Source organism: Mustelus asterias, chromosome 5 (genome assembly GCF_964213995.1).
Source record: "Mustelus asterias chromosome 5, sMusAst1.hap1.1, whole genome shotgun sequence".
Lineage (NCBI taxonomy): Eukaryota > Metazoa > Chordata > Chondrichthyes > Carcharhiniformes > Triakidae > Mustelus > Mustelus asterias.
Genome location: NC_135805.1, coordinates 148,107,186 through 148,251,364, shown reverse-complemented (window position 1 = coordinate 148,251,364; position 144,179 = coordinate 148,107,186). Strand labels below are relative to the sequence as shown.

At 45.4% G+C, this 144,179-nt stretch overlaps 1 protein-coding gene across 2 annotated transcripts; it reads left to right on the top strand.

The window, feature by feature from the left end:
* Positions 1-33,034: 33,034 nt before the first annotated feature.
* On the top strand, positions 33,035-135,241 carry LOC144493879 (scavenger receptor cysteine-rich type 1 protein M130-like). 2 transcript variants are annotated; one of them, XM_078213456.1, is made up of 21 exons: positions 33,035-33,078; positions 36,976-37,011; positions 43,210-43,524; positions 44,536-44,850; positions 46,584-46,898; positions 57,958-58,272; positions 61,767-62,066; positions 67,742-68,029; positions 73,451-73,765; positions 76,847-77,146; positions 83,695-84,009; positions 91,609-91,908; positions 99,157-99,450; positions 103,982-104,275; positions 109,567-109,860; positions 114,232-114,525; positions 120,263-120,559; positions 124,779-125,078; positions 128,750-129,046; positions 133,324-133,431; positions 134,963-135,241. In XM_078213456.1, the coding sequence occupies exons 1-21, from the start codon at positions 33,048-33,050 to the stop codon at positions 135,037-135,039; spliced, it is 5,400 nt and encodes a 1,799-aa protein (XP_078069582.1). In that variant the 5' UTR covers positions 33,035-33,047; the 3' UTR covers positions 135,040-135,241. The 2 variants fall into 2 exon arrangements, with proteins under 2 accessions (XP_078069582.1, XP_078069583.1); XM_078213457.1 differs by lacking the exon at positions 114,232-114,525.
* Positions 135,242-144,179: the final 8,938 nt, after the last annotated feature.

Here is a 144,179-nt window from a genome sequence, read left to right as displayed (position 1 = left end):
TTTTTTACACAGAGGGTGGTGGGGGCCTGGAATGCACTGCCAAGTAGGGTCGTGGAGGCAGGCACGCTGACATTGTTTAAGACTTACCTGGATAGTCACATGAGCAGCCTGGGAATGGAGGGATACAAACGATTGGTCTAGTTGGACCAAGGAGCGGCACAGGCTTGGAGGGCCGAAGGGCCTGTTTCCTGTGCTGTACTGTTCTTTGTTCTTTGAGGATGAGGGGCGACTTAAAAGAGGTTTATAAGATGATAAGGGGGATAGATAGAGTGGACGTTCAGAGACTATTTCCTCCGGTGAATATCGCTGTTACTAGGGGGCTTAACTATAAGGTTCATGGTGGGAGATATAGGAGGCATGTCCGAGGTAGGTTCTTTACTCAGTGAGTGGTTGGGGTGTGGAATGGACTGCCTGCTGTGATAGTGGAGTCGGACACTTTAGGAACTTTCAAACGATTATTGGACAGGCACATGGAGCACACCCGAATGATAGGGAGTGGAACAGCTTGTCCTTGGTTTCGGACAAAGCCCGGCACAACATCGAGGGCCGAAGGGCCTGTACTGTGCTGTACTGTTCTATGTTCTATGTTCTATTTTAACCCCACCCCCCATTCGACTAATAAAACTGCTCAATGGACACTATGCCTTAAGGCATTTCTCACACACAAGTTCTTCACCTCTATCCCATGAGGAACAACTCTCTGATCTTCAATTCACTCAGCCGATGGCGCTTGTCAAACCTGCGGTCTTGAGGAAATATTATCTCCTATCCCAAGTCCCCACATCCACAGACAGCATTATTGAGCGAGTGTTTGATTGTTGTGTTTCTACATAAATATTCCCCTTGCTCACAAACCTTGATGTTCAAGGCCAGCTGAACAATCTTCCATCTATGTATCAATGTATTCCTTGTGTCAGAGAGAGCGTGGCTTATAGTCATTCCTAAATCCCTGGATCTCTCCATTTCATTGATGCTTTGGACATTCATTCCACGTGTGAGCAGAAGAGACCGTCTTCTCCCGTTTCCACTTCCACCGATCGCCTCCTGGCCACAATGCTGAGCCCCATGATTTGCTCTCCCTGAGCTGCACAGCCGCCTCAGCCACACTCTGCATTATGTCTTTAACATTTCCACCTTCATCACCCTCACCCCATACCTTAAAGACAATTTTGAGTGGTCGATATTAAACATTTGTCTTTATAATTTGCGCACACAGCACCATCCATCGATACCTCAGCCGCAACCACTCAGGTCGAGATGTTAACTCACCCTTCGTGACACTTACCCCGACCACGCTGGAAGCCACCGTTTACATTTGGATGCACTCTGGGAGTCTCAGAGACCCTCTTGCTCCATGATTGTTTCTCAAGCTCCTATTTTGAAGGCTAATAACTGGTTCTCGATTTATAACACATGTGTTCGTTTTCCAGGGAAGAGGGGAGGCAGCAGTGAACCCAGGTGAGACAATTAGTATTTAATTTCAAATACACTTTCTCTACATAATGTTTAGAATCATTGAATCTTCAGAGCAATTTTGCTGTTATGATGCATTGCGTCTTTTACATTTAAGATACTCGCTTACCCAACATAAACCCACGCCGACAATGCCATACAGGGGAAATTATTGGCAGATAAGCAGACTAACAGGCATAAGTACGCACAAAACATAATTCCTCATACATGCATACACCCATAAACAGACGCAAAGTGAAAGGCACAGTGACTCTCAAACACACACACACATCCATATGCACTCAAATTCTCTCTGTCACGCGCACAAACGCTCTCACACATACACACTCTCTCTGTCACAAACACACACGCACGCACACACACATACATATATTCAGCCATGTGCAGCTTAGAAACCCTTCAAAGATTTTTGTTAATTAAAAGTCAGTAAGAAATATGCAATGAAAAAGGTTAATACGATAAATGCTCCTGGTTCTACCAACAAAAAAATGTTACTTGCAACACTGGAATCACATCTGCTGTCTATTCAATAACAGTCTGGAGATTTTAAAACCTGGGTCACATCCGATAAATTGACTGACTGACTGTTTCTCTTGTTTGAAGGGACAAGGAGCCTCCTGCTGCTCTGAACAGCGAAACCCTTACTTGTGAGTTCTGTTCACATTCTCACAGCCAAAATGATCCTTTGTGTTCAGTTACCTCTCAGCACCTCATGAATCAGCATGACAACATTTGTGGCTAGGTTCTTATGCGTTTCTGCTCGTGTCAGCCAGACTACCCAACAATGTGGACAATTGCCGAGGTGCATCCTGTGCACAAGAAACAGGACGAATCCAACCTAGCCAATTACTGCCCCATCAGTCTACTGTTCAATCATCATTAAACCGGTGGAAAGGGTCAGCAACAGCGCTATGAAGCTGCACTTTTCAGCAACGACCTGCTCACTGGCGTCCAGTTTGGGATTTGCCAGGGTCACTCAGCTCGTTAGAGTCTTGGTTCAAACATGACCAAAATAACTGAACTCCCGTCTGGAGGTGAGAGCCCTTGATATTGAGGCAGCATTCGACCGAGTGTGGCATGGAATAGTCGAAGCAAGACCTGGAATCAATGGGTGTCGGGGGCAAACTCTCCATAATGTGGAGAGATACAAAGACCAAAGAACAAAGAAAATTACAGCATAGGAACAGGCCCTTCGGCCCTCCAAGCCTGCACCAACCATGCTGCCTGACTTAACTAAAAGCCCCTACGCTTCCAGGGACCATATCCCTCCATTCCCATCTCATTCATGTACTTGTCAAGACGCCCCTTAAAAGTCACTACCGTATCCACCTCCACTACCTCCCCCGGCAATATGTGGCGTGTAGGAAAATGGTTGTGGAAGGTCAGCAATCTCAGTTGCAGGACAACTCTGCAGGAATCTCTCAGGGTGGTGTCATAGGCCCAGCCATCCTCAGCTGCTTCACCAATGACCTTCCCTCCATCGTAAGGTCAGAGGTGGGGATGTTCCTCAATGATTGCAATGTTCAGCCATATTCACGACTTCTCAGATACTGAAGCTGTCCGTGTCCAAATTCAATAAAATCTGGACAATATCCATGCTTGACAAGTAACATTCACGCCACATAAATGCCAGGCACGATCATCTCCAATCAGAGAAAATCTGATCAGTAGTCAGCTGGTGAATGTAGATTGCGAGACGGTCACAATGCAGCTGGCGGATGAGGAGAGATTGAGTCAGGTAGGATGGTATTCACTGGAGTTCAGAAGAATAGGAAGGTGGAGGGATCTTATAGAAACCTATAGAATTCTAACAGGACTAGACAGGGTAGAAACTGGAAGGATATGCCCGATGGACGAGGGATCCCAAAACCAGGAGTTTAAAGTCTGAGGATACGGGGTAGTCTATTTAGGGCAGTGATGAGGAGGCATTTCTTCACCCATAGAGTGGAATTCGTTAGCACAGAAAATAGCTGAAGCCAAAACATTGTGGGGCGAATTTCATGTTCTACCCACCACTGAAATCATAGCTAGTGAAGGGCGGTCCATGGAAAAATCCATTGACCTCAGGTGGGACTTTTTGATTTCGGGGCAAGCTGGGCTAGAAAATCCCGCCCTGTGTGATTTCAGGCAGGAGTAAGATATCGCTCTGCAGGTGAACGGGTCCGGGGGAAAGGCGCCATCAGGCTCTTGAGTTTGATAATATACCATGATCGCTATGAATGATGGGGCAGTCTCAAAGTGCTGAATGTCCTCTGCTGCACCTATTTTCTATGCTTGTGTGTGCACACGGCGATAGACCTCATTCACACTGTCTGTGGGTCTAAACTCAGAAGCCAGTGTTTTGCAATGTGCAGACACCATAGCGGCAGTCCCGCTTGCTGACTTTAATTCCAGTGTGACAAATTTCTATCAGAATATATGTGTAATACAAGTGATCACAGCAGATGCATTTCTGATGGAAAATTCAACATAATGATACTTTGAACAAAATAAATCGTGAAAAGATGTGAGCTTGTTTGTGCATTGCAAGATGAATGTGGGTTAATATATTCTGATCGAAGCGGTGCGTTGGTGTGAAGGGGTGACCACACAGGGCCATGTAGCAAAGGAAAAGGGTCAAACATTCTCAGTGTTCAAACATCAATGTGTTGTTTTCAAACTGTTTCATTTTGAGATGCTGTTCTGAATCCACAGACAAAGGGGAAGAGAGACAATGTAAGTTTTAATTGACACTGTGTATGTCCGGGTGTGTGTGTGTGAGAGAGAGAGAGAGTATGCGAAAGAGTGTGCTTGTGTGTGGGTATATATGAGCAAGAGAGAGTGTATGCGTGTGTGCGAGACACAGAATGTGTGTGTGAGTGCATCTGTGTGTTTAATTGTATGTGTGTGTGAGAGATTGAGTGTATGTACAGGATAGTGTGTTTTTGAGTGTGTATGCAAGATTGTGTGTATTTGAATGTGCGTATGAGAGAACGTGTTTCTATTTGTTTGTGTTTGCGTGTGTGTGTGAGGATGAGTGGGTGTTTTGAGTATCCCTGATGGAGAGTGTGTGTAAATGTGTGTGTGAGGCAGAGAGAGTATAAAGTTTAAAGTTTATTATTAGTGTTAAAAGTAGGCTTACATCAATATTTCAATGTAGTTCTGAGAAAATTCCTAGTCGCCATACTCTTGCACCTTTTCGGGTACACTGATCGAGAATTTAGCACGGCCAATGCATCTAACCAGCAAGTCTTTTAGACTGTGGGAGGAAACTAGAGAACCTGGAGAAAACCAACGCAGGCACGGGGAGAACATGCAAAATGCCTGCAGATAGTGACCTAAGCCGGGAATCGAAACCACGTCCTTGATACTATGAGCGAGCACTGCTAACCACTGTGCTGCCGTATGCAAAGGAACTTGTGTGTGTGTGAGAGAGAGTGAGAGAGTGAGAGAGAGAGAGAGAAAGAGAATGCGTGTCTGTGTATGAGGAAAGTTGTAAATGTTTAAGCATGTGTGAGACAGTACATGTGTCTGTTTGAAATAATGTGTGGGGAAAATTGCGTTTATGTTTGAGGGAGAGTTTGAGGGAAAGTGTGTGTATCTTTTGCCGGTGTGCAGCGGAGAGTGTTTGAGGGGGAGTCTGTGAGAGGGTGAACTCTATAAACGTTGGTGTGTCTTTTATTTCGCCCATTGATGCTTCTGGAAGATGTGACCACATATTTTGTTGTATCCATTCACTAGGCCTTGTTCTGATTTTGAATCGGATCCTCGTGTCCCTCAATATGTCTTTATTATAATTTAAATCTTTTTGATCACCTTCAATTTATTTCCAACTAGCCCCCGACATGCAACGCAAAATAGAGGATCCAATTATTGCCGTTGTATTTGTTAAACGTACTCCTGCAGAAAGGGAGAGAAGCAGTGTACAACAATTACCATTCCAAATGCGTGTGTATCTGAAGCTTAAGAGATTTGAACTACAGGGCTTACCGGCCGCGTGCAGGAAGGTGGAATTAGAAAGTGCACCTGGATATTCTCGGGCTCGCATTGACAAAATGGGCCGAAAGACCTACTTCTGAGGTGTAACTTTTCTATGGTTTTATGGTTAAGTTGCCTCTTCCATTTGCCTTGGAGTATATTTGTAAATGTACAGTGAAGTGCTGATACAACAGCTGTACTCATTTGGTCACCTCACTAAAAGAGGGATACACTCCCATTGGAAGTGGTACTGAGATTCTTCTTTAATCTGATTGCTGGGAAGGCGGGGCTTTGCCTTATGTGGAAAGTCTGAGCAGGAATGGCCTGTAACAATGGGAGATTACAGGAATGGGAGGAGAGTGAAATTTAGAACGGTCTCGAGGGATGGAGGAGCTTGCTAGGATCGATGCTAAGAGGATTTTTCTACGGGGCGGGAGTTGTCTGGAACAAGGAGGGGACAGTGTTTCAAAATAAGGAACCAACAATTATAACGGGAGATTAGGAGGAATTTCATCTCAGAGGGCAATACATTTGCGGGAATTCTCGACCATGCCACGGAGAGCAGTCGGGGCAGCGGCTCATTGAATAAATTCAAGGCCGAGTTAGAGGGATTTCAGATCGAGAAGGGATTCTAGGTTAATGGGGGCGTGGCAGACAGAGAAGTGAAAATAAGCCCAAAAACAGATCAGCCACAATCTTATCCAACAGAGGAGGAGGCTCGATGGGCCGATTGGCCTACGCCTGTTCCGATTCAGATGTGTTCTCATGCTCGAATGATGATTGGGTCTTGATCTGTGCAGTGTATCTCTCCCAGGACTTAGTCATAGAATCATAGAGGAAACAGGCCCTTTGGCCCAACTTGTCCATGCTGGCCTGTTTTTACCACTAAGCTGGTCCCAATTGTCCGCATTTGGCCAGTATCCCTCTACACCTATCTTACTCATGTAACTGTCTAAACGGTTTTTAAAATATAACATTGTAGCCACTTCTAATACTGCCTCTGGGAGCTCGTAACACTCACCACACTCTGTGTGAAAAAAATTCCCCTCGAGACCCTTTAGTATCTCTCCCCTCTCACCTTAAATCTATGCCCTCTAGTTTTAGACTGCCCTACATTTGGGAAAAGATGTTGACTATCTACCTTATCAATACCCCTGATTAGTTTATAGACCTCTATAAGGTCATCCCTACGTTTCCAACGTTCCAGGGAGAAGAAGTCCCAGTCTATTGAGCAGCTCCTTTTAACTTAAACCATCCAGTCCCGGTAAGACCTCGCAAATCATTTCTGCATTCTTTATAGTTTAATAATAACCTTTCTATAATAGGGTGACCAGAACTGTACACAGTATTCCAAGTGTGGCCTTACCAATGTCTTGCACAACCTCAACAAGACGTCCCAACTCCTGTATTCAATGTTCTGACCGATGAAACCAAGCATGCCGAATGCATTCTTCACCACTCTGCCCGCCTTTGACTCCATTTCCAAGGAACTATGAACCTGCACTCCAAGATCCTGTTGTTTTATAATTCTCCTCAACGCCCTGCCATTAACTGGGTCCTTCCCTGATTCGATCTACGAAAATGCATCACCTCACATTTATCTAAATTAAACTCCATCTGCCATTCATCAGCCCAATGTCCCAATTGATCAAGATCCCTTTGCAATCGAGATAACCATCTTCACTGTCCACCATGTCACCAATCTTTTTGTCACTTGCAAACTTACTAGCCATGCCTTCCAAATTATCAACAAAGCATTAACACAAATCGCAAATAACAGTGGACCCTGCACAGATTCCTGAGGCACACTGCTGGTCAGAGGACTCCAGTTTTAAATGCAATCCTCTCCGGCTACTCTGTGTTTTCTGTCGTCAAGCCAATTTTGCATCCAATTGGTGATCTCACATTGGATCCCATGAGATTTAACCTTTTGCAACAACCAACCATGCGGCACCTTGTCAAAGGCCTTGCTGAAGTTCATGTGGGCAATGTTGACTGCACTGCCCTCAGCTACATTCTTCGTTCCCCCTTAAAAAAAAATCAATTTTGTGAGACATGATTTTCCACTCAGAGAGACATGCTGACTGTGGCTAATCAATGTTGCCTCTCTAAATGTCTGTAGATCCTGTCTCTCAGAATACATTTTAACAGTTTACGCACTACAGACGTTAGACTCACTAGTCTGTAGTTCCCAGGCTTTTCCCTGCAGCCTTTCTTAAACAAAGGCACAACATTTGCCATCATACACCTCACCTGTGGCTGTCGATTATTCAAATATCTCTGCCAGGGGACCCGCAATTCCCTCCCGAGTCTCTCACAAGTCCTGGGATACATTTCATCGGGTCCTGGGGATTTATCTAATACGATGCGCTTTTAGACTTCTAACACCTGTTTATCTTTAATATGTACCCTCCTCATAACATCACTATTAATTTCCCTAAGTTCACTCACATCCATGCCTTTCTCAACAGTAAATACTGATGAAAAATATTCATTTAAGATCTCACCTTTCTCTTGTAGATCGGCACATCGATGACCTTGTTAATCTTTAAGAGGCTCTATTCTCTACCAAGCTGATAACATCACTGGTTACTCGTTTGCCCTTTATGTATTTGTGGAAGCCCATTGGATTATCCTCTGCCTTATCTGCTAAAGCAATCTGATGTCCCCTTTTTTACTCCCATTGAACTTCAATTGGGTCTGGAAGGAGGGGATGTGTGTTGGATGCAATCACTTATTGTGAAGAAAAACCCGCGGTTCCTGATGAGTCCCTGCTTGTTAGTGCCAAACTCAGTAGTTAGCACTGCTGCCTCACAGCGCCAGGGATCCGGGTTCAATTCCGGTCTCGGGTGATTAGCAGCGTGGATTTTGCACATTTTCCCCGTGTTTGCGTGGGCTTTTTTCAGGTGCCGCGATTTCTTCCCACACTCCAAAGATGTGCTGGTTAGTTTGATTCGACATGACAAATTGCCCCTTAATACCTGGGGGATCGGAAGGGTAATTATGTGAGGTTACGGGGCTAGGACAGGACCTAGGTGGGATTGTTGACCCTGTATGCTCCATGGACCATATGGCCTCCTTTAGAACATAGAACATAGAACATTACAGCGCAGTACAGGCCCTTCGGCCCTCGATGTTGCGCCGACCAGTGGAACCAATCTAAAGCCCCTCTAATCTACACTATTCCAATATCATCCATATGTTTATCCAATAACCATTTGAATGCTCTTAATGTTGACGAGTCCATTAATGCTGCAGGCAGGGCATTCCACGCCCTTACTACTTTCTGAGTAAAGAACCTACCTCTAACATCTGTCCCATATCTCTCACCCCTCAATTTAAAGCTATGTCCCCTCGTGCTAGCCATCACCATCCGAGCAAAAAGGCTCTCACTATCCACCCTATCTAATCCTCTGATCATCTTGTATGCCTCTATTAAGTCACCTCTTAACCTTCTTCTCTCTAACGAAAACAACCTCAAGCCCCGCAGACTTTCCTCATACGATTTTCCCACCATACCAGGCAACATCCTGGTAAATCTCCTCTGCACCCTTTCCAACACTTCCACATTTTTCCTAGAATACGGCGACCAGAACTGTACGCAATACTCCAAATGTGGCCGCACCAGAGTTTTGTACAGTTGCAGCATGACCTCCTGGCTCCGAAACTCAATCCCTCTACCAATAAAAGCTAACAGATCGTATGCCTTCTTAACAACCCTATCAACCTGGGTGACAACTTTCAGGGATCTATGCACAAGGACACCCAGATACCGCTGTTCATCCACACTACCAAGTATCTTATCATTAGCCCAGTACTCTGTATCCCTGTTACTCCTTCCAAAGTGAATCACCTCACACCTTTCCACATTAAACTCCATTTGCCACCTCTCAGCCCAGCTCTGCAGCTTATCTATGTCCCTCTGTAACCTGCCACTTCCCTCCGCACTGTCTACAACTCCACCGACTTTAGTGTCATCCGCAAATTTACTAATCCATCCTTCCACGCCCTCATCCAGGTCACTAATAAAAATGATAAACAGCAGTGGCCCCAAAACACATCCTTGTGGTACACCACTCGTAACTGAACTCCAGGATGAATATTTCCCATGAACCACGACCCTCTGTTTTCTTACAGCTATCCAATTCCTGAACCAAACCACTAAATCACCCTCAATCCCATGTGTCCATATTTTCTGCAAAAGCTTACCATGGGGAACCTTATCAAACGCTTTGCTGAAATCCATATACACCACATCAACCGCTTTACCCTCACCCACCTTTTTGGTCATCTTCTCAAAGAACTCAATAAGGTTTGTGAGGCACGACCTACCCTTCACAAAACCGTGCTCGCTATCCCTATTCAAATTATTCCTTTCTAGGTGATTATAAATCCTATCTCTTAAAAATCTTTCCAATACATTGCCCACAACAGAAGTATGGCTCACCTGTCTATAATTACCAGGGTTGTCCCTACTCCCCTTCTTGAACAAGGGGACAACAATTACTATCCTCCAGTCTTCTGGCATTGTTCCTGTAGACAATGACGACACAAAGATCAAAGCCAAAGGCTCTGCAATCTCCTCTCTGGCCTCCCAGAGAATCCTAGGATAAATCCCATCCGGCCCAGGGGACTTATCTATTTTTACCCTTTCCAGAATTGCTAACACCTCCTCCTTATGAACATCAATCCCATGCAGTCCAACAGCCTGCATCTCAGTACTCCCCTCGACAACACTTTCCCTCTCCAGTGTGAATACCGACGAAAAATATTCATTTAGTGCCTCTCCTATCTCTTCAGACTCCATGCCCAACTTCCCACTACTGTCCTTGACTGGCCCTAATCTTACCCTCGTCATTCCTTTACACCTGACATACCTAAAGAAAGCGTTAGGGTTTTCCTTGATCCTACCTGCCAAAGACTTCTCATGTCCCCTCCTGGCTGTTCTTAACTCTTTCTTTAGGTCCTTCCTGGCTAACTTGTAACTCTCAAGTGCCCTAACTGAGCCTTCACGTCTCATTTTAACATAAGTCTCCTTCTTCCTCTTAACAAGAGGTTCAACCTCCTTAGAAAACCACGGTTCCCTCACATGTCTGCTTCCTCCCTGCCTGACAGGTACATATTTATCAAGGACGCGTAGTAGCTGTTCCTTGAACAAGTTCCACATTACAATTGTGCCCATCCCCTGCAGTTTCCTTCCCCAACCTATGCCAGCTAAATCTCGCCTAATCGCATCATAATTACCTTTCCCCCAGCTATAACTCTTGCCCTTTGGTATATACCTATCCTTTTCCATTGCTAAGGTAAACGTACTCGAATTGTGGTCACTCTCACCAAAGTGCTCACTTACCTCCAAATCTAACACCTGGCCTGGTTCCTTACCCAGTACCAAATTCAATGTGGCCTCGCCTCTTGTTGGTCTATCTACATACTGCATCAGGAAGCCTTCCTGCACATATTGGACAAAAACCGACCCCTCTAAAGTACTCGAACTGCAGCTTTTCCAGTCAATATTTGTAATGATAAATTCCCCCAGTACAACTACCCTGTTACTTTCGGTCCTATCCAGAATCATCTTTGCAATCTTTTCCTCTACATCTCTGGAACTTTTCGGAGGTCTATAAAAACTCCCAGCAGGGTGACCTCTCCTTTCCTGTTTCTAACCTCAGCCCAAACTACCTCAGTAGACGAGTCCTCATCAAATGTCCTTTCTGCCACCGTAATACTGTCCTTGACTAACAATGCCACACCTCCCCCTCTTTTACCACCTTCCCTGCACTTACTGAAACATCTAAACCCTGGAACCTGCAACAACCATTCCTGTCCCTGCTCTATCCATGTCTCCGAGATGGCCACAACATCGAAACCCCAGGTACCAGCCCATGCTGCAAGCTCACCCACCTTATACCGGATGCTCCTGGCGTTGAAGTATACACACTTCAAATTGCCTTCCTGCCTGTCAGTACACTCCTGCGACTCTGAAACCTCATCCATGACCTCACTACTCTCAACCTCCTGTACACCGGAGCTACAATTCAGGTACCCACCCCCCTGATGAATTAGTTTAAACCCTCCCGAAGAGCACGGTACATTCTATGATTCTATGATTCAGTAACACTCCTCCCCTCCCTGCCCCCCACAAAGCTGATAACATCACTGGAAAAAATAACCATTAGCGAGAGTCAACAATGAATAAAACAGACAGCGCTGGACAAAAGTCATAGCGTCAAAGAATCATAGAGGTTTACAGCATGGAAACAGGCCCTTCAGCCCAAGTTGTCCATGCCGCCCCTTTTTTAGCCCCTAAGGTAATCCCAATTGCCCGCCTTTGGTCCAAATCCCTCTATACCCATCTTACCCATGTAACTTTCTAAACGCTTTATAAAAGAGAAAACAAAACCGCTCCTACTATTACCTCTGGCAGCTTATTGCAGACACCCCCCACACTCTGTGTCAATAAAAATTGCCCTTCTGCACCCAGTTGTATATCTCCCCTCTTACATTAAACCTTTCACCTCTAGTTTTAGACTCCCCTAACTTTGGGAAAAGATATTGACTATCGAGCTGATCAATGCCCCTCATTATTTTATAGACCTCTATAAGATCACCCCGAAGCCTCCTACGCTCCAGAGAAACAAAAGTCCCAGTCTATCTAGCCTCTCCTTGTAAATCAAACCATCAAGTCCCGGTGGCATCCTAATAAACCCTTTCTGCTTTCGTTCTAGTTTAATAATGTCCTTTCTATAATAGGGTGACGAGAACTGTGCACACTATTCCAAGTGTGGCCTTACCAATGTCTTGTACAACTTCAACAAGACATCCCAACTCCTGTATTCAATGTTCTGACCAACGAAACCAAGCATGCTGAATGCCTTCTGCACCACTCTGTCCACCTGTGAGTCCACTTGCAAGGAGTTATGAACTTGTTCCCAGAAATCACTTTGTTCTGTAACTTTCCCCAACGCCCTACCATTAACTGAGTAAGTCCTGCCCTGGTTCGATCGACCATCATGCACCACCTCGATTTGTCCAAATTAAACTTCATCTGCCATTTGTCAGTCCACTGGTCCAATTGATCAAGGTCCCGTTGCAATCCTAGATAAGCTTCTTCACTGTCCACTATGTGTCATCTGCAAACTTACCTACCATACCTACGAAATTCGCATCGACTTCATTAATATAAATGACAAATAGCAGGGGACACAGCAGCGATCCCTGAGGCACACCGCTGGTCACAGGCCTCCAGTTTGAAAAACAACTCACTGCAACATCCCTCTGTCTTCTGTCAACAAGCCACTTTTGTATCCATTTAGCTACAACCCACCATGTGGTGCTTTGTCAAAGACCTTGCTGAAGTCCATGTAGACAACATCAACTGCACGGCCCTCACTGACCTTCTTGGTTAACCCTTCAAAAAACTCAGTCTCTGGAGATGGAAAGAGAGACAATGTTAATGTTTCAAGTCTGTTTGACACTTCGTGAAGATGATAAAGATAGGGGAGGCTGTAGTCGTGGTGTTTGTCCTTTTTCAGAGGGGCTCGGTGAGCTGGAGCAGAGCGGAAGTTCAGACATTAGGTGGGAACTAAGGGAAAATTCACAAAGATCATCTGGCAAAAAAGACAAACAGATGTGTTAATGGCAGTGTTGATAACTGAAGAAGATGTTAATAGCGGTGGAATGGTAAGATAGAAAAATGCGTTAATAGGACAACAAGGGTCAGAGTTATGTGAAAATGAACTAAAAACAAATGACAGGTGGTCATGTGGGGTCGGGTTGTGTTGAGTTTGGGATAGGGGAGCTGTGCAAAATAATGGCATTAGAAAGGTGGTCATGATAGGACAGGGAGTTCACAGTTCGAAGTTGCTGAGCTCAATGTTGAGTCCTGAAGATTGTAAAGCTTCCTCATCGGAAGGTGAGGTGCCAGCGTTCCAGTTCGGAATATTAAGCATTGATCCACGCTCCCCAGTATCGTTATTGAATGGTTTGCCTCTTCGTGAACCTTCCCTCCCATTCTTCCGTTGATAGCATACCAATGACCTGTTCCCAATTTTTAACACGATCGCTTTAATCAGTGCGCCATTGCACTGTTCATTTCAGAGTCAGCGTCAGAGAGACATCACTCAGATTGAGGAGACCACCCTCTACGCAGAGGTGAAACTGTAGAAAACTGATGGGGACCCCTCCTTAAGGAAACGTTTTTCTTACAGGAGGAGTACAAGATGTTGGAGAGAGTCCACTCCTGCCTCATGCTCCAGCTAAAGGAACACCTTGGGATTCTGATACTCGGGCCATTCGGCTCCTCAATCCAGATACTATGAGGGAACGATCGCATGGGGCCTTTCTCTAGCTCTGCTCTGTTTATCTGTCTTTTCTCTTTAATCCTTGATGCCAATAGCTGAGGAAAAATAATGCCAACTCGTTTTTGCAAAATTTCCTTCTTCATCTACAAACTGTTAGGGCAATGAGTTCCCAATTTCCAATTGTTTGTAAAAGCACTTCCCGAGTTTTATGGCTGAACTGTTTGCAAGCATGTTAAAGATTAAATATTCTGCTGTATGTCTTCTCCAATTAGTCACTTCCGTAGCAACGGGTTGAAAATTGTAACCAGGCCTCGATTATTTTGCCCATCAATATTCCGGCCTTCAAATGAACTTCAACCTAATCTATGCTCATCATTTAACACTCTGAGCCATGTATCCACTGTGTCTGCTCATGCTCCACTACGAATGTGTTCCTTCTTGGTGTACGGTGACCGGAACTGAACACACTCATTGCAGATGGGACCTTGTTATGCAGCTGTGCACCTGAAGATTGACCATCCAGCCCTTTCACATTTGCAAACTTTTTGAGAGAATTGGGACTTGTCTCACCATTTCCACGTAGCTCAGGTGCAATATTGCACATTTGACCCCCTTCTCTGTTCTCCAAGGAGGTGACCTTTTTGCTAATCAGGAGAATGGGGTGATTCAAGAGTGGAGTTGGGGATGAGGGGGCACAATTTAGACAAGGCTTACGGAGCCCATTGTGCACCAGAATGGCAGAAGCATGGCTTATGGTAATGGAAGCTGCTTTTCAAAGACCTGACCCCTCAATGTGTGAGGGGGATTTAAAGGGGATTTAGGGAGATGAATGAGTCACCATTATCCCCTCCATTACCAGTACATTTCATTCCAATTCAAAGTAGAATCTTACTCTGATGTACTGGGTATGAAAGGCGAGAATTTTGAATCTCTTCCCCTTTGTTGCTAAGTCCCAGCTGCGCCCAGAGCCAGAAGGATATTCTGGAGAGGTAGATTAGGCGACACTTGTTAATAGGGAAGAATTCCATTCCAGCGATAATTCTGTCCTTTCAGAACTGTGAGATGGCTCCCATCCTCCCCCAAAATTTCTTCTCTATGTACAGATGAAAGTGACTCTTACCACGCATGAACTAAAGGCCAAAATCCGTTGCAATTTCAGAGTGGCATATTGCTCATGATTATTGCTGAGGAAGGTTTGTTTTTCTCTGCCAGTTAATTAAGGTGCTTTGGTAGATTTATAATTTTTGAGGGGGAGTGTTGCTTATGTTTATTGCCGGGAAGTGCTTTCGTTGTTATAGTAATTTAAGGTGCTTTGATAGGTTTATAATTTGTTGCAAGTCTGTTTATAAACAACACTGCTCTCTCAGTTTCTCAATAAATACGTGATAGTTTCACATTGAAGTGCACATGTGTTGCTCTAGTAACTCAAGTCTCTGAGGGGAATCCGTTCTGGGACTATTCATAATAACGGTTTAGACCTTGTTATTGCAGACAACATTTCTTCATTGAAGGGAGATGTAAAAATGGGAGGGATGGTCAGTACTGATTGGACAGCAGGATATGACACACGATATATACAAACTTACATATTAACTGGGAAAGGGATTTGGACAGAGATTATAGTTTCGTCTGGCCAGTGGAACCCACCTGCCTTCAGTTCATTGAAAAAAATACCCACCTGATTGAAGACCCTAATGCCCACAAGCACCACCCCCTCCCCCTTATATGTTTACTGTCCCCTCCCCGAAGCCTTCAAACCCTTTCCAAAGAGCAGCAGCCAAAATTCTGTACTTTTGGCAAACATCAAGCGTCAGATCAAGCCCAGGATGGGATGGGGTAATGTCTTATCTTATCAGCTTGGACATTCTTTTGTCATCCTTGTGGGGGAACATGAATTTGATTTGGTTGATTGAGCTGTCCAGCGATCGCGAGGCCAGCAGTGCGTGCCTTCTTATCATGTGCCATACTTCACTATGAGAGAGCGGCACATATGCAATTGCCCGCTCAGCGCTATGCTGCCAGCCTCTTGACCCGCCCCCTGATTTTCAGAGTGAATCTTGCTCGGGCACTCTGCAGTGCTCAGAGTGTGGAAATTCATTTTGAAAATCCTGCCAAAAAAGTAAGATTTCCTCCAGTTTTTACGTGAATTCGGCATGAGGGAGAATCGACGTGGTTTCTCACCGAGTATGATTCAATTCTCCCACATGGAAGCGTTTGTCTAAACAGATTTTATTTAACAACACCGTTAGAATATTACATAAAAGATTTATGTAACTTTTAGCATTGGAAATCTTTAGACATGGCAAAGTATTATCCTTAATCCTCTGTTGTTCCAAATTAAAGGTATATGCCACAGTCATAAATTCCGTTTATAGAACCAGTAATCACACAAACCAAAGATGCTTACGTGATGCTAGCGTTCCAGAGTTTTAACTCTTCTGGACAGAGATTCAGTCCGCAGTTTTCAGAGAAGGACATTTTCTCAAAATAGCAAAACGTCGGAGAATTAAACCTCACCTTTGGCATCTTCCAATCTCCAGACTTCAGAGAGGGGAAAAGAGAGACACTCCTCTCTCTGAACTGATACCCAACACCTAAGCTTTAATATTCTGTGCAAACCAAGCTTCACAACGTCACATGACCATACATGTGAATCACCCCAATCAAGCCCCAGTCTGCACAAATCGCAGGGAAAAACAGAAAAAAAAGAAACCTGCAACAATGCAAATCAGAACGAACATTGCATTCATTAAGGTCAATTATGTTGCTGCAGTAACTGGAGCCAGAAAAAATGGAAGAGACTGCTAGAAACACCATGGGCAAGAACATGACGAAAGTACATTGCTTAATGGCAGAGTATTGTCACACTTGTATAACGTGTTCAATACAGTTCATTCACACTGAAGTCTCGCCGTGGTCTTTTACTACACAATAAACTCCATCAGCGTGGCCACCTTTGAAATGAGAAGGGAAAAGTTTATCAATAAAGCTGCTTATTGAGTGATGTACTTTCTTCGATATCCTTCATTCATAACAGGCGATATAGACATATTATCTAAAACAAAACTTCTGGAGCTGCAATCATTCATTTTCAACACTGCGCGTCTGACAGAGTGTGAGCATGTGAGAAAGAGGGTGTGAGTTTTTGAGAGTAGTTCCATGTGTGTGTGAGTGGAGGTGACTGCGTTTGGAGACTTTGTGCGTGCGGGAGAGTGTTAATGTGTGAGATAGAGGGGGCAAGTGTGTGTGAGGGGATGTGTGAGTGTGAAAGGGGGAGTGTTTGTGTGTGAAAGATAGGGATAAGAGTGTGTTAGGAATTGTGTGGTATGTTTGTGAGAGGGAGCACTGTGTATGTGAGAGAGTTAGTGGTTGAGTGTGTATGTAAGAGAGGTGAGCAGGTGTGATAGATGGGGCGAGTGTGTGTGAAGGAATGTGTAAGTGTCTGTTAGAGAGGGAGTGTGTGTGTGCATGGAAGAGAGGGGGAGAATGAATGACAGAGAATGTGTGTGTGTGTATTTGTGTGTGTGTGTGTATTTGTGTGTGTGTGTGTCACAGGGAGAGAGGGGAGTGTGTGCTTGGGAATGGGTGACTTTGTGTGAGAAATACGGGAGCAGGTGTGTAAGAGAGGGGGTGTGTGTGCGAGAGAAAGGGGGTGAGTGTGTGTGAGGGGTTGTATGAGTGCGTGCTAGAGAGTGTGTCAGTGTGTGTGATAGAGGGGTTGACTGTGCTTGAGTGTGTATGTAAGTTTGTATGAGAGGGATTGCATGTGTTTGTGAGAGGAGGTGTGTTCGGGTGAGGGAGAGGTGAGTGTGTGCGTGAGGTTGTATGAGTGTAGTGGGAGAGAGGGAGAATATGTGAGAGAGACGCGGTGAGTGTGTGTGTGTGTGTGTGCGAGAGAGAGAGAGAAATGGAGCTGTGTGTGAGAGAGGGTGTGAGTGTGTGAGGGAGAATGTGTTAGTGCACGTGAGAGAGGAGGGTGAGTGCGTGTCAGGGGAGGGGCTTAGTGCCTGTGAGGAAAGTGCTAGGAGAGTGAGAGGAGGGTGTGCATCATAGGGAGTGGTGGGAGTGTGGGATCGAGCGGGATGAGTATGTGTGTGAAAGAGGGGACAGAGTGTGTGAGAGAGGGTGAGCATGTGAGAGAGGGGTGTGTGAGAGGGAAAGGGGTGAGCGCGTGTGTGTGAGTAGAGGAGTGAGTGTGAACATGTGTGAGGGAGTAAGGGTGTGTGAGAGAGGGTGAGTACGTGTGTGAGAGAGAAGTGTGTGTGTGCGAGAGGGTGGCATGATTGTGTATGAGAGAGATGGATGTGTGTATGTGAGAGTGAGGCGTGAATGTATGTGAGAGAGGAGGGTGATGTGTGAGAGAATGTGTGAGTGTTTGCCAGGGGGATGGGCTGAGTGTTTGTGGGGGAGTGGGTGAGAGTGTCAGAGAGGATGATGTGAATGAGGTGCAAGGGTAGGAGTGTGAGAGAGGATGAACAGTATGTGGGATAAAGCGACTGTGTGTGTGAGGGAGAGAGAGGAGAGAGTGTGTGTGAGAGAGGTGATGTGTGTATGTGAGAGAGTGTGGTGAGTGTGTGTGAGAGAGAGGTTCAGTGAAAGACAGGTTAGTGTGTGTGAGAGTGGCTTGAGTGTGTTTGTGAGAGGGTGGGTGTGTGTATGAGAAAGAGTATGTGTGTGTGAGATGGATGGCTGTGTTTGAGAGAAGGGATGACTCAATGTGAGGGGTTTTGTGTATGAGTGTTAGGGAGATGGTGGGTGCGAGAGAAAGAGTATGTGTATGTAAGAGAGTGGTGACGGTGTGTGGCTGAGTTGCCGTGTGTGTGCAAGGGATCGTGTGAGTGTGTGTTAGAGAGTGGGTGAGTGTGCGTTATCGAGTGGGTGCCTATTTATGAGAGGTTATTTGAAGGGGAGTGGGTGGGAGTCTGAGAGAGGATGGCGAGTGTGTGTGAGAGGTGGGGAAAGGGGAGGGAATGTAGAGACGAGGGTGTGTGTGTGTTAGGGTAGAGGTGGGATTAAAAAGAACAAAGAACAAAGAACAATACAGCACAGGAACAGGCCCTTCGGCCCTCCAAGCCCACGCCGCTCCCTGGTCCAAACTAGACCATTCTTTTGTACCCCTCCATTCCCACTCCGTTCATGTGGCTATCTAGATAAGTCTTAAACGTTCCCAGTGTGTCCGCCTCCACCACGTTGCCCGGCAGCGCATTCCAGGCCCCCACCACCCTCTGTGTAAAATATGTCCTTCTGATGTCTGTGTTAAACCTCCCCCTCCTCACCGTGAACCTATGACCCCTCGTGAACGTCACCACCGACCTGGGAAAAAGCTTCCCTCCGTTCACCCTATCTATGCCTTTCATAATTTTATACACCTCGATTAGTTCACCCCTCATCCTCCGTCTTTCCAGTGAGAACAACCCCAGTTTACCCAATCTCTCCTCATAACTAAGCCCTTCCATACCAGGCAACATCCTGGTAAACCTTCTCTGCACTCTCTCAAAAGCCTCCACGTCCTTCTGGTAGTGTGGCGACCAGAACTGGGCGCGGTATTCCAAATGCGGCCGAACCAACGGTCGATACAACCGCAACATCAGACCCCAACTTTTGTACTCTGTGCCCCGTCCTATAAAGGCAAACATGCCATATGCCTTATTCACTACCTTCTCCACCTGTGACGTCACCTTCAAGGATCTGTGGACTTGCACACCCAGGTCCCTCTGCGTATCTACACCCTTTATGGTTCTGCCATTTATCGTATAGCTCCCCCCTACGTTAGTTCTACCAAAATGCATCACTTCGCATTTCTCTGGATTGAACTCCATCTGCCATTTCTTTGCCCAAATTTCCAGCCTATCTCTATCCTTCTGTAGCCTCTGACAATGCTCCTCACTATCTGCAAGTCCAGCCATTTTCGTGTCGTCCGCAAACTTACTGATCACCCCAGTTACACCTTCCATCTTTCAAGCCCACTTCCAAAATCCTGGAGGTTACCATTGAACTGAAATTGAACTGGACTAGCCATATAAAAACTGTGGGCTACAAGAGCTGTTCAGAAGCTTGGGATCCTGTGGTTAATATTAAGTTTATTTATTGTGGATTGTGAGAGAGGAGGATGATTGTGTTTGAGAGAGGAGTGGGAGTGTGAGAGAGGATGGCGATTGTGTGTGAAGAGGATGCGCGGGCGTGTGAGAGAGAATGGTAAGTTTATTTGAGGGGACAGTGGGAGTGTGAATAGTCTGTCTATCTGTCTGTCTATCTATCTCTCTTTCTCTCTCTCTCATCTTTCAATCTTTCATTCTTTCTCTCCATCTCTCTATCTTTCATTCTTTCCCTCCGTCTATCTTTCATTCTTTCTCTCTGTCTCTCTATCTCTCTATCTTTCATTCTCTGTCTCTCCTCTTTCTCTCTATCTTTCATTCTCTGTCTTCCCTCTTTCTCTCTCTCTTTCATTCTCTGCCTTTCTCTTTCTCTCTTTCCCTCTGTATCTCTCTCCAAAATTCAATCGAAGGGAATGCAGCTTCACACAGTATACATCGAAAGTAAGAAGTTTAACAACACCAGGTTAAAGTCCAACAGGTCTATTTGGTAGCAAAAGCCCTTTGGCAAATAAACCTGTTGGACTTTAACCTGGTGTTGTTAAACTTCTTACTGTGTTTACCCCAGTCCAACGCCAGCATCTCCACATCATGACGACATCAAAAGTAACAGGATCATCTAGAAAGACACGAGTTCAGTGCGGAGATTGTGAGCTGTTCAGTATTTAACAGACTTTCACACAAAGTGTATTGATGTATTCCTGTTTTCTGGAAATGGGAGTTCTCCTTGCATTTACAAGGGTATGGTCAGGGAGGCGTTTGAATTAATTGAACAGCATTGGTTAGCCAGGGTCAATGAAACTTAAGAAACTAAATCATAAAGATGAGCACGGAGTTGATTTCACAAATTGAGGGGTCTGGGGGAACTGTCTAGAACATGAGACATGAACTGGAATTACCACAGGACTTCTTTCAACAGTGGATTGAGGCACATCAGTTAGAGCAAAAGAGGAACTTGAAGCCTCGTTGCAAAATCAATCAGTCACAACTTGACATTTCTGTCAGCAGATTGGGGTGTGGTGTGGTGTGGGCAAAGACACGAGGTCTGCAAGTTAGCATTTCAACTTCTGCAATGTGAAGCAAACAAACCAGTCAGTAATGTTATTATAAGACAAATTTTATAAGACAAAAGAGTGAAGAAAATACTTGATGTTTTCAAGAATGTGTTTGGAGCAGAAACTGGAGCAGAACCTGAAGTACAATGTGTGTGTCTGCATATGTCCATCATGTACACTTATGTTTGTGCATATTTTTATGTACAATGTGTGTTTCTGTAGATTTATATCGTGTTTGAATATGTATCTGCATATATTTATGGAAATGTGTATGTCTCCCCTTAGACTTCTGTGCTTTAAGGAAACTAATTCAAGCCTATGCAGCCTTTCCTTATGGCATAAATACTCCCTCCCAGGCAACATCCTTGTCAATCCCCTGTAGTACTATTACATCTGTCCTATAGTGATGTGACCAGAACTGGCCTCAGTGCTCCAGCTGTGGTCTAACCAACGCTCTGTACATGTGTGTGACACAGAGTCATAGAGCTATACAGCACAGAATCAACCCTTCATCCCAGCGAGATTGCACTGATAATAACTACCACGAAAGGCCCTCAAAACCCATTTTCCTGAACTTGTCTCACATCCTTGAATGTTATGATGTTTCAGGTGCTGATTAAAATATTTCTTAAAGTTTTAAGGTTTCTGCCCTTCACTAATTTTCCAGGCGTTGCATTCCAGATTCGCACCACACTCTGTGCGAAAACTTGTTTTTATCAAATACCCTCTGAATCTGCTGCCATTTACTCTCAAACTCTGCCCCCTCGTGATTGAGAAGTCTAAGGGGAGACATGCACATTTCCATAAATATATGCAGATGCATATTCAAACACGATATAAATATACATAAACACACATTGTACATAAAACTATGCACAAACATAAGTGTACATGATGGACATATGCCCCCTCGACTAAGGGGAAGAGCTACCTACTCCCCCTGTGCATGTCCCTCATATTCATATACACTCAAATCATGTCTTCCCATTAGCCTTTCTGCTTTAAGGACAATAATCCAAGCCTTTACAGTCTCTCCTTATAGCTCAAAGGCTCCATCCCAGGCAACATCCTTGTGAATAAAAGCAAATTACTGCGGATGCTGGAATCTGAAACCAAAAGAGAAAACGCTGGAAAATGTCAGCAGGACTGGCAGCATCTGTAAGGAGAGAAAAGAGTTGACGTTTCGAGTCCAGCTGACTCTTTGTCAAAGCTAAAAAGCATAGGAAGTGGGAGATATTTATACTGCAGGGCGAGGGAATGAAAGATGAGTCATAGCCACAGAAACCAATAGAAAAGACTGTTAATAGTTGTCCTCACAGAGAATAAAGGGTGCGAATGGCCAAACGGCAGAGAAGCTGTAGACAGATGGAGATGTTGGGGGAGGGGAGGAGGCGGCGGGAGGAATGGGACAGATGTAGAATGTAGAAAAGGGTGAGCGGGGGACGGGGGCGGGCGGGAAGGTAAGCAAAGGGGGATGAAGTAGGTGGAAAAAGTGGTGGGAAGAAAAATGAAGACCATAAAGAAATAAAACGTAGAGAACAGTAAAACATTAAATAAAATAGAATGAAAGTAAAGGGGGCCGAGGTGGAGTAGGGCAAATCATCTGAAGTTGTTCACATTCTTGTGAATCCCCTCTAGTGCTATTACATCCGTCCTATAGTGAGGTGACCAGAACTGCCCGCAGTGCTCCAGCCGAACCAACGCTGTGCATTACTCCAACATTACTGTCTTCTATTATGCTCTATACCATAACTGATGAACGCAAGTGCCACATATACCTTCTGATTCATGAGGGATATGTGAATAAGTAACTCAAGTAGCTCAAGGTCCCTCGGTTCCACTGAGCTATGCAGTGTACTGTCATTCATTAAATACCCCCTCATCTTGTTTCTTCTCCCAAAGAGCATCATCACGCATTATCAGGGTTAAATACCATCTGCCACTGTTCTGCCCATCTGACCAACGCATCTGTAAACTTCCTGTAACCTATAACAATCTTCTTCACTGTGAACCATTCTACCAATCTTGCTGTCGTCTGGAAACTTGCATAAAGGGATGTCTGGTAAGTGGGTGGCTTTCTAAATTTTGTTAACCAGGGTTCAGAGTAAGCAGATTACTTTTAGAGTGAAGAGGGGGGCTGGGAGACGTGCGAAACCCTGGATGACTCGGGATAGTGAGGCCTTGGTCAAAAAGAAGAAGGAGGCACATGACACGCATAGGTAGCTGGGATCAAGTGGGCCTCTTGATCATAGAATCATAGAAACCCTACAGTGCAGAAGGAGGCCATTCGGCCCATCGAGTCTGCACCGACCACAATCCCACCCAGGCCCTACCCCCACATATTTACCCGCTAATCCCTCTAACCTACGCATCTCAGGGGCAATTTTAACCTGGCCACTCAACCTAACCCGCACATCTTTGGACTGTGGGAGGAAACCGGAGCACCCGGAGGAAACCCACGCAAACACGAGGAGAATGTGCAAACTCCACACAGACAGTGACCCGAGCCGGGAATCGAACCCGGGACCGTGGAGCTGTGAAGCAGCAGTGCTAACCACTGTGCTACCGTGACGCCCATGATGAATACAGAGGATGTCGGAGAAGAGTTAAGAGAGAAATCAGGAGGGTAAAAAAGGGACACGGGATTCCTTTGGCAGATAAGGCAAAGGAGAATTCAAAGAGCTTCTCAAAATATATAACGAGCAAAACAGTAACCCTTTGATCACCCCTCCATTCACTCCCGTTGGGTCGGGCCGCGAGCTCCCAAATCAGGAAAGATTTATGCTATGGGGAGCGGGGGGGGGGGGGGGGGGGTGGTGAGGGGAGGTTTAATTGGATAAAGGGAATGTAAATGAGGATGAAGAAGGCGGTGCTAAAAATGTCCATTAAGTGATCAGAGTGTGTGAATGGCAAAATAGAGGTACAATTGTTAAAGAACTTCCTGAGGAACACGTGTCTGTATATCATGTATACATATGTTTGTGTAAAAGTTTTAATGTTTATTTATTAGTGTCACAAGTCGGCTTACATTAACAATGGAATTAAGTTACTGTGAAAATCCCCGACAATAGTTTTATATGTTTTTGTGTCTATGGATATTATGTACACATGTGGATGTATCTACAATTATATATAATCTGTATGTGTTTGTTTATGAATATCACGTACACTTATGAATGTGTACATATGAAAGTGTTTCTATTTATATATAATTTGTGTGTGGTTCTCTATAATTCATGCACACATGTGTCTGTGTAAATATTTAGATATAATATGTTTGTCTGCATGTGTATCCAATGTATACATAAACATACACATATATATATAATACTTAGGTGTATGTATACATGTACACATATATATGTGCATATATTCACATAAAATGTGGTTTTGTCTATGTATATTGCGCACACATGTGTATGTGCATCTATTTAATGTAATATGCTTTGGTATATGTACATCGTGTACACATATGTATGTGCATATATTTATACACACTGTGTGTGCCTGTATATGGATATTATTTTATACATATGCATGTGAATAGATTTATATAAATCACGTGTGTCTGTATATGCATATGATGTAATCATTTGCATGTTTTTATATTTATATATAATCGTCACGTGTGTCTGTTCATGTATATTTTCTACATATATGTATGTGAATATATTTATATATATTTGCTTGTGCCTGTATATGTATATTAAGTACGCATATGTATGTTCACATATTTATTCGTACCAATAAATACACAAATATACCATATGAGTATATGAACACATACATATGTGTGTGCAATTTCTATCATCAGACACGCACTCTCACATATCCAGTCGTTATGTCTGTCAGAAAACATATGCACATTGTCACCTATGCAGTAGTTCTCTCTCACGCACAACACGCATGGTGTCAACACACACACACACACACAAAGTCTCTGTTTCTCTCACACATGCGCACACACACTCGCTGTCTCATTCGCACACACATTAACACAAATATATGCATACATACACTGGTATATTAGCATCTTCCATCAATTCCAATTTTTTTCTCTGTGTGCGGTCAAATGCGGGGTGGGGGGGGGTGGGGGGGGTGGGGGGGTGGGGGGGCGGGGGGGGCAGGGGGCGGGGGGGGCGGGGGGTGGGGGGGGCTGTGGGGGGGAGGCGGGGGGGAGGGGGGAGGCGGGGGGGGCGGGGGGGCGGGGGGGAGGCGGGGCGTGGAGGCGGGGGGGAAAGGCGGGGGGGGAGGCGGGGGGGGGGAAGGCGGGGGGGGGGTGGGGGGGGAGGCGGGGGGGAGGCGGGGGGGAGGAGGTGGGTGGGGCGTCGGGGGTGGGGGGGTGGGGGGGAGGCGGGGGGGGCGGGGGGGTGGGGGGGGAAGGCGGGGGGGGGGAGGCGGGAGAGGCGGGGGGGAGGCGGGCGGGGGGGAGGGGGGGAGGCGGGGGGGGGAGGGGGAGGCGGGGGGAGGCGGGGGGGGCAGGGGGGGCGGGGGGGGAGGCGGGGGGGGAGGCGGGAGTTGGGGGAGGGGGGGAGGCGGGGGGTGGGGGAGGGGGGGAGGCGGGGGGTGGGGGGGAGGGGGGGGAGGGGGGGAGGCGGGGGGTGGGGGGGGTAGGGGGGCGGCGGGGGGGGGAGGCGGGGGTAGGGGGGAGGCGGGGGGTGGGGGGGGCGGGGGGTGGGGGGGAGGCGGGGGTTGGGGGGGGGAGGCGGGGTGTGGGGGGGGAGGGGGGGGAGGCGGGTGGTGGGGGGGAGGGGTGGGCGGCGGGGGGGGGAGGCGGGGGGGAGGCGGGGGGTGGGGGGGGAGGCGGGGGGTGGGGGGGAGGGGAGGGCGGCGGGGGGGGGGGAGGCGGGGGGGGTGGCGCGGGGTGGGGGGGGAGGCGGGGGGTGGGGGGGGCGGGGTGTGGGGGGGGGAGGCGGGGGGTGGGAGGGGAGGCGGGGGTTGCGGGAGGTGGGGGGGGCGGGCGGTGGGGGGGCGGGGGGTGGGGGGGGGCGGGGGGTGGGGGGGGGCGGGGGGTGGGGGGGGGTAGGCGGGGGGGAGGCGGAGGGGGGGGCGGGGGGGGAGGCGGGGGAGGCGCGGGAGCGGATGGGGGGAGGGGGGGAGGCGGGCGGGGGGGGATGGGGGGAGCCGGGGGGGGTGGGGGGGCGGGGGGAGGCGGGGGGGTGGGGGGGGGGCGGGGGGAGGCGGGGGAGGCGGGGGGGGGGGGCGGGGGGGGGGGGGGGCGGGAGGCGGGGGGGGGGGGAGGGCGGGGGGCGGAAACTCGGCCAATGCGAGAGAAGGGGTTGTGGTGAGGAGACCTGTGTGATGTCAAGGAAGGGGAATGGCTGAATTCAAGAAACGTTCACCAAGCAATTCCTCTGGTGGGCGATGGCCGAGTGGTATTGTTTTGCGAGATTATAAATCCAGGAACTCAACTAATGTTCTGGGGACTGCCGTGGCAGCTGGTGGATTTTTAATTCAACAAAAAACATTTGGAATTAAGTTCATGCTGATGACCATGAAACAATTGCCAATTGTCAGAAAAAAACTTATCTGGTTCATTAACGTCCTTTCAGGAAAAGGAAATCTGCCATCCTTACCTGGTCTGGCCTACATGTGACTCCCGAGCCGCAGCAATGTGATTGACTCTCAACTACCCTCAGGCAACTAGAGATAGGCAATAAGAGCGAGCCAGCCAGTGATGCCTATGGGTCACGAATGAAAAAAAAGCAGACCATAAGTAATAGGAACAGTTGGAGGCCATTCGGCCCCTCGAGCCTGCTCCTCCATTTTAAAAGACCATGACTGATCTCACGCTCAATTTCCCACCTTTTCTCCATAATTCATAATCCCATGATTGATTAAAAGTCCAACTGATCTCAGTCATGGAAATGTCAGAGGCATCGTGATCTTCCTGGGCAGAAGAATTCCAATGCTTCACACTTTGAGAGAAGCAATTCCTCCTCAGATTTGTCTAAAATGAACCCACCACCCCTCCTTTCAACTATTCCGTGACCATGCCCCCTGTTCCCTACACCCTCCCATGAGTGGAAACATCCTGCTAACATTTATCTTGTCACCCTCACCCCCCCTCCCCCTCCGAGATTCTGACATGTTTTAATCGTATGAAATCTCATTCTTCTGAACTTCAAGGAGTAAAAATCCAACCTGTTTAATGTTTCCTCATGCCACAGACCCTCCATACCCGGGGAGCATCCCAGTAAACCTCATCTGTACGGCCCCCAATGATAATATATTTTTCCTTAAATAAGGGCACCAACACTACGCAGTATTCGAAACATGGCCTCACTCGTACGTTGTACAGTTGCAGCAACAACTCTTAACTTTTATTCTCCAGACCCTTTGAAATGAAAGGTAGCATTTCATTTGCCTTCCCGATTAATTTCTGCAACTGTGTGTGGGTTTCATGAATAAGGACCAACACCCAGCCCCACTCGCACACCTCCACCACCCGAGTCTTTTTGTGCTCCAACTTTCTGCAGTCCCTCTCCAGTTAAAGAACGGAGCATTTTTATGAAATGCATGAGATCCTGGGGGATTTTAAAGAGAGCGCATGGAAAGGATGTTCATGATGGTTATTATAATGCTCGAAGGGCTGTATGGCCTCTTCCTCTTTCTGTTTCTTAAGGACTGATGATCTAAATGTATTCGGAACAGCACTATCCCTTCCCCTGCCCCTCCCACACCAGTCATCTGTCCTATGGCTTTAATGTTGCCACACCTTTGTGCAATCTCTCACAGTTACACTGAAATATCGAACACATTCTCCCTCTCACTTCTAGCGAAGAACCAAAGGGATTCTCATGATTAACTCTGCTTTCTCTCCTTACAGATTCTGACGCAGCCACTAAGTCAGTTTTGCTCTGGCATTCCACAGAATCCCTACAGTGTAGGCAGCAGACATCTGGCCCATCAAGTCTTCCTCGAATTTCTGATAGAGGACCTTCCCCAGATCCACTGTCACCGCCGTATCCCTGCAACCCTTTCTATTTACCATGACCAATCCACCTAACCTACACATCTTTGAATACTAAGGGACAACTTAGCATGGCCAATCTACCCAACCTACATATATTTGGACACCAAGACGCAATTTCCCATTGGCAATCCATCTAACCTACACATTTCTGGAAATTAAGGGATAACTTACCATATCAATCCATCTAACTGACATATCTTTGGGCACTAAGGCGCAAATTACCATGGCCAATCTAGCATTCCTGCACATCTTCGGACGCTAAGGGGCAACTTACCACGGTCAGTCTACCTAACCAGCAATATTGGACACTATGGTGTAATTTTGTATGGTCAATGCACCTAATCCATGCATAATAGGAGATAAAGGGGCAATTTACCATGATCAATCTCGCTAGCTTGCACATACTTGGGCACTAAGGGGCAATTTAGCATGTTCAATTCACCCAAACTACACATCTATGAACTGTGGGAAGAAACCGAAGCACACAGAGAAACCCACGGAGACACAGGAGAGTACATGCAAGCTCCAAAGGCCAAAATCTAACCCGGGTTCCTTGCACTGTCAGGCAGCAGTGCTAACTGCTGTGATAACTGCTTGAATATTTCTTAATATTCAAGAAAAATAAATTTGCCACACTTACCTGGCCTGGCCACATGTGACTCCAGACCCACAACAATCTGGTTGACTCTTACAATGCCCCACTGAAATTGATCTAGAAATCCACTTCATTCAAGGGGCAATTAGGGATGGGCATTAGTTGCTGTTCAGGCCAGCGACACCCAGAACAAATCAAAACAGTCATATTTTTCTCTGTCTATACATGTTACTTCGATGTTCAGTTTGTTCCGCACCAGCAAAGGCAGTCTCAATTAAGCACACACTATATAACTTGACGACATTTAATTCTCAGTTTCGTCAGTATCAGAATACTCAGTGGAAGACTCTGGTATATATCTCACTTTTGTACATTCAAATTGACCCCTTGTTGCCCCAAGTCGAGATCCAACACAACGACTGAACACTTAGCGTGTATTTCCTGTCTCCGATTTAGCAAAAGTTGCAAGCCCATCTGTTATCACAGTTCCTTGCCAGCACAGCATGTACCATGGCTAAATAAGTTCAAGCTGTTGAGTTTAGACTGACATTGCATTTATATGAACCCACTGGCCTTCCATTCCTTGGTCGAGCACGCCCTTGTTCGACTGATCATTCTATGCCTCTTTCAACCAATGGGCTTGTTTGACTCCAACCGAAAACCCAATGGCCAGAGGAAAATGAGACATTGGGGCAGAGGTAGACCATTCGGCGCATCGGATCAGCTCCGCCATTCAATGAAATTGTGTGTGATCTGATGTGATCGTCCTCAACTACCACTTTCCCACCTTAACCCTGTAACCCACCATCTCTTACTGATCAGACAAGAATGCACAGGGATGTATGTAAGCAAATGCAAATCAATACATCGATATAAGTTAATCAAATAATCTGCTCGGTGTCTGTTCTGTCACATTTTGTGTGTGCGTGTGTTGTTGAAGATGAAATTTAACGTTGGTCTTGTATCCACTGCGGTTCAGCAGAAAGAGGGAGGTGATATTGTTGAAACATACAGGGAGCGATTCCGAGGTCGAAGGATCACAGCGGATAAACCAAACGCATTTAGGGTCAATGAGATTCTCCTCCCACCTTTGGGATTTTCCCCACCACTGCCCCCCGATGTAATCTTGTTCCCTCCCAGCGCTGGCAGTAACCAGATCAGCATGTTGAAATAATCACGTAAATAGGCTGGGTCAATCTCAAAGCAGATTCCCTCAGGTTCAGGGTCCTCCGACTCTTGGAGGGTGCGGGGATTGGGGCGGCGTGTGCGCGCAGTGGTATCCCGTCGTGTACCATCAGTGGTTTTCACAAGTAGAGGCCTGTCCTGAGGTCCATGGTGGAGGCTTCTCAGAAGGCATTAAAGCCCCCTCTCTCCCACTCAGTTGGTCGGGGATATGGCTGGGCAGCACCAGAGAAGAGTCAAAAATGCCAGTGTCAACTGGCATTGCCAGGATGCCATGGGGCAGTGCAAACTGGCCAGGGCCTGGAGGGGCTGGGTCACAAAGGTGGCAGGGAATGAAGAGGAACCCATTGGGAGGTCCTCTATTTTGTGGAGTGGGAACGGTGGGGGAAACATGTCCTCAAAGGATGGGAGGTTGGTCCCTTTTACCTATATGGGGAGGAAGGTGGCTCAACAATATGACTTTCAGTTCGGGGCACCCTTTAAAAATTTCTCCAGCTAGAATTTTCCATCCCCGCTGGCAGTGAGGCATGGCCAGTGATGTCCAACCCTCATCGTGTTTGGGATAATTTCTCCCAATGAGATCTTAAGGGGATTGGATGGGCTGAATGACAGGGGGTTGTTTTGACTTGTGGGATTGACTGGAATCAGGAGACAGGTTTTAAGAATCAAAGCTCTCCCTGTTGAGGCAGAGATGAGAGAAATTCTTTCACTCAAAGGGCGTAGCCAGATGGGCATTCATAAAGTCACCAGCAAAATGAAGATACCAGAAAAGCCTAATTGTTCAAAAGGCTAACTCTGTATTAGGCAAAGGACTGTGGGAGCGACCAAGAAGAGAATGTACAGCTATGCAACAAACATGGGAAGCTGATTGGACATTGGCTTTTGCTAAGAGAATTACGACCTCTTGAGAAAGGCACGATTCTTCAGCGTTCGTTTACCTAACCTTTACAGGAGTGTAAACTAAAGGGCAATTTACATGGCCAATCGCTAAGAACATATGATATATGATCGGAATTAGGCTATTCGTCCCAGGGAGTCTGCTCCACTGCCCAATCATGGCCGGTAAGTTTTTCAACCCCATTCTCCCGCCTTTTCCCCAGAACCTTTGATTCCCTGACCAATTAAGAACCTATCTATCTCTGTTTTAAATGACCTAAATGACCTGGCTTCCACCCTTCTCTGGTGCTGCCTTGGCTTCTGTGGCAATGAATTCCATTGATGCACCAACCTTCAGCTGAAGAAATTCCTCATTTTCTCACTTCTAAGTGGACGGTCCTTCATTCGGAGTCTGAGCGCTCGGATCTTAGTCTCAACTACTAATGGAAACATGTTTCCCGGGTACTCTTTATCCAGGCTTTTCGGTATTCTGTAAGTTTCAATCAGATCACCCCTCATCCTTCTAAAATCCATCGAGTCCATTGAATCGACCTAACCTATACACCTTTGGACTTTGGGAGGAAACCCGAGGAAATCCACGCAGAAACGAGGCGAATGTGCAAAGCTCCACATGACCCAAGGCTGGAATCGGACCCAGGCCTCTAGTGCTGTGAGGCAGCAGTGCTAACTTCAGTGCCATCTCCATCTCTGCTGACGGTCGGTTTGATATTCATGTGCAGTTGCATGCATAGAGAAGTGTTCAAAAATACATCATCTGCCTGTTTTATTAACCAGAAATACATAATCAGGTAATTTAAAATTAATCTTTCACAATATAATTGGAGATATAAGTGGCGAAGAAACATATTAATATCCTTGAAGGACAGATAAGGGGTTTATGGCAAATTAACTAGCGTTTGCTGTTAGTTATTGAGTTTTACTACATAACATGAAGCCCTTCCGCCCACTGTATCTGTGCCCGCCATCATGCATCGATCTAGTTCAATTGCAATCGAGAGCTCTTTCTTCATATCCTTGTATGCTCTGGAACTTCAAGTGCTCACATATATACCTCTTAATTGCTGTGAGATTTCCCGCTTCAACCACCCTTTAGGCAGCGAGTTCCAGACTCCCACCACTCTCTGAGCATTTTTCTCAATTCCCCTCAAAATCTCCTGCCCCATTAACATAAATCTATGCCCCTTGGTTATTGATCCCTCTACTGAGGGGATGGTTTCTTCCTACCCACCATATCTATGCCCCTCATAATTCTGTACAACTCAAACAAGTCTCCCCCCTTAGGCCTCTCTGATCTAAGAAAACAACCGTAGCCTAACCAGCCTCTCTTCATAGCTGCAATGCTCCAGCTCAGGGAACATCCTTGCCAATCTCCTCTTCATCCTCTCTGGTGCAATCAAATCCTTCCTATAGTGAGGTGACAAGAACTGCACACAGTCCTCTAGCTGTAGCCAAACCAGCATTTTTACAGCTCCATCATAGCCTTCCTGCACTTATGTTCTATGTCTTGGCTAATAAAGGCACGTATCCCCATATGCCTTCTTGATCACCTTATCTAACTGCCCTGCTGAGGTCAGGGATCTATGAACATGCACCACAATGTCCGTCTGTACTTCCTCATGTCCCACCGTTCGTTATCTTTTCCCTTGCCTTTTTAGCTTTCCGAAAATCCATTATTTAACACTTTTCAGGTTCAAATTTCATTGGCCACTGACCTGCTCATCTCAGCAACCCATCAATATCGTCCTGCACTCTGAGGCTTTTCTCTGCATTATTCACCACACCACCGTTTCTCCCCCCACCCCCTGACCCCCGGATCTAGATGTGAACGTTGTGGTGATGGTGGTGGTGGGATGGGGGGTTGGGGGGTCTGGCCCACCCAGCAATATGGTCGAGTCTTGCATACCCTCGCAAGCCACTCAGTCGCATTTTCTCAAGGGCAATTATGGTTGGGCATTAAATGCGGGCCCTAACCAGTGAAACACATGTCCCATAAATGATTTTATCAATGGTGGCCTCGAATGGTGGTGGTGGGGTGGGCCACACCCCCCCCCCCAACCCCCACCCCACCACCATCATCACCACAACGTTTCCATCTGGATCCCTTATAAGTTATTCACTCGTCAACATGCAATGGATTTGATAGGCTGGCTCTGGGCTGTAAGTTTCCATGATATTACATGAGCAGACACTGGTGTAGATATGGATATTCATTAGAAGTGATTTGAAAGTAGTTAAATACTGATGACCAATCGATAGGGAATGCACTAAGTTTACCCCGCAAAATGAGGAATGCTAAATTCGTAGGTCCAAGCTGTTATTCCTGGAAACACTGAAAGTCTTGCAAAATCGTAGTTAACACTCATTCACAAGACATGTGATCGTTCCTCTTCGAATCCAGAATAGCATTAGTCACGCTCTGATATCTCCCCTGTCAACATTTGCTGACCATTGCAAGCAGGAACTATAAATTCAAATTACTTTAAGCATTTCAGAAACTGACAGTTCCTAAGTCCAGTGAATATGGATCAGTTCCACTTGTTTTTGACGCTTGGTGAGTGACTAATTAATTTCTTTAATATCTTATTGAAATGATTTGGGCATAAGTCTTGATAAATTGACAATAAGAGTTTTTAGATTGACTTCACTTGGTGAGAAACTCGTTAAACTCTTTAAGGTAGGTTTGATCGTGTTTGCTTCTCTTACATTACACACCTCTCCACATTGTAACTCTTCATTAATTCTACATTTCAAAGTGCCTGTTATCACATCCTAAGATTAGAGGCCATCATTGATAAATTCAGTTATGGGACATGGGTTTCGCTGTTTAGGGCCAGCATTTAACGCCCACCCATAATTGTCCTTGAGAAAGTACGACTGAGTGGCTTGCGAGGGTAAGCAAGACTCGACCGCATTGCTGTGTGGGCCTCGAGCCACATGTCGGCCAAACCAGGTAAGGACGACAGATTTACTTCCCTAAAGGAACATTAGTGGACTAGATGGATTTTTAACGAAAATCGACAATGGTTTCGAGGAATTTTTAAAAATTAACTCAGATTCCTAAAAGCGTATTTTTTTGGTTTTAAAAATTATTTTGGCGCACAGTGGTTAGCACTGCTGCCTCACAGATCCAGGGAGCCGGTTTCACTTTAGGCCTTGGGTGACTTCCTGTATGGAGTTTGCACGTTTTCCCCGTGTCTGCGTGCATTTACACAGTATGCTCCAGTTTCCTCCCACAGTCCAAATATATGCAAAAGTAAAGTGGACTGGCCATACTGAATTGTCTCTCACTGTCCAATGATGTGTCAGTTAGGTGGATTGGCCATGCCAAATTTCCCCTCCGTGTGCAAAGATTCGTAGGTTTAGTGGATTGGCCATGCTAAATGGCCCCTTAATGTCCTATGATGTGTATGCTATGTGGGTTATCCTTGATTAACTTCCCCTTAGTTTCCAAATATGTGTAGGTTAGGCGGATTTCCTTGATAAATTGCACCTCAGTATCCAAGGATATGTCGGCTAGGTTGATTGGCCTTGCTAAACTGTACATTAATGTCCAGAGATGTGCAGGTTTCGTGTAACATGCTTGGTAAATTGCCCCATATTATTGAAAGATGTATTGATTATGTGGATGAGTCATGGTAAATGCACAGGCTTACAGGGGTAGTGTGTAAAGGAGAGCCTGGTTGGGATGCTCTTTCGGAGAGTCGCTGCAGAATCGATGGGTCGAATGGGCTCCTCTGCACTGCAGGTATTCTACGATTCCATATTTCTTTATTGAACTCAAATGCCACCACCTGGTATATTGTGATTCGAACCGACTTCCCAGAGCATGTTCAGTGACATTACCAGTGGAGCTCACTCTTCCCCATTCCTCTCTCCATCCTCCCTGAAATATCACGCTCGAGTTTTCGATTTCAGTCATCGGGATTGGTTGTAGAATCAATGGAATGAATCAACAATAACGCATTCACCATCTCAGCAGCCTTTTTTCAAACCGTTGCATGTACAACAATCAGACATGGGTAAATGTCCGGCCATTTGACTTTGTTATAGTCAACTCAACTTCTTTCCTTATTTCAATTCCTGGGTTTCCTCATCCTTGCTCAATCATAATTCCTCTTTACTTCCAGCTTTTATTTTTTTCCCCATGCGACAGATCTTTTCCTCATATCCTCATGTTATCATTTTTCGTTCCTTATGAACTTGAAAGTCTTCATTATTAAATTATTAAATCTTCCCTGTCCTCATTCTCGCTGTTGTCTTCTGACTTGGCACAACGCAGGGCTCCTCCTTTGATCATTCAAAATTAAGGGTCGTCCAGTTATGAAGGAGGATAATTTATTTCTCTCTTGGATGGTGGTGAGTGTCTGGAACTCTCTTCCTCAACACGCAGTGAAAGCAGCGCCCTTGAGTATGTTTAAGGCGGAGGTGGATAGATTTATCATTGACAAGGAGTGTTAAAGGTTATCGGTTGGCGGAAATATGGATGTTGAGGTTACAGTCAGATCAGACATGATGTTATTGAATGGCAGAGCAGGTGCAGGGGAACACGTGGCCTACTGCTGCTCCAAATCCGTATGTTATTCTGTACATTTGTATGTAAAGCTATCTTAAACTTCACTTGCTAAACACGGTTGGGCAATGTTTTTTTGGTGTTCCTTATTTGAGACAGCGCAATGTGTATTATTGCAAATCATAACTACTGCCTTCCAAATGTTAAGAACTGATGTTAAATTAGATGCTATCTCAAAACACACAAGGGTCAATTGGAATTTTTTTTTATTGGTGGTGTAGTTGGATCTCGTTGTGATCGACTAATAAATAATATTTATTAACTTGAAAGTAACACACAGAAAGAACGTTTACAATGCATGACAGTAGTACACTTAACTGCAATAATGTCTGTACACACACAGTACCTGGTGAGGCATCTTTCCCAATCAACGCCAAATATCATATAGATCGGTGTGCTCAACCCAGCAAGTAATTACCACCCCCTTACTATTGTTAAGTTTGGGTGAGTCTTCCTTCCATTCAACGACTTGGTCCTTGCTTTATGTAAGCACCAGCAGGTTTCACATTATAGTTAAGTGTTTTTGGAGAGTCATGTTTGCCAGCTGCCCCTCCACACCCCCCGCCCCCCCCCCACCCCTGCCCACCAATCGCTCTCCATCTCTCGTTCCCTCTCTCTCTCTCTTTCTCTCCCTGTCTCGCTCCTCTCACATTAACCTTCCTATTGATATATTGTTTCTTCTCTTTGATGTCGCACAATCTCAATATCTTTTCAGACCTGGCTTTTAGCTGATAGGTGCAAAATATGCTCTTTACTTGCCACTGTGCAATCTTTTATAGTTCAAACACCTCGTTCAATTCACCATTGTTCACCCCCGAGTCACTGCGGTAAAGATTTCATTTCTTACTGCTATGCTGAGACGCGCATCAAAACCCACTTCAACAGCTGCATTCATCGTTTTTCCTTTTTATCCAATTTCTTAGATTATTTCATCCCAAATTCATTTTTAATGCTGATTTTCCTCAATTCTTGAATCGTTCATTTATTCAAGTATCTTGATAAAATGTTCGAGTGTCATATTTTGTAGCACCTCCAATCTACTGTAGCCACCACACCCTTCTTATCCCTATGGAGAACATTGCTTTGGCATAATACCTTAGAATCTGAATCAATTAGAGTTCTTTCAAACTAGATACAAAAATCATTATAATGACAAATACCCAGAGACTCCTTTAACCGTCGCTTTTGTATCTTAAACCACACTCGTTTTCCTTTAGTAGATGCACAGTGTCCATTTAGTTCGTAATTTCCTCAACTACTGATCCACCGAACTTTCTTGTATGTATACATCAAGTCCAGCTCCACATGATCGCTGCAAATATCGTTTGCTCTCCGTTTATGAAGGCTAGAGACTTCCCATGAGTATAATCTAAAACATTGTTTATACCCTGAGTCATATTAGGACTATTGTCTGTTCTATAAACAAATGGGATCACTTCTTATATCCCACTCATGTTGAGAATCTCCATCCTCCTCTCCCCTCACCCCAACGATCATCCAATCATCACCAGCAACCCCATCCCCCTTCACTGCCCCCACCACACATAAATGAACCCCCTCCACAGACCCATGGAATGGGCGAGCTGTGGCAGGGGACAGTGACAGGACATGTCCCTATCTGCTGTTAACCAAAGAAAAATGTATTAAAGCCTATTTAAATGAGGTCCCCACCCTTTATGAACTTGGCAATGTTCCTGGCAAATGGACGGGGAAGAAAGTCGCAAAGCGCGATCTCTCCGGAGGGAATCGTGTCTCCCAATTCCCTCTGGATATTCCGTGTGTGATGGCGATCCCACACACAGTTGCCCCTCCTCCAGCGTTATGGATCGAAATGATCCTACCGCAAAATACAATTAACCCTGTTTGTTCTTGTTGCAGCTTTCCTGGTGGTACAACAGCATGTTCACTCCCAAGGTGAGTACATACAGCAGAATCTGCAATGTTAATTTTTTTCAGTCAATTCTAAGTATTATTATGCTTTTGAAAATGAAACGTATCAAATTCTGCAGTGAGACACACCATGCGACCATTACAAATATGAACAGGAGTTTGCCGTTCGGTCCCTCGACTCTGCTGCACCATTCAATGTGATCATGGTTGATCCGATAGACTTCACGTCCACTTTTCTGCCCTTTCCCCGTAATCCCCTGATTCCCTTACTGATGAAAAATCTATCTAAGCCTCAAATATACACAAGGACTCTGCAGCCCCCCCCCCCCCAAAAAAAAAACACACAAACACAGCCCTCTGTTACAAGGAATTCCAAAGACGCTCAACCCTTTTCAACGCAGTCTTAAATTATTCAGAAACTATGCACGCATAAAAATAAATTCAAACTCAATTTCGGGCCAATATTTCGGATTTGCTTCTGCACGGGCTTTGATTGTCCAGATAGTCTGCTCTCTTTTCTGAATCCAGGTTCTCAGTTCTCTCACAGCATATTTTGAACTGATATTAGCTATTTGAGCCCGACCCGTGCATCCATGTGTACAAGTGTCACATTGGGTTCCATGTACACGGCACATCTCTCCCTTCAAACCGATACTAGTGCCCCAGGAAAGTCATCACCCACCACTCCGCTTTCCACAGCCATCTTATATTTATTACCTCACGGGGGAGGGTCAGTGGTAAGTTCTCACTGACAAGGTCTGAATCTGTTGTCCATTCCACACACCTCGCGAGAGAGAAGTTAAGATTCAACAATGTTGCTGTGGGTCGGGAGTCAATGCAGGGTCATCGAGCATGGTAAAGATGGCAGATATCCTTCACTAAGACGCCACCAGTGTCCCAAATGTGTCTTTCCAACAATTGGTTCACACCATCACCGGCTTCATAAGCCCAGATTTAAAAAAAATCTAGTGGCACTGACATTCCACGAATCATAGAACATAGAACAGTACAGCACAGAACAGGCCCTTCGGCCCACGATGTTGTGCCGAGCTTTGTCTGAAACCCAGATCAAGCTATTTCCTCCCTCTCATCCCGAAGTACTCCATGTGCCTATCCAATAGCTTCTTAAATGTTCCTAAAGTGTCTGACTCCACTATCCCTGCAGAAAGTCCATTCCACACCCCAACCACTCTCTGAGTAAAAAACCTACCTCGGACATCCTTCCTATATCTCCCACCATGAACCCTATAGTTATGCCCCCTAGTTACCGCTCCATTCACCCGAGGATATAGTCTTTGAACGTTCACTCTATCTATCCCCTTCATCATCTTATAAACGTCTATCAATCAATCGTTGTGTCTTGCTTGGTCTCTAGATTTTTCATCTTCTTTTCCTCGTTGCAAAAATATGCGTTAATTGTAAAATATCTAAAGGAACAATGCACGGATTTTAAAATGGCCGTCATGCATAGAACATGTTGCATTCTCGAGGTGCTTCACAACAGTTCCCAAAAAACGCACCTCAAAATTTTCATTATAAATGGTATGAAGTTATTTAAGGGAGGTATTGTGGTATTATTGCTAAGCTATTAATCCAGAAACTCAGCGATTGTTCTGGGGACCTGGGTTCGCATCCCGCCATGGCAGATGGTAGAACTTGAATTCAATAAAATAAAAATCTGAATTAAGCATCTACTGATGACCATGAAACCAGTGTTTATTGTCAGAAAATCCTATTTCGTTCACTAATGTCCTTAACGGAAGGAAACCTGCCATCTTTACCCGTACATGTGACTCTAGAGCCACAGAAATTTGGTTGACACTCAACTGCAGCCGGGTAACTATGGATGGGAAATAAATGCTGGTCGACCCGCGACACCCATATCCCACGAATGAATAAAATAAATATTCTCTACCTGCTTACACGTTTTGGCTGAGGAGCGTTCATACAGTTCTGAGACATGTAATGCTTACTGTATACATCCAGCAAGCCATTTGGCCCGAGTGGGTTCGACATATAACCCACTCCCCCTTTGGTTCATTGTGGTTGAAAGGTCTTCGGTTGTAACTTCCCCTCTTGTGTATCAGCTACCCCAAGTTTTCGTGCGTCCCTCGGCATGTAGCCCTGGGCTTTGGAGTGTGACAGTTTGCAGCACTCAGCCAGGGACACCTCCTAGTATTCGAAGACCAACAAGTTTCGGGCAGACCAAAGAGCGTCTTTCACCAAGTGATGATCCTCCAGCAACATCTGATGTTTGTCTCCAAGTGTGTAACTGGGAACAGCCGTAGACCAGAGTCCTCTGTCACGGAGTTTCTCGGGATGAACCTCGACAAATAACATCTCACCTATCTCTGGAGCCTTCTTTGCAAAGGCACATTGCACATGGAGGTGGACAATGGTCCCTTCTCCCACACAGTCACCTCGAGAGCAACATGTTGATATGGTGAGACTTCGGGCATTTAGGAAGGATCTGACGGGGTGGACCTTTCTCACTAGTAGCCAAGATAGTTGTTGGTGCTTTTTGGAAGTTCTGGTGATGAGGCCGTCACTGACAGTCTCCTCATGGAATCATCCACCAGAATCAACCATTTGCACTTCCGGTTCGACCTCTAGGACATTTCTTGGAGACCATTGGCTGATGGGTTGGGATTAAAGATGCTTTTCTGCGTACATTTCTCCATGAGGGACAGGTGGCATGGCTTTGTCCACATATTTGCAGCGTTCCACAACAGCATGGTCAGACCCATTGTTCTCCATATTGGGGAAAAGGAGAATCTCAATATGCAGTGAAACTCGGTGAAGATTGCGGTTTGGTTTAGCGTTAGGGATAGGGTCAAGGTTAGGATTAATTTAGTTTTCTGCTTAGAGTTAGGTTAAAGGATATGTTTAATGTTAGTGCATCATTAGGGTTAGTGTTAACGTTACTGTTTAATGTTTGGGTTAGGTTTAGTACACTGTTTAAGGTCTGGTTGACTTCGTGTTAGGTGTACGGATTTGGGTTATGGTTAAGGTTAGGTTTTAGGGTAAGTGTTAAGTTTAGTGCCAGTGCTCCATTAGGGTTAGTTTTAGGGTTAGTGTTGGAGTTAGGGTTAGGGTTATGATTCGGATTAGGGTTGGGGATGATGTCTTAAAATTATTCTTATGAATTTCTAACAGGATCACTCAGGGTAGATTCAGAAAGAATGTTCCAGATGATGGAGAAGTTCTGAACGGGGAGGTCATAGTTTGAGGATAAGGGATAAACCTGTTAGGACTGCTGTGAGGATAACTTTATTCACCCCAAGAGTAGTGAATCTGTGGAATTCACTACCGAATAAAACAGTTGAGGCCATAACATTGTGTAATTTCAAGAAGAAATTAGATATAGCTCTTGGGGCAACAGGGGCCAGGGGATTATGTTGAGGGGGGTGCCGAGAGGGATAATAAATCTGATGATCAGCCATGATCAAAATAAATAGTAGAACAGGGTCGGATGGCTATTGCTTCTTCTATTTTCTAAGTTTCTACGTTTCAAAGTTGTTCTGGATTAGAGTTAGAGATAGGCAGAGTGTTGATGTTTAACATAGAATAGAATATCATTCCCACCGTGCAGAAGGAGGACATTCGGCTTATCGAACCTGCACTGACAATATCACCAAGGCCCTATCGCCGTAGCCCCATGTATTTAACTTGCTAATTCCTTTCCTATTAAGGGGTAAATTATCATTGCCAACCAATCTAACCGCATATCTTTGGATGGTGGGAGGAAGCCAGAGCACCCGGAGGGAACCCATGCAGACATGAGTAGAACATGCAAACTCCAGAGGACAGTCAGCCAAAGTGGGAGTTGCACCCGGGTCCCTGGCATTGTGAAGCAGCAATGCGAACAATTTTGCCACCGTGCTGCCCACAGGGCGTACGCTCAGGGTTAATGCTGTATGCTCAATATCACACACAGATTGATGCAGCCGCACACAAATATGGCCATCAGATTTTAGGGCGATGTTGGGCATCTTTTTACGTCCAGTCACGTTACTAATATTATACTGTGATAGCAAGCTGAATTCAGTAGAATTACTGCACACTCGGATCTGTTCCAGTCGTCAAACAGTTCACTGAGCTCTCACGCCAGCAGGGAGACTTCAAAGGGCACGCCTGGGTGCAACCCCGCCGAGGTACAGAAAATCACCAACTTTTATACAGTTCCTCAGGCCATTTCGGCCAGGCACAATCCAATCCTAAGGATTATTGGTTACAGACATTATCGCTTGATCCAATTGAATTGGCTTTTAGTCACGTTGGGGGTGCCTGAGTGATCGGTGGTTATCTCCAACACCTTTGTGATGAATAGTTAATCCGTGATTTATGGCCTTGGAAGAGATCAATGGATATCTCTGCTAAGCAGGTCGTTAACTCCTCCTGTTCCTTCCCTTGCTTGATCATGAACATCCAGTTATGAGTTGTATCCTTTCAATCAGGATGGCCATATCTCTCCACCTAGCCTTGTAACTAAAGCATTGTCTGGGAATTACATCCTCCTCTCTTACACTAAGTGATGCCCCCGGTTGGCATATGAATTGAATGAAGCATATTGTCCTGTTCTCACGAGGTCAAAGCAACAAACTCATGCTATTTTTCCTGCCCTTATGATGTCATGTCCTCTAGCTTGGGTACACACGTTTTGTTGGCAGATTTAGCGTGACCTTGCTATTTTGTCCTACCCTTCTAGTTTTGTTTTCTGATCACAAGAATGTGCTTAATTAATTCATGATGTGGAGATGCCGGCGTTGGACTGAGGTAAACAAAGTAAGAGTTTTAACAACACCAGATTAAAATCCAGCAGGTTTATTTGATAGCAAGTGCCATTTGCTACCAAATAATGCATTTGCTATCAAATGAACCTGTTGGACTTTAACCTGGTGTTAAAACCAGGTTAAAACTCTTACTGTAATTAATTCATATCAGAGGCCCCTATTTTTCAAGTAGTCAAACCACAGATTTACCTAACAGCTACTATAGTATTGGATTGTTTAACACTGCAGCTTCCATAGTTTGAGATATTTATATATTTTGATATAGCAGCTAGTTACCCTCCAGTAGATATACGTGTTTTGATATACATACTGGAGGATATTACAATTATACCTCCGATTAACATGTGCGTAAAAAATCATCTAAACTTCCTCTACGTATACTTGGCTGTTATGCCACTTTTCCACATAAGCACACAGTATCCCCCAAACCAAGTACTCAGCTGTACATTGCCATTACCGCCATACTCAACAGCATATACAGTTCAGAATCATCGGTGGAATAGTACGTTGGAATTCTGCATCTTTTGCATTTATTTGCTAACTCCCAAGGTCAGTTGGATATCAATCACCATGCCACTACTTCAGTGTATTGCGACTGGTATGTCGGGCGTTTCACACTCATGCCCTCAGAATGTTGAGATATTCTTCAACCGTTCAGTGATGTACCTAAGCCTCGTGCCAATGGATGGTAACATCCCACCCTGGGAGCCACGACTGAGCTGTTTTCCCATGATCCCATCTCACTCATACTGCTATGTAATGGCAGGTTCTGGGCCTTTGCTTCCTGCTGCAGTCCAGAAAAAGGGTCTTGACATCCCATCATGCCACATTGCAGTGTTGGTCCTCCTTCAGTGAATGGTCTAATTCCATTCCGTCCCTGCCTGTGAATTCCGGTAAACACCTTTAGAAGAAGAGGTGACCATATTGAGGCATCACGGATTCTCAGAGGAACTTGATAGGGTAGATGAGAGATTGATTGCCACCTTGTGGAAGAGTGTGGGAGCAGAGGGACATGATCTCAGAGTAAGGGTGTGGCCCATTGAAGACAGTGCTGAGAAGGAATTTCTTCTATCAGAGCGCAGTGAATCTTTAAAGCTTTAAAAGTTTATTTATTTGTGTCTCAACTAGGCTTGCAATAACACTGCAATGCACCTATCCAGCACGTCTTTTGGACTGTGGGATGAAATCCGAGCACCCAGAGGAAATCCATGCAGACACCAGGAGAATGTGGATTTCTTTACCACAGAGGGCTGTCGAGGCTGGGACATTAAGTATGTTCGAGGGCAAGATAGGCAGCTTTTTAATCAGTAAGGGAATCAATAAGATTGCTTTATGAGCGACAGCAAGGATGGGAATTCATCGCACTGACGCTTCTCAAGGTACAATTGTCATATGGATCAGAAGTAAGGTGTTCTTCATGTAATTTCAGAGCCCCATGTGAGACTGGTGAATGCCGCCCATCGCTGCTCTGGGAGAGTGGAGGTTTACTACAGTGGAGAATGGGGGACGGTATGCGATGACTACTGGGATATCTCCGACGCCAGGGTGGTCTGCAGACAGCTGGCCTGTGGTTCGGCTGTGGAGGCATTCCACAGTGCCCACTTCGGACAAGGCACAGGGACGATATGGATGGACGATGTTGCCTGCGTCGGAACTGAATCGTCTCTCGGGTCCTGCCAATTCTCAGGATGGGGGAAGGAGAATTGTAATCACGGGGAAGATGCGGGTGTGATCTGCAACCCAGGTAAGGCGACAACAGACCAATGGAAAGGCACACAAACTTAACATTCAGGAATGACCGTTACATGTTGCCAATACTCAGCCGTGTAGGTAAGGGCTTAAAAATGGTTTCCACCTAATCAAAGTTAAGTGACAAAGTAGACACTGTTTATTGTCTGAGTCATATACATGTCATTTAATGGTGAAATGGGGCCATAAGAATAGTTTAGCAGGTATACAACGACAAATTGTATTAGCTACTGATATTATAGTATCTACAGAAATTGATCAAATGGCGATTATGGCAAATTGATGTAGGATTTGCAGACTCTGTGTAAAAAAAAAGGGAAAATAGGAAAATGGTGAATAAGGGGATGTTTTGGGAAGAAGTTCAAAAATATACATGAAAACTGAAACGAATTTGCACGTTTGATGTAAAGAATCTATGATACGCCTCTAAGGCAGGATAAAACATTGACATCTGTGAACAGTGTTGGTCTCGTTATCGAAGGAAAGATATGCTGGCATTGGAGGCAGTCCGAAGAAAGTTTTCTTGGTTTATCCTGGGTAGGGAGGGATTTTCCCTTGAGGAGAGGTTGAATAGGTTGGGGCCTGTACTCATTGGAGTTCAGAAGAATGAGAAACGAACTTATAGAGACATTCTCGGGACGGGGGGTGGGGTGGGGGGTGCTTAACAGGGTAGATGCTGAAAGGTTATTTTCCCCCTTTTGGGAGAGTATAGGACGACCAGAGGGGCAAAATCTCAGAGTAAGGTGTTCACCCACTGAAGACAGAGATGAGGAGGAATTTCTTCTCTCAGATGGGAGTGGATCTGTGCAATTCTTTACCGCAGAGGGCTATGGAGTCTGGTTTGTCAGCTATGTTCGAAGCTGAGATGGAGAGATTTTTAATCAGTAAGGAAATCAGCCGACCGACACTATGAGCGAAAGCACAGAAGGAAATTAATCACCCATACACTTCATAAGGTACAATTGTCACATGTATTAGAAGTAAAGTGTTCTTCATGTAATTTCAGAGCCCCCTCTGAGACTTGTGCGTGGCAGCCACAGCTGCTCTGGGAGAGTGGAGGTTTACTACAATGGAGAATGGGGGACGGTGTGCGATGATAGCTGGGATATCTCTGACGCTAAAGTGGTCTGCACTCAACTGGGCTGTGGTTCGGCCGTGTCAGCACTCGAAAGTGCCCCTTTCGGGCAAGGCACCGGGAGGACGTGGATGGACGATGTTGCCTGCGCCGGAACAGAAACTTCTCTCCAGTCTTGCCCTTTCTCAGGATGGGGGAGGGAGAACTGTGGTCATGAAGAAGATGCAGGTGTGGCCTGCAACCCAGGTAAGGGGATAACCGCCCAATGGAAAGACACACGGTCTTAACGTTTGGGGATGACTGTTTTAGTTTACCAATACCCAGTCGGGTAGGCCAGGGTTTAAAAATCGTTTCCACCTGGTCAAAGTGCAGGGACAAGGTAGTCACTGTTTATTTTCTGAGTTTTATACATGAACTGAAGTGACGAGAGTGAGTCCTCATTCCATAGAAATAACCATAGAAACCGATAAATAGTGATTATGGCAAATCGATGAAGAATTCGTATTCTGTGTATGAAAATATATGATAGAATAGGGAAAAGTAGAATGACGTGAGGCTGCTGGAATGAAACTGGATCACCCAGAGGAAATCCACGCAGACACGGGAAACGTGTAAACTCCACACAGTCACGCAAGGCCGGAATTAGATCCGAGTCCCTGGTGCTGTGCAACAGCAGTGCAAACTATTGTGGCACTGATTTTAAAAATTATGATTTCTTCTTATTTAGGAAATGCGGATATTTGCAACACCCTTTACATTGAAGCCCAATTGCAACTGCGAAAATATCCCTTTACTGTCCTTTGATGAAGACGAGACACGGAGAGACATTAAATCACCAGTCGAGTTATAAGGCAAAGAAACAGACCCTTCTAGGCCATCAAGTCTAAGCAAACCCTCAAATTCAAATCTATACTAATCCCAATTGCTAACATTTAATCCATTGCCTACTATGTCTTTTTAAAACTGTTTTGTAATTCAGTCATGAAACGTGGGCTTCACTGCTCGAACCAAAATAAATTGTGCAGCTATAATTGTCTCTTGGGTGGGCAGTTAAGAGTCAAGCACGTTGTTGTGTTGATCTGGAGCCACAAGTCAGCCAGATACAGAACAGGTATGGATGGTAGATGTCCTTCCCACAGGGTCACTGAATCTGGCAACACAGGTGGATAAGGTGGTCAAGAAGGCATACGATATGCTTTCCTTCATCGACTGGGGTATCAAGAATAGAAATTGGAAATATATGTCACAGCTGTTTGAAATTTTAGTTAGGCCACATTTGGAATATTGCCTGCTTCGCTGGTTGCCACACTACCAGAAGGACATGGATGCTTTGGAGAGATTTGAAAAAAAAAATATTTACCAGGATGTTGCCTGGCCTGAATGTTTTTTTGCGACGAGGAAAGGTTGGAAAAACTCTGATTCCTTTCACTGGGAATACAAAGGCTGAGGGGAGACCTGATAGGTGTCTATGTAATAATGAGAGGCATAAATCAGTCGGATAATCAGATGCCTTTTCCCAGGATATAAATTTCAACCACAAGAGGACAGAGGTTTAAGGTAAGAGATGGCAAGTTTAGGGGCGATGTTCGGGAAGTTTTCACACAGAGGGCGGTAGGTGCCTGGAACACGCTGCCAGAGGAGATGGTTGAAACAGGCATATTAGCAACGATCAAGTCGTATCTTGATAAATACATGAATAGGTAATGAACAGAGGGATAGAAACGACATATTGATGCAAGCTTGATGGGATAAAGGGCCTTTCCTGCGCTGTATTGCTCCTTGTTGAAGGACGACAGCGACCCAGATGGGTTTTATTTCTTTCTTCAACAATTCACAATGTTTTCATGAAAATTTCAGTTCCACATTTGTTTTTGTTGTTCTGAATTGAAGTTTCACCATTTGTGGAGGTGATTCATTGCATATGCCTGGCCGTGTGGTAATAGCAGGACAGAACTAAAGTCTCCCCGCTTTTGTTTCAGTTCCCAGGGTGCGACTGGTAAATGGCATCGGTCGGTGTTCTGGGCGGGTGGAGGTTTATGAAAACCAACAATGGGGGACCGTGTGCGACGACAGCTGGGACATCCTGGATGCCAGGGTGGTCTGCAGGCAGCTGCTCTGTGGTTCCGCCACCTCGGCTCCCTCCAGCGCCCACTTTGGGGAAGGCGGCGGGAAGATCTGGATGGATGATGTTGGCTGCAGTGGGACAGAGCCCTCCCTGGCATCCTGTCAATTCTCCGGATGGGATTCGCATAACTGCGGCCACAGTGAAGATGCCGGTGTGATCTGCGACCCAGGTGAGGAAAGATATTGGCTCAAATCTGTCCTCGACCCACATTCGAAAAACAAAAACGAGATGTGGATATACCTCCACTAGAAAGGGCTCAGGGAAGTTTTGCAACTACGTTAGGGGTTTTGGGGTTTAGCAGAAAGTAAAGAACGTGATTCACACGTGTAGACACAAATTAGCACAGAACAGATTTACTGAGGAACTTCTCTCTCTGCACTTCATCAAACACAAAGTAAAACAGCAGCCGAAGGACTAACCCAAGTGAAATCACCATCAAAACAGGTTTTGCTTTTAATGCAACCTGAAACCCTTTCTTTAAATATATAAGCAGTTGGGCCCACGCTCATTGGAAGCATCGAAGGTTGGTTGGTGAGGTTACTGAAGTGTACAGAATGCTGAAGGTAGATTTTGGCTGAGGCATGTACCGCCACTGCTGCCAGCGAGAATGGAGAATTTGGCGCTCAGCCAAGATTCCATTCATTAGAGTGGGACAGGAGAATCCTAGCCATGGACGAGATCAGAAGTGTTCGGTGTCTGGCGGGGCCTGGTACATTGCCCATGGCAAAATGCCTTCCATAAATGCACATTAGTGACCCAGATGACAATTGGTGATGGTTTCATGGTCAACATGAGAGGCGATCTTGTTTTTATTTCAATTCATTCATGGGATCTGGATGTTGCCAAACCATCATTTATTGACCATCCCCAAATACCTTCAACTGATTGGCATTTCAGAGGGCATTTAAGAACATAAGAACATAAGAAATAGGAGCAGGAGTAGGCCATCTAGCCCCTCGAGCCTGCCCCGCCATTCAATAAGATCATGGCTGATCTGAAGTGGATCAGTTCCACTTACCCGCCTGATCCCTATAACCCCTAATTCCCTTAACGATCAGGAATCCATCTATCCGTGATTTAAACATATTCAACGAGGTAGCCTCCACCACTTCAGTGGGCAGAGAATTCCAGAGATTCATCACCCACTGAGAGAAGACGTTCCTCCTCAACTCTGTCCTAAACTGACCCCCCTTTATTTTGAGGCTGTGCCCTCCAGTTCTAGCTTCCTTTCTAAGTGGAAAGATTCTCTCCACCTCTACCCTATCCAGCTCCTTCATTATCTTATAGGTCTCTATAGGATCCCCCCTCAGCCTTGTAAATTCCAACGAGTACACACCCAATCTGCTCAGTCTCTCCTCATAATCAACACCCCCCATCTCTGGTATCAACCTGGTGAACCTTCTCTGCACTGCCTGCAAGGCCAATATATCCTTCCGCAAATAAGGGGACCAATACTGCACACAGTATTCCAGCTGCGGCCTCACCAATGCCCTGTACAGATGCAGCAAGACATCTCTGCTTTTATATTCTATCCCCCTTGCGATATACGCCAACATCCCATTTGCCTTCTTGACCACCTGTTCCACCTGCAGACTGGGTTTTTGCGTCTCATGCACAAGGACCCCCAGGTCCCTGTGCACATCAGCATGTTGTAATTTCTTTCCATTTAGATAATGATCCAATTTGCTATTATTTCTTCCAAAGTAAATAACCTCGCATTTGTTAAAGTTATACTCCATCTGCCAGATCCTCGCCCACTCACTCAGCCTGTCCAAATCTCTCTGCAGACCTTCTACGCCCTCCACAAGAGTCACTTTTCCACTTATCTTTGTGTCGTCGGCAAACTTTGTTACCCTACACGCAGTCCCCTCCTCCAGATCGTCTATATAAATGGTAAATAGTTGAGGCCCCAGTACCGATCCCTGCGGCACGCCACTAGTTACCATCCGCCAACCAGAAAAGCACCCATTTATTCCGACTCTCTGCTTCCTGTCGGATAGCCAATCCCCAATCCACGCTAACACCCTACCCAAGTATACTTACGAATGAGAATCTCCCCTTCTAAAACGGAGATGAGTAGGACATCTTTCCTCTTTCAGAGGATGGTAAGAACGCAGAGTTGTCCTCCTCAGAAAGAATGGTGGCCGAATCATTGAAGTTGTCAAGGTAGAGATAATCAGATCTTTGAGAGAAATCTTTAAGAGTGAAAAAATGGAAGTGGTGTTAAAACCACAACAAAGTACAGAAACAGCACAGGAAAAGGCCCTTCGGCACACAGTCTGTGATGACACGACACCTTTCTAAACAAAAGTTATTTTGCCTCTGCACATTTCATATCCCATTATTACCTGCTTATTCATATATCTGTCAAGATGCCTCTTCAACGTTGCTATATCATTTCCTTCTACCAAATCCTCTGGCAGCACATTCCAGGTACTTTCCACAGTTTGTGTAATAAAAAAAAATGCCTCTCACATCTGCTTTAAACTTCCCTCATTTTCCCAGAAACCTATGTCCCCTTTTAAATGATATTTCTACCCTGGGATTAAACACTACAACTGCCCATTCCATCCAGACCTGTCATAATTTGTAAACTTCTTTCAGGTCTCCACTCACCCTCTGAATTTCAAGGGAAAATAAATCAAGTCTTCCCAATCTCTCCTCATAGATAAAACGATGTACACCAAGCAAGTACACCAAGAGATCTGGGGGTACATGTTCATAGCTCCTTGAAAGTGGAGTCACAGGTGGACAGAATGGTGAAGAAGGCATTTGGCACGCTTGGTTTCATCGGTCAGAACATTGAATAATGGAGTTGGAATGTCTTGTTGAAGTTGTACAAGACATTGGTAAGGCCACACTTGGAATACTGTGTGCAATTCTGGTCACCCTATTATAGAAAGAATATTATTAAACTAGAAAGAGTGCAGAAAAGATTTACTAGGATGCTACCTGGACTTGATGGATTGGGTTATAAGGAGAGGCTGGATAGACTGGGACTTTTTTCTCTGGAGCGTAGGAGGTTGAGGGGTGATCTTATAATCTATAAAATAATGCAGGGCACAGATCAGCTAGATATTCAATATATTTTCACAAAGGTCGGGGAGTCTAAAACGAGAGGGCATAGGTTTAAGGTGAGAGGGGAGAGATACAAAAGTGTCCAGAGGGACAATTTTTTCACACAGAGAGTGGTGAGTGTCTGGAACAAGCTGCCAGATAGTTACATGGGTACGATGGGTATAGAGGGATATGGGTCAAATGCGGGCAATTGGGATTAGCTTAGCTGTTTTTTAAAAAAAGGCGGCATGGACAAGTTGGGCCGAAGGGCCTGCTTCCATGCTGTAAACCCCCATGACTCTACAATATCCTGCTAACCTCTTCCTGCGTCCAAAGCCTCCACATCCTTCTGGAAGTGTGGTGACCAGAACTGGTCATCTGTGCTGATAGTGATTGATGTTGTGGAGATGCCGGCGTTGGACTGGGGTAAACACCGTAAGGAGTCTAACAACACCAGGTTAAAGTCCAACCAATCCAATCCAAGACCAAAAGGTTGTACTTTAACCTGGTGTTGTTAGACTCCTTACAGTGATTGATGTAGCAGGCTCAAAGGGCCTAGCAGACTGCTCCTGATCACAAATCCTGGTATTTCTTCATTTCTGATACGCCAGAGCACAGGACAATATTTTTCTGTTTACGCTATTTCCAAGGTCCACCAACGGGCTGGCACATTCGAGTATTTAAAGAGGAAAGCTGTTTGGGTGAGATTATCAAACAGAAAAAAAATGATCTGCTCGATTCCTGGCTGCTTTTCTCTGTACTCCAAAATATTAATCGGGAATTGCGTCAGTTGCCTCGGAGCTTTAGTTAGACCCAACCTGGAGCACCGTGCGCAGTTTTTGTCCCCTTACCTCAGAAAAGGATATTATTGCCATTGAGCGAGTGTAATGAATGTTCAGTGGATTTTTTCAGCGTTGACGAAGACAGCTTATGTCAAGAGATCGGACAAAGCTGAAAGAGTTTCGAAGAATGATAGGTGATTACATTAAAAAGTATAGAATTATTAACAGGATAGAGAGGGAAGATTTGCATATGATGTTTTTCTCGGTTGGGGGAGCTGAGAACCCCAACTACAAAATATGGGGGAAGCCATTTAAAGCCGAGATGGGGAGAAACGAATTTACACAGAGGGTGGCAATTTTTTGTGATTCTCTACCACAGAGGGATGTGTAAACTCAATCATCCAATCTGCTTAAAGCAGAGATTGTTCGGTTTCTGACAAATGATAATGTAAATGGTTAAGGGGAGAGCTTGGGTAAAAGTAGCGTCAGGGTGGCACAGTGGTTAGCACTGTTGCCTCATAGCCCCCAGGACCCGGGATTTGATTTCGGCTTTGGGTGACTGTCTGTGTGGAGTTTGCACGTTCTCCCTGTGTCTGCGTGGGTATCCTCCGAGTGCTCCAGCTTCATCCCATTGTCCAAAGATGTAGGTTGGGTGGATTGACCATGCTAAATTACCCCCTGGTATGCAAAGATATATAAGTTAGGTGGATCGATCATGTTAAACAGCCTCATATTGTCCAAACATGTGCAGACTATGTTGTTTGGCAAAGCTGAATTGCCCCTTAGTGTCCAAAATGTATAGTTTAGTTTGGATTGACCATGCTAAATTTCCTCTAGGAGTCGAAAGATGTGAAGTTTACATCGATTGGCCATGCTAGATTGTCCCTAAGTGTCCAAAAATGTATAGTTTATGTTGGATTGGCCATGCTCAATTGTTCCTTAATGTCCACAAATGTGTAGTTCAGGTTGGATTGGCTGTGCTAAATTGCCCCTTACTTTCCAAAGATGCTAAGGTTAGTTGGCTGGCCATTTGATTTATTATTGTCACATGCATTAATATATAGTGAAAAGCATTATTTCTTGTGCGCTATACAGAAAAAGCTCACCGTTCACTGAGAAGGAAATGAGGGAGTGGAGAATGCAGTGCTACAGTCATAGCTAGGGTGTAGAGAAAGATCAACTGAATGTAGGTAGGTCCATTCAAATGTATGATGGCAGCAGGGAAGAAGATGTTCATGAATCAGTTGGTACGTGACCTCAGACTTTTGTATCTTTTTCCCGACGGAAGAAGGTGGAAAAGAATGCCCGAGAGCGTGGGGTCCTTAATTATGCTGGTTGCTTTGCTGAGGCATGGGAACTATAGATAGAGTTAATGGATGGGAGGCAGGTTTGCGTGATGGACTGGACTACATTCATAACATGTTGTGGTTTCTTGTGGTCTTGAGCAAAGCAGGAGCCATACCAAGCTGTGAGACAACCAAAAAGAATGCTTTCGATGGTGCATCAGAATAATTTGGTGAGAGTGGTAGCTGACATGCCACATTTCCTTAGTCATCTGAGAAGGTAGAGGCGTTGATGGGCTTTCCTATCTATAGTGTCGGTATGGGGAGACCAGTACAGGTTGCTGGTGATCAGGACACGTAAAAACCTAATGTTTTCGACCATTTCTACTCCTTCCCCGTTGATATAGACAGGGGCGTGTTTTCCACTACGCTTCCAGAAGTCGATGACAATCCCCTTCATTTCGTTGACGTTGAGGGAGATATTATTGTGATCGCACCCCAGTTCACCAGATTTTGTATCTCATGCCTGTACTCTGTTATGCTAGGTCAGGAGTATTCGACATGCTAAATATGTGGCATTACGAGGTTAGGGTGTGTGGAAGGTCCTGAGTGAGATGTCTTTTTGGAGAGTCGGTGCAGACTCGATGGGCTGAATGGCTTCCTTCTGCATTCTGGGGATTCTATGGTTCTATTGGGACAGAATGTGAAAATGGCAGAAAATGAATTGTAGTTTATTTGGATGCTGAAGCAGGTCCAATGGGCTGAATGGCTTGCCATGTTCCGGTGTTCAAATGTTGTTATGAATGAAAACAGACTAAGTAAGAAGTTCCCCGCATGACCGTAGCGTGCATTCCATTTGCACCCCACATGATTTATCCTCGATAGTTTGATTGGACCGGCATTTCTTTTGAAATGCTGTGTTATATTATAAGAATATGGGGTCAGAGAAGGGCATTCACTCCTTCAGGCGAGATACGCCATTCAGTATCATCATGGCTGATTGGTCACACCAATGTTTTTTTAGAAACATAGAGGACACTCGGCCGATTGTGTCTGCATCGACTCTCTGAAAGAATATCACATCCAGGCCCATCTCTGCTCCCTATGCCCGTAACCGTAATGGACAATTCGCCTAAACGCAACATCTTTGGACATCAAGGGGCAATTTACCATGGCCAACCTACCTACCCTGCACATCTTTGGGCACTAAGGGAAAATTTACCATAGGCAATACACCACCCAGCACACATTTGGACGCTATGGGGCAATTTAGCATGGCCAATCCATCTAACCTACACTAATAGGACAAGAAGGGGAGATTTAGCATGGTCAATCCACCTGCCCTGCACATGGTTCCATACCAAGGGACAGCTTGCCTCGGCTAATCCACGTTACCAACACATGTTTCGACACAATGGGGTAATTTAGGATGACTATTCCACTTAAACTGTACACCTCTGGACACCAAGGGAACATGTAACATAACCAAACCACATAACCTGCACATGTTGGTACACTAAGGGACAATTTAGCATGGCTAATCCACAAAACCTACATGGACTGTACACGAAGTGGTAATTTAGGGTGGCCAGCTCACCTACTTTGCACATGCTTCGATGCCAATGAACAGCGTACCATGGCTAATCCAGCTGAAGTATATACATCATTGGACAACAAGTGGCAATTTTGCTTGGCTAATCCACATGACCTGCACATCCTTGAACACAAAATAGTAATTTAGCATGGCTAATCTTTGTAATGTACACTAATTGGACACAAATGAGCAATTTCGTTTGGTCAATCCACCTACCGTGCATATGGTTGGATAAGTGACAACTTGCCATGGCTTATCAACCATACCTACAAATCATTGGACAATATGGGGCAATTGAGCATGGTCAATCCACCTAATCTACATATTTGTTGACATTCAGGGTCAATTCAACATGGCCAAGCCACCTAAGATACGATTGTTGAACTTTAAGGGGCAATTTAAGTTGGCCAATCCACCTAACCTACACATCATTGGGCACTGATCGGTAATTTAACATGGGCAATCGACCTAAGTTACATATCTTTGGACATGAAGGGCAGTTAGCTTGGCCAATTCACATAACCGATGCATCCTTGGACAGTAAGGGCCAATTTAGCATGGCCAATTCACCTACCCTGGACATCTTTGGACAATAAGAGGTAATTTACAATGGATAATCGACCTAACCTACACATGTTTGGAGCCTGGTCGGTAATTTAGCATGGCCAATCCATCTCCGCTGGATATCGTTTTTCTTTCATTTGTGGACATTGACTTCGCTGGCTGGCCAGCATTTATTTCACATCCCTAGTTGACCTTGTTCAGAGGACAGTTGACAGTCAACCACATTGCTGTGGTTGAACACTATGAGGCAATTTTAGCGTGGCCAATTAACCTAACCTACACATCTTTGTGCTATGGGGTGAAACAGGAGCACCTGGAGAAAATCCATGGAGGCAGAAGGAGAATGTGCAAACTCCACACAGTCAAACAAAGCTGGAATCGATCCCGCATCCCTGGTGCTCTGAGGCAACAGTGCTAACCATTGTGCCGCCCCATATGTCTTGATGTCGTTAGGATTTAAACATCTAAGTTCGTTCCTCCACACCTCAGTCCGAAATTGGGGAGTCGGTGATATCATCGTATTGTTATTGGTCAAGATATCCAGACAGCCAAGGTAATGCTGCCGACCTAATTCAGCAGTGATGAACAACGGACAGAAAGATTTTCTCACTTTCCACTTTCTTCCCGTCTCCTCCTGAGCTGGACCCCTTCCAATTAATCTCACATTTCTGGCTTTCGTTTCCCAGGCAGACCAATTTGTAATCAGGCACACTCGCAAACATAATCAAGAACACAAATGGCATTTATTAATTTGGATAAACTGCCGAGGCCAACAGCTCCCTCCCATCCAAAGCCCTCCTCCCACGGGGCTGCACAGGAAGAGCGCTGTCTGCCCCTGTCTGTACCATGTCATCTATATGTCTGCTCAGCTCGTTCTACCCAAGAGAGGACTCGACCCCCTGGTGTGATTGCGCAATCTCGGCTCCCATTAGTCCCTCAAGCCATATGAACTTCATCCGCCCTCAAAGAGACAAGCATCACGACAATGAGAGCTCCACCCTTTTCCTAACGGACACCTTTGCTCACAATATGTACTCTGATTAAACTCGCCAATTTGCCCTTTTGTGGTATATAAAATTTAATTTTCTGTCCAGTAGGCAAGCCACTTCATGTGATGGTAATATTACAGGGCCAGTTATCCAAAGATCCAGCATCATACACTGGGGACCCAGGTTCGAATCCCACCATGGCAGATGGTTAAATTGGAATTGAATAAAAATATGTAATTATGAATCTACTGGTGACTGCAAAAATATCATGGATTACCATAAAACCCATCTGATTCACTGATGTCCTTTCAGGGCAATTGACTGATAGATGCCCAATAACAATCCAAGATCATCCCTTTCTAACAGCATTGTGAGTGTACCTACACCACCTGTGACTGCAGCTGTTTCAAAATGGTGGTTCCCCCACCAGCTTCTCATACAAAACCTCAATGAGGTAATGGCAGTAAATGCTGGGTCTAGCCAGCAACACCCACATCCCATCAGTGAATAATAAAGCTCAATGTTTCTGCTTTAGCAGATGTTGCCAAACACGTTGAATGGGATTAATAACACAAAACGCTACAAGAGGCGACCCTCCATTGACCAGCGGCGGGATCCTCTGGTCCCTCAGTCCTCAACGGGGTTTCATTTGAATGCACCCCTCGCTGCTAAGCAACACTGAGCCATTCGCTGGACCAGAAAATGCCGCCCCTTGTGAACTTTCGGAAAGTTGTTTTTAATTCTGAAAACTCTGGTGGTACAGTTTCAAATCAGCTAGTGGAATTTAGCTTTTATGTATAAAACAGGAATTGAAATCTATGCACGGTGATGGTGAACCATTAATTTGTCATCGATTGTGGCAAAAATATCCACTTCACTAATCTCCATTAGGGAAGGAAATCGGTCATCCTTACCTGGTCTGGTCTACATGTAACTCCAGAGCCTGGATAATTCTCTTGACTCTTAACCGCCCCTCTGAAATGGCCACTCAGTTCAAGGGGTAACTAGCGATGGACAATAAATACTGGCGCAGCCAGCGACACCCACATCCCATCAATGAAAAACAATAAAATGTCGCCCTTGTAATTTTTTTGTCTTCCAATCTTACAGAATCATTGTGCTTTTCCAAAGTATCTCTTGATGCACAATGACATTACCATTGTTCAGTCTCCAGTTATTAATACCCTGGCGGTTCCAATTGACCAGAAACTGAACAAGACATAGCCATGTAAATACTGTGGCTAACTGAGAACTTCAGCGGCTGAGAATCCTGCAGAGATTAACTCCTGAATCCAGCTAAAGCATGTGCAACATGAGGTCAGGCGTGTGAAGGCATACTCTCCACTTGTCTGATGAGTCCAGCTCGAGAAGCTCGATACCAGCCTGGACAAAGCAGCCCCAGCTGATTGCCACCCCTTGCAGAAACATTCACTCCATCCACCACCAATGCAGAGTGGCAGCCATGTGTACCATTTACAAGATGCACTGCAGCAATTCACCAATGCTCCTTCGACAGCATTTCCCTTGCCCACGACCTCTACAACCTAAAAGGGCAAGGGCATGAGGTACCTGGGAACACAACAACCCGGTTGTTCCTCTGCAAGTCACTCACCCCTCGACCCCCTGCATTGAAATACATTGGCCGTTCCTTCATGGTCGTGTGGCTCAAAATCATGGAATTTGCTCCCTCACAGTACTGTGGCTGTACCTGCATCACACAGACTAACTGATGTCCAATAACAATCCTAGAACACCCCTCCCTAACAGCACTGAGGGTGCAATGTGGCACTCGTGTATCTTTCAGAAATGTATTTATTTTGATCAGATTATCTGCAGTTTAGCAGCTTTGTTCTTTTTATTGTTGCCGGGCGGTCTGCTAGAAGTCTTTTTATTGCTGCTTCAGTGCTTAGATGGGGTTTTGTTCATCTTTACTATGGGCTTCAGGAACTTTCCGGGATTTTTATGACCTTGCATTGTTATGGGAAAAATGATTGACAGGTCAGGTGACAGAAACTCTTTCGTTTTCAGTTTTGAGTTCCTGTTTTAGCTTAGAAGGGTGTGGACATCAGACTGAAAAACAGTGTTTCACTCGGAGTCTCCGTGGTATTGGAAATTCTGCTGTCTAGATGGAAGCAAGATCTCTTGCCTTCCTGGAGTGGGAAATCTGCTGTTCGTGCTTGGCTTGACAAGAGTCTCTCTCTCTCCCCCTGGTGTTTTGGGAAGCTGCTCTAACTCCAGGCTTGTCTGTGTGTGTAGCAAGACAACTGCAGCATCCAACCAGAGGATTAAGTCCCAGCATCACGCGAGCATTTGCATCTTTCTGTGCTAAACCTGTGGCAAGGGTTTTGTATAGCGAAGTCTGTTTGGTTGGAATATTTCATATATTTGTCAAGGGTTGTATAATATCATGGTTGTTTTTTTCTCCTATCTAACTGGTAAAGATTATTACTAATTTTCTTCCAAAACATGTTAACCGCATTGTTAAATAAACTTTACTTGATAAAAGCTCCCACGTGGTTCAGTTGAATCATACGTGAAGTGAAACATCTCATGCTCACCCTAGCCAAGAACAAATTGCAAAACGTATGATCCAGAGCGGGCTTCATATAATACTTTGGAGTTTCTGAATTATAACAGCACCTACACCACACGGTGCTGCAGCTGGTTTAAAATGCGGCTCAACACCAACCTCGCAAGGACCAATTAGGGATGGAAAATATATGCTGCACCAACCCCACATCCCATGAATGAATAAAATAAAGAGCAGTGAGACCAACCTGCCCAATTAGTACATTAACTGGAATTGAGAAAGTGTTGGTTGATGAAATTGTCATCTTGCATTTAGAACAAACAGGGCGGCATGATGAGTAAAAACAAGGAAGGCAATTAATCACACTGACTTTTCTCAAGGTACGGTTGTCAAATGGCTGAGAAGTAAGCTGATCTCATGTAATTTCAGATCCACGTCTGAGACTGGTTCGTGCCAGCCATCCCTGCTCCGGGAGAGTGGAGGTTTACTCCAGTGGCGAATGGGGGACGGTGTGCGATGACAGTTGGGATATCTCCGATGCCAGAGTGGTCTGCGCTCAACTGGGCTGTGGTTCGGCCGTGAAGGCACTCAGCAGCGCCCCCTTCGGGCAAGGCACCGGGAGGACGTGGATGGACGATGTTGCCTGCGCCGGAACGGAATCTTCGCTCTGGACTTGCCCATTCTCAGGATGGGGGACGGAGAATTGTGGCCACCAGGAAGATGCGGGTGTGATCTGCAACCCAAGTAAGGAGACAACCACCCAATGGAAAGACGCACTAACCTAACGTTCAGAGATGGCCTTTTTAGTTTACAAATGCCCAGCCGTATAGGCAAGGGTTTTTAAATGATTTTCACCTGATCAATATGATGGGACAAAGTAGACACTGTTTATTGTCTGGGTATTATACATGAACTGGCATACCGACAAATAGCCATATGAAAGGTTAAACAGTTAAACACAAAATTCTTGTAATATCTACTGATATAATCTCGATAGAAAATAAATGTGATAGCGATAATGACAAAATGATGAAGTATATGTATAATATCTACAGACGAATTTTGCTAATTAGTCCCTGCCGAGCTTAAGGAATAATGTAGAATAATGGATATGATTCTGTCGAATGAAGAAAGACAAGTAGACTTTATAGCAGTGGGACCTATCTGAATAATGGACACCATCGGATAAACCACAATAACATGTGCTTTTTCAGGAGACTCTTAAAGACAAACAGCAGCATAACACATCGACGGAGTGAAGTGGATTTGAACCAATTTCAATAGTTTCAGACGGGATGCATCACTGATAGATTTGTTGTCTTGGACATTAGAAATTAGAATCATAGCTTCATCGAGGTTTCCAGCACAGAAAGATGTACTTTTGTCCATCGTATCTGCACCAGCCTTTAAGCGCCTATCTTTTCTAATCCCATTTTTCCAGCACTTCCATGGTAGTCTTTTATGCTATTGCGTTTCAAGTTCTCATCTAAATGCTTCTTTGTTGTGGCCTGACTTCCCACCTCTCGCACATCAAGACTTCCACCATGAAAAAAAAACGTTTCCTCAAATCCCCTCTAAATCTCCTGTCCCTTACATTAAATCTATCCCCTCCCCCCCAACACTACCCAGCTCCCCCCCCCCCCCCCCCCCCCCCCACTGCACCCACCTGCACCCCGGTTTTTGACTCTTATATTAAGGAAATACGTTTCTGCCTATCTACCCAATCTACGTCCCTCATAATCTTATACACCTCGATCAGGTCCCCCCTCAGCCTTCTCTACTCTGTCGAAAACAGCCCCAACCCAACCAGCCCTCTTCATAGCTATCAAACGCTCCAGTTTTTAATAATAGTTTTAATAAAGAAGTCCAATGATAATTAATGTCCAAAGATGGGCAGATTAGGTGGATTGGCCGTGCTATATTGCTCCATAGTGTCTAAAGATGTGTAGGTTAGTGGTTTGGCCATGCTACATTGCCCTTTGTGTTCAAAGATATGCAGGTTAGGTGTATTGGAGAGTTTACATTACGCCTTAGTGTCCAAAGATGTGTGGATTAGGTGAATTGGCCATGCTAAATTGTCCCGTATTGTCCAAAGATGTGTATGTTCGATGGGCTGGCCGTGGGTCAAGTGCAGTAAGAAGTTTAACAACACCAGGTTAAAGTCCAACAGGTTTATTTGGTAGCAAAAGCCACACAAGCTTTCGGAGCTGCAAGCCCCTTCTTCAGGTGAGTGGGAATTCTGTTCACAAACAGAGCATATAAAGACACAACCTCAATTTACATGAATAATGGTTGGAATGCGAATACTTATAACTAATCAAGTCTTTAAGAAACAAAACAATGGGAGTGGAGAGAGCATCAAGACAGGCTAAAAAGATGTGTATTGTCTCCAGACAAGACAGCCAGTGAAACTCTGTGGGGGTTACAAATAGTGTGCCATGAACCCAATATCCCGGTTGAGGCCGTCCTCGTGTGTGCGGAACTTGGCTATCAGTTTCTGCTCAGCGACTCTTCGCCGTCGTGTGTCGCGAAGGCCGCCTTGGAGAACGCTTACCCGAATATCAGAGGCCGAATGCCCGTGACCGCTGAAGTGCTCCCCAACAGGAAGAGAACAGTCTTGCCTGGTGATTGTCGAGCGGTGTTCATTCATCCGTTGTCGCAGCGTCTGCATAGTTTCCCCAATGTACCATGCCTCGGGACATCCTTTCTTGCAGCGTATCAGGTAGACAACGTTGGCCGAGTTGCAAGAGTATGTACCGTGTACCTGGTGGATGGTGTTCTCACGTGAGATGATGGCATCCGTGTTGATGATCCGGCACGTCTTGCAGAGGTTGCTGTGGCAGGGTTGTGTGGTGTCATGGTCACTGTTCTCCTGAAGGCTGGGTAGTTTGTTGCGGACCATGGTCTGTTTGAGGTTGTGCGGTTGTTTGAAGGCAAGAAGTGGGGGTGTGGGGATGGCCTTGGCGAGATGTTTGTCTTCATCAATGACATGTTGAAGGCTCCGGAGGAGATGCCGTAGCTTCTCCGCTCCGGGGAAGTACTGGACAATGAAGGGTACTCTGTCCACTGTGTCCCGTGTTTGTCTTCTGAGGAGGTCGGTGCGGTTTTTCGCTGTGGCGCGTTGGAACTGTTGATCAATGAGTCGAGCGCCATATCCTGTTCTTATGAGGGCATCTTTCAGCGTCTGGAGGTGTCTGTTGCGATCCTCCTCATCCGAGCAGATCCTGTGTATACGGAGGGCTTGTTCGTAGGGGATGGCTTCTTTAACGTGTTTAGGGTGGAAGCTGGAGAAGTGGAGCATCGTGAGGTTATCCGTGGGCTTGCGGTACAGTGAGGTGCTGAGGTGACCGTCCTTAATGGAGATGCGTGTGTCCAAGAATGCAACCGATTCTTTATATGCTCTGTTTGTGAACAGAATTCCCACTCACCTGAAGAAGGGGCTTGCAGCTCCGAAAGCTTGTGTGGCTTTTGCTACCAAATAAACCTGTTGGACTTTAACCTGGTGTTGTTAAACTTCTTACTGCACTTGACCCACGGCCAGCCCATCGAACATACACATCTTTGGACAATACGGGACAATTTAGCATGGCCAATTCACCTAATCCACACATCTTTGGACACTAAGGCGTAATGTAAAATCTCCAATACACCTAACCTGCATATCTTTGAACACAAAGGGCAATGTAGCATGGCCAAACCACTAACCTACACATCTTTAGACACTATGGAGCAATATAGCACGGCCAATCCACCTAACCTGCCCATCTTTTGGACTGTTGGACTTTAACCTGGTGTTGTTAAACTTCTTACTGTGTTTACCCCAGTCCAACGCCGGCATCTCCACATCATGGGTCAAGTGCACAGGGTTACATGGAAAGGACGGGATGGGGTGGGCTTGGATATGAAACTCTTTCAGAGAGTCGGAGAAGACGCGATGAGCCCAATGGCTGCCTTCTGCACTGTAGGATTACCGTAGCTTTATTGTTTATTGCTTCTAACATTTCCCCTATGGCATCTGGTGTGCTAACTGGCCTGTATTTTTCCCACTCTCTGTCTCTCCCGTTTTCAATATTGGATGTGCTATCTTAAAGAACCATTGACTTAATCGCCTGAATAGTCTGTTTGAGATTGAAAGTCGTGGTGAAATCGAATGGATCGCATGAAGTATGAAAATTAATTAACCGCCATTTCTGGAGATAAGAATTGGAGGAACATTTACTCTCTCCTGTTCATTTCAGAAGCATCGGAGCGGCCCACTATCTCCCAGGATCAAAATGATTCAGTTCATGTGGCCGGGAGTTCATTGAGAATTACGTGCACAGCTCCCAATGGTTATGCCGGGGGTCGATTCACCTTAATAAAAGACTCAACTACCGTCAGTGTGCATGAGGTAGAGTCCAACCAAGGCGCCAGAAGCTTTTTGTTAAGTAGCATGAGCAGGAATAACGGAGGAAGCTACACCTGCTTGTATGAGAGGGATGTGTCTGGGACCTGGATTTTATTCACAGCCAGCGAGGCTCGGCAAATCCGTGTGATAGGTAAGTGAGGCTGTACATTTTCCGCGGAGCATTTCGGACAGTTTGCTGAGATTGGGGAGTGCCAGTGGGAGAGTGAAATTTAATGCGCCGAAGAGGGCATGGATGGATTTGGGGAGAGCTGAATGTACTATTGCTCCACGCGATGTGGGCATGGTTGGCAAGACCATCTGTGTGCTGTCCATCAGGAGTTTCCCCTTGAGCTGAATGGCTTTCTTTTGCATTGTAGACTTCAGTTGACAGTGATCACTTTGAGTGGTAATTAGAAGTCACGTGTAGGTTAGGCCCGGTAAACGCAGTGGATTTATTTCATTGACAGGGAAGGAGTGGGCATTCGTATTGGCAGGGTGACAGCCTTGGAACCCAGGCTCGAATCCCTCCACCGCAGATCGTGCTATTTTAATTCAATAAAAATAATGGACTAAAAAATTAACGATGGCCTTCACTGCTCAGCGTAATGGGTAGCTGGCGACATTCTGGCAATGTGTTTTGCACTGCTCCCTCAATGTGCCAGTCACCCAAGTTGTATTCTGGTCTCGGGTGACTATCTGTGTGGAATTTCCACGTTCTCCCAGTGTCTGTGTGAGTTTCCTCCGGATGATCCGGTTTCCTCCCGCAGTCCAACATTCTGTAGGCTTGCTGAATTGGCCATGCTATAGTTCCGCCCCCCCGCCCTGCCACCCCTTTGTCCCAAGAGATCTAGGCTCAGGGGATTAGTGGCATAGATGCATGGCATAACAGGATAGGGCAAGGGGTGAATCTGGGTAAAATGCCTTTCAGAGAATTGGTGCAGACTTGATGGAGCGAATGGCCTCCTTCTGCACTATCGGTATTTTGTAATTTTATGATTCTAATGCGCTGGAGACCCAGCTTAGGATCCAAACCCGGAAGATGGTGATATTCCTTTTGAATAAAAATCTGGATTAAAACTCTACCATGGGGTCACCGTGGATGGTAGTAAAAATCAGTCTGATTTACTAATGCCGTCCTTACCTGATAAAGGCTACATGTGACTCCACACCCACCGCATTGATATGGTCTGACTCTGGGCCAGCATTCGTCTGGGCCAGAGTCTGAGCTCCCAGAGCGCAAAGCTACGCTCGCTGGAATTAAGCTTGCTGCGGTTATTGTTTCAGATCCTCCAGCTCAGCCGGGCATCTCTGCCATTCCGGCCTTCTCCGTGTACGTGGCAGGAGAGACGGTCACCATGAACTGCACATTTCCAAATGGGGAATCGACTGGCCGCCTGCAGTTACTCATAGGTTCGGTTGTTCTCACCAATGGCACCAGCAACGAGCAGTCCCTCAGCTACACCATTCAGAACATCACCTCCAGCAACGTAGGGACGTACACGTGTTCCTATCAGAAGGAAGTGTCAGGTCGATGGCTGCGTTCTCCATTGAGTCGACCCTTTGAAATAAATCACACACGTGAGTCGCACCTATCTTAATTCAATAATTCTTGCACTTAGTGTCATTGTCATCGAATCCTTGAGATTAGCACCACAGAAAGAAGCCCTTCGGCCCATTGCACCTGCGCTGGCCATCAAGCACCTACCTATTCGAATTGAATTCTCGACCACTTTCCTGTAGACTCGCACATTATGGTATCTCAGGTGCTCGCCTAAAGGCTTCTTAATTGTTGTAAGAGTTCCCAAATCTACCATCATTTCAGGCAGCGAGTTCCCCACCACCCTCTGGGTGAAATAAGACTTTCCTCAGATCAGCTTCTAACTCTCTTGCTCCTTACCTTGGGTGTCACTGTGGCAGAATAGTTAGCACTGCTGCCTCACAGCGCCAGGGGCACGGTTTGAACTCTTGACTTGGGTCACTGTCTGTGTGGAGCCTCCACATTTTCCCCATGTTTGCTTGGGTGTCTTCCGGGTGCTCTGTTTTTTTTCCAGAATTCCGAAAGTCGTGCTAGTTAATTGCAATGGCCATGCTAATGTCTCACTCAGTGTACCCGAACAGGTGCCAGCGTGGTGGCTAGGGGAGTTGCAGAGTAATTTCACTGTGGTGTTAATGTAAGTCGACTTGAGACATTAATAAATAAATTTAATTCATAAACTTAAATATTTCCCCCCTTGCTATTTAATCCGTCTACTAATGGGAAATGTTCCTTCCTATGTCCAACAAACTCGATCAGGTTTCCCCACTCAGCCTTCTCTTCTCTGAGGAAAACAGCCCCAGCCTAACCAACCTCTCTTCCTAGCTGAAACACTCCAGCCCAGGCAACATCCTGGTGAATCTCCTCCGCACCTTCTCTGTTACACAAAGATTTCACGAGTTTATTCAGATCTATTTTTGTATTGAGCTCCCCGAAATCGGAAATAATCTCCCTGTGCCCATTAATTTGTTGCCTCAATTTGAGTAAATTGGGAAGCGTGATGGGTGGGAGAGAGAGTGGAACAGTTTGGTGCAGATTTAATGTCACAGGCAAGAGATGAAAGAACAAAAATAGCCTAACGACAGGGGTTCAAATCCCACCACAGCCGTTGATAGTATGTAAATTGAAATAATTATTTTGCAATTGGATCTTTCATGGCATCATTACTGGAACTTTCTACAAAACATCTATAAGGGAGTGTTGCCTCGGAGAGGTTTATTCGTGCGTCTCAGTAAGTGAAGTCCTTCCAGGAAAGTCAACCAACATCTTAAGTTTAATTGATTTTGATCACAAAATTTTAAATGTAACTTTTACAATTTCACAGTAGTGCGTTGGAATGTGTGGCTTTTGAATTCAGTAGACAATTCCTCTGGTTGTCAAAAGGTGCAAGAAAAACTCCAAGAACATTCTAAAACTTGAGCCACTGTCCACGTAATGGGGAGAATCGAACGACTGTCCAAAATGCATGTCCTGTTCAATAATGTTCTTCAGGGAAGGATGTCTTGAATCATGAATGTCCAGAACATATCAATGACGATGGGTTTAATGATCCACTGATACGACCCAGCGGTGCAATTCCATTCAAGGGAGATTAGGGTTGGTAACAATTAGCGACCTTGCCAGTGACACCCACCTTCCAGGAAGGGTGAAGTAAAGAAAAGAATTGCAGATGCGTTGGCCTCCTTTTGTGTTGGCCAGCTCCCTTTCCGAGAACGAAATAAATAACGATAGATTATTTCAATGAAAAAGGAAGGTAGACTCACTAAAACAGAGCAAAGGAAAAGGTGAAGTAATTTCAATCCACGTGCACAGACGACAGGGAGAATGTTGCCCCTCGATTTCAGAACTCAAGGCTCAAACAAAGTCCTCGAGTACAAGCCGAAATAGAAATTTTCCGTGGTAGCTCAAAATCAGTTCTCCACATTACAAGATTTCCAGATTGACTAATGGGAATTTGTTAGCTGGGTGCACTTTGCCAGGTTGTAGTTTGATCACTCCAAATCACTTAAAGCTGTCAAGCGTCCTTTATCGACCAACAAAGTTTAACCATGATGCAAGGGACATTGGAAGAGCAGCTGTCAATTTCAAAGTCCAATCTTCTTGGTGGCTACCTCCCTATGCCCGTGGTTTGGCCATATTCATTCATCATCTGTATGCAGATTAGACCATTCATTTGAAATTTAGAGTTTGCAGTGATTAAGTATCAATTGCAATTGCAGTAGAAATTTACAGAATTTACGTAATTGTGCAAGTATTTTGCCCAAATTCCTGCTTGAAATTCCCGATTCCAATCCTTTGTCTAAGATCAAACATGCTGCATTCTGGGGATAATAGTCCCGATGATCATACAATACGGTGGTGAAACTGACATTATTGAATCTGCATTGGAAAATGACCCTGAGAATTAGGGAGGAAATACAATGCCTCAATCGGGGTCAATATGAAACAAATTTAATGGAATAGATTTGGAAGGCGGAACACAAACATCAATAATGCAAAATTGCCCCGAGTATCCCAAAGCAAGTGCAGATGATCAAACGGAAACTGGAACAGTAAAGGGAAACCATGTGACGAAATGTACAAACCAATGATAGACGAGCAAAAAGTAAAATGAAAAGAGGTTTTCTAGTGAAGAGAGGTTGAGTAGGTCGGGTCAGTACTCAATCTAGTTTAGAAGAATTAGAGGCGAACGTATTGGGACATATAGGATTCTCAGGGTTATTTGGCAAGGTTGATGCTGAGAAGTAGTTTCCTCTCTTGTGGGATGGTCTTGTAACAGAGGGGCATAATCTCAGAGCAAGTCGGTCGCCCATTGAAGACAGATGAGGAGTGTGTCATGGTGGCACAGTGGTGGCATTGTGGATAGCACTAGTGCCCCACAGTGCCAGGGATCCGGGTTCAATTCCCGGCTCGGGTCACGTCTGTGTGGAGTTTGCACATTATCGCCGTGTCTGCGTGGTTTTCCTCCGGGTGCACCAGTTTCCTCCCACAATACAAAGATTTGCGGGTTAGTTGGGTTGGCTATGCTAAATTGTATCTCAGAAGTTTTGGCCTTTAAGTCGAAACACAGTAAAACGCATACTGCACAACAATCAAAAACAAAATTTGAACTTGAAATCAATTAGCAAGCTATGTTTGAGCTCCAGTGAGTTGGTCTTAGAAATCTTGCAAAGTGGTCTCTGCTCCATGTTGGGGAGTCAGGGGCACTCGCCACGGTGAATGCAAGGGGTTACGGGGATAGGGTCTGCTGGCATTGTGGTCGGTGCAGCCTCCATGTGCCGAATGGCCTCCTTCTGCACTGTAGGATTCTATGATTCTCTCAGAGGGCAATGCATCTGTGGAATTCTTTACTGCAGAGGTTTGTGGAGGCTGGATCGTTTAGTATGTTAGAGGCTGAGAGAGACAAAATTTTCAACAGCAAAGGAATCGAGGGATTATGGGGGTTAGGCTGGAAGGTTGGAGCTGAGAATGATCACATCAGATCAGTTGTGATATCATTTAATGGTAGAGCAGACGCTATGGGCCTAATGACTGGATCAAAAACCTGGGATTTCAGGCTAGGTGGATTGGTCCTGCAAAATTACTCCTCGTGTCTCAAGAGGGTGAGGTTAGAAAAATGGCAGGATAAATCCATGGGCTACGTGTGCATGGCTGTGTGTGGATCTGGATAACATATTCTGTCAAAGATTCGGTGAAGAAACGAGGTACCGAATGGCCTCCTTCAGCACTATAAGTATTCTATAATTCTGTGCTAGGGAGACTCAAGTTTGAATCCCACATTGGAAGATGGTGAAATTCTAATTTAATAAAAATCTGTGATTAATAGTCCATCGATGGTCAGCCAGCTGTCATTGTTTGACGTCAAAACGCATCTAGTTTACTAATGTCCCTTTAGGGATGGAATTATGTCCCCCTTATCCGATCTGGCCGATATGTGACTGCAGACCCAGGCAGCAATGTTGTCTCACTCTATAAATGCGCCACACCACACGAAAGTAATTCGTGAGCCACTTCATGGCAATTGACGTGAATTTCCTGATCACCGTTGCTGAGATGAAGTGGTAATGCCTGAATAAAGGACACCTCTGCCTCAAAGCAAGATGGCAAAGCGTGAAAATAGGATGCAGACTGGCACCAAGCACAAAAAAAATAAACCAATCAAAATGAAAACCAGTGATCATGCCCTGACGTTGTTGATGAAGTCAGGAGTTGTTATTTTTTTAATACCTTGTGGCCTCGGGAGCACAGAGCTACGCTCGCTGGAATTACCTGTCCTGCGGTTATTGTTTCAGATCCTCCAGCTCAGCCGGGCATCTCTGCAATTCCAGCCTTCCCTGCTTATGTGGCAGGAGAGACAGTCGCCGTGAAGTGCACAGTCCCAAATGGGGAATCGACTGGCCGCTTGCAGTTACTCAAAGGTCCGGTTCTTCATGGCACCAGCAACCAGCAGTCCCTCACCAATACCATTTGGAACATCACCACCAGCGACGTCGGGGCATACACATGTTCCTATCAGAAGGAAGTGTCAGGTCGATGGCTAAGTTCTCCATTGAGTCGACCCCTTGAAATAACTCTCACACGTGAGTCAGACCTACTCTAGTTCAGTAACTCCTGCATGTAGTCTCATTGTCATCGAGTAATAGAGATATGCAGCACGGAAAGAGGCCCTTTGGCCCATCGTGCCTCCGCTGACCATCAAGCACCTATCTGTTCCAATTCCAGTGCTGCTTTTCTGTAGCTGTATACATTATGGCATTTTAACTGCTCATCTGAACACCTCTTGATTGTTGTGAGAGTTCCACACACCCTTTCAGGCAGTGAACAAAGAACAAAGAACAGTACAGCACAGGAAACAGGCCCTTCGGCCCTCCAAGCCTGTGCCGCTCCTTGGTCCAACTAGACCAATCGTTTGTATCCCTCCATTCCCAGTCTGCTCATGTGACTATCCAGGTAAGTCTTAAACGATGTCAGCGTGCCTGCCTCCACCACCCTACTTGGCAGCGCATTCCAGGCCCCCACCACCCTCTGTGTAAAAAACATCCCTCTGATATCTGAGTTATACTTCGCCCCTCTCACCTTGAGCCCGTGACCCCTCGTGAACGTCACTTCTGATCTGGGAAAAATCTTCCCACCGTTCACCCTATCTATCCCCTTCATAATCTTGTACACCTCTATTAGATCTCCCCTCATTCTCCGTCTTTCCAGGGAGAACAACCCCAGTTTACCCAATCTCTCGTCATAGCTAAGACCCTCCATACCAGGCAACATCCTGGTAAACCTTCTCTGCACTCTCTCTAACGCCTCCACGTCCTTCTGGTAGTGCAGCGACCAGAACTGGACGCAGTACTCCAAATGTGGCCTAACCAGCGTTCTATACAGCTGCATCATCAGACTCCAGCTTTTATACTCTATACCCCGTCCTATAAAGGCAAGCATACCAATTGCCTTCTTCACCACCTTCTCCACCTGTGTTGCCACCTTCAAGGATTTGTGGACTTGCACACCTCGGTCCCTCTGTGTTTCTATACTCCTGATGACTCTGCCATTTATTGTATAACTCCTCCCTACATTATTTCTTCCAAAATGCATCACTTCGCGTTTATCCGGATTAAACTCCATCTGCCATCTCTCCACCCAATTTTCCAGCCTATCTATATCCTGCTGTATTGCCCGACAATGCTCTTCGCTATTTTACAGCTATCCCCAACAGTGAGTTCCAGATTCCACCACCTTCAGGATGAAAATGACTTTCATCAAATTCCCTCGAAATCTCCAGCCCCTTACATTAAATCTATGCCCCCTTGTTATTGAGCCCTCTGCTAATGGGAAACTAGCCTTCCTATCTATCCAATCTATATCACTCATAATCTTGTACACCTCGACCAGGTCTCCCTCCTCAGACTTCTTCCCTCTTAGGAAAACGACCGCAGCCTAACCTGCCTCTCTATAAGCTGAAATGCTCCGTCCCAGGCAATATCCTCATGAACCTGCTCTGCACTCTCGCTTGTGTACAAATATTTCACGAGTTTATTCAGATCTATTTTTGAAAAGCGTTCCTCATAATTAGAAGCCATTCGCGCTCTGGCCTTTCATTCATTCCATCAAATGGGATACATTGGGAATGGCCAGAGAAGTGGCGAAAGTGTGGGTCAGAGCACCGTAATTATAATGTCACAGGATGTGCGATCAAATAACAAAAATAGTCCAACAATCTGTGGACCTGGTTTCCAATCCCATCACAGCCGTTGGTAGTATTTACATTAAACTAATTGTTGTGAAATTGGTTCCCTTAGAAATATCGAAGAAGGAGTAGGCCAGTCGACTCTTCGGGCCGTTTGATTTTTTGATCAGGACTGATCATCGAATTCAGTAACCTGATCCTCCTTCCCCCTCATATCCCTTAATCCCTTTAGCCCCAAGAGCTATATCTAATTTCTTCTTGAAATCAGACAACGTTTTGGCCTCAACTACATTCTATTATAGTGAATTTCGCTCATTCACCACCCTCTGGATGAAGACATTTCTCCTCACGTCAGTTTTCAAAGGTTTACCCCTTATCCTCAATCTGTGACCCCTAATTCTGGACTCCCGCACCATTGGGAATATTTTTTCTGAATGTACTCTGTCTAACCCTGTTAGAATTTTATAATCCCTCTATAGCAAGGAAATTCTTCCTCAAATAAGGAGACCAAAGCTGCACACAAAACTCCAAGTGTGGCCTCACAAATGCCCTGTACAATTGCAGCTAAACATCTCTAACCTTATACTCAAATCCTCTCGCTGTGAAGGCGAACATACAATTTGCCTTCTTTACTGCCAACTTTCACTGCACACTTACTTTTAGCGACTGATGCAAGAGGACACTAAGGTGTCGCTAAGCATCCACCTCTCTCAAACTACACCTTTTCAGGTAATAATCTGCCTTCCTGTTGTTGCTACCAAGGTGGATAACCTCACATTTATCCACAATATACTGCATCTGCCATGCAGATACCCACACACTCAGCCTGTCGAAATCACGCTGAATCATCTCTGCATCCTCCTCACAGCTCACCCTCCCACCCAACTTTGTATCATCTGCAAATATGGAGACAATACATTGAGTTCCGTCTTCCAGATCATTAATGTAAGATGTGAATGTTTGGGGTACTAGCACAGATTTCTGCAGAACCCCACTAATCACCATCTGCCAATCAGCAAAAAAAGACCCATTTATGCCAACACTTTTCTTATCTGCTAACCACCTTTTTATTCATCTCAAGAAATAACCTGCAACCCCATATGCTTTACCTTTACACAGTAGTCTGTTATGTCAGGTCTTGTCAAAAGCATTCTGGAAGTCTAAATTCTTTTGCAAATCCAAGCTGACTTTGTCCGATTATGCCACTGCCTTCCAAATGGTGAGTTATGAAATCCTTTATAATGGACTCTAGTAAATTCCCCAGTTCCGAGGTTAGGCTCATTGTCCCTTCTTAATCAATCCCTCGGTCCTCTTTTGCTGAATTTTAAACTGCTCCCAATCCTCTGACCTATTGTACTTTTTTGCCAATTCCTATGCATCTTCCTTGAATCTGATACAATCTCTAATTTCTCTTGTAAGCCATGGTTTGGCTGCAATTCCCTTACCACTCTTGCACATCACCTGTGTACTTTTAAATGCCTGCCACCAACTGCCCACTGTCTTTCCTTTCAGTAAATTTTCCTTCACAAAGAATTTTGCCGTATTGTGGTCACTCGCCCCCAAGGGGTCTCTTATAACTAAGCCTGTCTCATTGCACACCATCTTGTCTAAGATGGCCTATTCCCTTGTGGGTTCCTCAAAGCATAGCTCCCAAAAACACCTTTATATACTGCAGGAATTCTTCCTGTATTGCACTGTGACTAATTTGATTCTCCCAATCGATGTGCAGATTAAAGTCGCCCATAATCACAGATGTTCCTTTAACACAGGCATCTCACTGCCGCCACAGCTGGGTGTTCTTCTTCTGTTTATCTCTGGACGGTTCATTCTCCGCCCACTGTACAGTCAAGGTGACTCCGCCGATTTCTCCCAGAATGCTTCTCAGCGAAGTCTGTCTGCCACCCCTGCTGGATCTTCTTCTCCTGTTTATCTCCAAATGGGTTCTTCCTCTACACATAATACAGTCAGGGTGACTGTGATGAATTCTCCCAGAATGCTGCTGAGCGATGTCTCTCTGCCGCCACTTCTGGATGTTCTTCACCTATTTATCTCTGAAGGGGTTCTTTCTCCACCCTCTTTCCAGTCGAGGTGACTGCGCTGACGTCTCCCAGAAATCTCTGCAGTGAAGTCCCTCTGCCGCTTCTGCTGGATGTTCTTCTCCTGTTTACTTCTTTAGATGTTCTTCATCTACCCAATATACAGTTGAGGGTAACTGTGCCGACACTTCCTGGAATGCTCCTCAGTGTAGACCCACTGTCGTCTCTGCTGGAAGTTCTTTTCCTGTTTGGAAAGATTGGGAGGTTGTGTTTATCAAGCATTCATTGTTTTTATCATTAATGCTCTTGCTTCACGGGTATAAATCCCACCAGAACAGCTAGTGGAATTTAAATTTAAGTTATAAAACATCAACAGAAATCTACACATGGTGATTGTGAACAATGGAAATGTCGTTGATTATCGCAAAATAAATCCACTTCACTAATTTCCTTTCAGGAAGGAGATGTGCCGTCCTTATCTGGTCCGGCCTACATGTGACTCCTGACCCACAGAAGTGCGCTTGACTCTTAACTGTACCTCTGAAATGACCAGTCAGTTCGAGGGGCAGATAGTTATGGGCAATAAATATTGTCACAACCAGCGACACCAACATCCCATGAATGAATAATAAAACATCTGTTTTGTAAATTTCCGTATTACAGTCTTATTAAATCAATCTGGTTTTCTAAAGTGCCCCTTAAAGTATGATGGCATTACCATTGTTCAATCTTAGTCCATCCACTCTAGGCGTTCCCATTAACCAGAAACTTAACAGGACCCAGCCATATAAATCTTGTGGCAACCAGAACAGGTAAGAGGCTGGGAATCCTGCGGTGAGTAACTCGCCTCCTGATTCCCCCCAAATCATGTCCATAAGGACTCAGTCAGGAGTGTGATGGCATACACTCCACTTGTCTGGTTAAGTGTGGCTCAAAACAAAACTCAAGAAACTCGACAGCATCCTGAGCAAAGCAGCCCAAATTGCTGCCGCCACTTCCATAATCATTCACTCTCTCTATCACAAAAGCATAGATGGTGCACACGGCTGCCACGATGTGATCTATTGCAGCAACATACCAAGGCTCCTTTGACAACATTTCCCATCCCACGACTTCGACCATCTAGAAGGGCAAGGGCAGGGGAGATCTGGGGACACCGCAACCTGATGTTTCCTCTCCAAGTCCCTCATCGCCCTAACATTAGATTTAGTGTCCGTTCCTTCATTATCGCTGGCTCAAAATCTTACACCACACGGGGCTAATTGATGTCCAATAACAAACCTGGAACTACCTCCCTAACAGCACCTTGAGCGCACCTACACCACACGGGACTGACTGATGTCAAATAACAATCCTGAAATGCCCTCTCAAACAGCACTGTGAGTATCCCTGCACCACACGGGACTGACTAATATCCAATAACAATCCTGCAACTCCCTCCCGAACAGCATTTTGGGTTTCCCTACATCACATGCATCTGCAACTGGTTCAAAAGGTGGCTCACCCTTACCCTCGCAAGGGCCAATTTGGGATGGACAACAAATGCAGGGCCTAGCCCACGTCCCATAAGTGGATACAAATAACAAACAGTGAAGCCAATCTGCCCAATTAATGCATCAACTGGATTTCGAGAAAGTTACCATTGATGAAATTGTCATGCTGCATTCAAAGGCAGCAAAGTGACATGATGCGAGAGAGCAAGGAAGGATATCCATCACACTGACTTTTCTCAAAGTGCAATTGTCACACAGATGAGAAGTAAGGTGTTCTTCATGTAATTTCAGAGCCCCGTGTGAGACTGGTGAATGCCACCCATCGCTGCTCTGGGAGAGTGGAGGTTTACTACAATGGAGAATGGGGAACCGTGTGCGATGACGGTTGGGGTATCACCGACGCCAGAGTTGTTTGTGCTCAACTGGGCTGTGGTTCGGCCGTGTCAGCGCTCAGCAGTGCCTCATTTGGGCCAGGCACTGGGAAGACCTGGATGGATGATGTTGTCTGTGTTGGAACAGAATCTTCTCTCTGGACTTGCCCCTTCTCAGGATGGGGGAGGGAGAACTGTGGTCACCAGGAAGATGCGGGTGTGATCTGCAACGCAGGTAAGGGGACAGCTGCCCAATGGAAATGTGCACTGACTTAAAGTTCAGAGGTGAACATTTCAGTTTACTAGTACCCAGCCAGGCAGACAAGGGCTTAAAAATGGTTTCCGCCTGGTCAAATAAATGGGCAAAGTCGACAATGTTTATCGTCTGAGTTTTCTAAATGAACTTTAGTGGCGAGAACGTTTTATAAGAAATGTTAAACAGTTATAGACAATGTAATCGTAACACCTGCTCATATTATAATTTTAATCGAAATGGATTAAATCGTGATTCTGGCAAAAAGATGAAGGATGTGTGTACTGTGCACAGGCGGATATTGCTAATTTGCTCTTGTTAAGCTTAATGAATTTAAAAGGAATGATGGACATGATTCAGGCAAATGAAGAAGGAAAATGAGACTTTGTATCAGTGGGAGTATATCAGAGTAAGAGTCACCATTGGATAATTCATTCAAACATGTGAAAGTTGTAGGGGAATCTTACAACCAGGCAGTAAAACAGCACATCGACAGAGTGAACTAGAATTGAAGCACTCTCAATAGTTTCAGACAGGACGCATCATTGATAGATTTGAAGTCGCAGATATTATCTATAAGAGACATAGCTTCATCGAGTTTTGCAGCCAAGCAAAAGGCCCTTCAGCCCTTTGTACCGGCCAACAAGCAACTATCTAAACCAATTTTCGAGCACTTGCTCTGTAGCCCTTGTATGCTATGCAGTTTGAAGTGCCATGTAAATGCTTCTTAATTGTTGTGAGAGTTCTGGCTTCGACCACGCTTTTGGGCTGCAAATTTCAGATCCCCAACAACCACTGGGTGAAAAGGTGTTTTCCTGAATTTCCATCTAAATCTCCTGCCACTTACCTGAAACCTGTGCCCAACGCACCACCACCCCCACTTTCAAGCCAAGATCTCCCCCCTCCAAGCCACAACATCTCCCCTCCCCCGACCCCCGATCCCCCACCACACACACACACACATACACACACACACACACACCCTTCACCCATGGTTGTTGACCCTCTACTACAGGAAAATGTATTTTCCGATCTAGAAAAAAGAACAAAGAACAATACAGCACAGGAACAGGCCCTTCGGCCCTCCAAGCCCGTGCCGCTCCCTAGTCCAAACTAGACCATTCTTTTGTACCCCTCCATTCCCACTCCGTTCATATGGCGATCTAGATAAGTCTTAAACGTTCCCAGTGTGTCCGCCTCTACCACCTTGCCTGGCAGCGCATTCCAGACCCCCACCACCCTCTGTGTAAAATATGTCCTTCTGATATCTGTGTTAAACCTCCCCCCCTTCACCTTGAACCTATGACCCCCTCGTGAACATCACCACCAACCTGGGGAAAAGCTTCCCACCGTTCACCCTATCTATGCCTTTCATAATTTCATACACGTCTATTAAGTCTCCCCTCATCCTCCGTCTTTTCAGGGAGACCAACCCCAGTTTACCCAATCTCTCTTCATAACTAAGCCCCTCCATACCAGGCAACATCCTGGTAAACCTCCTCTGTACTCTCTCCAAAGCCTCCACGTCCTTCTTGTAGTGTGGCGACCGGAACTGGACGCAGTATTCCAAATGCGGCCGAACCAACGTTCTATACATCTGCAACATCAGACCCCAACTTTTATACTCTGTGCCCCGTCCTATAAAGGCAAGCATGCCATATGCCTTCTTCACCACCTTCTCCACCTGTGACGTCACCTTCAAGGATCTGTGGACTTGCACACCCAGGTCCCTCTGCGTATCTACACCCTTTATGGTTCTGCCATTTATCGTATAGCTCCTCCCGACATTATTTCTACCAAAACGCATCACTTCGCATTCATCTGGATTGAACTCCATCTGCCATTTCTTTGCCCAAATTTCCAGCCTATCTATATCCTTCTGTAGCCTTTGACAATGCTCCTCACTATCTGCAAGTCCTGCCAATTTTGTGTCCTCCGCAAACTTACTGATCACCCCAGTTACACCTTCTTCCAGATCGTTTATATAAATCACAAACAGCAGAGGTCCCAATACAGAGCCCTGCGGAACACCACTAGTCACAGGCCTCCAGCCGTAAAAAGACCCTTCCACTACCACCCTCTGTCTTCTGTGACCAAGCCAGTTCTCCACCCATCTAGCCACCTCCCCCTTTATCCCATGAGATCCAACCTTTTTCACCAGCCTACCATGAGGGACTTTGTCAAACGCTTTACTAAAGTCCATATAGACGACATCCACGGCCCTTCCCTCGTCAACCATTCTAGTCACTTCTTCAAAAAACTCCACCAGGTTAGTGAGGCATGCCCTCCCTCTCACAAAACCATGCTGACTATCGTTAATGAGTTTATTCCTTTCTAAATGCGCATACATCCTATCTCTAAGATATCTACCGTATCTATGGCCATTATAATGTGGGTCAGGAGCAGAGCCCCTCCAACCTCTGCCTACCCACAGCATTCAATGCTCTATGGAAAACAACGCCAGCACAACCAGGCTCTTTTTATAGCTGAAACGCTCCAGTGTTTAATCATAGCTTTAATGACAGAAGTGCAAAGATAATGAATGCCCAAAGGTGAATAGATCAGGTGGATGGGCCATGATAAATTGCCATTTAATGACCAATGTTGTGTACGTTAGGTGGATTTTCCAGAGTTCAAATGCGCAGGGGTCCATGGATAGGACGGCTGGGGGGGGGGGGGGGGGGGCGTTGGCCAGTGTAAGATGATCTTTTCATGGGTTGGTGCAGAATTGGTGGACCGAATAGCCTCCTTCTGCACTGTTGGTTTATTGTGGTTTTAAAGTTAATAGATTCTAATATTTTCCCTCCTGCTTCTGTTATGCTAGTTGGCCTTTAGTTTTCCCGCATTCTGTCTCCTCTCATCTTGAATAACCAGTGTGCAATTTTAAAGAAACTTAACTGTTGACTTAATCATCTGGAAAATCCTGTCAAGATTGAAAGTTGCGGTGACATCGGATGAAATGTACAAAATATGACAATTAGCTAACAGAAATGGGGAGTAGTTATGTGGGACATCACCGGAGATAACAATTGAAGGAACATTTCGTCTGTCTATTCATTTCAGATGGACTGGAGAAGCCCAATGTCTCCCAGGATCCCGATCATCCAGTACACGTGGCAGGAAGTTCATTGAAAATCACATGCACAGCTCCCCATGGTTATGTTGGGGGTCGATTCATGTTAATAAGGAACTCAAATACCTTCAGTGTGCACGGGTTGGAGCCCAACGAAACCGCTGTCAACTTTTTGCTGAGCAACATAAGCAGCAGTAACGGAGGGATATACAGCTGCCTGTATGAGAGGGATGTGTCTGGGACCTGGATTTCATTCACAAACAGCGATGATCTGCAGATCCGTGTCATAAGTAAGTGAGGCTGTACATTCTCCGTGGAGCATTCCAGAGAGTTTGCTGAGGTTATCTGAGCTGGGGAACCGTGAGACTAGGGAGTGCCAGTGGGAGATTGAAATGTAAAGTCGCGAAGAGGGGTTATATGGATGGATATTGCGTAGGCTGAATTGGCTATTGCTTCATGGTATGTGGGTATGGCTGGCAAGGCCAGCTTTGTGCTCCCCATCCTTTGTTGCCCCTTGAGCTGAATGGCTTTCTTTGGTAGTGTAGAGTTTATTTGAGAGAGAAAAGCTTTGAGTGTGAGTTGGGAGTCACGTTTCTACCAGGCCGGGTGAAGCCCCTTGTCCTGAGACAGTGGGGCATTGGAATTGTTACTATGCACGGTAATGCTCTGGGAACCAAGTTTCCAATCACACCACCACAGAGGGTGATTTTTGTATTGATACAAACCTAGAATTTAAAATCTAATAGTGACCATCGCTACCCAGATCAATGGTGGCAATGCGGTTATCACTGTTGTCTCACTGTGCCAGGGACACAATTTCAATTCTGATCTTGGACGACTATCTGTGTAGATTTTGAACGTTCATCTCCAGTCTGTACAGGTTTCTTCCAGGTGCTCTCGTGTCCTCCCATAGTCCATAAATGTGCAGGTTAAGTGGATTTGCCATGCTAAATTGTCCCTTAGTGTCCCAAAAGTTGTAGGTTAGGGGGATTAGTGGGATAGATGCATGGAGTTAGGGTACGAATGGGTCTGGGTTAGACGCTCTATCGAGAGTCAGTGAAGGCTCGGTGGGCCCAATGGCGTCAAACTGCATTGAAGCTATTCTACCATGTTATGAATCTAATGCTATGGAGTCCCAGGTTCGAATACCACCATGGAAGAAGGTGAAATCCTCATTGAATAAAAATCTGGAATTAAAAGCCTAAGGGTGACAATTGGACTGTCATCAATGATTGTGAAAACCAATCTGGTTCACTAATTTCCTTTTTGGGAAGGAAATCTGCCATCCTTACCTGGTCTGGTCTATATGTGACTCCAGACTCACAAAGTGGTGTGGTCTGATTCAATCATTCTTCCAAGCCTGATGGGGCAATTATGAATGCTGGCCCATCTAGCGATGCCCAAGTCCCAGAAAGAATTTTTAAAAAACATGAATCATCCAACCCGTGACAATCGAGGTGAGTTTGGTGGTTCCTTTGCTATGATCACGCGTAATACCAGAATAAAGAATATGGCTGCCTGAAATCAACAAGGAAACGTGTGAAAATGACTGGCACAAGTCATAAGAAATAAACAAATCAGAATGGAGGGAAGAGTTCAATTGCTAAATTTGACTGAGCTCTCTGGAGCATAAAGCCATGCTTGCTGAAATTAACCTTGCTGCGGTTATTGCTTCAGATCCTCCAGCTCAGCCGAGCATCTCCGCCATTCCAGCCTTCCCAGCATACGTGGCAGGAGAGACGGTCATCGTGAAGTGCACGTTTCCAAAGGGGGAATCGACTGGCCGCCTGCAGCTACTCAAAGGTCCGGTTGCTCTCGTCAACGGCACCAGTGACCAGCAATCCCTCACCTATACCATTCGGAACATCACCTCCAGCAACATAGGGACATACAGGTGCTCCTTTCGGAAGCAGGTGTCGGGTCGATGGATATGTTCTCCAATGGGTCGACCCCTTGAAATAACGCTCACACGTGAGTCAGGCCTACCCGAGTTCAATAATCCCTGCACTTTGTGTAATAGTCATTGCGTTATAAAGATTTACAGCGCAGAATGAGGCCCTTCGGCCCAGCGCTTGTCGTCAAACACCGAGCTATTCTAATTCAATTTTCCAGCTCTGTAGCATTGCACACTCTGGTGTTTCAAGTGCTCACCTTAAGGCTTCTTAATTTTTGGGACAGTTCCAAAATCTACCAAATTTTCAGGGAGCCAGAACCATTCCATCCCAGGCAACATCCTGCTGAATCTCCTCTGCACCCTCTCTTGTACGCAAATGTTTAGGTCTATTCTGGCCTAGAAAGGTCAAGACATTTCTGAAACTTGGGCCTACTTGTGGCACTGAGAATCGAGTGATGTTCGAAAATTGCATGCCCAGTTCAATAATATTCCTCAGAGAAGGAAATCCTGAGTCATGAATGTCGAGGCACACATCAAGGGGTTGGCTTTAATGATCCCCTACTGCGGCCCAGCAGTACAAATCTGTTCAAGGGCAAGTCGGATGGGTAACAAATTTGGCGGCCATGCCAGTGACACCAACTTCCCAGGAAGAGATGAAAAAAGAAGAAAAGAATTGTGGATGTTTTGGTGTTAATTCTGTTGTAGCCCTGTAGCTTACAGCACTTAAGGTGCAATTCCAGGCACTTGTTAAGAGAGCTCAATGTTCTTAATCCACCACCCACTCGGGCAACAAATTCCTCTGCAGAAGAAACAGTTCTTCCTCATGTGCCCTCGACACCTTCAGCCACTTATCTTGAATCTTTATCCCCTGGTTATAGAATACTCCACCAATGGAAACAATTTTATCCTGTTCACTCTATCACTTCCCCTCATAATATTGTAGACCTCTATCAAGACAGCCCTCAGCCTTCTATGTTCCAATAAAAATAACCCCAACCGATCCAATATCTCCTCATAGCTACACCTCTTTGCCCTGTCAACATTCTTGTGAACCTCCTCCACTATCCCCAGAACAATTACGTCCTTCCTGTGCTGTGGTGACCAGAACTACACACAATACTCGAGTGGTGGTCTGACTAATGCTTCATACAATTCCAACATTACATCCTTGCTTTTATGTTCTATACCTCTGCCATTGAAGGATGGTATTCTATATGACTTTTTTACAACCTTGTCTAATTGAGCTGCTCCCTTTCGGAACATGTGTACTTGTACACCAAGATCATTCCTTTCATCTACCCTGCTTAGCATATACACATTTACTGTCTTCCATGTAGCTGCTTGACCTTCCTAAATGCATTACCTCACACTTCTGAGCAGAGAAACATAGCAACGAGAAGGAGGAATAGGCTAATCGGAACTTCGGGCCTGCTCCGCCATTCACTTTGATCATGGTGGATCATCTAATTCAATATCCTTATACCCACTTCCCCACATATCTCTTGACCCTTAAGCCCCAAGAGCTCTATCTAATTTCTTGAAATCAGACAACGTTTAGGCCTCAACTGCATCCTAAAGTAATGAATTCTACACTTTCACCACCCTCTGGGAGAAGACATTTCTCCTCACCTCAGTTCTGGAAATTTTCCCCCTCTCCTCAAACAAAGGCCCCTACTTCTGGACTCCCACACCATTGGGAACATTATTACTGAATCCACCCTGTCTAATTCTGTTAGGAGTTTATGAATTTCTATGAGATCCCTTCTCACTCTTCTAAGCCCTGGTAATTATAGACCACTGAGCCTTACTTCTGTTGTGGGCAAAGTTTTGGAAAGGATTATAAGAGATAGGATTTATAATCATCTAGAAAGGAATAATTTGATCAGGGATAGTCAACATGGTTTTGTGAAGGATAGGTCGTGCCTCACAAACCTTATTGAGTTCTTTGAGAAGGTGACCAAAGAGGTGGATAAGGGTCAAGCAGTTGATGTGGTGTATATGGATTTCAGTAAAGCATTTGATAAGGTTCCCCACGGTAAGCTATTGCAGATGATACAGAGGCATGGGATTGAGGGTGATTCAGCGGTTTGGATCAGAAATTGGCTAGCTGTAAGAAGACAAAGGGTGGTGGTTGATGGGAAATGTTCATCCTGGAGTTCAGTTACTAGTGGTGTACCGCAAGGATCTGTTTTGGGACCACTGCTGTTTGTCATTTTTATAAATGACCTGGATGAGGGCGTAGAAGGATGGGTTAGTAAATTTGCAGATGACACTGAAGTCTGTGGAGTTGTGGACAGTGCGGAAGGATGTTGCAGGTTACAGAGGGACATAGATAAGCTGAAGGGTTGGGCTGAGAGGTGGCAAATGGCGTTTAATCCGGAAAAGTGTTAGGTGATTCACTTTGGAAGGAATAACAGGAATACACAGTACTGAGCTAATGGTAAGATACTTGGTAGTGTGGATGAGCAGAGAGATCTCGGTGTCCATGTGCATAGATCCCTGAAAGTTGGCACCCAGGTTGATAGGGTTGTTAAGAAGGCGTATGGTGTGTTAGCTTTTATTGGTAGAGGGATTGAGTTTTGGAGCCATGAGGTCATGTTGCAGCTGTACAAAGCTCTGGTGCGGCCGCACTTGGATATTGTGTATAGTTCTGGTCGCCGCATTATAGGAAGGATGTGGAAGCATTGGAAAGGGTGCAGAGGAGATTTACCAGGATGTTGCCTGGTATGGTGGGAATGTCTTATGAGGAAAGGCTGAGGGACTTGAGGCTGGTTTCGTTAGAGAGAAGAAGGTTAAGAGGTGACTTAATAGAGGCATATAAGATGATCAGAGGATTAGATAGGGTGGACAGTGATAGCCTTTTTCCTCGGATGGTGATGGCTAGCACGAGGGGACATAGCTTCAAATTGAGGGGTGATAGATATAGGACAGATGTCAGAGGTAGGTTCTTTACTCAGAGAGTAGTAAGGGCGTGGAATGCCCTGCCTGCAACAGTAGTGGACTCGCCAACATTAAGGGCATTTAAATGGTCATTGGATAAACATATGGATGATATTCGAATAGTGTAGGTTAGATAGTCTTTAGATTGGTTTCACAGGTCGGCGCAACAAGGAGGGCCGAAGGGCCTGTACTGTGCTGTAATGTTCTATGTTCTAGTGAACATAATCCGAACTGACTTAGTCTCTCCACATACGACAGACTTGTCATCTCAGGAATCAACCTGGTAAACCTTTTCTGTACTCCCTCTATAGCAAGGACATCCTTCCTCAGAAAAGTATACCAAAACTGCACACAATAATCCAGTTGTGACCTCACCAACGTCCTATACAGTTGCAGCAAAACATCCCTATCCCTATACTCAAATCCACTCGCTATGAAGACCAACATACCGTTTGCCTTCTTTACTGCCTGCTGTACCTGCACACTTACTTTCATTGTGCACACTTACTTTCATTGGTTGATGCACTCCAAATTCTCGCTGAGTATCCACTTCTCTCAATTTTTACCAATTCAAATAATAATCTGCTTCCTATTATTGCTACAAAAATGGATAACCTCACATTCATCCACATTATCCCGCAACTATCATGCACATGCCCAGACACTCAGCCTGTCCAAATCACACTGAAGCATCTCTGCATCCTCCTCACAGCTCACCCTCCCACCCAACTTTGAATCATCTGCAAATATGGAGACCATACATTCAGTTCCCTCTTCCAGATCATTAGTGTATGATTGGCACAGATCTCTGCAGAACCCCACCAGTCACCATCTGCCAATCAGAGAAAAGACCATTTATGCCGAATCTTTGCTTCCTATTTGCTAACCAGCTTTCTATGCATCTCAAGATATTACATGTAATCCCATGGGCTCCAACTTTACATAGTAATCTTTTATGTGAGACCTTGTGGCAAGCCTTCTGAAAGTCGAAAGAAATCACATCCACTGGATCTCCTGAGTCAACTCGACTAATTACATCCTCAGAGAATTCCAATGGATTCATCAAGCATGATTTCCCCCTTGTAAATCCATGGCATTATACCACTGCCTTCAAAATGCTACATTATGAAATCCTTGATACTTTTTTGCAACTTCCCAGTACCAACGCTAAGGTCTATAGTTCCCTTTTCTCTCTCTACCTCCATTTTTGAATAGCGGCTTACATTAGCTAAAACCATTTTTTAGATCATGTTGATTTCCTTCAGCTCTTCACCAAAACCAATCTTTTTGCCAACTTATCACCCACTCCAGCAGCGCATCAATATTGTCGTGGGATCTCAGGGTACAATTATCACGCCAGTCTGAGGTAAGGTCTCCTCCACGTCAGTTTGAGTTCTTCTGTGGCCTGGAGTCAAAGTTAGCTGAACTGATAAACCACCAACCCAGAGCAAGGGGGGGGGGGGGGGGGGTAGGCGGTGGGGGAGGGGTCAGGAGAGATCCAAGTCCCACCACGTTATAGAGTGAAAACGAAATACCTGTGGCAGTCACGGGTCAGCTCAATAACTTTCGTGGACCAGACTTATATTGGTAGTTTCAGACTGCACCCCCTGTTCCGAGGGTTGCAGTGGGTGGTGACCGATCCAACTGCAAACCCCTCCAGTACAGCTACATTCTGGGGAGGGAATACACGGAGTTCTCCAAGGCACTGTCGAGGTGCTCCACACCCGCTGGGGACTGGGGGTGCCTTATCGAACCCTCCTAATCACGTTTTGATTTGGTGTTTCAAGTTTCATTCGTGATTGGCTTTTTGTTTCACAGATTACCTCTAATTTGTCCTTCCATTGGGATTATTTAAATCATTTGTTCGATTTGTTTAAAGACAGAGATATCCACAAAGCTCATGCATTGCGTTGGGGTTCCAGGTTCCTACACCTCAGCGGTGGCTGTTGAAATCAGAACGTGAATTTAACACGAGTAAACAGCTACAATTATTTCCGATTTCAGGCCCGCGTGTGAGATTGGTGAACACCAATTACCCTTGCTCCGGGAGAGTGGAGGTCTACTACCTTGGAGAATGGGGGACAGTGTGTGATGATAGCTGGGATATCTCCGACGCCAGAGTGGTCTGTGCTCAGCTGGGGTGTGGTTCAGCAGTGTCAGCACTCGGCAGTGACCCATTTGGGCCAGGCACGGGGAATACCTGGATGGATGATGTTGCCTGCACCGGAACGGAATCTTTGCTCTGGACTTGCCCCTTCTCAGGATGGGGGAGGGAGAACTGTGATCACCAGGAAGATGCGGGTGTGATCTGCAACCCAGGTAAGGGACCAACCACTCATTGGAAAGGCACACTGTCATAGCGTTCGGAGATGACCTTTATAGTTTAAGGTGGGAAGTTTAGGGCAGATGTGCGGGGAAAGTATTTCACACAGAAGTGGTGCATGCCTGGTGGTGGAAGAAGGCACGCTTGCAACGTTCAAACTGCGTCTTGATAGGTAAATGAGAAGGAACCGAACAGAGAGAGATACCCTGTATTGGCTTAAGCTTGGTGGGCCGAAAGGCCTGTTTCTGTGTTGTATTGTTCTTTGTACTTTTTCAATACCCAGCCAGGTGGCTAAGGGTTTAGATATGGTTTCCAGCTGGTGAATGCTAAGGGACAATGTCGACACTGTTTTTTCATAGAAGAATCATAGAATCCGTACTTTGTAGGAGCAGGCCACTCGGCCCACTAAGCCTGTACCGGCAACAATCCCACCTAGGCCCTGTCCCTCTAAATCCTGCTTCTCCCCCTGAAACTAATGGTTAATTTAGCATGGCCAATCAACATAATCCTCACACCTTTGGACTCTGGAAGGATACCGAAGCACCCAGAGGAAATTCACGGAAATTTGTGGAGAAGGTAGAAACTCCACACAGACAGTGACCCAAGCCAGGAATCGAACTCGGGTCCTTGGCGCTGTGAAGCAGCAGTGCTAGCCAAAGTGCCACCGTGCACAGGAACTGCCTCCCTAACAGCACTGTGGGTGTACCTACACCACATGGTATTGCAGTTCAAGAAGGCGACTCTCTCAGCCCCTTCACAAAGGGCAATTAGTGGTGGACAATAAATGCTGTGCCTAACCAGCGAGGTCCAATGAATAATTAAACTAGAGCTTACTTTGAGTCAGTGAAGGATTCATAAAATTAATACATTTGCGATTGGCATTTGTCCATCTCAATGCTGAAGGGAGAATGGATTCGTGGGAAATAAATATGACAATGGGATGATACCTTGGGAGTATTCACCCAGAACACAGGTGTTTATTGTCTGATGCACGTTCACTGAAGCAAGTGACATAAAGAGTTGAAGGACTTTATTGGATTCAGAAGGAGGAAGTATTGATGGATTGGAAGTACACATTGGGCCTAAAAGGGGGCATAGATGAAGTAATGCCAAAAGCAGCAAATGGTTGATTCAAGCCCAGAATAGTTCTTTACGAAGCAGAGCTAGCATAGATTTGTTGGTGGTGCAATGGCCAGATAGGTGGAAGATGGGAAGAAACATAGAAATATAGAAATTGGAAGCAGGATTAGGCCCTAGAATCTGTTCCACCATCAATGATAATCATGGATGATCATCAAATTCAATAACCTAATCCCGCCTTCGACACACATCCCTTGATCTCTTTCGCTCCAAAACCTCTACCTAATTTTTTGTTGAATTCACAAAACATTTTGGCCTCAACTGGGATCTGTGCTCGTGAATTCTACACATTCACCACTCTCTGGGTGGAGAAACTTTTCCTCACCTTAGTCCTAAAATATTTACCCCTTATCCTCCAGTAATACCACATGGCTCTGGACTCTCCCACCATCGGGAACATTCTTTCTGCATCCACTCTGTCTAAACTTGGATTGATTTTTAAAAATTTTCTCTCAGATCCGCTCTCACTCTTCTAAACTCTAACGAATGTAATCCTAACTGACTTAGTGTCTCCTCATATGACAGACCTGCCATCCCAGGAATTTACCTGGCAAGCCTTCACAGTACGCCCTCTATATCCAGGACATCCTTCCTCAGATATGGACACCAAAACTGCACTTAGTACTCCAGGTGTGGCCTCACCAACACGCTATAAAATTGTAGCAGAAAAGAGGTGTGAGTTGATGCATTTTGGTAGAAATAACATGGAGTAACAATACTAAATAAGGGGTAAAATTCAGAAATGGGCAGGAGCAGAGGAAACTGAGTGTATGTATGCATGAATAATTGAAAGTGGCAGGAAGGGTGGAGAGTGCAGTTAATAAAGCATACAGTATCCTGGGCGTTGTTAATAGGAGCACAGAATACAAGAGCAAGGAGGGTATGCTGAACTTATACATTACATTAGTTAGACATCAGATGGAATATTGTCTACAGCTCTTGGCGCCACACTATAAGAAGGATGTGAATAAATTGGAGGGAGTGCGCAAGAGGTTTACAAGAATTCCTCCAGAGATAAGGAATTTCAGTTATGATGATAGATTGGAGAGGTTGGGACTGTTCTCAAAGAAAAAGATCAAAATAAGTTACAGCACAGGAACAGGCCCTCCAAACCGACACCGACCATGCTGCCTGGCTGAACTAAAACTCCTTCCGGGTACCATATCCTTCGATTCCCATCCTGCTCACATATTTGTCCAGACGCCCCTTAAAAGTCACTATTATATCCACTTCCATTACTTCCCCCGGCAGCGAGTTCCAGGCACCCACCACTCTCTGTGTAAAACGCTTGCCTTGTACATCTCCTTCAAATCTTGTCCCTTTCACCTTAACCCTACGTCCCCTCGTAATTGACTCTTCCATCCTGGAAAACAGCTTCTGACGGCCCATACTGTCCATGCCCCTCATAATCTGGTAGCTTCTATCAGATCGCCCCTCAACCTCCGTCGTTACAGTGAGAACAAACCAAGTTTCTTCAACCTCTCCTCCGAGCTAATGCCCTCCATACAAAGCAACATCCTGGTAAATCTTTTCTCTATCCTCTCCAAAGCCTCTACATCCTTCTAGTAATGTGGCGACCAGAATTGAACACTATATTCCAAGTGCGGACTAACTAAGGTTCTATAAAGCTGCAACATGACTTGACATTTTTAAACTCAATGCCCCGGCCTATGTAGGGAAGCATGCCGTATGCCTTCTTGACTACCTTCTCCATCTGCGTTGCCACTTTCAGTGACCTATATACCTGAACAACAAGATCCTCTACTTTCCAAAACTCTGAATGGTTCTACCAATTACTGTATATTTCCTATCTGTATAAGACCTTCCAAAATGAAGTACCTCACCTTTGTCCAGATTAAACTCCACTTGCCACCTTTCCACCCAAATGTCCAACCGTTCTATACCCTGTTGTATCATCTGAAGTTCCTCATCGGTATCCACAATTCCACCAACCTTTTTGTCGTTACTAATCAAACCAGTTTCATTTTCCTCCAAATCATTTATATATATTATAAACAGCAAAGGTTCCAGCACTGATCCCTGAGGAACACCACTTGTCACAGCGCTCCATTCAGAAACGTATCCTCCCACTGTTATTCTCTGTCTTCTATGACCGAGCCAGTTATATGTCCATCGTGCCAGCTCACCTCTGATCCCATGTGACTTCACCTTCTAGTATGCGATGAAGGACCTTGTCAAAGGTCTTGCTGAAGTCAATGTAGACACCATCCACTGCCCTACTATCATCAATCATCTTCATCACTTCCTTGAAAAACTTGATCAAGTTTGTGAGACACGACCTTCACAAAACCATGTCGCCTCTCGCAAATACGGCCAATCTTTTCCAAGTGGGAGTAAATGCTGCCTCGAAGAATCCTCTCCATTTATTTCCCTACCACCTATGTAAGGCTCACCGGCCTGTAATAACCTGGAATATCCTTGCTAGCCTTCTTAAACAAAGGATCAACATTGGCTACTCTCCAATCCCCTGGGACCTCTCCTGAAGCCAGTAAGGATGCAAAGATTTTTCTCAAGAGCCCAACAATTTCTTCCCTTCTCTCCGTATTCTGGGTAACATCCGATCAGGTCCTGGGGACTTCTCTCCCCTAATGTTTCTCAAGAACCCCGATACCTCCTCCTTGTTCACCTAAACATGACCCAAGCTATCTGCACTCCCTTCCCGAGACTCATCATCCACCAAGTTCTTCTCTTTGGTGAATACTAACGCAAAGTATTCATTTCATTTCTCTCCCATTTCCTCTGGCTCCATGCATGGATTCCCTCCCCTTTCCTGGAGTGGAGAGGAGAAGGCTCCGACGAGATTCGATAGCGATGTTCAAAGCCATGAGGGGGGTCTGGACTGAGTAGATAGGGAAGAACTTTTCCCGCTGGTAAAAGGACCAAAATGAGAGGGACGCAGAGCTTGAAAAGAAGCAAGTGTGATTTGATGATGAACTTTTTCACACAGTGAGTGGCTTGGGTCTGCCGTTTTCTGCCACAATTGTGGTGGAGGCAGCTTCAATCCAGACATTCAAGAGGACATTGGATGATTATTGGAATAGAAGCAATATGCAGGGTACCAGAGAAAAGGCATGGAATGAAGTCACGATGCTCAGTTGGAAAGCTGGTGCAGGAGCGATGGCCTGAATAGCCTCCCTCTGCACTGTAACGATTCAGTGATATCTTCAGCACGTGAACGGATGGAAGGAACATTGGCGAAGTAGCAATATCAGTACCCATGACGCTCTATTTAAAGAAGAAAGCCAGTTAAAAAGTTACTGGCACTAGCAGCCTTACTAATGGAATACTCCCACTTCATTTCAATTGATATACGCGTGTCATTGAAATAAGCTATGTCCTTATAGTACATAATTATATGGCATAGTAAGAAGAACTGGACAATATCCAAGCTTAGGATGACAAGTGACAAGTAACAATTGCACCACCCAAGTGCCAGGCAATGCCAATCTCAGACCTGCGAGGATCTGACCATCGTCCCTCCACATTTAATGACATCACTCAATCCCCCACCCCCTCACCCCATCAAATTCCTGAGTGTTACCATGGACCAGAACTGAACTGGGACCCAGCTATATAAATACTGTGGCTACCAGAGCAGGTCAGAGGCAGTGTGTCCTGTGGTGAGTAACTCAGCAACTCAACACCTGATTCCCCTCAAAGCCTGTCCAGCATGGACAAGGACACAAGCCAGGAGTGTGATTCAATCTTTTCCACTTGCCTGAAAGAGTGAATCTCCAACAACACTCCAGAATGTCGATACCATCCAGGACAAGTAGCCCCCTCTCGATCGACAAGCTAAGCCCCCAAACTTGAACATGCACTCCTTCCACCACTGATGCACAGTGCCAGTCATGTGCACCAGCTGCAAGATGCAACTCAGTGACACACCCAGGCTCCTTTTACAGCACCTTCCAAAACTGCCACCCCTACAATATAAAAGGACAATTGCAGCAGACGTTTGGGGAACATCACCACATGCGATTTCCCTCTCCGAGCCCCCAAAACACAATCCTGACTTGCAAATATATCGGGCGTTCCTTCACTTACATTGGGTTAAATTCCCAGAACTTCCTCACTAACAGCGCTGTCGGTGCACTGACACAACATGGGTTGACTGGGGGCCAATAAACAATCCTGCAGCATTCCTGCATAACAGCAATGTGTGTGTACCAACACCACGTGGGTCTGATTGATTTCCAATAACAATCCTAGAACATCCCTTCCTACCAGCAGTGTGGGTGTAACCACGACACACAGGGAATGAATGATGTCCAATAACAATCCTGGAACTCCCTGACTAACAGCACTTTTGGTGTAGCTACACCATACAGGATTGCAGCTTCTCGACCTTCTCAAGGGGCAATTGGAGATGGGCAATAAATGGTGGCCCTATCCAGACCCACATCCTATAAATGAATGAAAAAAGCAAGCCTTGCTTTGCACACATTTTGCATCGAACACCCACATTACCATTAATGAATGGGGCGTGTTTCTCCTTTCGTAAGGTGGGCAATTAACCTTTCCATGAATTGCCTAAGTTATCATTCTATGTTTGTAAAATCTTTTATTACATCGACTAAATAATGCAATAAGCGATAATCATAGAATTATGGAATCATAAAATTCCGACCGTGTAGATGGTCATTTGGCCCATTGAGTCTGCACCGAATCTCATACAAAGCATCTTCCTCAGGCCCACCCCGACTCTATCCACTTAATCCCGCGCATTTACGACGTTAATCCCCCTAACATATATATCTTGAGACAATAAAAGACAATTTTAATGGCCAATCTGTGTAACCTACACATCTTTGAACTGTAAGGGACATTTTAGGATGGCCAATCCTTCTAAACTGCACACATTTGGACCATAGAAACCATAGAACCATTGAAACCCTACAGTGAAGAAGGAGGCCATTCGGCCCATCGAGTCTGCACCGACCACAATCCCACCCAGGCCCTACCCCCACATATTTTACCCGCTAATCCCTCTAACCTACGCATCCCAGGACTCTAAGGGGCAATTTTTTAACCTGGCCAATCAACCTAACCCAATTTTAGCATGGCCAATCCACCTAACCCGCACATCTTTGGACTGTGGGAGGAAACCGGAGCACCCGGAGGAAACCCACGCAGACACGAGGAGAATGTGCAAACTCCACACAGACAGTGACCTGAGCCGGGAATCGAACCCGGGATCCTGGAGCTGTGAAGCAGCAGTGCTAACCACTGTGCTACCGTGCTACCGTGCCGCCCCGGTGGACACTAATGGAAAATTTATCATGGGCAATCCATACAACCTGCACTTCTTGGACACTATGGGACAATTTAACGGGGCCAATCCACTTAACATATACACGTTGGTACATTCAGGGACAATGTAGAATGGCCAATCCACCTAACCTGGGAATCGTTGGAAACTAAGGGACAATTTAGCATGTTCAATCCACATAGTGTGTACATTTTGGGACACTATGTGGCAATTTAGCATTGCCAATCCATCTACCCTGCACATCTTTAGGCGTGGGAGGAAACCAGAGCACCTGGAGGAAACCAATACAATCACGGGGAGAACGTGCAAACTCCACACAGACAGTGACCCAGGCCGGGAATCGAATCCGGGTCCTTGGCATTGTGAGGCAGCAGTGCTAATCACTATGCCACCATGCGGCACGGTAGCACAGTGGTTAGCACTGCTGCTTCACAGCTCCAGGGACCTGCGTTCGAAATCCCAGCTTGGGTCACAGTCTGTGTGGAGTTTGCACATTCTCCTCGTGCCTGAGTGGGTTTCCTCCGGGTGCTCCGGTTTCCTCCCACAGTGCAAAGATGTGTGGGTTAGGTTGATTGGGGTTGTGGGGGGAGCGGAGGGGGGGGGGGGGTGGATAGAGGGATCAGGATATTGAAATTGCCCTTAGTGTCCTGAGATGCGTAGGTTGGAGGGATTAGTGGGTAAATATGTAGGGATATGGGGGTGGGGCCTGGGTGGGATTGTGGTCGGTGCAGACTCGATGGGCCGAATGGCCTCTTTCTCCACTGTAGGGTTTCTATGATTTCTATGCAGCCCATGGCTAATAATCAAATTCAATATCCTGATCCCTCTATCCAACCCCCCCCCCCCCGTCCCCCTCCCCGCTCCCCCCAGAACCCCAATGACTCAATGAACCCAGCTCTGGAGAGAAATTGAATTCAACTCTACTATCGAACTGTTTTGTTCAAACGCTATTACTTGAACAATAATCAATACATTCAATACATACCAGCTTCCAATGATCCTGTACAATCTTGTTTAGGAACTGGAGTAGGAATTGAATCCGGGTCTTTGGCGCTGTGAGGCACCAGGGCGAAGCACTGTACCACCGTGGATGGAGATCAGCATTAACGCCCGTTTCTGGAGATGTTAGCCAGGTTAACTTTCCTGTGTTCTCTCATTTCAGATCCGTTGGTGCACCCCACGATCTCCGTGGATTCTGATTACCTGATACACGTGACAGGGAGTGTATTTGGAATCAACTGCACCGCTCCCATTGGTTACTCAGAGGGTCGACTGACGCTAAGGAAGGATTCCACCGCCGTCAGGGTGCACGAGCTGGCGGCCAATGAAAGCGTTATCACCTTTGTCTTCAGAGATGTAAGCCCCAGTGATGAAGGGAGTTATAGCTGCCTGTATGCAGTGAATGTGGCTGGAAAGTGGATTTCGTTCACAGCCAGCCACACCGTGCAAATGCGTGTCACAAGTAAGTGAGATTATTGTATTTTTTCGGTTTGTGGGAGCAGTTTGATGCACCTCGGAGATCTTGGAGACTGCACAGTGGGGAGGAGTGGTGGGAATTGAAATTGAGCAAAGGAAATTGGGAACGGATGCAAGTTGGTGATTTGAAGTTCTTATTGATCCATTGGAAGGACCATCATTTGCTATCCATTCCTGAGTGCCCTTTAACTTGATTGGCTATTTCGGAGTGGGCAGTTAAGAGTCAACACATTTCTCCACTTGTGTCTTGAGTCACATGTAGGCCAGACTGGGTAAGGGTGGCAGATGGCATTTTTCCCTAAAGGGGCATCTGTGAACTTGATCGCATGCCATCCTGGGGCCATAAGCCATGTTCGACTGGTCTTTAATCCAGTCCAGTTGACTAGGGCATCATCATCAATCGAGGGTCAGTGCGTGCAGTCTGAGCAAAATCGAACATGGTGAAACAGGGAGAGCAGCCATGTTCATGTTTTGGATTCACATCGGCAAATCTTTAAACGTTGAGAGATAATGTTTGAAAAGTTACCCTTGGAAAGAAGGGTTAAACAATTAGGTAATGTTGCATAAGCTTGGAAACGGTTTCCCTGGATCTGCCAGTTAAAGGTAGCAGAGGCATTGGCATGATGGTATTACCACTGGACAAGGAATCAAGAGACCCATAATCCTGCTCTGGGGACCCGGATCCCACCTCAGCAGATTGTGAAATTTGAATTCGATAGAAATCTAGAATTGCTGGTCAAATGATTGCCAATTGTCCTGAAAGCTCATCTGGTTCACTAATGTCCCTTTCTGGAAAAGAAAATCTGCCGTCCATACCTGCTCTGGCCTATATTTGACTCCAGGCCCACAGAGCAATGTGGTTGACTCTGAACTCCCCTCTGCAATGATTAACAACTTTGAGGACATTTCGGAATTGGCAACAAATGGTCGTAAATCTCAGGGCTCACCTTACCTCATAAAGGACATCATTGCCATCGAGATAGTGCAACAGAATTTTACCAGACTTGTTCAAGGGATGTTGGACTGTCTTAAGGGCGGCACGGTAGCACGGTGGTTAGCACTGCTGCTTCACAGCTCCAGGGTCCCGGGTTCGATTCCCAGCAGACAGACACTGTCTGTGTGGAGTTTGCACATTCTCCTCGTGTCTGCGTGGGTTTCCTCTGGGTGCTCCGGTTTCCTCCCACAGTCCAAAGATGTGCGGGTTAGGTTGATTGGCCAGGTTAAAAATTGCCCCTTAGAGTCCTGATGCGTAGGTTACAGGGATTAGCGGGTAAATATGTGGGGGTAGGGCCTGGGTGGGATTGTGGTCGGTGCAGACTCGATGGGCCGAATGGCCTCCTTCTGCACTGTAGGGTTTCTATAAATTCTATAAAAGATGAGGGATTGTGTAAACTGGCCTTGTATTCTCTAGTTTTTCATAGAATGAGAGGTGATCTCATTGAAACCTACAAAATACTTAACAGGACCGAAGGGGAGATGTGGTTAAGATGTTGCCTTCAGCTGGGCGGAGTCTAGAGCCAGGGACACAATTTCGAGTGAAGAGGAGCGAGATGAAGACACAGTTCTTTGCACAGAGGATGCTGAACTCAACCTCAAAACCATGGAATCTTTGCAATGGAGAAAAAGGCCCATTGAGTCGGCAGCAACTCACTGAAAGAACATCCAACCAACGCCTTCCCCTCCACCCTATCCCCGGAACCCATTACATTTACAATAGCCAATCCCCCCAACCTACACATTTTTGGACATGAAGGGGAAATTGAGCACGGCCAATCCACTGAACCAGCACATATTTGGAAACTAAGGGGCAACTTTGCATGGCCAATCCACCTAACCTGCACATATTTGGTCAGTGGAATGAAACAGGAGCACCCAGAAGAAAGCCACACATCTAGCCACTTCTCCTTGTATCCCATGAGCCTTAACCTTCTTAACCAACCTGCCATGTGGGACTTTGTCAAATGCCCTTACTGAAATCCATATAGACGACATCCACTGCCCTTCCTTCGTCAACTGTTTTTGTCACTTCCTCAAAGAACTCCACCAAATTTGTAAGGCACGACCTCCAGCTTACATAACCATGCTGTCTGCCACTAATGAGATTGTTCCGTTCTAAATGCACATACATCCTGTCTCTAAGAATCCTCTCCAACAACTTCCCTACCATGGACGTCAAGCTCATCAGCCTATAAATTCCCGGGTTATCCCTGCGACCTTTCTTAAACAACGGGACCACATTCGCTACCCTCCAATCCTCAGGAACCTCACCTGTGTCCAAAGAAGCAACAAAGATTTCCGTCAGAGGCCCAGCAATTTCACCTCTCATCTCCCTGAGCAGTCCAGAATAGATGCCATCAGGCCCTGGGGCTTTGTCAGTTTTAATGTTCCCTAAAAAACCTAACACTTCCTCCCTTGTAATGGAGATTTACTCTAATGGGTCAACACCTCCCACCGAGACATTCCCAGTTAACACGTCCCTCTCCTTCATGAATACCGATGCAAAGTATTCATTTAGGATCTCCCCAATTCCCTTGAGTTCTAAGCATAATTCCCCTCCTTTGTCCCTGTGAGGTCCGATTTTCTCCCTGACAACTCTTTTGTTCCTAACGTATGAATAGAATGCCTTAGGATTCTCCTTAATCCTGACTGCCAAGAACATCTCGTGACCTCTTTTTGCCCTTCTAACTCCCCGTTTGAGTTCTTTCCTACTCTCTCTGTATTTCTCCAGAGCTCCATCTGTTTTCAGTTGCCTGGAGTTAACGTACGCCTCCCTTTTCATTTTAATCAGATCCTCAATTTCCCTGGTTATCCACGGCTCTCGAATCCTACCTTTCCTTTCTTTCCTTTGATAGGCACATGGCTATCCTGCAGCCTTATCAATTGTTCCTTAAAAGACTCCCACATGCCAGACGTGGACTTACCCTCGAACATCCTCTCCCAATAAACGTCCACCAATTCCTGCCTCCCGTCCGGAACCCCAGCTCTAAGCACTTTCCAGTCTAGACCAGGGAAATTAAAGTCCCCCACTACAACAACCCTATTTTTTCTGCATCTATCCAGAATCTCCTGACATATCCTTTCCTCCGCTTCCCGTGGGCTGTTGGGTGGTCTGTAGTACACCCGCAGCATAGTGACTGCACCTTCCTGTTTCTGAGTTCCACCCACAGTGACTCAGTACATGACCCCTCTAAGTTGTCTACTGTCTGCACCGCGGTAATATGCTCCCTAACTAATATCGCTACTCCCCCACCTTTTTAGCCCCTCCTCTGTCTCGCCTAAAACACTTATACCCCGGAATATTGAGCTGCCAGCCCTGTCCTTCTTTTGACCAAGTCTCCGTCACTGCAACCACATCCAAATTCCGCGTAAGCTTTAGGGCCCTAAGTTCGTCTGTCGCTCGTACTACTCTTTGGAAGTCTTTGTAGTCAGAGCGATCTGGAAGCTCAGTCATCGAGTATGCTTAATGCAGGGATTGACAGATTTCGGGGTTACAGGGATAGTATGGGTGCAAAAGGCACTGAGATGTCCATTCAGCCATGATACTATTAAATGGTGGAGCTGATTGGATAGGCTGAATGACCATTCCTGTTCCTATATTCCTAAGAAAGAATGTATAGGATGATTGGAGGCAGATATGTGTTGAAAGTTTTGATTGTAGTTCAACTAACTGTGTTTAAGTTAAGCAATTCAATAGCGTAACTGAATTAAATTTCTCTCCAGGGCTGGTTTCATCCGGGTCCTGGGGGAATAATCAGGTCATAGACTGCTGCGGCTAGACCAGCGGGATGAGGGATCAAATCAGACAGCGAAAAAGTTCCTTAAAAATTGTGGCAGTTTTGCCCTCAGCTGCCTGTCGATTCTATCAGAAAATTGGCCAGCATTTTGTGAGCCACCATTGACAGAGTCTGGGCGAGGAGATGAGAACATAACGCAACCGGCCGCACTCTGTTTTCCTTCCTACTTGCCTCTGGCTGGCAGAGATTCAGCTGAGGTGGGTAAAGCCTTGCCCCCATCGATGCCCCTAAGTAGCCACTTAATTGGGCAGAATTGTTTAGCTGGAGGGAGGGTTTGCCTGGTGTTAGTGCACCCCAAAATGGCTGAGGGGCAGATCTCGGTGGGGATTAGTGGGTCTATGATGGTAGGTGGAGATGGGGGAACGTCTATCTGTAACCACCTTCTGACATTATTCTCCCAGGTTCCTCACCTAGTCTCAAGGAACATAGTGTCCTAACTGTGTTAGGGGTGGTGGGGTTTAACAAAAATAAAAAAAGACCTAGATGTAAACAATTACACATTTATTGAAGGAGCTGCTGATTGTACAGAGTAGAAATTGAAGCTAAAACAGGGGCCTGTGCAGCACCCTAATGACACTGCCATAAAATTGTGGCTCGGAAAACAACCATGTAACCACTTAATTATATAACTACCATCATCATCCCTCAGTCCCACCCCTCCTGCCATCACCTACTCACCCATTCCCACTCGCAATAGCAGCATCTCTCCTGGTTCACCAGTGACCCAATGTTCAATGCCCTCAGAACTTCCGCTACCCGCCATGTCCTGGGACATCCCAAAACAAGCACATCCAATCCAGTTCTGGGATTTCGGCTGTGGCCAGTTGGAATAATTCCTCCATTGTCCACTGTACCTCAATTGACACTCAGTCGTCACACACTGACTCAAAAAGCAGAAACAGGCGCTTTGGCCCACCATGTCCATGTCGACCATCAAATACCATTCTATACTAATCCTATAGTCCAGCACTTGGTCCATAGCCTACGATGCATTGACGATTAAATGCTCGTCCTCATGTTTCTGAAATGTTGCGATTACCTTCCTCCACCAAACTATCAGGCAGCACATTCCATATTTCCACCACCCGCTTGTTGGAAAAGCCTTCTGCCTCAGATACCCATCCAAATAATTTAGTCATCACCTTAAATCTATGCCCTCTGGGCCTATTACCTTTCCCACGGGGAAATCCTATTACAATCTACCCTATCTATGCCCCTCATAAGTTTCCATACCTCTGTCACATCCCTCCCCCTCCTGTGCTCCTAGCGACAGCAATCCCAGCCTCTCCCGTCGCTTCTCATAGCTGAAACTTCCCACGCCAAACACATCCTGCTGAATCTCGTCCGCACACTTCATAACAAGCCTCCCTCTTGGTTCCTACCTTCCCCTTATCAGGTCGCCTCTCAGCTTCTGAAGTTCAAGTGCAAACAAACCAAGTTTGTCCAATTTCCCCTCATAGCGAAGACCCTCCAAACCAGGCAACATCCTGGTAAACGTTTCCTGTACCCTCTCCAAATTCAGCACATCCTTCTAGTAATGTGGAGAAAGCTGTCCTCAATTTTTTCAAATTTGCCTAACTGATGATCTATCCAGCTGCCAAATGATTCGCCAGTTTTCATATTCTATGCCCCGACTGATGAAGGCAAACCTGCCATAAACTTCTTGACCACCTTATCCATTTGTGTTGCAACTTACAGGGAACTGTGGACCTGTACGTCTGGATCTTTATGTATGTTAAAGATCCTTCTATATGTGCTATGTTTCTCATTCTATATGTTCCATAAGTTGTAACAAGACCTCCCTTCTCCAAATTATATACCCCGGCTAATGAAGGCAAAGATTCCACTTGCTATCTTCACCACCCTAAGTGTCTGTGTTGCCAGCTTCAGGGAACTATAGACTTGTATACCAAGGTCCCTTTCTTTATCAATTCTCCCGAGAGACCTTCTGCTCATTGAGAATATCCTACCCTTATTAGACCTCATAAAATAACTCACCTCACACTTATCAGAATTACATGTGACCTGCCATTGCTCTGGCCAAATTAGCAGCTGATCAATATCAGTCTGTAGCCAAAGACTATCCTCCTCGCTATAAACAACACGACCAATTTTCATCTCATCTGCCAACTTACTGACTATACCTTCCACATTTACATCCAAGTCGTTAATGTATGTAATATAATGTGGAGATGCTGGTGTTGGACTGGGGTGGGCACAGTAAGAAGTCTCTCAACACCAGGTTGAAGTCGAACAGGTTTATTTGGAATCACGAGCTTTCGGAACACTGTTCCTTCATCGGGTGAGTGGAGGTTAGTTCAAAAACACGGCATATATAGAGGAAGCCACAACTGCAAGTTAATTGCAGAATGGAATGTGAAGAATGGATGGAATGCGAGTCTTTGCAGGTAATCAAGTTTTTACAGGTACAAAGAGTATGTGTGGAGAGAGGGATAATCGCAGGTTAAAGATGTGTGAATTGTCTCAAGCCAGGACAGGTAGTTGGATTTTGCAAACCCAGGCAGTATGGTGGGGGTTACAAAGAATGTGACATGAACCCAAGACCCCGGTTGAGGCCGAGCAGAAACTTATAATCAGATTCCGCCCGCATGTGCCGTGTTTATGAACTAATATCCACTCACCTGATGAAGGAGCAGCGTTCCAAAAGGTCATTATTCCAAATAAACCCATTGGACTTTAACCCGGTGTTGTGAGACTTCTTAATGTATATATCAAACATCAAGTGAATTTATTCCCTGCATTTTTGAACGGTTTGCCAGACACACATTTCAGATCCTGCTGTCGATAACAGGAGGTGCCACAAGTTGAACTGGGAATGGATCTGAGGTCACTGGGGTGAAAGGACACACCAGGATATCTAAAATAGAACAAGGAGTAGGCCACCAGGCCGTTCAGTGTTTAGTGGACGGCATGACAATTGAACGTTCTGTGGAGCAAATGGATTTGGCATGTTTGTCTAATAATCCCTGAAAACGGAAGGACATGTTAGTGGGCTGGATTTATCAATCGAGGCATTAATTACAAAAAGCCTTTTGTTGAAGGGTCAGTCACGAGGAGATATTCGTTCAAGGTTAGGAGCAGGAGGTTTAGGGAGATGTGAGGAAAAACGTTATTTATGCAGAGGGTTGTGACTTTCTGGAATGCGCCGACTGGGAGTATGGAAGAAGCAATTTGCCTCATCTTTTGAAGAGTACCTGGATGAGCACTTGGCACATCATAATATTAAAGCCTATGGGCCAAGTGCTGTTAAACGAGTTTAGGTGGGAGGTCAGATGTTTCAAAGGTGTTGGCGCTGACGCGCTGAGCCGAAGGGCCTCTTTTGCTCTGTATGATTCCATGATTCAAGTCTGCCCTGCAATTCAATATCACCACGGCAGAAATGGTTGTTGTAACTGGTTCTTCCCATACCATTGTTCCAGATCACCCAACACAGCCGACCATCTCCGCCAGTCCTGCCTACCCAGTGTATTTGTCCGGCGAGTCCATCTCCATGACCTGCACAGTTTCACAAGGTTACTCTGCTGTCCGTCTCGAGTGGCTCAAGGATTCGATTCCCATCAGAAGCAGCAACAACAGTGGCCAATCTCTCACCTACACCATCCAAAATCTCAGCGGCAGTAGCGAAGGGAGCTACACATGTTCCTACCAGACAGAGCTGTCCGGTCGATGGATACCTTCAGTTCTGAGCCAACCCATCGAAATATTCCTCACACGTGAGTCGGTCTTCCTCAGATCTGTGACATTCAAAAATATGTCGCCCTTTCTGTGATGTTTTGCACGTTTGTCCAGGTATATTCGTGGAAAATATATTCTACTTTAAAAATAATACACACGACTGCCGTTAGATGATGCAGCTGCCTGACGCATTCTTTCATGGGATGGTCCGTGTCACTGGTGAGAGCCAGCATATGCAACCCATCCAGAATTGCCCTTAAGACTCTATGGCTCGTCACTCTATTTCGGAAGGGGTCAGTTTAAGAGTCAAATGAATTGCTGTGTGTGGATCTGGAGTCATATGTAGGCCAGATCAGGTAAAGGCGACAGATTTCCTATTCCCTAAAGAGGACATTAGTGAACCAGATGGGTGTTTATGATGTGATGGCATTGTGCCTTTAAGAAATGTATTTTCATCAGGCTTCTTGAGAGGGGTATGTTTAAAATTGAGCTCTGTTTTAAACGGTGCCAGTTTGTCTGCGCCAGGTAGCTCACAAGCTGAGGATTTAGACTAATGATTGGTTTAGGTAATGATGTGTTTGCTTTGATTTAAGTTAATGCATTTTGTTTATTTTAGCATTAGTGTGCTGATAAGGTGTTTCACTTCGGTGTCATTCAATTGATACACAAAGGAGCTTTTATCAAAACAAACTTTATTTAACGATAATGAATGAATTAGCTTAGCTTAGCTTTTATCAAGTTGATAATGTCTATACATGACAAGATACAATTCTTAACGTTGATCTACCTCTATTTGTTCCATTTCAAGTAATATTCATCTTATAAATTAAAGGTTTCTTCAAAATCAGTTAGCAAGGCACAAACTTATGTTCTTGTATCTGTTCACAGTGCATTTTGAACACCTCTGGAGAGTGAGACAACGAAATCTATCACAGAGAACCATACAATCCTACAGTGCAGAAAGAGGCCATTCGGCCCATCGAGTCTGCACTAACCACAATCCCACCCAGGCCCTATCCACATAACGCACCCATTAACCCATGCATCCCGGGACACTAAGGGGCAATTTAGAATGGCCAATCAACCTAGACCGCACATCTTTGGACTGTGGGAGGAAACTGGAGCACCTGGAGCAAACCCACGCAGACGCGGGGAGAATGTGCAAACTCGACACAGACAGCGACCCGAGCCGGGATTCGAACCCTGGTCCCTGGGGCTGTGAAGCAGCAGTGCTAACCATTATGCTACCGTGCCACCCCTCTGACAGCCCTGCACAGAAGCAAAGAGAGGAACAGAGGGAGACACAGATAGCGACCAGGACCAGGCAGAAACTGACTAGTCTAAAATCACAGTGAACAATTTGTTTACCCTGCAAGCCAAGCTCCTTCAATTAGCACATGACTATGGCTCTTGTCAATCAACCCAATCAAATCCTGCTTCTCGAGGAAAAAACAAATTAACAAAAGTGCCACCAAAACAAACACATCCCCAGCTGAGCTCGAGCCTACATTCTCAGCATGTGAGCCACCTGGTGCAGTCAAATCGGCACCATGCGAATCAGAGCTCAATTCTTAACGTACCCTCCCCCTCCCCCTGCCCCCTGCACAAGAAACATGATAGAAATACGTTTCGTAAAGTATCATAGATCATAGAACATGGAATATAGAACAGTACAGAACAGGGACAGACCCTTCAGCCCACGGCGTTGTGCCGAACATGACGCCAATTTTTACGAACCCCTTTTGTCTGCCCTTGGTAAATATCCCTATTTTCCTTGCATATTCATGTACTTATCTTAAAGCTCCTTAAACGCCCCTATTATATCTGCTTGCACCAGTACCCCTGCCACTGCAGTCCAGACAAATACCACTCTTTGCGTAAGAAGCACGTCCCTTTCACCTCCTTTGAACTTTCCCCTCTCACCTTAAGTGCATGCCCCCAAGTATTAGACATTTCAACTCTGGGAAGACAGATTCTCTCTGTGAACCCAATCTCTGCCTGTCAAAATTGTATAGAATCGTGACAGGTCTATACTCAGCCTCCATGCTGCAGAGAAATCAACTCTAGTTTGTCCAGCCTCCCCTTATAGCTCACACCGTCTAATCCAGACAGCATCTTGGTAAACCCCTTCTGCATCTTCTCCAAAGCCTCCTTCCTGGAATGTCGCAACTAGAATTGAATGAAATACCTCAATGCAGCCTAACCAAAGCCCTGTGAAACTGCAGAACGACATACTGACTTTTGTACTCAATACCCCGAACAATAATTGCAAGCATGCCATCAATCTTCTTTACCACCCTACCTACTTGTGTGGCCACTTTCAGTGAGACACGGACTTGAATACTAAGATGCGCCTGTAGATTAATGTTGTTCAGGGTCCTGCTATTTACTGTAAGCTTACCCTTAACATTTGATCTCCCAAAGTGCAGCACCTCACACTTGCCTGGATTAAACTGCATCTGCCATTTCGATCAGCAGAGGTCCCACCCACGGATCCCTGCAGAACACCATTAGTCATGAACCTCCAGCCAGAAAAACACCATTCCACTACTACGCTGACTTTCATCTTCAAGCCAAGACTGTATCCAAGCAGTCATGTCACCCTGGACCTGATGCAACCTAATCGTCTCGGTGAAATCGTGTCGCAAACCTTACCAACATCTATGTAGACAGCATCCATTACTCTGCCCTCAATGATCAACTTCATCAGCTCCTCAAAATAATCAGTCAAATTTTTAACGCACGACCTGCCCCGCTCAAAACCTTGCTGACATTCCCTAATTATCGTCACAGCAAGAATCAGCAATGGTTCAATGGGCAGTATTCGACTTTAAGTTCCAGGAATTTAGAAGTCAAATCTACCTCCGCCAGATACTAATGCCAGTAGGAAAATTGGATACCTTCTTTCCAGCTTCTGGACGTTTTGTCCATCAGTGAATTGGAAATAGGCGGCTCAGAGGCACGGTGGTTCGCAATGCTGGTCCACAGCGCCAGGGACCCAGGTTCAATTCCAGCCTCGGGTCACTGCCTGCGTGGAGTTTGCAAATTCTCCCCATGTCTGCGTGGGTTTCCTTCAGGTGCTCCGGTTTCCTCCAAAAGTCCAAAAATATGCAGATTAGGTTGATTGACCATGCTAAATTGACCCTAGTGTTTGGCGATTTAGCAGGGTAAATATGTGGAATTATGGGAATAGGGCCTGGAAGAGATTGTTGTCGGTGCAGACTCGATGGGCCGAATAGCTTCCTTCTGCACTGATTCCATGATTCAGTGGAAATTCTAGTCATTTCGCAAATCATGCTGGCAATGCACAGCTTCTTGCTTTTCCTGGCTGCCTTAGTCCAGGTATTCACAGTAAGAAGTCTCACAACACCAGGTTAAAGTCCAACAGGTTTATTTGGTAGCAAATACCATAAGCTTTCGGAGCTTGCTGCTCCTTCGTCAGATGGAGTGGTCTCTGTTCTCCAACAGTGCACAGACACAGAAATCAAGTTACAGAATACTAATTAGAATGCAAATCTCTACAGCCAGCCAGGTCTTACAAGGTACAGATAATGTGATATGAGGGAACATTAAACACAGGTTAAAGAGATGTGTATTGTCTCCAGACAGAACAGCTGGTGAGATTATGCAAGACCAGGGGCAAGCTGTGGGGGTTACTGATAATGTGACATAAATCCAACATCCCGGTTTAGGCCGTCCTCATGTGTGCGGAACTTGGCTATCAGTTTCTGCTCAGCGACTCTGCGCTGTCGTGTTAGTCCAGGTATTACCAGAGCTCCAAGTGGCATATATTTCTCAGCCAGAGACACAACACAGGAGCTGGTGGCTGAGAAATATATGTCATTTGGATCTCTCGGGTGGAGGTGCGGGGTGGGGGTGGCTGCGAGTGTGTGGGGGGCGGGGGGGGGGGGTTGCATGTGGCGAGGCCAGTGAATTCTTGGAAGTTTGACGTTGATGATATGGGATTATTGTATTTCAGGAATCCCACCTGCACGTTCTCCATATGTCTGCATGGGTTTCTTCCAGGTGTTCCAGTTTCCTCCCACAGTCCGAAAGACATGCTGGTTCGATGCATTGGTCATGCTAAATTCTCCCTCAGTTTACACAAACAGGTACCTGAGCGTGGTGACTAGGGGATTTTCACAGTAACTTCATTGCAGTGTTAATGTCAGCCTACTTGTGACACTAATAAATAAACTTCAAACTAGATGCTGGTGCCTAATCAAAAGAAACCTTTGATATCTTCCTTCTGGCTTCAAGACGTGTTGTTGATCAGTGAATCGGAAATCCAATTCACTTCGTAAATCACACGAGCAAGGCACAATTTCTTGGTTTTTCCCGGTTTCCATGATTCAGGTGTTCCCAGAGCTCAGGATGGTATATATTTCTCAGCTGGAGGCAACACGAGGTGCGGGGGTGGTGGGGGGTGATGGTGGGGCGGGGGGGGGGGGGGGGGGGGGGGCGGGTGATGGTGGTGGCGGGGGGGGGGCATTCAAATTTCCCGCGAGTGGATGGAATGTGGAATGCTTGGAAGTTTAACGTTGACGATGTGGGATTTTTTCATTTCAGGAATCCCGCCTGCACCCACGGTCCTGGTCGCTCCGCATCACCCAGTTTACGTAGTCGGTGAATCTGTCACAATTACATGCACAGCTCCACGCAGTCACTCGGCTGGGCGATATCAGTTGCTGAAAGGATCGCTCGCTGTCTCAGAGAGCAACGCAATGCAACAATCATTCAGTTATCCATTAAGGAATATCGGCATGAGCGACAGTGGGAATTACACATGTACCTACCAGGCCCAGGTGTCAGGACGATGGATACGTTCCCATCAGAGTGAACCGCTTGGGATAACTCTCACACGTGAGTGCGCCTAACAACTCCCGATAATATTTACTTCATAAAAACCAAACAAAATGATGGATCGGGTGGGGGAGCATCATTGGAGAAAGGTTAACTTAACCCCTCAAGGCAATGACCTCTGGTTCGTATTGACTGAGGTCACTTCACAATGTAATGTGGAGCTTGTAAAGATATAAAGAATGCTCGTAACAATATAAAAATAATTGTAAAAAAGGCAGAGAGAAAGAAAAGAGTGTGTCGTCCCTTTAAAAGCTGGTTTGGCGTTCAGTGCTTGGATGTAGAAAGCACACAGACTCTAAGCTGCAACATTTGTTTCGAGGATCAAGCATCAGGGTTTCTTTGGTAGCAGGCTTGTGCATTTTAATAGCCGATCAGTTTCAAAAAGACAATCAGCTATTAAGAGCCTATTAGATTTGAATTTGCTGTTGCTGACAACCTCAGCCCTATCGTGGTGTAAGACAATTGTGACATCATTGCAAATATAAAGGCCGGAGCACTAGCCATCTCAAAGCAACACCTCTAGAGCCAGGGCCAGATCAACTGAAGCAGTTAAAGGCAGTTAAGGACAGTTAGGTCAACTGAAACAGTTAGTTCTTAACTCTGCCAGCTTCATATATGTTTTAATAGAAATCATCATTTAACCAACAAAATGTACCAAATCAGACAGTGCTTACAGACAGCAGACAACCACAGAAGAACTCCAAATCTTTTCCAAGCCATCAGACCTCGCTGTTTATAGATTTTTTTTGAGAGTGACTGCAATTCTATTACTGTTTTGACACTGAATGGTCCTTGTCTTTATTTGAACAGCATTTCAGTTGAACCATCCTTTAATTAAAATGTTACGAGGTTAGTTAAAGCTCCTGGTTGGATGAATAAAATGACTTGTTAATTATTCACTTAAAGTGAGTGTCAGGTCTTTATATTAATCAACCTCTAAACGTTAATGTAGAACAGTTAGCACCTTCCCAAACACGTTTACCAGATTATAAATCGAGGTAATCGGAATTAATCGCTGCGTCGTAACAGTAGAAGCTCATAGTGGAGGTGGTGGCATATTGGCATGGGTTTGCGATGAGTTAGCGAACAGGAAGTGGACATGGGATGAACAGATCATGGCCGATCGGTAAGCTTCAATGTGCAGATATCTGTCCGGTGGCCTCAATGTTTCCTGATATTATAGTAACAACCTGGAGAATGATGCCAGATATATGTTCACGGAATTGGCTGATGACACAAAGGTACATCGGAACATGCATCATCAGGAGGGAGCTATAAAGAACAAAGAACAATACAGCTCAGGAACAGGCCCTTCGGCCCTCCAAACCTGCGTCGCTCATGTGCCCAACTGGACCATTTGTTTGTATCCCTCTATTCCAAGTCTGTTCATGTGACTATCTAGATAAATCTTAAACGATCCCAGCGTGTCCGCCTCAATCACCTTGCTTGGCAGTGCATTCCAGGTTCCCACCACCCTCTGTGTAAAGAGTTGAAAAGGCATTTCGGATTGGCTAATTGATCGGGAAAACCTTTGGTAGAGGAAGTATAATGTGGGAAAATGTGAACTTGTCAATTTTGGAAGGTCTAATTCAGGAGGGAAGTTTACAGTAAATGGCAGAACACCTAGAAGCATTAAGATACAGAGGGATCTAGGCCTACAGTTCCACAGTACCCTAAAAGGGACGGCACGGTGGCACAGTGGTTAGCGCTGCTGCCTCACAGTGCCAGGGACACGTGTTCGATTCCTGGCTTGGGTCACTGTCTGTGCGGAGTTTGCACGTTCTCCCCATGTCTGCATGGGTTTCTTCCAGCTGTTCCAGTTTCCTCCCACAGTCCGAAAGACATGCTGGTTCGATGCATTGGTCATGCTAAATTCCCCCTCAGTTCACACAAACAGGCACCTGAGTGTGGTGACTAGGGGATTTTCACAGTAACTCCATTGCAGTGTTAATGTCAGCCTACTTGTGACACTAATAAAGAAACTTCAAACTAGATGCTGGTGTCTAACCAAAAGAAAGCTTGGATATCTTTCTTCCGGCTTCAAGGCGTGTTGTTCATCAGTGAATCGGAAATCCAATTCACTTCGTAAATCACACGAGCAAGGCACCATTTCTTGGTTTTTCCCTGTTTCCTTGATTCAGGTGTTCCCAGAGCTCAGGATGGTATATATTTCTCAGCTGGAGGCAACACGAGGTGTGGGCATGGTGGGGGGGTGATGGTGGGGGCGGGGGGGGGGGGGGGGTGCGGGGGTGGTTGGGACGGAGGGGGGGGGGGCGCGGGGGGCATTTAAATTTCCCGTGAGTGGATGAAATGTGGAATGCTTGGAAGTTTAACGTTGACGATGTGGGATTTTTTCATTTCAGGAATCCCGCCTGCACCCACGGTCCTGGTCGCTCCGCATCACCCAGTTTACGTAGTCGGTGAATCTGTCACAATTACATGCACAGCTCCACGCAGTCACTCGGCTGGGCGATATCAGTTGCTGAAAGGATCGCTCGCTGTCTCAGAGAGCAACGCAATTCAACAATCATTCAGTTATCAATTAAGTAATATCGGCATGAGCGACAGTGGAAACTACACATGTACCTACCAGGCCCAGGTGTCAGGAAGATGGATAGGTTCCTATCTGAGTGAACCACTTAGGATAACTCTCACACGTGAGTGCGCCTTAGAAAACTACAACCACATTTACTTGATAAGAACAAAAATAAAAAGATGGAAATACGGGAAGTGTGTGGTAGCATCACTGGAGAAAGATCAACTTAACACCTCAGGGCAATGACCTTTTCTTCATTACTGGCTGAGGTTACTTCATAACATAGAAGTTCTTAGTGTAGTTGGTGGCATATTGGCATGGGTTTGTGGTAACTTAGCGAACAGGAAGTGGACATGGGACGAACAGATCATGACCGATTGGCAAGCTGCAATGAGTAGAGTGTCACAGATGTCAGTATGTTGGCATCAGCGGTTCCTAACATATTAAGAACCTGGAGAATGACGCCAGATATATGGTCACGGAATGGACTGTTGACACAAAGGTACATCAGAACTTACATTATTAAGGGGGAGATATGAAGAGTTGAAAAGGCATTTCAGATTAGCTAATTGACTGGGAAATCTTTGGTCGAGGAAGCATAAAGTGGGAAAATGTGAAGTTGCCCATTTTGCAACGTTTAATACTGGAGGGAAGGATACAATTAATGAGAGAACTCTTCGAAGCATTAAAGTAAAGAGGGATCTAGGCATGCAGGTCCACAGTTCACTAAAATTGGCAACACAGGTGGATAACGTGGTCAAGAAGGCCCATGATGTGCTTGCCTTATCAGTCAGGGCATAGAATGCAAAAATTGGCAAGCCATGCTGCAGCCATGTAGAATTTTGTTGGGCCACATTTGGAATATTGCATACATTCTGGTCGACACATTACAAGAAGGATGTGGAGGCTTAGGAGAGCGTACATAAAAGGCTTACCAGGATTTTGCCTGGTTTTCAAGGGTATCAGCTACGAGGAGAGATTGGACAAAATTGGTTTGTTTTCACTTGAACATCGGAGGCTCAGGGGCGACCTCATAGAAGTTTACAAAATTATGAGAGGCATGGATAGAATGCATAGTTGGAGTATTTTCCCCAGGGCACAGGTTTAAGATAAAAGGTTAAAGGAGACATGAGAGGCAGGTTTTTTACACAGAGGGTGGTAAGTGCCAGAAATACATTGGCGGAGGAGGTGGTTGAAGCAGATACCATAGCATGGACCGTATGGAGGCAAAAATGCTTTTAATTTAGAAAGGAATCATATGTCGAGGCAGGCTTGGTGGGCAAAAGGGCCTGTAGAGTTGACAATGGGGAGCCAGTCGATGTAGTATATTTGGACTTTCAGAAAGTGTTTGACAAAGTCCCACATAACAGCTTATCGTAAAAGCTTAAAGCGCATGGGATTGAGGGAAGTGTTTTGAGATGGATAGAAAGCTAATTGGCAGAGAGGAAGCAAAGGAGGAATTAATGGGTGATTTTAAAATTGACAGGCCATAACTAGTAGTGTTCCACAGGGATCGGTGCTGGGACCACAGCTATTCACAACATATATCAATGACTTGGATGAGGGAACAAAGCATAATATCTCAAAGTTTGCAGATGATACCAAGTTGGATGGGAGGGTGAACAGCGATGAGGATGCAGAGATCCTTCAGAATGATCTCGATAGGTTGGGTGAGTGGGCTAATCAATGGCAGATGCAGTATAATTTGGATAAATGTGAGATTATTCACTTTGGAAGCAAAGACAAGAAGGCGGATTAGTACTCGAGTGGCTGTAAATTAGGAGAGGAGAGTGTGCAGCGGGACCTGGGTGTCTTTGTGCACCAGTCACTGAAGGTAAGCATGCAGGTGCAGCAGATGGTAAAGAAGGCAAATGGCATATTAGCCTTCATTGCGAGAGGTTTTGAGTACAGGAGCAGGGATGTGTTGTTGCAATGATACAGGGCCTTGGTGAGGTCACACCGAGAGTATTGTGTGCAGTTTTGGTCTCATTTTCTGAGGAAGGATGTTCTTGCTCTTGAGGGAGAGTGGCTTGGCCAGGCTAAATTGCCCCTTTCTCTCCAAAGATGTGCAGTTTATGTTGAATGACCATGCTAAATTGTCCCTTTGTGTCCAAAGATGTGCAGGTAAGCTGCAATGGTCATGCTAAATTGTCCCAAAATGTCCAAAGATTTGTAGGATAAGTGAATTGTCCATATTAAATTGCGTGTTGTGTCCACAGCTATATAGGTTAAGTGAATTGGCCATACTGACTCGTCCCTTAGTGTAGAAAGAATAGCAGGTTGGGTGCATTAGCCATACTAAATTACCCGTTAACGTCCAGATATCTGCAGGTTAGATGGATTGGCCATGCTACATTGTCTATAGCCGCCCATAGATGTGCTGCTTAGGTGGATTAGCCATGTTAATTTGAGTACTCATACTCATTTGAGTACCAGCAAAGTAGGCAGGAGGGTCCGAATGGCTTACTCCTCCTCCTAATTGGATGTATGGTGACATCTTGTATGGTGACATCCAGTCGGCTTGTCACTGGCCTAGTAATCCAGAGACCGACTGTAATACTTTGGAGTGGGGGGCGAGTGTGGGGGGGGGGGGGGGGGGGGAGGGGGGGGGCGGGGGGAGGGGAGGGGAGGGGGTGCACTGGTTCAAATTCAGGGAACATGAAATAAAAATATTTTATGCCCATGTGGTGGACTAGATTTTAGAAGTGCTCGAACTTAATTCCGATCGCTTATAATTCTTTGCCTAACATTTCAGGCCCCCCCTCACAGCCCGAGGTCTCGCGGCAACCTGAATACCCAATATATGTTGCGGGGGAGACTGTCACCATTACATGTGCTGTTTCGAACAGTGGTTCGGCTGATCGAATTGAGTTGGTGAAAGCTTTGACTTCCGTCATGAACAGTACCAGAAACCAACAACCTCTCACGTACACCATCAAAAGCCTCACAACGGACAATGAAGGAAGCTACATGTGTTTCACCCAGATGCAAGTTTCTGGCCGATGGATCCACTCATCATCCAGTCCTGCCGTTGTAATCGTTCTCACCGGTGAGTAAGACCGGTTTTCAGAAACATTTGCACTTTCTGAAATGCATAGGGGAGGAATGTATCACAATAAAATGTTTCCATAGTTGACATCCCGAAAACCAGAGAACCAGCTCCTGTTTTTCACCATCATTTTCTCAGTTGCCATTCCTGGCTGCGGCCTTGTTTCTGAGAAGCAAAATTCTGGATTTATGCCAAAGGGAATTGAAGCTGTTTGGGAAGATTGAAAGGACTTTTCAAATTTCAGTCAAGGGTTAGAGAATTCCTGACATGTAAAGAACAGCTCAAAACAGAAGCAAAATGAGTCTTATAGGGAAATAGTTTCGGTTCACCTGAGACACTGTAGTTCAGGCAGCCCGTGTGATGAACTTTAGAATGTAAATTGGAACATGTGGAACGGTGGTGAGGGAGAGAGAACTAAAACAGAATTACAGGAGAAAGCACTTTGTTGATTAGGAAAGTCATAGAGCCATTCAGCGTAGAAAATGTTCTTTGGATCATTGAGTCAAGGATATGGGACAAGTGCCTGAAAATTGGATGAGCATGACTTTAGAGGTTGTTACTTTCTGTACAGACTCGATGACTGAAGGACCTGTTCTGCACTGTGTAACTTTATGACTCGATGTCTAGTGGGGTACTGCAGAAATTAGTGCTATGTGTCCAGGTATTTACAATATATAATAATGATTGAGATGAGGAACCTAAATGTAATAGCTCCAAATTTGCGATTGACACAAAGGTGGATGGGAGGGTGAGCTGCGAGGAGGATGCAGAGATTCTTCAGTGTGAATTGGCAAGCTGAGGGAGTTGGCAAATGTGTGGCAGCTGCAGAAATATTTGGATCAATGTGAGGTTATCCAATTTAGTGGCAAAAAACACAAAGGCGGATGATTATTCGAATCGCTATAAATGGAGAGAGGGGAATGTACAACGAGACCTGGGTCTCCTGATATACGAGTCCCTGAAGGTAAGCTTGCAGGTGTAGCAGGCAGTAAAAAAGGTAAAAGATATGTCAGCCTTCAGAGTGAGAGAATTCCATGACAGGAGCAGGGATGACTTGAGGCAATTACACAGGGTCCTGTTGAGATCACACCTGGAATCGCATGTGCAGTTTTGATCTCCTGATCTGAGGAAGGATGTTCTTGCTTTTAGAGTCAGCACAGAGAAGAACATAGAACATAGAACAGTGCAGCACAGAACAGGCCCTTCGGCCCACGATGTTGTGCCGAGCTTTATCTGAAACCAAGATCAAGCTATCCCACTCCCTATCATCCTGGTGTGCTCCATGTGCCTATCCAATAACCGCTTAAATGTTCCTAAAGTGTCTGACACCACTATCACTGCAGGCAGTCCCTTCCACACCTCAACCACTCTCTGCGTAAAGAACCTACCTCTGATATCCTTCCTATATCTCCCACCACGAACCCTATAGTTATGCCCCCTTATAATAGCTCTATCCACCCGAGGAAATAGTCTTTGAACGTTCACTCTATCTATCCCCTTCATCATTTTATAAACCTCTATTAAGTCTCCCCTCAGCCTTCTCCGCTCCAGAGGGAACAGCCCTAGCTCCCTCAACCTTTCCTCATAAGACCTACCCTCCAAACCAGGCAGCATCCTGGTAAATCTCCTCTGCACTCTTTCCAGCGCTTCCACATCCTTCTTATAGTGAGGTGACCAGAACTGCACACAATATTCCAAATGTGGTCTCACCAAGGTCCTGTACAGTTGCAGCATAACCCCACGGCTCTTAAACTCCAACCCCCTGTTAATAATAGCTAACACACTATAGGCCTTCTTAACAGCTCTATCCACTTGAGTGGCAACCTTTAGAGATCTGTGGATATGGACCCCAAGATCTCTCTGTTCCTCCACAGTCTTCAGAACCCTACCTTTGACCCTGTAATCCACATTTAAATTAGTCCTACCAAAATGAATCACCTCACATTTATCAGGGTTAAACTTCATTTGCCATTTTTCAGCCCAGCTTTGCATCCTATCTATGTCTCTTTGCAGCCTACAACAGCCCTCCACCTCATCCACTACTCCACCGATCTTGGTGTCATCAGCAAATTTACTGATCCACCCTTCAGGTTTATCAAAATCATTCTTGGGATGACAGGACTGACGTATGAGGAGAGATTGAATCCGTTAAAATTGTATTCTGGGCAGTTTATCAGAATGAGGGGGTATCTCATAGAAACCTATAAATTATAACTGGACAAGACAGGTTAGATGGAGGAATGATTCTCCCAGTGTTGGGCATGTCCAGAAACAGTGGTCACAGTCTGAGGACTGAGGTGAAGAGGAATGGCTTCACCCAGAAAATGGTCAGCTTGTTAAATCTGCTGCCACAGCGCAAACAGTTGAGGCCAAAACATTACACGTTTTCAGGAACGAGTTAGATATAGTTCTTGGGGGCAAAGGAGATCAGAGGACATGTGGTGGGACGGGGGGGGGGGAGTGGGGCGCTGGGGGGTGGGGGGGGGGGTCGGGGGGGCGGCGAGATGCGGCATCAAGCAATTGTTTTGGATGCTCAGCCATAATCATAATGAATGGTAGAGCAGTCTCGAAGGGCCGAACGGCTTATTCCTGCGCCTATGTTCTGTTTTTGAAACTCTGGGCGACACCACTGTTGAGACGCCCCCGAGTTTCGGAACAAAAACCACATCTGTGAGGGGTAAGGTTTTGTGGGGCAACGAAGGTGGAATTAATCCGATAAAATTATGGTCCAAATATTGCTTTGAAAATGCCTCTTACCTGTTAATTAATGTTTAAGATGTCAATTAATTTTGGACAGCGGATTGAAATATTAAAATGAAATCTTTTCCATTTTTTTCTAATTCTCTGCAAGATTCAATGACTTGTTCCCACAGTATAATTATTTATCTGAATAATTTATGCAGATTTGATCCACTGCATTCCAAAGAGAAAATGCTGGAAAATCTCAGCAGGTCTGGCATCATCTGTAAGGAGAGAAAAGAGCTGAGGTTTCGAGTCCAGATTACCCTTTCTCAAAGCTAAAACGCATAGAAAGTGGGAGATATTTATACTGCAGGATGAGAGAATCTTCCATTCTCTCATCCTACAACAGCCCTCCACCTCATCCACTACTCCACCAATCTTGGTGTCATCAGCAAATTTACTGATCCACCCTTCAGGTTTATCAAAATCATTCTTGGGATGACAGGACTGACATATGAGGAGAGATTGAATCCGTTAAAATTGTATTCTGGGCAGTTTATCAGAATGAAGATGAGCCATAGCCACAAAAACAAGGGGAAAGGTTGCTCATGGCGGTCCATAAATGAATAAAAGGTGTGAATGACCAAATAGCAGAGAAGCCGAAATAAGAGGATAAACTGAGACAGATGAGGATGTGGGGGAAGGGGGGGATGGGTGGGAGAGAGGTAAAATTGAGAAAATGGGGAAAATGAAACAAAGGGGAGAAATTGTAAGGAAAGGGGGGATAAAATAAAGGGAAAGACTGGGGGGGGTGCGGGGAAGCAAAATTAAGAAAGTCAATAAAGAAGTAAAGGTAGACAACAGTTAAAAATCAAATGAAATGAAGGGGTCGTGGTGGGGTGGAGCGAATCATCTGAAGTTGTTGAATTCGATATTGAGACTGGAAGGTTGTAATGTGCCTAGCCGTAAGGTGAGATGCTGTTCCTCCAGTTTGTGTTGAGCTTCACTGGAACATTGCAACAGACCAAGGAGAGACATGTGGGTATAAGAGCAGGATCGTGTGTTAAAATGGCAAGCAACTGGAAGGTCAGGGTCCTGATTGTGCACAGACCTATAAATCGCAATGATTGTCATGGTTATTGTTATGCATTGGATGCAGTTACCAATCAAACAATCAATCAAAGTGTAACACTTAAAATGATAATAAATTGAGGGATCAATTCATTATTTTATTATTTGATTAACATTCCAATTTCGAATCAATTCTTCTCTGGAACTTCATTATTCATTTAAGGGACGTGGTATTCACTGGCTAGGCCAGTATTCATTTACTGTCCCTAATTATTTTGAAGAAGGTGTCTACTTCAACCCGTTGCTGTCCCATGTGGTGTAGGTACTCCCGCAGTGCTGTCAGGGAGGTTGGTCCTGGATTGTTATTGGACATCAGTCAGTCCCGTGCGATGTACACAAAGTGCTCTTAGGGAAGGAGTTCCAGGATTTTGACTCACTGGCATTGAATGAACGGCCGGTATTTTTCCAACACAGGATGGTGTTTGGTTCAAAGGTGGTGATCTCCATGCATCTGCTGCCCTTGTCCTTCTAGACAGTAATGATCATGGGTCTGGAAGTTGGGGTCTAATAAATGTGGGTGAATGTTTGGAAGCCTCAACTTACTCTTTCTGATTTCAGACCCTCCGCCTCCGCCCACGATCTCGATTAATCCCAACATTCCAGTCTATCTGCCAGGAGAATCTGTTACCATTACCTGTCGAGTTCCCCGTGGTACCTCATCTGCTGGATTCCAGTTACTGAAGGACTCCAACTTGCTCACAAACATCACCAGTAATGAGCCGTCCCTCTCGTTTACCATTAAAAATGTCACCAGCCGCAGCGAAGGGAGCTACACGTGTCTCTCTCAAATCCAGCTGTCTGGTCGATGGATACATTCCCCCTCCAGCAATATCATTCGAATAAGCCTCACAGGTGAGTCGGAATTTACAGAGAGCTTGCGAAAACTGCATTGGAAAGGTTTCTGTTCTTTTTCCGATATAATTCCCAACTTAACTTGCAAGAGAGGTGAAACATTTTCAGATATTTCCACACTATATAAAAGACACTGAGTAAGAATTTCCAGAGAGCTTGCTAAAACCTGAAAGGAATTAATTCTGTTCTTTTTTAAAATAAAATTCCCAACTTAGGGGGTTGCAGGACAGAGGTGAAAAAAAATTTGTTGCATTTTCAGATATTTCCACGCTATGCAAAAGACATTGAAGAAATTAAGTCGCTTTTAGTCTGGGCTTGAGTTAGTCAAATTCATCAGATAATCTGAGGGAAAACCTCCTCTACTTCAGTCTTTCAAATAAGTGTAAGCATTTACAACTGAGATATCAAGATTGATGGTTTGATGATCTGAGAGATGATTGAAATCAAAGCCACTTAGTTGAATATACGATCAGAAGAATGAGGTGCAGATGTAAAGTACAGGACTCCTGGAACTTGCTCCATCATTCACTCTGATCAACGTTGAACTTGAGGGTTCAAGGCCATTTTCCTCCCCCCTCTCTCGCCAAATCGCTTCCTTACTTGAGTAACCAAAACCTATTTATCCCAGCCTTTAATTTGTTCCACAATGAAGCACCCACATCCCTCGGGGTAGCAACTGCCAAATGATCAGCACCGTTTGAAATGAAATAATCTCTCCTCATCTCAGTCCCTTTATCCTGCTTATATGCCACTGTGTTTTAAAATGCTCAACGAGGCGAACAGTCTCTAAGGTTCTGCCCTTTTAAATCTGATAAAATTGCATACCGTTCAATGATATATCTTAACTCTAGAGAATATAGACCTAGTTTACTCAGCCTCTGTCCATAGTATTAGATTCCTCGATCAAAACCCCAAGTTACATTAGGATTCCAGACTCGACCCTGCCATTTTTATTTTATTTTCACATATGTGAGGATAAGATGATTTGCTCCAGGAGTAATCCCACTGAAGATGATTTGTGAGCAGTTTCTATGTAGACTAGGTATGCAGAGCCAAACAGTGTTTGATGAGGTCGATTGACAGTGACATAATCACTTGGTTAATGGGAGGAGCTGAGCTTGCAGGAAAATAAGTTTCATTTTCATTGTAAATTACAAGCATTTACTGCCTGGAGCTGGAACCAGTGGACATGATTTATTTAGATTTCCAGAAGGCCTTTGGGGGGGAGGTCTGCAGAAGGACTTGGACAGGTTAGGAGAGTGGGCAAGAAGTGTCAAATGGAATACAATGTGGCAAAATCTGAGGTCATGCTCTTTGGAGGGATGAAGGAGGAATGGAGGCATAGACTATGTTCTAAATGTGGAAATGATTCGGAAATCAAAAGCACAAAGGGGCTTGGGAACCCTTGTTCAAGATTTTCTTAAAGTTAACGTGCAGGTTGGAAGCCAAATGTAATTGGATTCATGTCGAGAGGGCGAGAATACAAGAGCAGGGATGTACTTCTGAGGCTGTATAAGGCTCTGGGCTGACCCCATTTGGAGTATTATGAGCAGTTTTGGGCTCCATACTTAAGGAAGGATGTGCTAGCCTTGGAAAGGGTCCAGATGAGGTTCACAAGAATGATTCCTGGAATGAAGAGCTAGTCGTATGAAGAACGGTTGAGGACTCTGGGTCCGTACTCGTTGGAGTTTAGAAGGATGAGGGGGAACTTGTTGAAACTTACAGGCTACTGGACGTGGAGAGGATGTTTTCACCAGTAGGAAAAACTAGAACCAGAGGGCACAACCTCAGGTTAGAGGGACGATCCTTTAAAACAGAGATGCAGAGGAATTTATTCAGCCAGAGAGTGGTGAATCTGTGGAACTCTTTGCCGCAGAAGACTGTGGAGACCAGGTCATTGAGTGTCTTTAAGACAGAGTTAGAGATGTTGTTGATAAATAAGGGGATCAAGGGTTGTGGGGAAAATGCAGGAGAATGGGGATGAGAAAAATATCAGCCGTGATTGAATACCAGGGCAGATTCGATGGGCCGAGTGGTTTAATTCTGCTCCTGTATCCTATGATCTTATGGTCTTATGGTAGAAGAAAGTGGTCTCTCTCTCTCTATCTATCTATCTATCTATCTATCTATCTATCTATCTATCTATCTATCTATCTATCTATCTATCTATCTATCTATCTATCTATCTATCTATCTATCTATCTATCTATCTATCTATCTATCTCTCTCTCCAGAGGCTTTCTGAAATCTCCAGGACTGTTATCCTAACTTAAAGCAAGTCTGTCTCTGGCTTGTTAACTTATTTTAAAGGGGGGGGGGAGGGGTGTAAGTCCAAAAGCGAAATTTTGTTTGATTGGAAATAACAGTGATGGGTTAGCAGTTAAAATTGTACCTTGTCATGGTTAAGTATTTCTCAATTGTTCAAAGTTAAGATGGTCCATTTGTTATCGTTTAACCATTTTGTTAAATGAGGTTGATTTTCATAAAAGCTTATTAGCTTGTCAGTAGAATCGCTCCGGTCTTGAAATATCTTTCTGCACATTAATGACAAAATAGAAGATTATTGGGGTCTATTCTGGCTTCATAATACACTTTGAGTTTTTAAATCTGATTTCCAAACGCATTGAACAGCTAGAGATATTTATGTATCGCAATTTTATTACCTCAGATACTCGGCCTCAGCCCAAAATCGCGGCAATTCCTGAACAGCCAGTCTATGTGTCAGGTGAAACAGTCACCATTACCTGTGAAGTTCCACATGGGGAATCAGCCGGGCGATTTCAGTTACTGAAGGACTCGATCGCTGTCGTGGAGAGCATCAGGAGCCAGAGATCTCTCACCTATCCGATCAGGAGCATGACCGCAAGCCAGGGAGGGAGTTACACCTGCTCCTATCAGATACAAATGGCTGGTCGATGGCTACCTTCCGATCCGAGTATTCCAATTAAAATAAATATCATGAGTGAGTGAAACTTACTAAATTCCTGTAAGGTTCGTTGATGGTCAACCGCCTTCCTTATAACCTATCATATTTTCTCAGCTGTATTAATCCTATTTGTTTTCTGTAATGCAATTATATTGCATTTAGATGTGCTCCAACTTTGCATAAAGATCGCTGAGATCTTTGGACTGGTTTGTCAGGCAGTGAATTTTAAATTATTCGATACATTAATCCAAATATCCCGTTGGCAAATGTTACCTTTTTTAGGATCTGAATAGTGCAGAGCTGTTATAACCAAGATATAATATTGTTTATCATCAACATATCAATGGGGGTTTCATGGTATCATCAGTGGATTAGACATTAAGAGGTGCAATCCTGATTCTCTGGGGACATGGGTTCGAATGACACCATGGAAGCTGCTGGTATTTTAATCCAACCAGTCAAGGCCCAACCAATTTCGGCTGTTTCATCAATGACCTTCCTTCCTTCATAATGTCAGATGTTGGCTGATGACTGCAGAATGTTCAGCACCATTCATGACTGCAAAGATACTGAAACAGTACGGGTCCAAATGCAACTAGACCTAGGCAGCATGCAGGCTTGGGCTGCGAAGGGGCAAATAACATCTGCGTCAGGCACAAGTGTTAGTTAATGATCGTCTCCAACAAGAGAAATCTTAGTTTGACATGGAATGGCATTATCATCGCTCAATCCGCCCCACCCCCTAACTATCAACATCCTGGGGTGGTTACAATTGATCAGAAACTGAACTGGGTCTCAGCCATATAAATATTGTAGCTACAAGCACAGGCCAATGTCCTGGAATCCTGTACCGAGTAACTCACCTCCTGACTCCCAAAAGCTGCCATCTGCAAGGACACAAATCAAGAGTGTGATGGAATACTCTCCACTTGCCTGGATGGGTGCGGCTCCCAACAAAACTCGAGAAGCTCCACACCATCCAGCGCAAAGCGACCCCTTTACATTGGCACCCCATCCACAAATATTCACTTAATACACCACCAATGCACAGTGGCAGCCGTGTGTACCATCGAAAAGATGCACTTCAGCGAGTCACCAAGGCTCACTGGGCAGCACCCGCCAAACCCTTTGCTTCTACCACCCAGAAGGACAAGGCGAGCAGAAACCTGAGAACACCATCAGCTGGAGTTTCTTCCCCGAGGATCTCAACATCCTGACATGGAAATATATCGGCCGTTCCTTCACTGTCGCTGGGTCAAAATCTTGGATCTCCCTCCCTAAGAATAAGGTGGGTGTACCTACATCCGACAGGACTGACTGATGTCCAGAAGAATCCTGGAACTCAAGTCAATGCAGTCCTGCTCTCGTCAATATCTCCACCTTCCACTCATGAAAAACAAAATCCCAGGATATCAGTCTGGCAAAACGCTGCCGAAACCTCCTGTCTGGCAATTCAGCCCTTCCTGTTTTAAGGGAGGTAAATGGGAGGTAATGCATTTTAGAAGGTCTAATACAGATAGGAAATATACAGTAAATGGCAGAACCCTCAGAAGTATTGATAGACAAAGGGATCTGGGTGTACAGGTAAACAGGTCACTGATAGTGGCAATGCAGGTGGGGAAGGTAGCCAAGAAGGCATATGGCATGCTTGCCTTCATCGGCCGGGGCATTGAGTTTAAAAATTGGCAAGTCATGTTGCAGCTTTATTGAACCTTAGTTAGGCTGCAGTTGGAATATAGTGTTCATTTCTGGTCGCCACACTACCAGAAGGATGTGTAGGCTTTGGAGAGGGTACAGAAAAGATTTACCAGGATGTTGCCTGGTATGGAGGGCATTAGCTATGAGGAGAAGTTGTCGAATCTTGGTTTGTTCTCTCTGGAACGATGGAGGTTGAGGGGTGACCTGATAGAAGTCTACAAGATTATGAGAGGCATGGACAGAGTGGATAGTCAGAAGCTTTTTCCCAGGGTGGAAGAGTCAATTACAAGGGGGCACAGGTTTAAGGTGCGAGGGGAAAAGTTTAAAGGAGATGTACGAGGAGATTGTTTACACAGAGAGTAGTGAGTGCCTGGAACTCATTGCCGGGGGAGGTAGTGGAAGCAGATACGGTGGTGACTTTTAAGGGGCGTCTTGACAAATACATGAGTAGGATGGGATTAGAGGGATATGGTCCCCGGAAGGGTCGGGGGTTTTAGTTCAGTCGGGCAGCATGGTTGGTGCAGGCTTGGAGGGCCAAAGGTCCTGTTCCTGTGCTGCAATTTTCTTTGTTCTTTGTTCTTTATTCAGTTCATGTGATTTCTAAATTTGCACTTAAACCTTTATTAATGCTTTCAAACTGCTAAATGGCCAAGCATTTTCTGACCTGAAATCTATCCACAGTTCCACTCCAGGCACATACGTATTAAACTAAACCCATCTTAAACGATACCTTATTTTCCCCCATCCAAATATAAATCCCTTAACTCTAGTTTAGGGTTTCTTAACCTTTGCAATGCAAAAGAATATGCCCTCGCATGGCGCCTGTTGTACTAAACGTTGGGGTGAGGAGACGGGTTTGAGTGGCAGCCATTCGCTGTACCCTGCTGCATTCTCCACTGCAATTTCTCCGCTAGTTAGATGCCACCTGGCAACCATTCAGCACTCTCCTTCCATGCGGTAAAATCAGGGCTTCGCCTTGCAATCTGGCATCGTCACGGAGCTGGGTCCAAGATGAGAAGTTTTGATGGTGCGTCTCTTTCCTCTTTTTCCCAAAGCGCTGTTCGAGTTCCACTGATCTGAGTGCAACCTCAGCAAAATCTTGTGTCATTTCAGATGTGCCACCTCCTCCGACAATTTTGCTGAGTCCCACCTATCCAGTCTATCTGTCGGGAGAAGATGTCAGAATCGCCTGCGTTGTTCCTGCCCGCTACGATTTCAGCCGCCTTCGATGGACGCTCATGTCGTCTGCAGGCAATGTCACCACCGAAATCCAGACGACACATGACCCGGTTGCTTATTCATTTGGAACTGCCGATCGGGACGGCGACGGAAACTACACCTGCCTGTATGAGAGAGAGGTGGCAGGGCGATGGATTCCTTCATTACCCAGTGAATCTGTCACTGTCCGAAGTAAGTGAGTTGTGAGGTTAGCAATAACGTCAGTTAGAATAATAAATGGATACTTTTTATATGTTTGTTCAGTGGATTTCGCTGCTAATATCAGCATTTATTGCCCTGAACTGAGTGCCAAGCCATTTCAGAGCGGCAGTTAAAAGTCAATCACGTTGTTGGGGTCTGCTGTCGTAAACAGCTCTGATGGGATAAGGACGGCAGATTTCTTTCCCTCAAGAACCTATTTTGTTTACAACAGTCAACAATCGTTTCATGGTCATCATTTGATTTTTTTTTTCCAGAATTATTTTAATTAAGTTCAAATTTCACCATCTGCCATGGTGCGTTTCGAGCCCGGGGCCCCAAAGCATTCTCCTGGATTGCTAGGTTATTCGTCCAGCTGAAATACGACTATGCCTTTGCCTCACGTAGTCTTGAATAGTCGCAAAATGTTAGTGCAATCTCATCTTTTCCTCCCCCTCTGTCATTGTCCAAACGGTTTGATGCTTAATTATCTGTCCAGAAAGATGTCAGTAAGAAGTCTCACAACACCAGGTTAAAGTCCAACAGGTTTATTTGGTAGCAAATACCATAAGCTTTCGGAGCGCTGCTCCTTCGTCAGATGGAGTGGAAATGTGCACATTTGGAGTGGAAATGTGGACATTTCCACTCCATCTGACGAAGGAGCAGCGCTCCGAAAGCTTATATTTGCTACCAAATAAACCTGTTGGACTTTAACCTGGTGTTGTGAGACTTCTTACTGTGTTCACCCCTGTCCAACGCCGGCATATCCACATTACAAAGATGTCTACAGACATATATTGTTTATTGGGTCATTTTTGAAATGCCCACTCAGAGGCCGGTGTCCCTTCAAAAGATTCCATTAATTTACGAACGCAATTCCATTTGTAACAGTGCTTCAGGAACAAAGTCAGATTCTGGAGAATCGGTAGCCCTGATACTCCAATATTTTCATATCGTTGAGGCTCCCTGATTAGCCAGACAATCCTTATCTTAATCAGAGAGCTTATGCTCTTCATGGGCCTTGTTGAAGTCATTCCAAATTTCTTATTGACTGATCTTCTCAGGGACTGTCGGAAATGTGTGGCAAAAGAGGTAGCAATCTCTTTTCACTACATTGTTCTCCTTAGCACCGAGATTTCTCACAGTAATCAGGAATGGTAGAGATGTTCAATCAGGACGCAAGCTGGACAGGATAGATTGGGAGCTTTTGGGGAACATCCTGGTGAACATTCTTTGCTCTCTCGCCAAAGACTCCACACTCCTCTGGTAGTGTGGTGACCAAAACTGCACGCAATACTCACAATGTGACCGAACCAAGGTTTTGTGTAGCTGCAACATGATTTGGCGATTCTTGTACTCAATGCCTCAGTTTTTGAAGGCAATCCTGCCATATGCCTTCTTAATCATTTTGGCCACCTGTCTTGCCACTTTTAGGAAACTGTGAACCTGCGCATACAGATCCCTCTGTGTTACTATTCCTAAGGGTTCTGCTGTTTACGGTGTCATTCACATCTAAATTTGATCCTCTAAAATGCATTACCTCGCATTTGTCCGGATTAAACTTTATCAGTCCTTTCTGTGGCCAAGTCTCCAATCTATCTATATATCCTGTTGTATCCTGAGGCAATCTCCAGCTCTATTAGCAACTTCACTGATCTTCCTGTCTTCCGTAAAGTTACTAATCAGACCAGCCACATTTTACTCCAGATCATTTATAAGTCCGACAACAACCGAGGTCCCACCACTAATCGCTGCAGAACACCACTAGCTAGCTACAGACTTACATTCTGCAAAACACCCTTCCACGTTGCTCTGTGTCTTACATGACCAAGCCGGATTTGTATCCATCGGTCCAGCCCACCCGAATCCAAGGTGATTTCAGTTTCCGTATCAGTCTGCTATGTGAGTCCTTGTCAAATACCTTACTAAAGTCCATGTAAGCGACATCCCCACCTCTTCCCTCAACAATTCTCTTTGTCACCTCTTCAAAAATCAAGTTGGTGAGTCATGAACTTCCTGGTACAAACCATCTCCTGTCCCCTTTACTTAAATCTATGCCTGCCTGATTATTGATATAGATTTATTTGGTAAATATAGATTTTGATTAAGATAGATTTTGATTAAGATAGAATTTGTTTTGCCACAATGAACGGAAATTATCCTGAATGGTGCTATTAGTCTCCGTTATAGATGTCTCAGGGACCTACTGAGAAATTTCACACCAACTGGGGCTAGCCGTCCATTCAGTGGCCCACCTTGATGTCGCTGCACCTTTGATTCACTGAGAAGGGAAATCACCTGGCGTTGAAACTGACGGGAGAAAGATTATCCAAGCTCCCCTCCACACCCATCTATGCTGGCGATCTTGAGCTAAGCCTTCTGTGATTGATTAGCCCATCATCATCTCCAGCGGTTAGGTTAAATGACATTAGATGAGGGGTGGACCCTAATATTTCGCACCTGCTATAGCGCCCATTCCCAGACATGTAATTTAGAATCACGTATTGCTTTTCAGGGCCAGTCAGTTACCAAAACGTCTTGCACAATATTGCAAACATAATCTATCTCCAGGGGCCAGTGTCTGAACGAATGATGTGATAGTAGTGTGCAATTGCTATGGGTATCTCTTTTGTTTTCTAATGCTTAAGGGGAATGTTTCAAAGTTCAGTTTTTTCTCGTCGGTATATCTGGAAGAAATACAGCTCAGATGCTTGAAAAGCAATGTTGGGGAGCAGATCAGAAACTCCAAGGTATATTATGAAGTTAGTGTATTGTTTAGTATTTGTTTATTTTGGCAGCATGCTGAGTATAAGATGTTTACCTCCAGGTATGATTTGATTGCTCCATTAGGAAGCTTTTACTAAAACAAACTTTATTTAAGAACACAGTTCGAACATAACAAACAGAATTAGCAGAACGTTTACCTATTAAAATGCTTAAATATGACAAAGTATATTTTTACCAGCTCTCCACCTCCATAGTTCCAACTTGAGCAATACTGTCAGCGACATAAGTCCTACGTCAGAACCAATTAGCATCAAAACAGATTTGTTCACATGGATGCTAGATATCTAGCCATTTAAACCCTCTGGAAAGATACAGACTCCCTTCTGACTCCCATACAACAATTTCCAGAGAAGGATGTGACCGGAAGCAGAGGAAATTCAGAGAAACAAACCTAATTTCTGGCAGACCCGAATCTCCAGATGTCAGAGAGAAAGAATGGCCGCGTCTCTCTGCAGTTTTCAAACATCAACCATTCTGGCTTTCTCTCTGTGAGCCGAGCCCCATCCTGACTTATGATCCTCCCTGTCAGTCAAGCTAATGACAAGGCACTCTGAAAAATCCGAGGGGAAAATACTAAGAAAGCGACCCTTCATTACTCCAGTTTGAAACATTCTACCAATTGATATCCTTTATGCTGCTGCAAGAACAACAGGGTCTGCCATGTACATATAAATTGGCACCCTTACATAGAAGTGCTATAACAAATCATGCATAAGAAACATACCACAATTGCATTTCTGAAAGGCACAGAGTCCTCACAGCAGGATAATCATGCATTTTAGCAATGTAGTGTTGACTTATGAGAGAGCTAATGAATTTTGTTCACAAAAATTAAAGATCTCCTGAGATTTTTGATTGGAGGAATTAGAGTGACAGGTCATATGATAATGTGATTAATGAGAGGAGCGAGGCATGTAGCAGAGAGAAAACAGCTTTTGAGCTCTGGCTGGGGTCTGCTTAAAGGCAATTCTGTGAGCTGCTCTCTGCACAAAATCTCTTTGAAAACTTCAAGGCTGTTAACAACCCTACTGGCATGTATATTTATGGCTGCAAACAGTATTGAAAGTGATGTTTCTGTTTGTATGAAGAATGTTGTTCATTTCGAACTGGAACAGTCATGAGTTAAAATGTTGTGCTGTTTCATCTTCATTTTAAAATATTGTTTGACTCTTAATAGTTAGGCTACTTCATTTGTTGGAGTTAGATTTAAACGATTATTAAATAAAGTTTGTTTTAACATCAAAGATCCCTAATTTGTCCCGCAAGGAAGCATCATAGCCTCACATTTATGCGAAAATTGTTGGGATCTTGTCTGCCTGTTAATGTAATTTGGGATTCTGATCCAGCACCCTAACAATGTGCTTACATATGTTTTAAGTACCGAGACAAATTACAAGATCATTTAATTCTGAACTTGTCATTACAGGACTGGCGGTGAGGGCAGTTATTTCAATGGACCACCAATCCGGGCGATATATGGAAGGAAGTATAGCGACCATCAGCTGCTTGGATCCCAACCGGAACCATGTCAATTCTTTCACTTTCTACAAGGACAGCGTGTTGCTCCACTCCCTGGATGCTGTCTCCGGCCATGACTTTGTCTCACTCACCATCGGCAATATTTCCGAGATGGACCAAGGAAGTTACACCTGCAAGTGCGGGATAACCGTGTTGGGCAGGCATTTATCATCACACGCCAGTAACTCTATGCTTCTAACTGTTGAAGGTAATGCTCCCCGCTACCGCCCCCCATCGTGTGTTTTGCTTCCCAAAATCGCAGCATGCGCACCTAGAAGATGGAGGAACAATCGTTCGTACTGCTGCCTCAAAGCGCCAGGAACACGGGTTCAAATCTAGCCTTGGGTCACTGTTCGTGTGGAGATTGCACATTCTCCCTGTGTCTGCAGTTGTTTCCTCTGGGTGGTCCGGTTTCCTCCTTCAGTCCAAAGAGATGCAGGTTATCTGGATTGGACACGGTAAATTCCCGTTTATTGTCAGGAGGACTCGCAGGATAAATACATGGGGTGACAGGAATAGGGCCTGGGTGGGCTTGTTGTCGGAGAAGGCTCGATGGGCCGAATGGCTTTCATATACGCAGTAGGGAATCTATGATTCTAGGTTGTTTGCGAAATCGACACACATGTAACACGCCAACAGACCTCCATCCATTGCCATATTTGCATCACTCTGAACTGGTGTAGGTACACCCATAGTGCTGCTAGGAAGGGAGTTCCAGGATTGTTATTGGACATCAGTCAGTCCGTGTGGTATAGGTACACCCACAGTGCTGTTAGGGAGGGAGTTCCAGGATTGTTATTGGACATCAGTCAGAACTGTGTGGTGTAGGTGCACCCGCAGTGCTGTTAGGGAGGGAGTTCCAGGATTGTTCTTGGGCATCAGTCATTCCGTGTGGTGTCGGTACACCCACAGTGCTGTTAGGGAGAGAGTTCCAGGATTTTGACCCCAGTGAAGGAACGGCTGATATATTTCTAAGTCAGGATGATGTGTGGGCCTCGGAGGGGGAACCTCCAGTTGGTTGTTTTCCCCATTTGTCTGCTTCCCTTGTCCTTTTAGATGTTACTGGACAAGTTGATTGTGAAAAATAGTCCAGAACTAGGACGGTGGGGGGGGGGGGGGGGAGGGATGCAACGATGAATGCTGTCATAGGGCCCTATTGTACCATTGCGTCGCACCCATTTTCGGGTGTGGGGCCATTAACGCGATCCGCACCCACGTCCGTGCAGATTGACACTTTACCGATGCCCGGGAATGGCCGCAATCCGATTCGCGCCCAAAATGGGCGCAACAGCGATTTCAATGTATTTGCATGCATTTAAATTGAATTAATGAACTGCCCGCCGAACTTTATCGGCATTTCCCCCTTTACCACCACGTTCACCAATCCGGAATCGGCCCAAAATGATCATGCTGAATAAAAGTCTGAATCGGGCGCTCCAGCTGCTGAAGAGTAAGTTCAGAGCTTCCAACGGTCTCTGACTCAGAACGGTGGTGGGGGCGGGGGGCGGAGGCGGGTCGCAGGCGGGTCAGATCATTCTGTGGTGGGGGGGGGGGGGTGAAGGAGGAGGAGGCAGGTCAGATGTATCTCTGGTGGAGAGGAGGGGGGAGGGAGAACCGATCGTTGTCTTGTGGTGGGGGAGGGGGGGGAGGGCCGATCGTTGTCTCGTTGTGGGGGTGGGAGGGCTGATCGTTGTCCGGTTGTGGAGGGGAGGGCTGATCGTTGTCTGGTTGGGAGGGGGAGAGGGCCGATCGTTGTTTGGTTGTGGGGGAGGGAGAGCAGATCATTCTCTGGTGAGGGGGTGGGGAGAGGGAGGAGGCAGGTCAGCTGTTCCTCTTGGGGGGCGGGGGGGGGGGGGAGGGAGTGAGGCCAGATCATTCTCTGGATGGGGGAGTGAGGCCAGAACATTCTCTGGGGGGTTGGTGGGGTGGGGAGTAAGGCCAGATCATTCTTTGGGGGAAGGGAGTGAGGCCAGATCATTCTCTGGGGGGTTAGTGATTGAGGCCAGATCATTATCGGGGGGGTGGGGGTGGCGGGGAGGAGGGAGGCAGGGAAAATGTATCTCTGGTGGGGGTAGCGGGGGAGGCCCGATCGCTCACTTTTGGAGGGGCAAATGGATCTTTGGTGGGGGGTCCGGGAGGGTGCAGGGGGGTCTGCTGCCACTCTGTGGGCGATCAGTGGGAGGGAAGGGGGCAGAGAGTCACAATTGGTCTGGGTAGTGGGGGGGTGTGGGTGGATACGGAGGACAGTGATGTCTGTGGGGACCATCGCTCCCGCTTTTCGCTCCCAGGCCGCTTTCTCCGCTTTTCGCTCCCGGGAGTGATCTGACACGGGCGCGCTTTTTCAATTTGTTTTCGAACTGTGCATGCGCAGTTCAGAATTCCGATCGTTTTGGGGGTGATAAGCCCCGCCCACAGCGCGAATGGGACCCGCGACTTTTCTTTCAGGCTGAGTGCGTATGGTGGGGCATGTGAAAGCAGATTCCCAAGTCGGATCTGAATTGCGCCCAGATTCAGCACTTAGAATGAAAATGGTAAAATCAGGCCCATAGATTTTCTACTTGTCAAGTGGTTACTTGGTGAGTTCACTTGCCCCGATGTTAATCAACCTTAATTGCAGGTGAATTCCAATAAATTTGTCGGACGGACCTTGATTAATTTGAGCTGAGCACAATACACTTCACTTGCCTGGACGAGTGCCACTCCATGAACAATCAAGAAGCTTGACACCATTCAGGACAAAGCAGCCCCGCATGATTGGCAATCATTCCACAAATATTCACTCACTCCACCACCGTTGCATGGTGGCAGCCGTGTGTACCATCTGCAAAGTGCAATGCAGCGACTCACCAGGTCTGCTTGGACAGCATCTTCCAAACTCACGACCTCTACCACCAGGGCAATGGCAGAAGGTATGGGGAATACGCATGAAATGCAAGTCCCACCTGAGTCACTCACCTCCCTGAATTGGAAATGTGCCAGCCCTTCCTTCACTGTTGCTGTTTTAAAACCCTTGAACTCCCTCCCGACCAGCATTGTGGGTGCATCTACACCACAAGACACTGCATTGGCTTCAAGAAAACTATTCACCCACCACCTTCTCAAAAGCAGCCAAGGATGGGCAATAAAGGTTTTGTCTTGCCATTGCCGTCCACATTCTTTTAGCAAATAATAATTATTGAAGCAGAGTTGCATTATTCCTGCCACGTTGAATAAAATACAGAAAATGACGGGATGAGAAGGGGGAGCTGTCAAACGGGCCATGGCCGGTGTATAAAATGGACAATAATGCATCGAGCACCTGGTATATGCTGCACCTACCATTCAATACCCTTGACTTCAACATAATATCCTAAACTGCTTATAGATTGTTATTCCGTCTGGTTTAGAACCATAGAAACCCGACAGTGCAGAAAGAGGCCATTTGGTCCATCAAGTCTGCACCGACCAAAATCCCACCCAGGCCCTACCCCCATGTCCACCCACTAACTGATGCATCTCAGGACACTAAGGGGCAATTTAAGCATGGCCAATTAACCTAACCCGCACATCTTTGGACTGTGGGAGGAAACAGGAGCACACGGAGGAAACCCACACAGACGGGGAGAATGTGCAAACGCCGCACAGACAGTGACTCAAGACGGGAATCGAACCCAGGTCCCTGGAGCTGTGAAGCAGCAGTGCTAACCACTGTACTACCGTGCCGCCCACGGTACGGTAGCATGTAAACTGCATCCAAAATCACTCGTTAAAATGTTTGACAAATTTGCAAACTTCAAATAACAGTGGCAACATTCTACAGTTCTTGGTGCCAATCCCATTCATATTTCAGATTCCATCAACTTTCAGCCATATTCTCTCATTTCTTCCTCTCTTTTACAGAGATGTTGAAGCCAGTTATATCAATAGATTCAGACGACGTTGATATCGGTGGGAACTTGTCTATTACCTGTATGAACATGCGAGATCACCCTGGCGTGTCATTCTTCATTCAGAGGGTGGACGATGTTAGTTCCTCCCGCTTCCGACCTGTTTTATTGAAGGACAATATTGCTATCTTCACCATCACCAACGTGACTCAAGGTGACGGAGGAGTGTACTCCTGTGGCTATGAGGTGATGGCAAATGGGACGGTCGTAGCGTCCACTATCAGTGAACGTGTAGAGGTGACAGTGAACGGTGAGTGAGACTCCTGCATTGACTGGCGTCTAACCATAAATACAGGCCACTTGTGACCTGACATGCGCTCCCCATAACCCTATGCATTTACCATGGCTAGTCCACAGAGCCTGCACATCTTTGGACACAAAGTGGCAACTCAGCATGGCTAATCCATCTAACTTGCACATCTTTGGACACTCAGAAGCAAATTAGCATAGCCAATCCATCTAACCTACACATGTTTGGACAGTAAGGGGCAATTTCACATTGTCGATCCATGTAAACTGCACATCTTTGGACACTAAGTGGAAATTTAGTATGGCCAATCAACCTAATGTGCACAGAGTCGTTGGGAAGGACAGGACCAGCGTTGGTTGGAGAGGAGACTAGCAGCAAAGATGGTGGAACAGCAATGGCAGGAGTTTCTGGGAAATAATTATTTGGGATAATTCGAGAGACACTGCAAAATGTCACCCCAAGGAAGAAGAGCACATTAAGGGAGGACGAAGCAACCAGGGCTTCCAAGTTATTGACAGCATAAAAGCCAAAGAAAAACCCTGCAGTGTAGTGAAGATAAGTGGGAAACGAGGGGACTGGGACGCCTTTAAATCCAACAGAGAACAACTGAAAAAGAAATAAGGGGCGAATATGAAATATGAGGGTAACAGTAATGCAAAAGAAGATTGTGAGAGTTTTTCTTAGATGTATAAAGGGTAAGAGAGTGGTAAAAGCAAACACTGGACCGCTGGAAGTTGACGCTGGAGAAGCCGTAATGGGGAACAAAGAAATGTCAGAGAGAATGAATAGGTACTTTGTGTCAATAGTCTCGGTTCTTTAATTCCAGTTATATACCTGGAATTAAAGAGAGTCGGGGGCAGAGGTGAGTATGATGGCCATTACTAAGGAGAAGGTGGTAGGGAAGCTGTAACCTCTGAAGGTGGATCAATCACCTGGACCAGATGGACTACAACACAAAATTCTGAACTAGGTAACTGAGGAGATCTTGGAGAGATTATTGCTGAAATTTCAGGAATCACTGGATTCAGGGAGGACCCCAGATATTTGGAAAATTGTTAAAGTAACATGCTTGTTTCAGAAGGAAGGGGGGCAAAAGATGGGAAATTACAGGCAGGTTAGCAAGATATTGATCATTGGTAAGATTTTAGAGCCCACTATTAAGAATGCGATTCCAGAATACTTGGAAGTGCATGGTAAAATAGGGCGAAGTCACGGTGGTTTCATCAAGGGGAAGTCATGCCTGGCAAGTCTATTAGAATCCTTTGAAGAGGGAACGAGCAGGTTAGACAAAGGAGAGCCAGTGAATGTTATCTGCTTGGAATTCCAGAAAGCCTTTGAATAAGTGCCTCATAAGAGGCTGCTAAGTAAGAAAAGAGCCCATGGTGTTCGAGGCAAGGTACAAGCAGGGATAGAAGATTGGCTGACTGACAGAAGGCAGAGACTGGGGATAAAGAGGTCCTTTTCAGGATGGCAGCCAGTGACTAGTGGAGTTCTGCAGGGATCAGTGTTAAGACCATTACTTTTCACTTTATATATCAATGTCACAAAAATAGGCGGAGGGACAGTTAGTATTGAGGAGGCAGGGCGGCTGAAGAAGGATTGGATAGGTTAGGACCGTGGGCAAAGAAGAGGCAGATGGAATACACAGTGGGAAATCATGAGGTTGTGCACTTTGGTGAGAAGAGTAGACGCATACATCATTTTCTAAATGAGGAGAGAATTCAGAAATTGGAAGCACAAAGCGATTTGAGAGTCCTAGTTCGGGTTTCTCTTCAGGTTAACTTGCAGGTTGACTTGGCAGTGAAGAAGGCAAATGCAATGTTAGCATTCATTTCGAGAGGACTGGAATAAAAGAGCAGGGATGTACTTCTGATGCTCTGTAAGGCGCGGGTGAGACCACATTTCGAATATTGCGAGCAACTTTGGGCCCCGTACCTAAGGAAGGATGTGCTGGCCTTGGAGAGTGTCCAGAGGAGGTTCACTAGAATGATCCTTGGAATGAAAAGCTTGATGAATGAGGAGAGTTTGAGGACTCTGGGTCAGTAATCAATGGAGTTTAGAAGGATGAGAGGAAATCTCACTGAAACTTACTGAATACTGAAAGGCCTGTATAGATTGTACGTGGGGAAGATGTTTCCATTAGTAGGAGAGACTAGGATCCGAGGGCACAGCCTTAGAGTAAAGAGATGACCCTTTAGGATCAAGATGAGGAGGAATTTCTTCAGTAACCGGTTGGTGAATCTATGGAATTCATTGTCATTGAAATCTGTGGAGGCCAGGTCATTGAGTGTATTTAGGACAGAGATAGATATGTTCTTGATTGGTAAGGGGATCCATGGTTACGGGGAAAAGGTGGGAGAATTGGGTTGAGAAACCTATCAGCCATGATTGAATGGCGGAGTAGACTTGATGGACCGAATGGCCTAATTCTGCTCCTATATCTTTCTGTCTTATGGTATTGTCTTTGCACAATAAGGGAAAAATTTGCAAGGCCAACCCAAATAACCAACGCATCCTGGGACACCAAGAGACAATTTAGCACGGCCAATCCACATAACGTACATATCTTTGGACATTAAGGGGCAATTTAACATGGCCATTCCACATAACCTACACATTTTTAGATACGATGGGACAATTTAACATGGGCAATCGATCAAACTGCACATCTTTGGGCACTAAGGGGCAAGTTAACATGGGCAATCCACATAACATTCACATCTTTGGACACTAAGGAGCAATTATGCATTGCCAATCCACATAAACTACACATCTTTGTACACTAAGAGGCAATTTAGCATGGTCAATCCATCTACCCTACTGATCTTTGGAGATGAGAGGAAACCGGAGCACGTGAAGGAAACCCGCACAGACATGGGGAGAATGTACAAACTCCAGACATATAAGTCTGGAATCAAACCCGGGTCCTTGGTCCTCTGAGGCAGCAGGTTTAGCAACGGGGCCGCCCATTTCATTTCCTAAAGGGGCCTTAGTGAAGCAGATGAGATTTCACAACAATGAACAATTGTTTGATGGTCATCATTAGACTTTTAATCCCAGATTTATATTGAATTCTAATTTCACCATCTGCTCTGGTGGCATTTGAACTCAGGTTTCCAGAGCATTCGGATTGTTCGTCCAGTTACTAGTCCAAAACACAATATCACTCTTTCAGTGTACAATACCAATAGGCCAGTAGATAATAACACTAAGCCAGTAGACTATACCACTTGTCCAGTAGACAGTACCACGAGGCGAATAGACTATGCCTTTACTCCAGTAGACAGTACCACTAGTCCAGTAGACTATACCATTAGTCAACTAGACAGTACCACAAGTCCAATAGTCTGTACCACGAGGCTAATAGGCTATACCATTCATCCATTAGATAATACCATTGGCCAGTAGTCAATACCAATTAGCCAGTAGTCTATACTACTAGACTAGTAGTCTGTACCACTAGACCAGTGGACAATGCCACTATGCCAGTAGACAATACCATTAGGCCAGTAGACAATACGACTCAGCCAATAGAAAGTATCACTCGCCATTAGACTACTCCACTCGGCCAGTAGATGATAACTCTGGTCCAGTTAACAGTAGCACTTGTCCATTTAACAATACCGCAAGGCAATTTATCATGGGAAATCCACGTAGCCTCCACAACTTTGGACACTATGGGGCAATTTCAAGTTGCCAATCAACGCAAACAACATTCTTTTGGACATTAAGGGGCAGTAGACTATACCACTAGTCCAGTAGACAGTACTATCTTTCCAGCAGACAATACCACCAGTCTGGTAGACAATACCACGAGGTCAGTAAACTATACCACTAGCCCATTAGACAGTACCAGTAGTCAAGTATAAAATTCCACTAGTCCAGTAGACTAGAGTATTAGTTCAGTAGACAATACCACTAGGCCAGTAGATTATAGCACTAGTCCAGTAGACAGTACCACTAGTCCAGTTGATAATACCACTTGTCCAGTAGACTATACCACTAGGCCAGTTGACAGTACCACTTGGACAGTAATCTATTCCACTAGTCAAGTAGACCATACCACTAGTTAAGTAGACTACACCATTAGGACAGTAGTCTATGTCATTAGTCCAGCAGACAATACCATTTGGCCAGCAGACTATATCACTAGACCAAGACCTCCCCAAGAAATTCGCAACGCAACTGACTACAAAATGTGATAGATGCTGACACTCTCACACACACACACACACACATAAACTATCTGTCTAACGCAACTGTTTTCAATTTTGCAGCCAGGTCATCCACCCAATTACTGATACGCTTTATTTATGTGACTGGGGTGGCATTAATGATGGTTGTCGTTGCTGTTGTTGTGGCAATCAGACTAAAAACTAAAAAAGGTAAGAGGGCAAATTCTACATCATTTAATAATTTCAAGCTTTGATGGATCAAATGTTTCATTGTAGTGATGAGAAAATCCCATCAATTGCAAATCACTGAGAAAATAGACATACTGCCAACGTCTTCCCGTTGAACTCATGAGAAGAGACAGAAGAATGCCAAATTCCAGAGGGAGTGGCAATTTATAGTGCATCTGGAAGGAGCGGGAAATCTTTCTGCCATTTACATTGGTGAAATCGTACAATCCCACAGACGGTGCACAGACACCACAGGTTTCCTGGTGGAAAGGGGTGCATTCAACGGGAAGCCTCTTAGGCAACAGTGGGACCGTAAGTGAACAGCATGCCGCCTCCCACCACCGCAAATCATGCTGCAGGGTGGGAGAAAAATCCCACCCAGTATATGTGTTTGAGGCGCTGCCATGGAGAAAGGTTCTGGGGGTCACTTATCCGGCATAAGCTTGCTTACTTCCAGAGTCCACGTGGACATCAAGCTGCCTATTTTTGTTACACCACATAAACTGTTGCTCCCTTTCAAATTTGGCATTCTTGGCCTAATGAGTCCAAGGTGAAAAGGTTCTGCAACATCCCTTTTGTACAGTAGAATCATGGTTGATCCAATATTCCTCATGTCCCCTTTTCAGCCCTTTCCCCATAACCCTTGATCCTTAGTGATCAAAATATCAACCTTAAATATTCGAAAAGCCGGCAGCTCTCTGTGGCAAGGCTTTCCAAAGACTCACAATCCTCTGAAAGAAGAAATTCCTCCTCATATCAGCCTGACATTGGCACCCATTATTCTGAGACTACATCCTTTGTTCCTGGGCTCTTCCATGAGTGGAAACATCCTCTCATTTTCCCTGACAATCTCCTTAAGAATCCTACATGTTTCAATGAGATCACCTCTCATTCTTCTAAATTCCAAAGAGAATGAAGTTTACTTCATAAGACAATCCTTCCATCCTGGGGATCATCCGAGTAAACATTCTCTGTACTTGCTCCAATGAAATAGTGTTTTCCATGGGAATTAAGGGGATTAAATTGCTCACGGTGAACCAGATGTGGCCTCACTAGTACCTTGTATAGTTGCAGCAAGATTATCCTACTCTTATGCTCCAACCCTTTCAAAATAAGGACCAATATTCCATTAGCCTTCCCGATATATTTATGGTTGCAGTCACGACCCCCAAGCTGACCTCAAAATCCAAGCGATCTCAGCATTATGACGGATTCCCTTCCCTAACGTCAGTTTTCATCTGGGACAACATTGAAGGGACCTACAGCCATCTGTAAATAGTGATATCATCACGAAGCATTATCATCCAATCCCATTAAAATATTCTCACAGCAAACCACGAAACACGTAGCAGATTTATCACATTTGATTAATGTTTCACAGGAAAGGGAAGGACCGGGGTGATTGGTGGGACAGTGTGGTGAAGCATATAATTCTGATATACATGGCACATTGAACATCACAACTTGACTGAGCTTGCAGCAAACATGTTTTCTCTTGTCCTTTTTGATCAAGGAGATGCCGTCTTGAACGAATCTACCATGGTTTTCAATGTGGCTAATCCAATATATACCAAAGAGACCACGCTTTGAGAAAATCAAGATATCACCACTGTGCAACACAAGGTGCATGGTTTACCATTCGAACATGAACATTTCCAGTGTGAGCTCCAACGGCCTGAAGAAATTTTGCAGCATGTTCCAAGAATGCCTTGGGAAAATAATTGGTAACTGTCCTGTCCCCAACTCTGTTGGGCGTCGTGGGTTCTAAACAAAAAGAAAAAAGAAATATGGCTTGCACACATGGATTCAGAGTAAAAAGTGCAGATTTGTTGAAAGAGAAGTTGCCTGTACAGAGCACAACGAAAAGAGCAGCCCATGCAACACCCTAATGACACCATCATCAAATCATGTAACCGGCTCTTGAGAGAACGTTCTGCCACTTTAAATATATAAGATCGCTCCCCCTTTACTTCTGTGCTCATGACTGCAAAATGCTATGATGCTGTACAGAGGATTAATGATACGCGAGGCACAGTACTATGCATCATTAATCACTACAGGCATAAAACATCGATATAACGGTAATATTTCAATCATCTTGCAGCATTGAATGCTTCTACGGACTGTGTGCTGATCTCCATTAACGAACATTGCCCACTCTCTTCAGCTATCACCGAATCAATCAGTTCCAGAATTTGAAATGTACCAACAATGAAACAAGAACCAGGAGCTCCGTCTGGATAAGCACAGTTCATGAATTGTGATTCATCAGCTGTCAACAGTCTGCCTCCACTAAAGCTATGCAGTACTATTATTTTCACAAGTATTGTATAAATGCCAGCCTTTGAAAGGACCAACATTTCCAAAGAGTGACACATTGATGTGAAACAAACTGTCGCAATGCCATCTGTCGTAAACACAAATGTGCAAACCTTTCCTTTCTATCATTCGGTGAAAAAGTACATGTTTAACTAATTGACGTTTCTAATTGTTTAAGAAAACAATGCTTCGTTCTTTGAATTCTCTGACTAGTTACTGTACTGCTCTGAGAGTCACTCTATTACAGTGTAACATTTAAGGAACAGCCAATATATTTCCAAGTCAGGATGTTGTGTCTGCGGCTTGGAGGGCGAACCTTAGGGTGGTGGTGTTCCAATTTCCCGTGTGCCATTCTGTTGGACAAGGCCAAGTAGTTGCCACTAGAAGTAGAAATTTGCAGTCTTACAATTTTTAACAAAAACGAGAGTGCTACGTGGGCAATAAGTTTCCAACGCAAACCGTCTCCCTGGTGCATCTGAACAATCCTGTTCTGCAACCGTGACTGTGCGACAGAACACGTCTGGAACACTGCATTCAGTGATTGCGTCAACTGGCCTGGGGAGCGGGGGGAGGGAGGTTACAGGGGGAGGGGGGGAGGGGGATGGGGTTCGGTGGCAATATGGGTGTGGAGAGGTAGGTAGAGAGGTAGAGATACAGACAGAAGAAAACATAGACAGACGGGTATACAGATAGATGAATAGATAGATAGAGAGAGACAGATGGACAGTTAGTCCGATAGTTAGGCAGATAGATAGACAGACAGATATACAGATATACAGATAGACAGGGAGACGGATGGATGGACGGACGGACGGATAGATATACAGAGAGGAGAGATGGAGAGAGACAGACAGACAGATAGATACACAGAGAGGAGAGATAGAGAGAGAGACAGACAGACAGACAGACAGAACAAGAGAGAGAGGCAAATAGACAGACAGACTGTAGGCAGTCAGACAACCAGACTGATAGGGATCGATGGTTGGACACATCTACCCTCATTTTGCTCATTAATCTCCTGTGTGAGACGTTACTGAAATCGTTCTGAAAATTCAGTTGCTTCACATTCACTGGTCATCCTTATCTATTCCTGCAGTTAAATCCCCAGAACACGCTCGTAGTGTTGCCGAACATTATTTTAGCTTGATATATCCATTTTGACTTGTGATTTTTGACTTGTGGGGGAGGGGTTCTGCACTGGGGAAGAATCGCTAATATTTTGATTGTATCTCTGGTACTCCTGTAAACAAACGCAAAGGTAAAACAACACCCAAAGCGAAAGACACAGAGACACTCAAATACACACACACACACTTATACACACACACATACACTTATAAACACACACACAAACACTCAATCACTCACACACTCATTCAGCCACGTGCAGCCCCTTCAAAGTTGCTTCTTAATTTAAATCTCAAAAACAAATATGGAGTGAATCAGTTGAATACAAACATTGCCCCTGGCTGTACCAACAGGAAAGCTTTTACATTCAACACTGCAATCACGTCTGCAGTCTATTTAATAACAGTCTCCAGAATTTAACATCCTGGGTCGCATCAGATAAAGTGACTGTTTCTCTCGTTTGAAGGGACAGAAAGCCTCCCTTCAACAGAAACAGCAAAACTCTTACTTGTGACTCCAGTTCTACATTCCTGCAGCCAAAATGATCCTTTGCGTACAGAAACCTTTCAGCATCTCTTGAATCAGAATACACGGGGAAATATTATAACATTTGTGGTAGGTTGGTAGGCATATGTCCTTGTGTCAGCCAGACTATCTGAAAATGTGGGAAATTGCCCATTATGTCCTGGACACAAGAAATAGGACAAATCCAACCCAGCCAATTTCCGCCCCATCAGGCTACTCTCCATCATCAGTAAAGTGGTGCAAGGGTCATCACCAGCGCTCTCGGGCGACACTTGCTCAGCAATGACCTTCCCAGTGATACCCAGTTTGGGCTTCGTCAGTGTCACTCAGCCCCTGATCTCATTAAAGCTTTGGTTCAAACATGGACAAAAAAGCTGAGTACCAGAAATGACAGCCCTTTACATCAAGGCCACATCCGACCAAGTTTGTCTTCAAGGAGCCCAAGCAAAGTTAGAATCAATGGGTATCGGGGGCAACTCTCCTCTGGTTAGACTCATACCTGGCACGTAAGGAGACGGTTGTGCAGGGTCAGTCATCTCAGCTCCAGGGCAACTCTGCAGGAGTCCCTCAGCTTTAGTGTCCTCGGACCAACCATCTTCAGCTGCTTCATCAATGACCTTGTATTCGTCATAAAATCAGATGTGGGGATATTCGCAGATGACTGCACAATGTTCAGCACACATTTGCGACTCCTCAGATACTGAAGGAGTCCGTGTTCAAATGCAACAAGATCTGGCCAATATCCAGGATTGGGTTGATAAGTGGCAAGTAACATTCACGCCACACAAATGCCACGGAATGACTATCATGAAACAGAGGCAATCTTAAATGTAGCCAGCTGCTAAATATGGATAGAGAGGCAGTCACAATGAAGCTGACATTCGAATAGAGATTGAATCGATTAGGACTGTATTCGCTGGAATTCAGAAGAAATGATGGCTGGGGATGGATTTCATAGAAACCTATACAATTCTAACAGGTTTATAGAGGGTAGATGCAGGAAGGGTGTTCCAGATGGTCGGGGAAGTCTGAAATCAATGGCTCACACTCTGCGGTTACGGGAAAGACTGTTTAAGACTGAGATGAGGAGATTTTCTTTCACTGAGAGTCGAATTCGCTGTCACAGAAAGCAGTTGAAGAAAAAAATATTGTATGTTTTCAAGAACGAGTCAGATACGATTGGATATGGGGGAAGGCGGGATGAAGCTTTTGAGTGGGATCCATAGAGTTCCTACATTACAGAAGGAGACCATTCGGCCTATCGAGTCAATTCCACCCATTCCCTATCCCCTTAACCGCACGTATTTATCCTATTAATCCCCCTGACACGGAGGGATAATTCAACATGGCCAATAAACCTAACCCGCAAGCGTTAGACAGTGGGAGGAAACTGGACCACCTGGAGGAAACCCATGCAGACACGGGCAGAACATGCAAACTCCGCCCAGACAACCACCCAAGGCCGGAATTGAACCCAGGTCCCTGGCGCTGTGAGGCAGCAGTGCTAATCACTGTACAACCATGCCACCCCATATCTCTGAGATCAACCATGATCGCAATGAATGGTGGAGTAGGCTCTAAGGACCAAGTGGCCTCCCCTGTTCCTATTTTCTATGTTGCTATCTGCAAAAAGCGATAGACCTCCTACACATTCTAGAGCTGCTCTACCTGTCCGACTACAGTTCGCGCCAGTGTTCTGCAGTGTGCAGACACTGCAGCTGCAATCCCGCTTGCTGACTTTAATTCCAGTGTGACAAATTTCTATCAGGACTGTCTGTTATGGAAGTGATCAAAGGATATGGATTTCTGATGGAGAAGGTTGCAAAAAGATACTTTGAACCACGAAAGAGGTGGAATGTCTTGTGAAAAGGAAGAGGGAAGCTCATGTAGGGATGAGGAAACAAGGTTCAGATGGCTCGATTGAGGGTTACAAGTTAGCAAGGAATGAGCTGAAAAAGGGGCTTAGGAGAGCAAGGAGGGGGCACGAGAAGTCCTTGGCGGGTCGGATCAAGGAAAAGCCCAAGGCTTTTTACTCTTATGTGAGGAATAAAAGAATGACCAGGGTGAGGTTAGGGCCGGTCAAGGACAGTAGTGGGAAATTGTGTATGGAGTCAGTAGAGATAGGCGAGGTGATGAATGAATACTTTTCGTCAGTGTTCACCCAGGAGAGGGGCCATGTTTTTGAGGAAGAGAAGGTGTTACAGGCTAATAGGCTGGAGGAAATAGTTTTTCGGAGGGAGGATGTACTGGCAGTTTTGAATAAACTGAAGGTCGATAAGTCCCCTGGGCCTGATGAAATATATCCTAGGATTCTTTGGGAGGCAAGGGATGAGATTGCAGAGCCTTTGGCTTTGATCTTTGGGTCCTCACTGTCCACGGGGATGGTGCCAGAGGACTGGAGATTGGCGAATGTTGTTCCTCTGTTTAAGAAAGGGAATAGAAATGACCCTGGTAATTATAGACCGGTTAGTCTCACTTCGGTGGTTGGTAAATTGATGGAAAAGGACCTTAGGGATGGGACTTACGACCATTTAGAAAGATGTGGATGAATCCGGGATAGTCAGCACGGATTCGTGAAGGGCACGTCGTGCCTCACAAATTTGATTGAATTTTTTGAAGAGGTAACTAAGTGTGTTGATGAAGGTAGGGCAGTTGATGTCATATACATGGATTTTAGTAAGGCGTTTGATAAGGTCCCCCATGGTCGGCTTATGATGAAAGTAAGGAGGTGTGGGATAGAGGGAAAGTTAGCCGATTGGATAGGTAACTGGCTGTCTGATCGAAGACAGAGGGTGGTGGTGGATGGAAAATTTTCGGACTGGAGGCAGGTTGTTCGCGGAGTGCCACAGGGATCAGTGCTTGGTCCTCTGCTCTTTGTGATTTTTATTAATGACTTAGAGGAGGGGGCTGAAGGGTGGATCAGTAAATTTGCTGATGACACCAAGATTGGTGGAGTAGTGGATGAGGTGGAGGGCTGTTGTAGGCTGCAAAGAATCATAGATAGGATCCAAAGCTGGGCTGAAAAATGGCAAATGGAGTTTAACCCTGATAAACGTGAGGTGATTCATTTTGGTAGGACTAATTTAAATGTGGATTACAGGGTCAAAGGTAGGGTTCTGAAGACTGTGGAGGAACAGAGAGATCTTGGGGTCCATATCCACAGATCTCTAAAGATTGCCACTCAATTGGATAGAGCTGTGAAGAAGGCCTATAGTGTGTTAGCTTTTATTAATAGGGGGTTGGAGTTTAAGAGCCGTGGGGTTATGCTGCAACTGTACAGGACCTTGGTGAGACCACATTTGGAATATTGTGTGCAGTTCTGGTCACCTCACTATAAGAAGAATGTGGAAGCGCTGGAAAGAGTGCAGAGGAGATTTACCAGGATGCTGCCTGGTTTTGAGGGTAGGTCTAGGGCTGTTCTCTCTGGAGCGGAGGAGGCTGAGGGGAGACTTAATAGAGGTTTATAAAATGATGAAGGGGATAGAGTAAACGTTCAAAGACTATTTCCTCGGGTGGATGGAGCCATTACAAGGAGGCATAACTATAGGGTTTGTGGTGGGAGATATAGGAAGGATATCAGAGGTAGGTTCTTTACTCAGAGAGTGGTTGGGGTGTGGAATGGACTGCCTGCAGTGATAGTGGAGCCAGACACTTTAGGAACATTTAAGCGGTTATTGGATAGGCACATGGAGCACACCAGGATGATAGGGAGTGGGATAGCTTGATCTTGGTTTCAGATAAAGCTCGGCACAACATCGTGGGCCGAAGGGCCTGTTCTGTGCTGTACTGTTCTATGTTCTATGTTCTATGAACGGAAGTAATGGGAATAGACAGGAAATTATTTCGTCATGGTTCGATACATTTGGTTGGATATATTCTAGCTGAAGTGGAGTTTTCTGGTGCAGGGCCGTGAAGCAATGGGCAAAGGTCAAATATTGTCAGTATTCAAACATGAATGTGTTGTTTTCAAATTGTTTTATTTTGTTCAGAAACTACCTTTAACCTACAGACAAAGCAGATGAGGGACAAAGCAAGTTTGAATTGGCTGTGTGTGCGCGTTTGTATACAGGAAAGCTGTATGTGTGTGAGAGAGAGTGTGTGAGAGAAAGAGAATATGTCTATAAGTGTATGTGTGTATTTTATTGAGTATGTGTATGAGGGAGAGTGTGTGTGAGTGTGCAAGGGAATGTGTTTGTTTGAATGCATGTGCAAGAGTTTGTGTGTGTGTGTGTTTGAGTGTACGTATGAGAGAGAGCGTGAGTATTTCAATGTGTGTGAGGGAATTTGTGTGTATGTGACTTGAGTTTGTGTCTGTCTATGCCCTGTTTGTGAACACAACACCTCACTTACCTGAAGAAGGAGCCTGAGACTCCGACGGCTTGTGCTGCCAAATAAACCTGTTGGACTTTAACCTGGTGTTGTGAGACTTCTTACAGTGAATCTCTCCCAGGACTTATCCCATTGAAGTTCAATAGGGTCTGGAAGGAGGGGTTGAGGGTTAGATACCATTGCTTATCAGCTCGAAAATCCCACTGTTTCTGCTGATCCCATTCTTGTTAGCCCCAAACTCAGTAACCCACCCCCACCAAGCAGACCGTCAGCACACAGTCACTAATAAATAAAACAGACAGTGCTGGGAAAAAAAGTCTGTGCAGAGGGAGAGAGAGAGTTAATGTTTCAAGCCTCTATGACACTTCCCGGGAACTAGGGAGAGTGAGGGTTGCTGGGGCGGGGGGTGGGGGGGGGGTGTTGTGGAAGTCATAGGTTTTGCGTTGTTTAAGAGGAGCTCAGGCCGTCACAGGAGAGTAGACGTTAAGAAATAAAGTGGGAACGAGGAGAAAATTGACACAGATGTTCTGGGGGAAAAAAAGTTATATTTATCTTAGTCTTAAAGGGTAAAGAAGATGTCAATAGAGGCAGGAAGGTAAGGTTGCAGGATGTCTTAATAGAGTAACAACAGGCAAAGCTGTGTGAAAGTGGAAGAAAAGAACAAGTGACAGGTGATCCTGCTGTAGGGTGAAGTGGTGTTGGAATGGGGGTGGGGCAGAGTTGTACAAAATCATGTGATTAAAAAGGTGGTCAGGATAGAGGAGAGAGCTTGCAACCTGAAGTTGTTGAACTCAGTGTTGAGTCCAGGAGGCTGTAAAGTTGCCGCATCAGAAGATGAGGTGCCAATGCGCCACTTGAAAGTATTTAGCATTGACCCATGTTCCGCAGTCACGCCTGTTCAACATCGCTGTCGAATATTTGCCTCTTTGTGTAACCTATCTCTCCTTCGTCAGCTGATAGAATACCACTGAACTCTTCTCATCTTTTAAGACGACCAATTTAATCTCCCCGCCCCTGTTCTCCAAGCAGGTGACCTTTCTGATAATGAGGAAAATGGGCTGTGTGGTGCGGAGGATGGTGGGGGGAGCAGGAGAACAATTTAAACAAGGCTTACAGAAACCACCGTGCAATAGGATGATAGATGCAGGGCTTATGGTCAAAGAAAACTGTTTTTCAAAGACCTGATCTCAAACTGCGTTGTGTGTGTGTTTGTGTGGGTGGGGGGTGGGGGGCGTGGTATGGAATGCGGTGTGGGGGGTGGGGAGAGATTTCAACAGATATGTAGGTATGAAGTTACAGTTCAGTCTGCCAGCAAATTCCAACTCCCTTCAATTATTTAAAAAAATCTACTCACATGACTGAGGTCCCTCATTCCCGAATCCCCCACCTTCACTTATATGGTGACTCCGCCCTCCTCGAAACCTTCACACCCTTTGAAGAGAGCAACAGTAATAATTATGTCCTTTTTACGTCCTTAAAATCAGCATCAGATCAAGACGGGGATGGGGTGCAATGCCTGAGCTTATCATCTTGGACCTTGCCTGGTCTCACTTCTGGGGGAGACAGTGAAATTCATTCAGTTGACATATGGTTTTTGGAGTGAGGAAGGAAATGGATACGGATCCACCGGTCCATTCTTAGCATTGGCTTTGTAACTTGTATGGATGGTGTAAGATGAAGCGAAATTCCTCCTTGACCATCCATCAGAGGAAAATGAATCCGCTGTTTTTGCATTTGAAATGTTGATGGTTGTCGGATTTTTATCAATTATTACCTTCAGCTGAAGGCTCACTCGATTCTCTGGAAAGACAATCCTTCTAAATTTGGAATACATACACCCATTTCCCCTTTCAATGCCAATGCAATCTCACTCGGATTCTCTCTCTCTCTCTCCCCCTCTCCCCCTCTCTGTCTCTCTACAGGATGGAGGAATGTTCCAGGCATTTCAATGTCTTGTCACGTAGTCAATACTGGAACTTTGAGTAGAACCTGATAATATTATTTTCAACTGAACCCGCAGCAATTAGCAATTTTATCATTAATTTTCAGCAAGTGGCGCAGTGGCACAATGGTTAGCATTGCTGCCTCACCGCGCCAGGGACCCAGGTTCAATTCCCTGCTTGGGTCGCTGTCTGGGCGGAGTCTGCATGTTCTCCCCGTGTCTGCGTGGGTTTCCTCTGGGTGTTGCAGTTTCCTCCCACATTCAAAATGTGTGCGAGTTACGTTGATTGGACATAGTAAGTTGCCCCTTAGTGTCAGGGGGGCGAGGAGGGCAAAGATCTGTAGTTACAGGAATAGGACCTTGGGTGGGATTGTTGTTGGTGCAGACTTGATGGGTCAAATGGCCTCCTCCTGCACTGTAGATTCTATGATTCTGTGCTCTCCACCACCCCCCCGCCACTCCCTCCCCGCACTCCAGCGGCTCCAGC

Bases quoted from the DNA above. Each gene is read 5' to 3' on its own strand.
- LOC144493879 (XM_078213456.1), top strand. From the start codon at position 33,048: ATGGATCAGTTCCACTTGTTTTTGACGCTTG. The intron at 44,851-46,583 runs GTAAGGGGATAA...CTTTTGTTTCAG, and splicing joins AGGTGTGGCCTGCAACCCAG to TTCCCAGGGTGCGACTGGTA. The intron at 114,526-120,262 runs GTGAGTCGGAAT...GTGTCATTTCAG, and splicing joins CATTCGAATAAGCCTCACAG to ATGTGCCACCTCCTCCGACA.